Source organism: Schistocerca piceifrons, chromosome 5 (assembly GCF_021461385.2).
Source record: "Schistocerca piceifrons isolate TAMUIC-IGC-003096 chromosome 5, iqSchPice1.1, whole genome shotgun sequence".
NCBI classification, from domain to species: Eukaryota; Metazoa; Arthropoda; class Insecta; order Orthoptera; family Acrididae; genus Schistocerca; species Schistocerca piceifrons.
Genome location: NC_060142.1, coordinates 155,764,834 through 155,909,012, shown reverse-complemented (window position 1 = coordinate 155,909,012; position 144,179 = coordinate 155,764,834). Strand labels below are relative to the sequence as shown.

The following is a 144,179-nucleotide window of genomic DNA, read 5'->3' as shown; positions in this document are numbered from 1 at the left end:
CAGAACATGGATTCAGGTAGGAAAGCAGTGAAATGTTTGGCCTTACTGCCATATCGCGGATGTGGCACCTCTGACAACCCACTACATTTTGTGCATGTTCTGTGCGTGAATGGAATGACCCTCTGTATCTGCGTAGTTCAGGCTATGGTTCGCTTTAAGGTGCAGAAAACATTCAATACTTTGTGTGTTGTATGAACTGAAGCACTCACTAATGGCCATCGTCTCAGGAAGGGTCTTTTATTATTCTGAACAATATTTCCTTGGTCTGAAATTCAGTGGGCTCAAGGAAGCATTTTTCGACCTTTGCTGAACTGCAGCGAACACCCAATTTCCTATGATTTCATAGCCTTTATTGTGTTTCCTTTTTCGAAATTTCTTTTCGGCAACTGGCACCTAAACTATTGCATTTCAACCTAACCTAGACCTCGAGCTACGCTACAGATCAGTCTGTCACCACAACCAGATAATTTTGTTTTCACAATTGTTGGCTTAGCCAACTCACAACCAAACTTGCATTCCAACATAACCTAGATCTCCGACTATGCTACAGACCAGTCTGTCATCACAACCTGGTGTTTTACTTTCACATTCGTTGGCTTCCCTGACTCACAAGCAAACTGCTGTATTCCAACCTAATATAGACCTCTGACTACGATACTGATCAGTCTGTTACCTCAAACAGGATTTTTGGTTTCACTTTTGTTGGCTTCGCCAACTCACAACCAAACTGTTGCACTCCATCCTAACCTAGACCTCTGGCTATGCTACAGGTCAGTCAGTCACCACACTCCTGGGCATTGCACCCTATTCGTAGAATAAAGGCCAAGTATTTGTAACAACAAACAATATAAAAGTCACTGCTTCACTTCGTGCAATTTACAGCTAGATAAGTAAACCCTTCTGGAATTAACGATTGCAATTGGTACCAATTCGTGGTCCCACTAACATTTTGAGCGGTACAGCTGTTAATATAGGGTGTAAAACAGGACATTTTTTTGTGAAATACCACTGGAAATCTTATAACTGTAATTAACTAGTGCATAAACCATAAATTATGATTTCCTTTGAATAAAAATATGGAGTGGTAAAGTTTTCGACGGTTTGCTAAAAAAGTCACAATGCCCTCCCCTTTAATGTTCTAGAATAAAGTTCTGTTGTTGCGACCAAGCCGTACCAAACCCTCGGAAACGGCGATATGAAAACCACAACAAATTCAGAAGAGCCATAAATTTCTCTCAAACAAGAGTAGCAAAGTGATTGCTTCATTCGCGTCAAGTAAAGATGTCTTGTATCCCAGCCTAACCACATATCTGACGAAAAAACGCAGAACCAAAATAATATATGAAGCCATAGCTCTGCTTACTTCTATACTGTGTGAATTTAAATTTGTATGCACGTGCAACTTAAGTCACATTATCATTGGCTGAATATATCACGTCTGCCATGTTCGCTGTAGTTAGCTAACTAGATCTTAGTTAACAACACAAATTTCACCACCAGTTGTAATTAAGTACAGGGAGGCGCACGAAATGTGTTACCATTTTGTTTTTGAATATAAACTTTATTGTCAATACAATCTGAAAGGAACATATACTACAATGAAGAGCCGTCCATGCTCAATATATCCACCATTTCGTTTCCTAACTTCCTTCAAACGAACACTGAAGTGAGTGATTACCCTACGGCACATGTCTTCCGTAATTTCACTGCAAGCTTGAAGAATAAGTCTTCAGAGCTCCATTAAATCACGTGGACGTTTTGGGAAAATTTTTTCCTTTAGGTACCCCCAAAGAAAACAGTCACATGAATTGAGGTCTGGACTATTGGGGGGCCAATTTCATCTGTCATTGAAGCGACCTGTAAACCTGAGTGAAATGATCTGCATGTCGAAATGCTCATGTAAAAACTCCAACATAGTGTTTGCAGTATGTGGCCTTGCTCCATCTTGCACGAGCCACTGCATGTTGAAGGGCAAGGCAGTAGCAAAGAAGCTGTGGAATGAAGCTATTGCGAAGCATGCTCAAATAACGCTCACTGTTCATAGTTTCTTCAAAGAAAAAGGGTCCAATAAGTCCGTGACTGGAAATTGCTGCCTACACTGTAATCCTCGGAGCATAATGTTGTCGTTCATGAAGCACTTGTGGGTTTTCAGTGGCCCAAAAGCGTACATTTTGTTTGTTAACCACACCGTCTAAATGAAAATGCGCCTCGTCTGAAAACCAAATGATGTTGAGAGTTTCTTCCCTGTCCTCCCCCCATTGAGCAAACAGTAGTATATGCTGCTCATGTTCTTCAGTGAGCACAGGTAATCTTGTATGGGTACATATGGAGGTCACTTTTAAGAATGCGTTGAACAGAGCGTCTGGATATTCCCAGTTGCACTGCTGCCTTTCTATACGATTTCCCAGGACTTCTCTGTACAGCAACTCGTACCGTTTCAATATTCTCCCGCTAACAAACAGGCTTAGGCCGAGGTCGCTTCCCTTCCAATACTGTTCCTTCCTGTACAAATTTATCGTACAACCTGTGGATGGTCTTCTTGCAAGCGACCCATCGTGTGTCAAACTGTTGTCGAAAACGCCTCTGAGTCACAACAAGGCTTTTCGTTTCATGAAAAAGTAACACAATTGCCGATCTTTGCTGTGTCGTCAGTCTTCCATTGTCAGCCATTGCTGTTTACTAGTCTCCTAGCTGCAGTATCGTGAATTATACGTCATTTCGTAACTCATTTGGTTTTCCAAGCTTAGCTGGTACTGCTGTAGAGATCCCAGCGGGATATCTAATGTGCGTCGTAAATTGTGAACGAAACAATTGGTAACATATTTCTTGCGCCACCCTGTGTCAAGCCATGTTTTTTTTCTCATTACCTTTTTAGAACATTCACCAAAGCCACAAAGAAGGCACAAATTCAAAACTTTCAGTATGAGTGACAGAAAGAAACACACATTAGACTGCAACTACATCCAAGGTTTTAATGACTTCCACAAAACAAAATGAAACCAGGCGTATGTACACAAAATATAGAATTTCATAGTGTATCTTGGTTTTCTGGAGTATGAATTCTCATTTTGTATTTCACTGGTGCACAATGTTTACGCTGCCATAGACTTCATATTCACAGAGTCAATGAATTCTACATTACAAGATTAACAAACACAAAATAGTAAACGTCACGATGAATCATGGCTTTGTGAGGGTCAAAGGAGACAGCACAAAGTTTCACAGTTTGCCAAACTGGCGCGATTTGTAGCTTTTGCAACTCTCAACCGTTTCGTGGTGAATACTTTTTTATTTCTCCAATCATTTACTGACACGGATATAATATGTTTTATCATCGTCAGAAGTTAATTTCCAGTCGATTCGCGACGAACGTTTTCATTGGTTGATGGTAACTCCGTTCTCATTGGTTGATGCACTGTCGAGACCATGGAAGTAATAATAAGAGTGGTTGTCATGACATCACAAACTTGAAGCCGACCCAAGTTAAGATCCGCCATGTTAGCTACCCCAAAAAATTCGCTTCTGATAGTTAGATTCCGTGTATTCGTGAAGTGTTTCGATAAAAAATGCCGGCTTGCGTCGCTTACTGTCGTACTAATCGTTCTGATTGTAGTCTAAAGTTTAAACAAATCATATTTTATTCGTAAGTGGACTTATTTAAGCGCTATTTTCTTATATATACTTGAAATTCTGATGCACTGTAAAGTTTTACACTATGGTTTTATTTCTGTGATTTGACTTTAGATTTCTCATCAATCCAACGCGAAGAGCTCTCTGGAGATGAGCAATACACTTGGTTTTCATTGTTTGGTTATGCTGAAGTAACTGAAAATTCCTGGCAAGAAATATCCTGGAAATGAGGACTAATGTTTTAAAACGCGATAATTTTATATATAAGTAATGTAACTGTATGTAGTTCATTAAATTTTCAGTAAAATGTGTGGAACACATGTTACAGTAGTTAAATTATAAGTACTTAAAGGGTTACATATTTGTTAAAGCAAAGTTCCCTATCTATGTCCAGGTTATTTAGATCATTACATTAATCACAGTGTTGTCGTGTTACCCTGTAAATTGCTGTATTTGCCACACTGGATGTCATTTGGTAGGTACAGTTTAAAAACAAAGCAGATGTGTAAACTACAATCTTAAATTCCGTTCTTTTCCTTCGTAATTTAAGGAATCTTTCACTTTGTTGACATGACAGCTGGCTTGTTTATACCATCCCTTCATACATCTATGGGTCACCAAAGGAAATAAGGCAAGTTTCTTGCGAACTTGAACATTTAAAATTTGCATTTGACTTGAAAATGCAACGAATACAAATCGGTGCCTCTAAACTATCAATCATTGCTTTTGGATTTCTGGCTTTATCAATTATCGACACAAACACAATGAAAGTGAAAAGAAATGAATTACGAAAGCACGCTTTTCATACCACATACGTCTCCTCGGTTATTCGAAGTGTATAAACAAAACGGAATTGTAGTACTGAGGCCAGAAGCGTTATATTTTCGTGTCGTATTACTGTATCGAATAGCCTACACATTTAAGACCAGGAAAACGTTTGAAGTTTCGTTCATTATGCTGTGTTGTTCACTAAAACAGTGTAGCATTCACTATATAAAGTAAATATCGAAATAACGAACAAGAAGGAATTGTAAACACTTGTCTGCTGAAGTTTTAGGGGATCCAAGATGGCGGCAGGCGCCGCCCACTAGCTTCAAAACAACGTACAGTGTAAGTCTGCAGGGCCATCTCCCTTATTCTAGCTCCATAGTTGAGAGTCAATGGAATGTATTTTTCTGTCGAGGAAATATGCGCTCTTTTTGCTGCCGGTGTTTTGCTTCCACTATCGATTTTCACTACCATTTACAGGTGGATTCACATTTGACAGATCATCAACGTCCTGTCTGTCAAGTCAAAAGATTCGCCTCGGTAGTTCCAATAGTGGCATTCACGCCGTCAACGGAACGTCATCGACACGTCATGTTACATCAAGGTTTCCCGGGAAGAATGTTTCGGAGGCCAAAGTGTAGCCTACTTGGTGAGCAACGCTCACATTAATTATACACTGTGATACGAAAGTATTCCTCATTAACTGCTATTGCTAAAAGTTCTTAATATGCACTGAAAGACAACACTAAGGTAAACTATTTTATTTTATACACTGAACGAATACATTGTAAAATAAACGATACATATTTTGTCCAATGTCCTGTACTCACGAGTTTTCAGTGGAATAGCGAAAAGAAAAACTGGGAATAAAGTTGAGCCGGCTAGTGTGGCCGAGCGGTTCTAGTCGCTTCAGTTTGGAACCGCGCGACTGCTACGGTCGCAGGTTCGAATCCTGCTTCGGGCATGGATGTGTGTACTGTCCTTAGGTTAGTTAGGTTTAAGTAGTTCTAAGTTCTAGGGGACTGATGACTTCAGATGTTAAATCCCATAGTGCTCAGAGCCATTTGAACCAATAAAGCTGATGCAGCACATAGAAGTTTAAAATAAGGGTCGTAATAAATTAACGATGAACAGCAAGTAGCAGAAATGTATGTAAACGTAGTTCAAGTACAGTGAAACGGATTATCTAGACATACTTGGGCAAACAGTCACATGTCGAGATTATATTGGATGCACAAATCTTGAATTTCTCTTCGTAATTTTTTGTTGTATCTTGCTTAACAGATAAAAAGCTGTTATTTAGACATTCTGGAATATTTATAAAACGATATCTCCCCCACTTCAAGCTCTTTGAAAGTGTGTGGAACACTCCTTCACAGTCTCGATTTTCAAAACATTTTTCTAACCCAGTCTCTTTTTGCTCTCTGTTCATCATCATTAAGTGCAACAGCAATCATTGCAAACTGCTTAAACAAAATTTCGGCATTTTATAACAATCTGCAATGAACTATGAAGTAGCGCCTCTGGTGAGTATTTTATGAAGCAGCTAGAATGTCACTGCTATGGTCTAATATAAAAGCCGCGACACTCACTGCTGTAAAAGTTGTTACCGTTTGACAGCTGGAGCGACACTAGCGCTCCAAGCGGCGAGAAAGGTGAACCTCAGATGCGTCGTTTGTTTTGCTCCCCTTTCCTACGTGATTTACGAAATACTTGTTTTTTTTTTTTTTTTTTTTGCCTCAAATTGTTGTGTAGTATCAGAAGACATAGATGTTTCTAAGAATGACTCTAAAATAAGCACAAGTAGGGATAAAACTCATGAGTCCAGTGGCAAGTCACAATACATCCGTGAAGAAACACTTGTGACATAGGATAGAACTGCAGCTTACCACTTTGATATCAACGGAATATAAACACATAGATTCACACATAAGAACCATAGAGATGTACCTCCACATGCAGAAAAGATCGACACCCCCATTTGTCGTTCTATAGGCCAACTGCTTTTTCGTTATTGCCGCCTTTTGCCACAACTACGACCTTAATCTTTGTACTATTCGAAGTGGGACAAGCAACTGCCAAATTGTGGGGGAAATGTATTGTGAGTATGAACCCCAAGTCCTTAAAAACCAATAACACTGTCAGAAGTGCTGTCATGTGTCAAATTTGCCGCCGGCCGCGGTGGTCTCGCGGTTCTAGGCGCTCAGTCCGGAGCCGCGCAACTGCTACTGTCGCAGGTTCGAGTCCTGCCTCGGGCATGTGTGTGTGTGATGTCCTTAGGTTAGTTAGGTTTAAGTAGTTCTAAGTTCTAGGGGACTGATGACCTCAGATGTTAAGTCCCATAGTGCTCAGAGCCATTTGAACCATTTTTGTTAAATTTGCCATTAGAAACTTTTTATCTAATGACTTATGCGCTAGTTTATCACTATCGGAGAAATGCTGTATCTTCTGCTTTAAAATGGGGAACATATTGTCACTTGTCCCACATTTTATTTGTATGCCTTCCATATCCCTCTGTAATGCACACACTGATGGAAACTAAAACATTCTGACGAAACCTGTATGCCTGAGTGCTGTAATGTAATAAATTTAGAGCAGACAGCTTAATTTTGTCCTTCCATCTTGCAGATGGCATGCTAATCTGGTTTAACGACAAGCCAAGGGCATCTTTTTTTTAAATTTTGGGATCCTGTAGTCTTCAAAATTTGTTTGTCCTTCTTCACTTGATCCTTCTGATACAGTTTCTGTTGCTGTCTGTAGTTAAAATGATAGGTACTTTCCTTGTCTCATAACAGTTTTGTACAAAGTCTGGCGATCTGCACGTTCTGATACTCCACACACGTGTTCTAAACAGGAATAACTGCACTTAATTTTAGCACTTCATCGTCAAAGCAAGTCTATGTTGACGTTTCAGATGAATCTGGCACTGATATATGGAGAGTTGAACTGGCTGCTTTTGTGCCACAGGAGTGTTTTACAGCTTTAGACGGATTTTCGAACCTTTATGACAGCCTCCTCTTCATTGTCAGTCGAGGTGGCGTATTTAGAATGTCAAACTATGTTGGTAACTGCATTCCACACGAGTTTGTTATTGTCTGCATTCATAAACTGGTTTTGTTCAAAGTGTAGCGGACAAAACTTAACATTATCATAAAGGTAAACAGGGCCTTTTTCATAAGATCTTCTCGTCTGCTGTTCACTAGCCATTTTCTGGGCCTAAAACGAAACATTAATCATCAATATGCATGTAATTTTCAAGCGAATCCTAACGATGCAGTTAATGACATGATGGTATAAACCTTTCAGGGTCCTTAGGAAATCTAAAAAAAAGACATGTGGTATCATCTTCTTGTTGTTGCTGCAATTGATTGCGCTATGCTACGCTCCCATTTGTAAAACCATTGTACAAATCAAAATAAACAATTACTATTCGCTTTCGCTTTCACGATCGCCCCGAACTCAAGAGTTGAACTTACTGGCCAATGGCCGTCTGCTGGCGCAGTAGGCAACAAGATCGAGGCGAAGTGTCGCGACTGTTAGACTGTGGTCACAGCTTTCTTTCAACGTTGACGTACCATTTAGTGTGAATGCTCAGGAATTCCTCTGACTGTCGACGTTCAAAAACGTGACCGTGACATTCCGGCAAGTGTGAATCCACCTTAAAGGCACAGCCGGTTTTGGAACGTCCTTGGACTGTAAGATTATGACTTTTAAAAAGAAAGGCTGATGTGACTTTTTGCACAGTGAAGGAGAAGTAGAAATATTACACTGAGCATGGAGTTTTCTACTTCTAATACAGTATTTAACTAAAGAGAAATAGCGATTGTGGCAACTGAAGCCCATTTCACACTGGCCGTCATGTCACGTCATGTCACGTTACATCCTATCCTGTCAAAACATTCTGCAACGCATTTCAAATGGCAGCTTCCACACTGGCCGTCACGTCACGTTATGTCATTGTCAATGTTTCTCTGGAGGAAAGTTTTGACGTTATCCATCCATTGCTGATCACGTGACCCACAAGCTCATTTTCTACAGATACACAGCCATGAGCAGATCTCGATATTTCGTTTCGTTGTGGTTTTCGTGGTTGTTATCAGTTGTTTGTTGTACGTTATTTGCTATAAATTGTTTCGTTATTTGTTTTTGTTAAAATTTGCAATGAATGACAACAGATTCATTAAAACAGTGAAACAGTCTCAATTGTATGACATGAGTGTACTAAATTACTTGCCCTCTGCTACAGTTGTAAAGTGGATCTTTATAGATACCAGTACTGTATTTAATATTTTACAATGAAAAGGACTGCAGCATGGCTGCAACTTGAGATGAAAGAAGTACTGTGGGTAGAATCAGATGAATTAATAGGTGGAATTTACTTGCATGTTCTCATGCATTTGTAGTGTTACATAAAGAAATACACCAAAGCCTTTGGACACTGCAAGCTGTTTGTTTAAATGTGTATTTGTGGCAAGCCCATTTGTTGATAAGCAGCGCTCTTAATTGTGTGTGATATAGTTTTGCTAGCATCAGTGGTCAATAATTATTTGGTTTCGCTAGCGATCTTGAACTGTTAAAAATCAAATATAACATGTAAAAAAAAATCTATGATCTCGAAGGGAAACGTGTTGTGGGAGCTATGACTATTGCACAAAAATTTGCACTTGACTAGCAACTAAAGTTAACCTTAAAACAAACCAAAGTTTTACTCGATGTGATGGTATCTCATAACACTGTGTTCCTTTTAGTAATTCAGAGTGCAATTTGACATATGTTGTTGTGGTTTTCAGTCCGAAAACTAGTTTGATGCAGCTCTCCATGTTACCCTACCTTGTGCAAGCCACTTCATCTCCGAGTTACTACTGCAACCTACATCCTTCTGAATCTGCTTACTGCATTCATCTCTTGGTTTCCCTCCATGATTTTTACCCCACACACTTCCCTCCAGTACTGTATTCTTGATCCATTGATGCCTCAGGATGTGTCCCACCAACTGATCCCTTCTTTTGGTCAGGTCGTACCACAAGTTTCTGTTCTCCCCAATTCTATTAAGTACCTCCTCATTAGTTACGTAATCTTCCCACCTAATCTTTAGCATTCTTCTTTAGCACCACATTTCGGAAGTTTCTATTATCTTCTCGTTTAATGGTTTATTGTCCATGTTTCACTTCCATACATAGCTATGTTCCATACAAATATTTTCAGAAAGGACATCCTGACGCTTAAATCTATACTTGATGTTAATAAATTTATCTTCTTCAGAAATGTTTTTCTTGCCATTGCCAGTCTACATTTTACATCCTCCCTACTTCGACCATCATCAGTTGTTTTGCTTCCCAAACATCAAGACTTATTTACTACTTTAAGTGTCTCACTTCCTAATCTAATTCTCTCAGTGTCATCTCATTTAATTCGACTACATTCCATTATTCTTATTTTGCTTTTATTGATGTTCATTTTATGTCCTCCTTTCAAGATGCCTTCCATTCCATTCAACTGCTCTTCCAAGTCATTTGCTGTCTCTGACAAAATTGCAATGTCATCAGCAAACCTCAATATTTTTGGTTCTTCTCCCTGATCTTTAATTCCTGCTCCAAATTTTTCTTTTGTTTCCTGTACTGCTTGCTTAGTATACAGATTGAATAAGATTGGGGAAAGGCTCTAATCCTATGTCACTCCTTCTCAACCACTGCTCCCCCTTCATGCCCCTCGACTTGTATAACTGCCATCTGGTTTCTGTACAAATTGTAAATAGCCTTTTGCTCCCTGTATTTTACTCCTACCACCTTTAGAATTTGAAAGAGAATATTCCAGTCAACACAGTCAAAGGTTTTCTCTAAGTGTACAAATACCAATAAACTTAGGTTTGACTTGCCTTAATGTATCTTCTATGAGAAGCCTTAGGGTCAGTGTTGCCTTGCATGTTCCTAAATTTCTCCAGAATCCAAACTGATCTACCTTGAGACCAGTTTATACTGACTTTTTCCATTCTTCTGTAACGGATTCATGTAAGTATTTTGCAGCCGTGACTTATTAAACAGATATTTCGGTAATTTTCACACCTGTCAGCACCTGCTTTCTTTGAAATTGGGATTACTATATCCTTCTTGAAGCCTGAGGGTATTTCGCCTGTCTTATACATCTTGCTCATCAGATGGACGAGATTTGTCATAGCTGGTTCTCCCAAGGCTATCAGTAGCTCAAACAGAATGTTCTATACTCCTGGGGCCTTGTTTTGACTTAAGTCTTGCTTTGCTTCTTCAAATTCATCGTGTAGTATCATATCTCCCTTCTCATCTTTCTCTACATCCTCTTCCATTTCCATGATATTGCCCTGAAGTGAATTTCTCTTGTATAGACCCTCTGTACACTCCTTTCACCTTTCTGCTCTTTTTTCCAAAGGTCTCTTTAATTTTCCTGTGGGCAGTATCTATTTTACCCCTAGTGATATATGCTTCTACATATTTACATTTGTCCTCTAGCCACTCCTGCTTAACCATTTTGGACTTCATGATAGTCTCATTTTATAGACGTTTGTATTTCCTTTAGCCTGCTTCATTTACGGCATTTTTGTATTTCATCCTTTCACTGATTAAATTCAATATCTCTTGTGTTACCCAAGGATTTCTACAAGCCCTTGTCTTTTTACCTACTTGATCCTCTCCTGCATTCACTATTTCATCTTTCAAAGGTACCCATTATTCTTCTACTGTATTCCTTTCCCCTTTTCTTGTCAATTGTTCCCTAATGCATCCTCTGAAACCCCCTACAGTCTCTGGTTCTTTCAGTTTATCCAGGTTCAATCTCCTTAAATTCCTGACTTTTTGAAGTTTCTTCAGATTTAATCTGCAATTCATAACTAATAAATTGTGGTCGGAGTCCACATCTGCCCCTGGAAACGTCTTACAATTTAAAATCTGGTTCCTAAATCTCAGTCTAACCATTATGTAATCAATCTGTAACCTTCAAGTGTCTCCACAACTCTTCCATGTAGATAACCTTCCTTCATGATTCTTAAAGCAAGAGTAAGCTACTATTAAATTATGCTCTGTGCGAAATTCTACCAGGCAGCTTCCTCTTTCATTCCTTTTTCCCAGACAGTATTAACCTGCTACTTTTCCGTCTCTTCCTTTTCCTACTCTCGAATTCCATACCCCCATGACTATTAAATTTTCGGCTCCCTTAACTATCTGAATAGTTTCTTCTATCTCATCATACATTTCTCAATCTCCTCTTCATCTGCGAAACTAGTTGGTATATAAACTTGTACTACTGTGGTAGGTGTGACCTTTGTGTCTACCTTGGCTACAATAATGCTTTCACTACGCTGTTCATAGTAGCTTATCCATATTCCTATTTTTGTATTCATTATTAAACCGACTCCTATATTACCTCTGTTTGATTTTGTATTTATGAAGTCGTATTCACCTAACCAGAAGTCTTGCTCCTCCTGCCACTGGACTTCACTAATTCTCACTATATCGAACTGTAACCTATCTGTTTCCCTTTCTAAATTTGCTAACCTACCTGCCCAATTAAGGGATCTGGCATCCATGCTCTGAGCCATAGAACACCCATTTTCTTTTTCCTGATGACAACATCCTCCTGAGTAGTCCCTGCCTGGAGATCCAAATGGGAGACCATTTTACCTCTGGAATATTTTACCCAAGAGGATGGTATCATCATTTAACTATACAGTAACTATACATACCCTCACGAAAAATTACAGCTGTAGTTTCCCCTTGCTTTCCACCATTTGCAGTACCAGTACAGCAAGGTCGTTTTGGTTCATCTTGCAAGGCCAGATCAATCAATCATCAAGACTGTTGCCCCTGCAACTTCTGAAAAGGTTGCTGCCCCTCTTCAGGGACCACATCTTTGTCTGGCCTCTTAACAGATACCCATCTGTTGTGGTTGCACCTACAGTATGGCTATCTGTATTGCTGAGCAATGAAAGCCTTCCCAACAACCGTAAGGTCATGGTTCATGACCAATGTAAAAACTGAAGCTTTACCCCTCTGCGGGTCCGGGACTAGAATAGGCCCAATTTAATCCTGCCTGTCCAAAACGGCCTTGCTGTGCTGGCACTGCGAATGGCTGAAAGCAAGGGGAAACTACAGGCGTAATTTTTCCTGAGGGCATGCAGCTTTACTGTATGGATAAATGATGATGGCGTCCTCTTGGATAAAATATTCCGGAGGTAAAATAGTCCCCCATTCGGATCTCCGGGCAGGGACTACTCAAGAGGACGTCGTTATCAGGAAAAAGAAAACTGGCGTTCTACGGATCGGAGCATGGAATGTCAGATCCCTTAACCGGGCAGGTAGATTAGAAAACTTAAAAGGGGAAATGGATAGGTTAATGTTAGATACAGTGGGAATTAGTGAAGTTCGGTGGCAGAAGGAACAAGACTTTTGGTCTGGTGAATACAGGGTTATAAACACAAGATCAAATAGGGGTAATGCAGGAGTAGGTTTAATAACGAATAAAAGGATAGGAGTGCGGGTAAGCTACTACAAACAGCATAGTGAACGCATTATTGTGGCAAAGATAGATACGAAGCCCACACCTACTACTGTAGTATAAGTTTATATGCCAACTAGCTCTGCAGATGATGAAGAAATTAATGAAATGTATGATGAGATAAAAGAAATTATTCAGGTAATGAAGGGAAACGAAAATTTATTACTCATGGGTGACTGGAATTCGAGAGTAGAAAAAGGGAGAGAAGTAAACACAGTAGGTGAATATGGATTGGGGCTAAGAAATGAAAGAGGAAGCCGCCTGGTAGAGTTTTGCACAGAGCATAACTTAATCATAGCTAACACTTTGTTCAAGAATCATGAAAGAAGGTTGTATACATGGAAGAATCCTGGAGATACTAGAAGGTATCAGATAGATTATATAATGGTAAGACAGAGATTTAGGAACCAGGTTTTAAATTGTAAGACATTTCCAGGGGCAGATGTGGACTCTGACCACAAACTATTGGTTATGAACTGTAGATTAAAACTGAAGAAACTGCAAAAAGGTGGGAATTTAAGGAGATGGGACCTGGATAAACTGAAAGAACCAGAGGTTCTACAGAGTTTCAGGGAGAGCATAAGGGAACAACTGACGGGAATGGGGGAAAGAAGTACAGTAAAAGAAGAATGGATAGCTCTGAGGGATGAAGTAGTGCAGGCAGCAGAAGATCAAGTAGGTAAATAGACGAGGGCTAGTAGAACTCCTTGGGTAACAGAAGAAATATTGAACACAATTGACGAAAGGGAAAATATAAAAATGCCGTAAATGAAGCAGGCAAAAAGGAATACAGACGTCTCAAAAATGAGATCGACAGGAAGTGCAAAATGGCTAAGCAGGGATGGCTAGAGGACAAATGTAAGGATGTAGAAGTTTATATCACTAGGGGTAAGATAGATACTGCCTACAGGAAAATTAAAGAGACCTTTGGAGAAAAGAGAACCACTTGTATGAATATCAAGAGCTTGGATGGAAACCCAGTTCTAAGCAAAGAAGGGAAAGCAGAAAGGTGGAAGGAGTTCATAGAGGATCTATACAAGGGCGATGTACTTGAGGACAACATTATGGAAATGGAAGAGGATGTAGATGAAGATGAAATGGGAGATACGATATTGCGTGAAGAATTTGACAGAGCACTGAAAGACCTGAGTCGAAACAAGGCCCCTGGAGTAGACAACATTCCATTAGAACTACTGACGGCCTTGGGAGAGCCAGTACTGACGAAACTCTACCATCTGGTGAGCAAGATGTATGAGACAGGCGAAATACCTTCAGACTTCAAGAAGAATATAATAATTCCAATCCCAAAGAAAGCAGGTGTTGACAGATGTGAAAATTACCGAACTATCAGTTTAATAAGTCACAGCTGCAAAATACTAACGCGAATTCTTTACAGACGAATGGAAAAACTAGTAGAAGCCGACCTCGGGTAAGATCACTTTGGATTCCATATAAATGTTGGAACACGTGAGGCAATGCTGACCTTTCGACTTATCTTGGAAGAAAGATTAAGGAAAGGCAAACATACATTACTAGCATTTGTAGACTTAGAGAAAGCTTTTGACAATGTTGACTGCAATACTCTCTTTCAAATTCAAAAGGTGGCAGGGGTAAAATACAGGGAGCGAAAGGTTATTTACAACTTGTACAGAAAACAAATGGCAGTTATAAGAGTCGAGGGGCATGAAAGGGAAGCAGTGGTTGGGAAGCGAGTGAGACAGGGCTGTAGCCTCTCCCCGATGTTATTCAATCTGAATATTGAGCAAGCAGTAAAGGAAACAAAAGAAAAATTCGGAGTAGGTTTTAAAATCCATGGAGAAGAAATAAAAACTTTGAGGTTCGCCAATGACTTTGTAATTCTATCACAGACAGCAAAGGACTTGGGAGAGCAGTTGAACGGAATGGACAGTGTCTTGAAAGAAGGATATAAGATGAACATCAACAAAAGCAAAACGAAAATGGAATGTAGTCGTATTAAGTCGGGTGATGCTGAGGGAATTAGATTAGGAAGTGAGACACTTAAAGTAGTAAAGGAGTTTTGCTATTTGGGGAGCAAAATAACTGATCATGGTCGAAGTAGAGAAGATATAAAATGTAGACTGGCAATGGCAAGAAAAGCGTTTCTGAAGAAGATAAATTTGTTAACATCGAGTATAGATTTAAGTGTCAAGAGGTCGTTTCTGAAAGTATTTGTATGGAGTGTAGCCATGTATGGAAGTGAAACATGGACGGTAAATAGTTTGGACAAGAAGAGAATAGAAGCTTTCGAAATGTGGTGCTACAGAAGAATGCTGAAGGTTTATATGGGTAGATCACATAACTAATGATGAAGTATTGAATAGAATTGGGGAGAAGAGGAGTGTGTGGCACAACTTGACAAAAAGAAGGGACCGGTTAGTAGGACATGTTCTGAGGCATCAAGGGATCACAAATTTAGCATTGGAGGGCAGCATGGAGGGTAAAAATTATAGAGGGAGACCAGGGGGTGAATACACTAAGCATATTCAGAAGGACGTGGGTTGATGAAGAAGCTTGCACAGGATAGAGTAGCATGGAGAGCTGCATCAAACCAGTCTCAGGACTGAAGATCACAACAACAACAAAGTTGTAAGAGGCAACTAAAAGGAGTCTCACACGTTTTGGCCTTTATGTGATGGTCCGTTTGGGGTTTGACCTCCATTTTTCAAAATTTCCCCAAAGAGCAACCCAATAGGGGAAGGGCTCTTTACATGGTGCATTGTGTCCATCATGAATTGAGACTTTTAGCCCACTTCCTCGTTGTCACATTGCAGTCCCGCCAATTCTCTATCTCTTGGGTGAGAACACTTTCCTGGGTGTGTTTTCGACTATGCACTATGCAGTGTCACTTTCCATGCAAATGATGACCATGGACTTCTTTGCACATCATATCCAGCATGGTAGCCAGTCCATTGTGGTGGGACCACAATGTACCCTGACGGTTTGTAGCCCCCTGACAACACAGGCATCACTCTGCTGATGCCTGCGCTGTTAACTCCACACATATGCCAAGGAGTAGATGTCCATCACCCTGGGGCATTGGGACTCCTGGCAATGGCTATCCTGCCAGGTGGCCTCTGTCGCTGCTGGCTGGCGACCGTGGGGAGGGCCCCTGGTTCAAGTGGATGGCATCAGGGTGGATGACACCCCATGAAGCATTGTACGTCATCTATTGCTGGTGGTCCTCCGCCGCCAGTCTCTAAGCTGGTAAAGTCTAACTTAAATGCTAAGAAATACGACTGAAACTCGTTCCCCTCTCTGGCCACACCATGGGAGCAACGCCAGGCTAAGGATGGCAGTGAAGCTTATTCGCCCTCGGACCTTGTATGTACCAGAGTTGATGGGGAATCTTTCATGTCCATGAAGCCTCAGTTTTTTGTTGAGCATTTGGAAGACAAGCTTATGGAGGTGGAGGGCTTGTCCAAAATGCGCTCTGGGTCAGTTTTGATAAAAGCAGCGTCCTCTCCCCAGTCAGAGGCATTACTCGCTTGTGGCAAGTTGGGGGATGTTTCTGTTACCACCACGCCTCATAAGAGCTTATATATGGTCCAGCGTATTATATTCCACAGGGACCTTCTTTTGCAGTCTGATGACCAGCTGTGCGCGAATTTAGAGCAGGGTCCGAGGGATAATCAGGTTGCCACCGGTGCCTTCATCTTGGCCTTCGAGGGTGACACATTGCCCGAGAAGGTCAAGGTGATGGTCTATCGCTGTGATGCCAAGCCATATATCCCTGCCCCGATGTGATGCTGTAAGTGCGGGAAGTTAGGCCATATCTCTTACCGCTGTACTTCGAGCCCTGCCTGTCGAGATTTGGGACTCCATGTGCCCCGCCTCCCATCTGTGTCAACTGCAGAGAGCATCATTCACCTTGTTCTCCAGACTGCAGGATTTTACAGAAAGAGAGGAAAATCATGGAATATAAGACCCTGGACCAACTGACGTACACTGAGGCGAAGAGGAAATTGGAGCAACTACATTCTGTGGGTATGACCTCCTCATACGCTGCTGCTACGAGAACAGTTGTATCCCCATCAGTTCCTCGAATTCCTGTTGCCTCTCAGAACCGGGAAACTACACGTGCCCCCTTGATGGTGGGGGCACTTCCGTCCCTGTTGCTCCTGCACCACCTACTTCAGGAGCAACACCCCTCCAACCATCAGGAACATCAGTCCCCACTTCTGAGTCAGAGAAGTGTACGACTTCTTTGGCTCCTCTAGCTAGGAAGGGGTCTCTTGGGTCACTGCCTTCCCAGGTTTCTGCTACTGGGAAAGACGACACCCGCCAGAGGCTGAAGAGCCCAAAAGCAGCTGGTCTTAGGGCTCCACGCTCATCCTCAGTCCCGGAGACTGATTCAATGAAGTCCTCCCAGCCAGGGAAACCCAAGAAACAGCACGAGAAATCGGAAAAGAATACCCATAAGAACAAGGAACTTGTGGTAGTATCGACACCACCGCTACCTACAAGCTCTGCATCTGAGAATGGGATGGAGATTCTGGCGTCCGCTCAGGACCTGGATCTCGCTGGACCCTCAGACACAATGGATATAGACTGCTCAAGCATAAAGCCGCTCGCAGCAGCTGACTCTGAGGCGTACACTGCCTCATTGAATGTTCCATGCCTTCCCAGTCTCACGATGATGTCATCCTCTAGTGGAATTGCGGTGGTTTATTCCACTGCCTGGCTGAGCTACGACAACTGTTAAGCTGCTTTCTACATTGCCTTCCAGGAAACCTGGTTCCCGGCAATGCGCATCCCTGCCCTCTGTGGCTGTAAGGGATATTACAGGAACCGTAGTGAGTATAATCGAGTGACAGGTGGAGTTTGCGGTTATGTCCTAAACTCAGTCTGTAGTGGATCTGTTCCCCTTCAAACCCCTCCTGAAGCTGTGGCTGTCAGAATACAGATGACGCAGGAAATAACTGTCTGCAATGTTTTATCTTCCTCCAGATGGTGCAGTACCCCTGAATGTATTAGCTGCATTAATTGATCAACTCCCTATACCTTTCCTACTTTTGGTAGACTTTAACGCCCATAACCCATTGTAGGGTGACACAGCACTTACTGGCCGAAGCAAAGATGTCGAAACTTTACTGTCTCAGATCGACCTCTGCCTCTTAAATACTGGGGCCGACACACATTTCAGTGTAGCTCGAGATAGTTACTCGGCCATCGATTTATCAATTTGCAGCCCAGGACTTCTCCCATCTATCCACTGGAGAGCACATGACGACCTGTGTGGTAGTGATCACTTCCCCATCTTCCTGTTACTGCCCCGGCGTCAGGCCCATGGATGCCTGCCCAGATGGGTTTTAAAAAAGGCGGACTGATGTCAGCGTTGACTCTCCCCCACATGGTAACATCGATGTGATGGTTGAGCAGGTGACTACCACAATCGTTTCTGCGGCCTGGAAACAACAGTGTTTGAGGAGGTACCTGTCGACCATTTGCGCATATGTCACCTTCCCAAGTCTGGACGAAGATCAGATGTCTTTCTGGGTACCAGACCCCAACAGGTGTCCCTGCCGTTACCATCAATGGCGTGCTATGTACCGACGCAAATGCCATTGCCGAGCACTTGGCTGAGCACTATGCTCGAGCCTCTGCAATGGAGAACTACACATCCAGTCTTTCACACTTTCAAATGGTGGATGGAAAGGAAAGTCCTCTCGTACACTACACGCCACAGTGAACCCTATAACGCCCCATTAAGGACTCGGAGCTCCTCAGTGCACTTGCACATTGCCCCGACACAGCTCCTGGGCCGGAATGGACACAGTCAGATGATTAAACATCTCTCATCTGCCTACAAGCGCCATGTCCTCATCATGTTCAACCGGATCTGGTGTGATGGCGTCTTTCCATCGCAATGGCGGGAGAGCATAATCGTTCCAGTGCTCAAACCTGGCAAAAACCCGCTTGATGTGCATAGCTATCGGCCCATCGCCCTCACCAACGTTGTTTGTAAGCTGCTGGAACATATAGTGTGTTAGCAGTTGGGTTGGGTCCTGGAGTCACGTGGTCTACTGGCTCCATGTCAGGGCGGCTTCCACCAGGGGCACTCTACCACTGATAATCTTGTGTTCCTCGAGTCTGCCATCCAAACTGCTTTTTCCAGACGGCAACACCTTGTTGCCATCTTTTTTGATATACACAAAGCATATGACACCACCTGGCGACATCGTATCCTTGCCACATTATATGGATTGGGTCTCATAGGCCCGCTTCCGATTTTTATCCAGAATTTCCTATCACTCCGTACTTTCTGTGTCCAAGTTGGCGCCTCCCATAGTTCCCCCCATATCCAGGGGAATGCGGTCCTGCAGTGCTCTTTATTGAGGGTATCTCTATTTTTAGTGGCCATTAACGGTTTAGCAGCAGCTGTAGGGCCCTCCGTCTCACCCTCTCTGTATGTAGACTACTTCCGGAATTCATACTGCTCCACCAGTACTGGTGTTGCTGAGCGACGCCTACAGGGAGCCATCTACAAGGTGCAGTTATGGGCTCTCGCCCATGGCTTCCAGTTTTCGGCCACTAAGTCGTGTGTCATGCACTTCTGTCAGCGTCATAACATTCATCCGGAACCAGTACTTTACCTTTGTGACGATCAACTCACTGTAGAGTAGACATATCGATTCTTAGGACTGGTTTATGACGCCCGATTGATTTGGCTACCTCACCTTTGTCAGCTTAAGTGGAAGTGCTGCCAGCACCTCAATGCCCTCTGCTGCCTGAGCAACACCAACTGTGGCGCAGATCACTCTACTCTGCTGCAGCTCTACAAAGCCCTTGTTCAATCCCGCCTTGACTATGGGAGTCTGATTTATAGTTCGGCAGCGCCCTCAGCGTTGCATGTACTCGACCCAGTGCGCCACTGTGGCGTTCACCTAATGACGGGAGCTTTTAGAACGAGTCCAGTGACCTGTGCTCTGGTGGAGGTCGGAGTCCCTCCATTGCAGATCAGACATGCACAACTGCTTGCCAGTTACGTTGCACACATTCGTAGTTCTCCTGAGCATCTGAATTACCATCTCCTTTTTCCAACCGTGGCAGTTCATCTCCCACATCGTTGGTCCAGGTCAGGGCTAACGATTGTGGTTCGCGTGTGATCACCTCTTTCTGAAGTGGAGTCCTTCCCTTTACGACCTGCCATACAGGTCCATTCACACACACCTCCATGGTGTACACTTAGGCCACAGATTCGTCCGGACCTTTTGAATGACCCTGAGGACCTCTCGATTCTTGATGTGTTCCGGGGCTCTGAAGTGGTTTACACAGATGGCTCAATGGCTGATGGTCATGTTGGCTTCGCTTACGTCCACAGGGGCCATTTTGAACAACATTCCTTGCCTGATGGCTGCAGTGTATTCACTGCAATTCTGGTGGCCATCTCTCGTGCACTTCAGTATATCCGTTCATGCCCTGAGGAATCGTTTCTTCTGTGCACTGACTCCTTGAGAAACCTACAAGCTATCGACCAGAGCTACCCTGACCATCCCTTGGCAGCGTCCATCCAGGAGTCCATCTATGCCCAGAAGTGGTCCCGTCGTTCAGTGGTGTATATGTGGACCCCTGGACATGTTGGCATCCCAGGCAACGAACTTTCCAACAGGCTGGCCAAACAGGCTACGTGGAAACTGCTTCTGGAGATGGGCATCTCTGAACCTGACCTGCATTCTGACTTATGCCATAGGGTTTTTCATCTTTGGGAGACAGAATGGCATAACAGTACACACAACAAAATGCGTGTCATTAAGGAGTCTATAAATGTGTGGGCGTCTTCCATGCAGGCCTCTCACAGGGAATCCATTGTCCTCTGCCGGCTCTGCATTGACCACACTTGGGTGATCCACGGTTACCTCCTGCACTATGAAGACCCGCCTGAGTGTGTGTGGTGCATGGTTGACAGTGGCCCATATTCTGGTGCACTGTCCCACTTTGACTGCTCAGCGACGAAATCTTGGGTTACCAGACTCGTTGCCGCTAATTTTATCCGACAATGCCTCATTGGCTGATTTAGTTTTACATTTTATTCTTGAAGGTGGGTTTTATAATTTGATCTAAGTTGTAGTGCTTGTTCTTTATCCCTCTGTGTCCTGCACCTTAGTGCTTCTAGGGTGGAGGTTTTAATGTGTTGCAGAGTGGCTGGCTTCTCCTTTTTTATTCTCATGGTCAGCCAGCTATGGTAATCTGCTTTGTTGTGCTTTATTGTTTTTCTCTCGTTTTTCATCCCGTTTCTTGCGTTGCTGCGGTCTTCTCGTCCCTTTTGTCCATTTACATGTTTGTTGCCCTTCATCGTTCTTCTGATTTTTCCTTTTATTTCGTTTTGGGTTGTCAGTCTCATATGTTTTATTCTCACACTTGCATTGTTTTATTCGAAACAAGGGACTGATAACCGCTTAGTTTGGTCCATTTCCCCCTCTTTTAATCCAACCAATCAACCAACTGATTCTTCTACTTTCCGAACTATTAAATGTAGATTCCTCTTCCCCAAGCTCCTTGTGTAGTCTGTGAAATACCCCTTCTGTACCATGTAATGACATTTTTCGGACCCACACATTTTCTTTCTGTTGTTTTGAACTTCTGTCTCCCTTCTCTAATATACGTGCTGTCCTTGCAAGTTGCAAACCATTTGAATCCAATACATTTCATTTTCGTACAAATGTTGACTCTAGCATCCACCTATATAAGCGTTATGTATGTGCACTTTGCGCGGAAAACCAGTTGAAAATCATCTCGCGAAGATCGCAATTCTTGCGAAAAAGAACAGTCTGAGGACAGCAATGCGATTTGAGATCATCTGACTTGAATTGACATGATGTGCCGTGACGCGATGTGATGGACAGTGTGAACACACCTTGATGTGACGGTGCCCGTGACAGTGTGAATTGGTCTTCAAGGAATCTGAAACTGGAACAGCTGATTTCCAGACGACATTTTTCACTGAGCTAGCGAATCCCAAATACAATTTGGCGCTACATTTCGATGCTGTATCTGGTTTATTTATTTATTTAGCGCCCGTATTATCACATTCATGATATTGGACTTGTCAAAGTACAGAACACGATAAAATATTACATGTTTACATCATGTACAAAATCTTATCATTGGTATCAACACATCTTTATAACAAAAACATTATTCTGCCTACGAAATATAGATAGAAGAAAAGCTTGTGGAACCCTCTGGTTGATTTTACTAAAACTATTAAATACCAGTACTTTAGCTAACTAGGCATAGCAACATACAGCAAAAAAGCTAGGTGCATAATTATATACATATATGAATGAACGAAATTTGCTTTTATCTAGGTATGGTTGATAATTATGAATTTTTGTTTAGAGAGTTATGAAGTAGATCCACAGATTTGAGCAAAATTCCAGGTATTCGTTAATGGTGTAGAAACTGTTGTATATTAGTAGACTTTTTTAATTATTTTTTGAATGTATTACTGTTTGGTATTTTTTTGATCCTATCTAGCAATGAACTGTACAAAATTTTTGTAAACAGCACTGTCCTGATATATTGATTTTCTGTGCTCATCTCTATGATAGTCATCCCTCATCCTTGATTGATAATGGTCGATCTCACTATTCAAAAGTGAAACTTGATGGTTTTTAATGACACATATGCTTTCAAATATAAATATAGATGGTAAAGTCACGATTTTTAATTCCTTAAAGATACCTCTACATGGTGCACTGTAAGCAACATCACTTATTAATCTTAAAGCTTTCTTTTAGAGCTTAAAAGAGTGCTCTGCAAAAGCAGTATTTCCCCAGATCACTATTCCATATTTTAGTAGACTATGCATTTAAGCGTAATAAGCACTTAACACTGTTTTGGTATTGCAGCAATCTTAATGCACTCTTAATATGTAACAGTACTTGCTTAATTTTTTGTTAAGCATTTCCACTTGTTTTTCCCATCTTAGATTCTCATCCACGCATAATCCTAATAATTTTATGTGATTCTTTTACTGAATTTGGCTATTCGATAATGTGAATTTTACATTGGTCCTACTTTTTTTCCTTATACGGTTGAAGTTCATTCATACAGTTTTCTTGTCATAATAAAGTAGACAGTTATCTTCAAACTATTTTTCTGCCATTTCTGCTGTTTTGTCGATTTTTTGCTGCATCTCATAATCATTCTTCCGTGTTATAATGAAGCTGGTATCAGCTGTTGAAAACTGATGAGGTAGGTTATTAATAAAAATCAAGAATAACAATGGTTCTAATACCGAGCCCTGGGGCACCACATAATTAACTTTTTTATATTCAGAATGGCACACATTTCCATCCTGAACAATTTGTACTCTTTGTTTCTGTTCAGTTATATGGCTTGAAACACTCGCAGGAAATACCACAGACATCATAATTATACAGTTTTAACTGCAGTAGATTATGATTTATAAGTTTGAATGCATTGGAAAGGTCCAAAAACAACCCACAGATCTGTTCCTTATCCACAATACCTTTCTAAACAATTATTTTCGAAAATACAGATAGTAATGTTAGAGGTCTGAAGTTTTTAATGTCAAACTTGTCACCACTTTTGTAAGCTGGTATGACTGTTGACTGCGTAAGTTTACTTGGAAACACACCAGCTTCAAAGGAGTCATTGATTATGTCAACAAGTTGAGAGACACATTATTGGTACTATATCTAATAATTTTATCAGGGATACCATCAAATCCACAGGTCATTTTATTCTTTAGTTTGCTGACAGCCGATTGTACTTCTTTAGGTCTTACAGGATATAAATACATTGTCCTTTCATTTATTGGAGTTGTTACCTTTGTCTTTGGATTACATTTAGTGGTGATCAGGTTTTGGGTTACATTAATATAATGATCATTAAATATATTAGCTATTAGAAGTGGATCATCAAAAATTTCATTTTTGTGTTTTATAGTGATTTTATTACTTGCACTTTCATGTTTGCTTGTATGATTATTAATAACTTTCAACACAGATTTCATTTTGTTGTTACCCTTTCTGATATATGAATCATTACCTTATTTCAGCAATTATAGCTTCCCTGTGCTTTTTCCTACAACACTTGGAATATGGTTTCAAGATAGTATTTTGCTTTGCACACTTATGTAGCATTCTAAGACTTTCTAGTGAATCTTTGATTTCCATGAATTAGATTTTTTGTTTATTTTAATTCTCTTCAGAGGGAATGAAATATCATAGCAGTATTTATAATTTGACAAGGACTTGTTGAATTTTATATCTACAGAACTATTGCTTTCCACATCCCAGTTTACATTTTTTTTAACATTAAAGATCCTAATGCTGTCATCATTAATTAATCTTCCCTCAATATATCCCCTGTTGTCACTTTTCTCATGAGATTTATCTAAGGTCACTTTCACTGCTTGATGATCAGTGAAACCCGTATGCAATACCTCGGATTTAAAGCCACATTTTGATTTGTCAATGAATATTTGGTCTGTAGTGCTTTCATTTTTGCTTGTGTATCTGGTGGTGTCTTCTACACACATGTCCATATTGTATGTTTTTAGTAGATTAACAAGTTTTTTCCTTTTTTACAGTTATCCATGAAATTAATATGGAAATCCCCAAGCACAATTATGTATTTTGACTGTCTGTTTAGATAGTTCAGAAGATTTTCCAAATTTTCAGAGAATAATTAAAAATTGCCAGATGGGGACTTATATATACATGCAATTATAATCTTACTATCTGTTAGTTTACATGAACAATATTCAAGATCTTTTTCAATACAGCAGACATTTTAAACCCTAATTTCGTTTGATTTAATACTTTTTCTTACATATATACATGTTCCACCCCCTCTGTATGTTTCCCTACAAAAGCTGCTGATCGACTGGAAGTCTGAAATCCCAACTGCAAATTTTTGTAATTCTTGTAACCAGTGTTCAGTTATACACATGATAGAAATGTACTATCGTTAACGATTCAAAAGGAGCTCTAGCTCATATAGCTTATTAGTTCAGCCCTGTACATTATTATAAGGAGAGTTAAAGAACTATTCAGTTGTATGAGAGGTATGTTTCTTGCTTGGCTACTTCCTTGAAGAGTAGGCTTTAGTGTTTTTGTTTCTGACGTGATTTTCAGCTCCTGGGGGTCCTGGATTTTTTCTTGGTTGTTTTCTTCTGCACTGGATTGGGCCATAAAAAATCGTTCGTATGTTGTTTGGATGCTAACTTCTGCCTGGTGCTTCGTGGTGATCTATTGTTTTTAACTGTCCACTCTGGTGCGGCTTCCTCCTCAGTCTTTTTACATGGTGATATTTTCTGTACTAGTTCCCTGCCATTTGTTCGTTCCACCGGTGGCATATTTACTGTTAATTTTTTGGTTTCGTCTTCCGTTAGTTTCCCATATTGTAAGCATACAGTTCCGTTGAGTGACGAATCTGCCTGTTGCAAGCAGTTAACAGAGATCAGTGACGGTACAGTGTGCTGAATCATGGCTGAATAATGGTTGACTGTGTTGACAGAGCTGGTTGTTGCGCTGCGTTGGTAGTCGATAATTCACGTCAATCGATACCATCGTCTCAAACGACAAATTTTGTAATCTTTATCTAATCAACACAACGGCGTGGTCGGCTTTGAAGCATGTCACTGTCACGCATTCCCCTGTGTTAGGAAAAGATAGTGTGTAGGGGTGGTTACGAATGCAGGGATTTCTTATGACCGTGTAGTGTACAAATGAGTTTTGTTGTTGGTAACGACGTTAGAAATATGCAATGTGGTTCTCTCTGTTATCTTCTAATAGTGGTGTGTTTCATGGCATTGTTTATGTTTGGTTTTTTCCCGACGTCATACTTGCAGTCCCGTAAGGCAACAAAAGATGATATTCCTTATTTTGTCGGCAATACTAGGTGCGTAACTATAGAACAGCTTTAATGAATATTGTGTGATCGTTAGTGTCTTGAAATTCGAGGCTATAGATTCGTAAATATTACATATTAAAGGCATCGAAAAATTTCCTATCTCATAGATCTGAATGTTATTAGAATCTAATAACTATATAACAAAAAATGTGCCGCATTATTCAGAGACTGCGTTTGTGTTGTAGGGTGAATGCAAGTGCTTTATACAAACCGCTTGTAAAAAAATTGATAATAATCATAATAGATGCCTTAAGAGTGGACTTTGTTGAAGGGGAAACTGGGCTGAGAAACATGCCTTACACTGCATCTTTGATTAAAGAAAGTGCGGCATGCCAGTACGTAGGAAGAGTTAGCCCACCCACAGTAACAATGCCAAGGATTAAGGTATGTTGATTAAAAGTAGAGGCACAAGTATTTGTGAATCTGTTGACTTCCAAAAGTATTCCATCTATTTTACCATAATCAAACCAACATATACCAATGAACAGAGACTTTTAGATATGGAATGAAGTCCGGGCTAAAGGAAGTATATGTTTGTACATATTTTCATCTCTCTGATCACTTTGAAAGGACATGACATGTTATGTATGTCTACAATCCTAAATAAATTAATTCATTTGTCCATAGATCATAAATAAATTATATATTAGTGTTATCAAGAAAGTAATTACATACTTGACGTAAGGAGCCTAAAGATAAAGAGGAGGTTAAATATATAGAGAGATGTTTATTGTATTGTCATGTATTTTCTACTCGATTACTTATTATTGGTGTATTGCAGTTGCGTACTGGTGTTCTTTGATCAGTGACTTTTAGCCATTTGTGATAACCGGCTGACAGTCTGTCAGTCATGGAGTAGGAGTCTAACAACGAGGGATATGAGGTACCAAGGGGAAAATGGGTGGCAATGAGGTCAGAGCTGTAGGGATGGTGTTACATATGTGATGTAGTTGTAAAATGTAAGTGACTACTGTAATGACTCACAAGAACAGCCTTGGCAAATATATTATTTTCCACAGATCATGTCTCAATTTTGTCATGTTACAATTCGGTTCTCTTCACAATGACACTTAGCAGTATTAATATTGTTAGCATTGTGTACATAGGCTTCTTTAGTACTGAGCTTCCTAAAGTTCATGTTATTTTGGTCTCTACCTGATAGCTGGCAGTTGGTTTTATGCGTTGAGTGCCACATTCATGGCTCATCTCCATTTGTGATACAACTCAAAAATTGCCAATACCTTCAACATTTTTTTTTGCATAAGCCAAATTTATCATCCCTCTGCCTTAATTTTTTTTTTAATGTAACTAATATGTGTAGCCAACTAACATTTTGTGATACCTGAAACTGACAGCCTCAGTTTTGTCCAGAATTGTATAAAATTAAATGTCTTTATGACTATTGTAAGTGACACAGAATAACAATACAATACTCACTACAATGATCACAATTTCAGAATAGGTGAACAGTGGACTGTTCACTATTTCTCAAGAAGTTTCAAGTGTAATATGGAACATAAGAGGAGCTGAATATGAGTAAAAGTTTTTCTTTATAATAGTATAACTGATGCCAAAGTAATGTCTACTGCTGAAATTTCCCCAATAGTATCACAACAGACAGTGACATTTGCATGTATTGATTCTGAAATGTCACCTACATGTATGTCACATGTCTAGATAGTTATCTGCTCTTGCACTGTTATTGCTCTTCTCAAGTTTCAAGACAGTCTGTGAGCCATAATCTTTTCATTAAGAGTCCTACCACACTGGGATGCCACAGCAGGTCTGATGGCAGAGATGCCAGACCGAATACCATGGAGCCTGTCGCAGCAGGTAGCTAACTGAGTGTGGCGTCTCTGCCAGCAGAACGGCAGCCATAAGGGTCTATTGGCAGCCCTGTTGGTGCTGCCAGTTGAAGACGACGTCTTATGGCTGCTCCCACACCAGGAGGTCAGCAGACCTGCCAAGCGCTACCTGCGACTTAGTTTTTTCCACCCATGTGAGCACTATGGATAGATTTGACACCAAGTATTTTATCTGCAAGATTCAGGTGGGAACAACAATTTGGGACACACTATCTCTGAGCTATTCAAACCACAACCTGGGGGGGGAAAGGTTTTGGGTAATTATAAGCGCAATGAATGATGCCCAACTCAAAGAATAAGCCCCTCCACTTTACAATCACATTGAAACTACTTAGATCAGCACACTTACTGGACTCGGATCTGTTGCAAATCATGGAAATTATCAATCTGCAGTTTCCTCAGTCTGTTCCTGATGCTACACTCCAATCACAAGAACTTTACATCACAGACAGCACATTTTACTATCCAGGATATGGGTTTTCCTCAAAGCTTCTGGACTGAAACAGCACAGCTGTGTCCTGCTGCAGTAAGTGACGCTAATGGTCCGATACATCAGACATGGTAGAATTATTTTAAGATGTAAGAGTTATAAACAAAAGGGGCAGTTTTCCTACTTTTTGTGTAAACCGTTTGTAAATTGAATTTCGATTTATAATAATACACTTTTCAAATAAAAACTAAAACATCACTCCTATGTGTACTATAAATTTACATCTAGAGCTGTAAACGTCACTGCAGTTTACAGATATTAGCTACAAAGGAGACAGGTGGAAACACTTTTTTCTGGCAAGCTTCTTTCCTGAAAATGGTGTCCTTTTTTGTCATTTCATCTCGGGAACCCCCACCAACTTGAAATTCTCACAAAACTGATGAACTGTAGCACTGTAATTTCTTAAGTCATTATACAGTGCGTGAAATAACCCATTTGTCACGGTCAGCAGTGAAGTGATGTACCTGGAACTCCTTCTTCTGCATTCTCTTCTTATTTTGAACTAGCACAGGTAATTACTACCTTTCTACAACACAGGAGATCAATAGTGCATATTTCATCAATGCAATTCCTTGTGGCCCCTATGCAGTCCGCATTTGAACTTGTCCCTCTGAATAATGGCGGACATTTTCTTCATATCCAGGATTCCTCAGAATAATATTCCTTAGTTTAGTGATGCACACTGTACCCACTGAACCAGGTGTTTCTGCCAGATACATTTGCAACTCAGAAAACAAATCTACACCCGCATCTTTCAGTGATAGAAATGTGGACCCTTAAATTTAGTTTTCTGTAGTGTATTCCAAGGCACATTAGCCAACACTAAATCATCAGACAAGTCTGGAGTAAAGCTGCCCACTGCACTGCTTGTCATAGATGAAATTGATGGTTGAATCTGTTGTTTGTTCTCTCTAGTGACACTGTGTAAGAATCTTTGTGTTGAAGGAAAAATGGCTTTTTATTGTGACTTACCTAAAATTAAAACAAACAAACAAAGACTAAGAAGATGGTAGTAACAAAAAAAATAAGAATGTGATAATGTAAAATGTAAACTGTAATTGAATCGAATATCCATGTCGGTAAACTAATTTTAAATTCCAATTTGAAAATCCAAGGAAAGAAGGCAAGCAGGAAGATTAGCAGATGATGGAAATGGTATAAAAGAACTTCTGTTTACTTACTTTTTTAGAGGCTTTGTAAAAAATGATGCTGCCATCAGTCATGAAATTGGAGTCTTCAGCAGTCCATAGCCAGAAAAGAGCAGATTGATGATTTCTGTTTAGGCATGACAGTTTCATTTAGAGCACACTACTCAGTGCGAGCCAACCCACCATGCAACTTTACTGCGTAACTACAAAAATAGATTGATTCAAGTGTCACCGATTTGTTCCTTTAGTACGCCTCCCTATTGTTGGATGGCACTTAAGTAAGGGCTGGCTGGGTTTGTTCCAATGTGGTGGCGTGTGGAAATGTCAAAATGAATGCACAGTGTTGGTTTCAATGCAGCCTGTATTTCTTATACCTTCCAAACTACTAAAATATTGGTCTCTGGTGTCACTTATAGAGCAGCATGCTGACACATTATCATGTTATAAAGATAAGTGACAGTGTGGTATACATATTCTTGATTTCAGTGCAGTGTATAAATTTATTATGTCTCTTCTTAAAGTGTGAGAGTCGATATTGTTGATTTTCCTTAGTATTAATTTTCTGTGATAGTGTTGTTTGGCCCTTTTAAGGCCTTTTTAGGTTCTCTAAGGTTAAAACCTACAAATCTGGGCTCTGGAGATGAGCATCGATGAAAAGTGCATACCAAAATTAGCTCTTTATTGTACCACCTCAGGAAGGTGCACTATGGGATATTTTTTTAAAAAAAGTATTGAGGTTATGTATGTAGAACCTGTTACTGGTTGTTAATGACAGATTGTGTAAATACATCTTACACAATATGACAATGGTAGTACACTCCTGGAAATTGAAATAAGAACACCGTGAATTCATTGTCCCAGGAAGGGGAAACTTTATTGACACATTCCTGGGGTCAGATACATCACATGATCACACTGACAGAACCACAGGCACATAGACACAGGCAACAGAGCATGCACAATGTCGGCACTAGTACAGTGTATATCCACCTTTCGCAGCAATGCAGGCTGCTATCCTCCCATGGAGACGATTGTAGAGATGCTGGATGTAGTCCTGTGGAACGGCTTGGCATGCCATTTCCACCTGGCGCCTCAGTTGGACCAGCGTTCGTGCTGGACGTGCAGACCGCGTGAGACGACGCTTCATCCAGTCCCAAACATGCTCAATGAGGGACAGATTCGGAGATCTTGCTGGCCAGGGTAGTTGACTTACACCTTCTAGAGCACGTTGGGTGGCACGGGATACATGCGGACGTGCATTGTCCTGTTGGAACAGCAAGTTCCCTTGCCGGTCTAGGAATGGTAGAACGATGGGTTCGATGACGGTTTGGATGTACCGTGCACTATTCAGTGTCCCCTCGACGATCACCAGTGGTGTACGGCCAGTGTAGGAGATCGCTCCCCACACCATGATGCCGGGTGTTGGCCCTGTGTGCCTTGGTCGTATGCAGTCCTGATTGTGGCGCTCACGTGCACGGCGCCAAACACGCATACGACCATCATTGGCACCAAGGCAGAAGCGACTCTCATCGCTGAAGACGACACGTCTCCATTCGTCCCTCCATTCACGCCTGTCGCGACACCACTGGAGGCGGGCTGCACGATGTTGGGGCGTGAGCGGAAGACGGCCTAACGGTGTGCGGGACCGTAGCCCAGCTTCATGGAGACGGTTGCGAATGGTCCTCGCCGATACCCCAGGAGCAACAGTGTCCCTAATTTGCTGGGAAGTGGCGGTGCGGTCCCCTACGGCACTGCATAGGATCCTACGGTCTTGGCGTGCATCCGTGCGTCGCTGCGGTCCGGTCCCAGGTCGACGGGCACGTGCACCTTCCGCCGACCACTGGCGACAACATCGATGTACTGTGGAGACCTCACGCCCCACGTGTTGAGCAATTCGGCGGTACGTCCACCCGGCCTCCCGCATGCCCACTATACGCCCTCGCTCAAAGTCCGTCAACTGCACATACGGTTCACGTCCATGCTGTCGCGGCATGCTACCAGTGTTAAAGACTGCGATGGAGCTCCGTATGCCACGGCAAACTGGCTGACACTGACTGCGGCGGTGCACAAATGCTGCGCAGCTAGCGCCATTCGACGGCCAACACCGCGGTTCCTGGTGTGTCCGCTGTGCCGTGCGTGTGATCATTGCTTGTACAGCCCTCTCGCAGTGTCCGGAGCAATTATGGTGGGTCTGACACACCGGTGTCAATGTGTTCTTTTTTCCATTTCCTGGAGTGTATATTTAAGAATTTATGGCCCTTTTCCGGCTAATGAAATAATAATAGTAGTAATAATAATAATAATAATAATAATATGATGATGATGATTATAGCAGGTAAGTGTCCTGTAAACACAGTAAAACTTGGCACTTTTGTGGGAGTGAAGGAATCTGTGAAAATTTGATGAGTTCAGTTTTCTGTGAATCCACCTGTGGCCATTTTTAGCTACTAAATAATACCTAAATAATACAATATGCTGTAACATTGTAGTAAGCACTGTGAAACGCAGTGTTGATTCCAGTGTGCTGCCTGCCACACAAGAAAGAGGTGGGGCTTGCTACCATCACCCCCCCCCCCACCCCCCTTCCCCCACCCCCTCCACACACACACACACACACACACACACACACACACACAGCAGCCAGTAGGCTAGGCACTGATAATGTGTTTATGCTTCCAGCATCCCCACAAAAGAGGCCAAATTCTATTGTGCATATATTGTGTGTGTGTGTGTGTGTGTAATAAAGTCCCCAAATTAATTGTAATAATTTTAAATTACATGTATCAAAGGTTCTGCACTCACCTACCTAAAATTTAAGTCGTAGCACCCTATTTACTAACTGTATGGAAATTCTGTTTTTTTTTTTAAATTTTTTTTATTTTCATTTTTTTAATTTTTTTAATGCTTATTGTTAAACTAGAATAGGTCTGATGAGTGAACCTGTGAAGTGTAGAATAATTCAGGAGCTGCCCATTTTCAGTCTCTTGTATCTGTCAATCCTAAGGGCCCGGGTTTGATTCCCGGCTGGGTCGTAAATTTTCTCCGCTCAAGGACTGGGTGTTGTGTTGTCCTAATCATCATCATTTCATCCCCATCGACGCTCAAGTCGCCGAAGTGGCGTCAAATCGAAAGACTTGCACCAGGCGAGCGGTCTACCCGACGGGAGGCCCTTGTCACACGACATTTCATTTCATCTATCATAACTGCTATTGCATGGACATGTCTACCAGTGCTAGTACTAACATCTGTGCTATTACTAGCATTTGGAAATGCCTATATTTTAAGGTCTGCTTCAGACAAGAATGTGTGTACAAAGGATGAACTGTCAGGGTAGATTTGTATTTACCATCTAACGACCCTTGCAAATGTTTGTCCCACTGTGTCTATACCATTTCACCTGAAAGTTCAAGTTCAAATCTGCCCTCTTTTGAACTGATGCTAAACTGTAACCAAAGAGGAAAGCAAAATATGTAAATAAGTATTGCATTGCAACTCACCGATTAAAAGGGTTGCTGTCTCCTATTTTATGATTAGTGATTATTTTTTATTTGCGTATTATATTTCATCATAGCTTTTCCATCATGCAAGAGAAATGTGTAAGAATGTCGACATTGCGAGCTTGCTGTTTAAATGGAGAAGAGCAGGCCAAGGGTCGACAGAAGCGTCCGATCCCACGCTTCGGCTTTGACCCGTGACGTAAGGGTGTTGTGTGTGACGTCATGACGGCGCGGAGTTTGGTTTGAATGTGGCTGTCTCCAGTTCTGTTTTATCTTATTTTATTTACTTTTCTGATCTGTTCGTTCTATCTCGTGAGATTTTTTTTTTAAATTTAAAAACGCTTATTACTTATTTTAATTATCTGTTTCCTCCAATTTATGTTTTAGTTTATTATATTTATCTTTCTGATCTGTTTGTTCTATCCCGTGAGATTTTTTTTAAAAAAAGACAAAAAACACTAATCAGCTACTGAAGCATCTTCTATGGGTTGCAGGGGTTACGACCCCTGGGGAGGTGGGTGGGTATTCATGCATGGCTGTCTTCACTTACACGTTGTAGCTACGCAAGGCGTCTAAATTTGTTTATATTTAGTTTAGTTTGCCTCCCCCCCCCCCCCCCCCACCCAAAACACCCCATTTCCCGCACTTGTCCCGTTAGTGTCATTAGGCTTCTTGTGAAAAGTGTGTGTGTGTGTGTGTGTACTATTGTTTCCGCCATATTTGTGATGTCATGAGTCAAAGCAGACGGGTGGGATCAGGCGCTTCCGTATTTCCCAGGCCAAGATAGCTGAGTGGTCAGCATATCTGACTACCACGCCCAGAACCCATGTGCAATTCCTGGCATCACCAGGGATTATTTCTGGGTGTGGGTACTGGAATAGTGTCCTTTCAACGTCATGATGTCAATTGAGGAGCTACTTGAATGGGAAGTTGTGGCTCCAAAGTCTGGAAAGCCATCAATGGCTTGGAGAGCTGTGTGATGTCACACCTTACTGTATTCAAATGAGGTCTTTGTTGAAACATCACAGATATGTTAATTAATTGTTGCATTCACAGAGCATGCTGTAAAGAATAATAATAACACTTTCTGCCAGCAGGCAAAAATATTATACTATAAGCAGTTGGAATGTGAAATTTTTCCCGTTCTGATGTCAGTATACTGTTTGTTGCTTAGTGACGTGTTTTGATTTCTTTTGTGAAGTGATTGTTGGTGCAAAGGGCTAAGAATGTTGAAGTTTTCCATGTGGCACACAATGACTATTGATGAGAAAGACTGTGCACTGGCGGTAATGTTGCTTTATCAGATTGGCAGTAGTAGCAGTGCTGTATTGCAGGAACGTTGCCAACAGGCACAGCTATGAAGACCCCCATGTCAATAAATGGGCTAAAAAATATGACCTATAAATGTGGAAAAACAGGTGAATTAGGTGGTGGGGCACAGATGTGGATAAAGTTGCTGTAACTATAGCTGAACATGCAGCACACACCTGAAATTCTGCAACCAGTGCTCGAGCTGTGTCATGGGAATTCTCTTCACCCTTCTCAGGAGTTCAAAAGATTTTGCAGTGCATTTTACACTGGTATCTCTATAAGATTCAGAATATGCACCAAATGAAACTCCAAGATAGGCTGCAGTGGCATGACTTTGCCCTTCGCTCTTTTTTACGCATGGAAATGAATGGCACATTTTACTCTGCACAGTGCTGTGAATGCGCAGGACTGTCACGTATTGGGTTTTGCTCTGCCATATGCTGTGCAGCAACATCCATTGCAACCAGTTAACATGACTGTGTGGTGTGGTTTCACAAGCTCCTTCATTCGCGATCAGTTTTTCTTCGAGGAGATGACACCTCACTGGTCTGTTATGTGTACAGTGACATCTCACATTATAAGGCCCCTTTTGTGGAACATGTGGTTCCAGCTTTGTGAGAATGCAAGTGTGTCCACATGACTATTGTCGTGCAAGATTGGGTGGTAACATGTCACTTGCCATGTGAAAGATTTGCTTCAAGAAACCTTTGCTACCAACCACATCATCTCTAGGCAGTTTCAAGATGTGTGGTCTTCAAGATACTCTGACTGCAATCCTTGTGACTTATGGTTAAGGTTGTACCTGAAAGATCATGTCGCTCAGGGATGTATCTGGACTCTTCCTAATCTGAAGGATAATATATGATGACATATCACTCTGATTACAGCAGGTATGCAGCGAGCAACTGTCGGCCATACTATGTTATCGATGCAGCATAGCCTAATAAATATGCTAGAACCAGTGTTGTTATGGGTTTGATTGTTCCTTTCCTTTTTGTGTAGCCGCACCACATTCTTACTGCTTATTGCGTCATTTTTTCATCTAGTGGCAGATAGTGGAATTATTACTATTTTTTTCCCCACCATCCTGTGTTAACCTGACACAGTATTGAATAAAACAAGAAAAAATAACAATGTACATTAATTATGCTCTATCTTGGAAAACATTCAGAATAGGAAACAAGTCCATACAAAGGCTTTTTATTTATTTATTTATTTATTTTTTCAACTGATCATTCCTGTCATATCCCTGAATATTGACCATTCCTCTGTATGTACATATGTGGCAAAAATGTTTTTTTTTATGAGTAATAATTAAGTTTGCATTAGTATTAGAGGAGAAAACTTGTAAGGGCAGACAAAACTGGAGAAATCTGAAAGAAAAGAATGCTATGCAGAGATGTAGAGAATAATACATGGTAGGAATTAATATATGATGTCATCACCAGTCATAAGACTGGTGTCAGTAAAAAAAATGCTGCAGCAAAACACGAATGTAACCGGTACAAATACAATTATTATTGATATGCAAAAAGTAAAATTATTGGCATTTAGTTGAGCGGTTTACTTTTGCAATATTCTTTGAGAACTGTAATTGTTTTCCTATAGCTCCAAATTGTGCTACGTAATTTTATCAATTTGCTCATATAGAATGCACTAATATGGAACGTCTGGCATTACTTCACAAAGACTGGATTCTGAACCTAAAAACCAGTTGTCTGTTACAATTAGAAATGCCGAAGATGCAGCACAAAGCAAAGAATGCAGACTTACTAAAATACAGAAAGTAACTATCAGTCACAAAGGGTTGAAGTCAGTTTCACATCTGTAGCCATTGAAATATAACTGTTTCTCTGGAATATATTAGTCTGGTCTGTATATAAAGCAACAGTATGGGTCCAGCTCAAGAGGGTAAAACTCTATTTTTATCCCCAACTATCCACCTACAAACAGACCTGTAGTACAACAATGGGCACCTGCATGGCACCATCCAATGCCAACCTATTCTTGGGCCAACTAGAGGAATTATTCCTAACCACCCAGAATCTCAAACTCCTCACCTGGTTCAGATTCATTGACAACATTGTCCAAAATCTCAATCTTCTACCCCATTCACTTCTCTTGGTCCTCTACCCGTAGCCATCACGTCTGTAGTGGTAAACAACCCCTCTACATATGTGCCAAGGAACAGATTTCTCACGTGTTGTATCTCCAGTCACTTAACAACCTGGCAACAAAAGAACTTGTGACTCCAGCTGGGACTGGAGCAACTGCATCACATTCTCTGCAGGGTTTTGACTACATCTCATTGTATCCTAAAATGAGGAATATCCTCCCTACTATCCTTCCCACATCTTCCACTGGAGTATTCCATCACCCATCAAACTTTGCAATATTCTTGTCCATTCTTATTCCACCACTGCTCCCAACCTCTTGTTTCATGGTTCATATCCTTGCAATAGAACTAGATGCAAGACCTGGTCCATACATCATCTGATCACCAGTTACTCCAGTCCGGTTACAGGCATTCCTATCCCATCAAAGGCAGGTAGTCATGCAATCTACAAACTAAGCTGCAACCATTGTGCTGCTTTTTACGTGGTAATGACAATCAACGAGCTGCCTATCCTCATAAATGGCCACTGGCAAACTGTGGCCAAGAAACAGTTGGACCACCCAGTTGCTGAACATGCTGCCCAATACAATGTTCTTCACTTTAATGACCACAGCCTGTGCCATCTGGAGCCTTCCTACCAACACCAACTTTTCTGTGTTATGCGGGTGGGAACTATCCCTGCAATATATCTATGTTCCCAGTAACCCCCTGACAAACCTTGCTAGTCCACGTCCTTCACCTACCTATTCCTTCCGTGCTCTCATTCCAGCACTAAACAGCCTTCTATTCCACCAACACACCCATTATTCTTTTTTCTCCCGACTCCCGACCTTCCTCCATCCCAAACCTGCCATCCCTCCTCCTCCCCACCCACCCCCCTTATCTCCACAACCCATGCCAGATTGTTTCTCTCTTGATAAGCTGTTGCAGTTCACAGTCCTTACTCAGTGACCAGAGTCAGTGGGCATGTGCATGTGTAAATGAGTGCCTGTGCTTTCTTCTTTAGGAGGAGGTCTTTTGTCTGAAAGCTCATATGTATAGCAGTCTTTTGCCTGTCTGTGACTCAGTGTCTCCTATATATGACGAGTAAGAAAGTATCCTTTTCACAATATTGTCTGCCTTATAGATTTGATACAGGTGAACTCACAGCCATTACATTCATTAACCTAGGAGCAAGTTATGGAACAATCACAAGACATTATTCAGGGACCTAAGAGATGTCACTTTGAAGAGCAATAATTGCTGATGGAAGCATCAGAAAGGGCTCTCTTAGGATTATGTGCTGGCTCTGCAGTTGCATAATATTGTTAAGTGAATGATCAATATTATGAGAAGGAGAGTTGCTACTCACCATATAGCGGAGATGCTGAGTCGCAGATATACACAACAAAATGATTTTCACACTTGTAGCTTGCGGCCAATGGCCTTCGACAACAATACACACACATACGCGCGCACACACACACACACACACACACACACACACACACACACACACACACAAACACAGCTCACACACACGACTGCAGTCTCAGGTAACTGGTGTGGTTTCAGTTGCCTGAGACTGCAGTTGTGTGTGTGTGTGTGTGTGTGTGTGTGTTTGTGTTGTTAACAAAGGCTATTGGCCAAAAGCTTTAAGTGTGAAAATCTTTTTGTTATGCCTATCTGTGACTCAGCATCTCCACTGTATGGTGAGTAGCAACTTTCCTTCATAATATTGTTACATTCCAACCTGGATTTTCCATAAGTGAATGATCAGTCAGACATGAGATGAGATTTTTAATAGGTGACACAATAATTGTTGCCCAACGTCAAACAAGTGAGTAGATCAAAATTGAATTAAAAATCTCGCAAATTATTATGATATGAACACTTGGCACTAGACAAATCTGTGCTTACCACCAGAGAAACAAATAGAAAAGTAAATGTTAAACATGGAGGAGAGCTGCTGTCCCACTGTGACATCCCCAAATATCTGTTGACAGAGCCCAGTCATCTTCAAAGCTCACTGTAAGGTTTAAGTGTTAATTGCCTTGGAGTAACATCATCTGCAAACTGTTTAGGAGCATTTAGGTTCAGAAATGGTTCAAATGGCTCTGAGCACTATGGGACTTAACCTCTAGCGCCTAGAACCGCTCGGCCACTCCGGCCGGCGAGCATTTAGGGTATGTAGCTTATGGTCTAGCAGCATTTCCTCTATGCTTCTCTGAATTATAGTGTAGGAACACTGCTGATTGAGCAATCATTTTTACTGCTCGGAAAGAAATGGTGTATCGTCACAGTATGCCTGTGACCAACATCATTCGTCATGAAATAACACTTTGTGAGTGTAGCAACCTCACATTTCAGAAAAAAAATTGTTAAATTCCATAGAGCTATTTTAAAATATTTCATGACAGTAACTGACCAATAATAGCAGCAGTTGTTGTAACAATAATAGTGGGACAGCCTAATAAATAAATTTCAAATTGTGAACAATGGGTGGGGAACAGGGAAAGGGAAAGTGGGTCTGTAATATTTTGCAAGGGACCAGTGTGGAGTTACTGTAGAAAATTTTATAAAGCCACAGATAGCTGGCCATTCAACAGTCCTGAAAGTCGTAAAGTATCTTAACTTTATTTTAATAACAATTACTGTTCAAAGGAGGCACTGCGGACTTGTCAAAAATTGCGACGTTTACATATTGCAGAAGTGTACTGATAACTACCACAAATGGAATTGGCTTGCAAATTATTCAAAGCAAAAAGCTGAATCCTTCATTAAAAAAAGACCCTCATATTATACAATTCCAAAGAAATACAATGGCATATTTGGCAGAAGTAGAGATCAGTCAACTCCCACTGGCCGAGACTCCATGTGTGAAATTTCTGGGCATCCAACATGTTTACATGCAGTCATATTACTTTCACTCAGTACTCTCATATTGCATAATGTATTGGTGGGTGGGATACAGCTAAGGTCAAAAAAGTATATATTCTACAGACGGGAATAGGAAGAATATAAGGTAAAGTTGATTACCAAATATTTTACAGATGATTCTTAAACTTTCATTGTCACAGTACTAGAAGTAAAACTAATTTCCCTGCCTAGGATTCAGAATGGAGTTTTATATTTTGGTCAGTTAGTTTATAACAGAATGCTAATAGGCATCATCAGTAAATGGAATCCCAGAAATTGAAAGACAAAGTAAAAGATTAGCTATTAACTTCTTCTGTACAGACAGCTGATAATGTTCTGTGTAAAGTTACATAAGTGCTTTTTTTAAGCATTATACATTTACACTTCTTTTATAATTGTCAGTACAAGTACTGGGTTGTTATAATTAAACTGGCATTGTTCTGAGTGCTTCAATGTCACCTGTACACATCACAGGATGCTGAAACATTTTAGGTCTGTTCGTTAACCAGTGCGCTCATGGAGTGTGTTGAAGAAAATAATAGTTCCACATTCTGCCATGAGGTGAAAATATGGTGCTGGAAGCAATCAGACTGGTGTGGCACAAGAAAAGAGGAGGAACAATCAAACTCATGGTAATGGTGCTTGTGGCTTGTTTATTAGGATGTGGTAACAATTTCCATCATGTGTTCAGTAAGGGCTACTGACTCATCAACATGCTGCATCCATAACATTGCATGGTTGACAAGTGCTCGCTACATATCCTGTGCAATCAGAGTGGCATGTCATCATATGCTATCCTTCAGATTAGGAATAGTCCAGATACATCCCTGTTAGACATGATCTTTTAGATACCCCTCAACCACAATTCCCATGGATTTTGGTCAGGGAATCTGGAAAGCAACACTTGTTGAAATTGCCTTGAGATGATGTGGTTGTTGTGGAAGGTTTCTCGAAGCAAATCTTTTATGTAGCAAGTGACATGTAGTGTTGCCCCATCTTGCAGGAAAATAGTGGTGTGGACACAGTTGCATTTTTGCAAAGCTGGAATCGCATGTGCAAGGAGTTCCTGATAATGTGCAGAAATCACTGTATACCTAACAGGACCGTGAGGTGTCATCTCGTTGAAGAAAAATGGATCAAGAATGAAGGAGCTTGTGAAGTCACACCACAAGAGTCGCATAAGCTGAATGCGGAGTACATTCCAGTACAACATGTGACATGATTGAATCCAATATGTGACAGTTCTGTGCATTTAAGTCACCGTGCAGAGCAAGATGTGCTTTGCCCATCCAAAGAATATCCCTTGGCCACATGTCATCCATTTCCAGGCGTGACAAAAAAACAATGTAGGGCATTGTAACCTACATTGCGGCTTCATTTGGTGCATTCTGAATCTTGTAGGGATACCAGTGTAAAATGCACCACGAAATCTTTATAACTGCTGATCAGGGGGAAGAGAATTCCCATGACACAGCTCAAGCACTGGTTGCAGAATTTGAGGCATGTGATGCATGGTCGGTTGTAGCTACAGGAACTTCATCAACAACTGCTGTGGGAATGAGCCTGGTCATCTTGCTGCTGCACCACCTAATTCACCTGTTTCTTCGATTTTCTAGATCATATTCTTTAGCCCATTTATTGACATGGGGGCTCTTCGCAGCTGCCTCTGTTGATGCTATTTCCGTAACACAGCAGTGTTGTTGCAGGCGTTCTGATGAAACAACTTTACCACGAGTGTACCATCTTTCTTCCCAATAGCCATTAAATTTCATATGGGAAACTTCAACATTGTTTCCAGAATGAGATTTTCACTCTGCAGCGGAGTGTGCGCTGATATGAAACTTCCTGGCAGATTAAAACTGTGTGCCTGACCGAGACTCGAACTCGGGACCTTTGCCTTTCGCAGGCAAGTGCTCTACCATCTGAGCTACCGAAGCACAACCCACGCCCGGTCTCACAGCTTTACTTCTGCCAATATCTCGTCTCCTACCTTCCAAACGTTACATTTGAGGCTTTAATGAAATGAATTGGTTACACATGTATCATTCAAAGTATTTTCCATCGCTGACCACTACGTTCTCCCATCTTTTGGTAGTCTTCAAATCCCGCGTCAAAAAAATTGTTCACCTTTTGAAGCGATCCATGAATCAATCCAATTTGTGACTTCTTCATGAGATTAGAAGTGTTGGTCAGCCAGGCTGTGTGCCATTGATCTAAACAGGTGATGGTCAGAGGGAGCAATGTCTGGAGAATACGGCGGGTGGGATAGGATTTCCCATTTTAATATTTTCAAGTACTTTTTGACCTCTTTTGCAATGTGGGGTCGAGCGTTGTCATGCTTCAAAATCACTTTATCGTGCCTCTCGCTGTATTGTGGCTGTTTGTCTTTTAATGCTCTGCTAAAATGCATTAATTGCATTTGATAATGAGCACCTGTGATTGTTTCACTTGGTTTTAACACCTTATAGTATGTGATGCTGTGCTCGTCCCACCAAATGCTGAGCATGAACTTGGAGCCGTGAGTATTCGGTTTGGCCATCAACGTGGAAGCATGGCCGGGATATCCCCATGATTTTTTGCGTTTAGGGTTATCGTAATGAACCCATTTTTTGTCCCTGGTCACAGAAATCGCTTCTGTTTTTGCCTCTGTAGCAACTGTTCACAAACACACACATGCTTTAAAGCATCTCTTGGTTCCAGCTCACACAGAACCCAAGTTCCTTCTTTCTGAATCATGTCCATAGCCTCGAGACGTTTTGAATGGCTTGTTGTGTCACTCCCACTAATCGTGCCAGTGCTTCTTGAGTTTGACGTGAGTCTTCACTCAGCAATGTCTCCAATTTTGCATCTTCGAAAACATTCTCTCTCCCACCACTGTGCCAGTCTACGACATTAAAATTACCATTCTTGAAGTGTTGAAACCACTCATGACATTATCTTTCACTAATAGCGTCCTTACCATACGTACTTGAGAGCATTCAGTGAGACTCAGCCACTGTGTTCTTCGTATTGAAACAAAACATTAACACCTCCTGCAAATGACGAGACTTAGATTTGTAAACTAACATTTTCAATCAAGAACAACTTTATGATGCAGACACAAATCGACTAATGTTTGAATGAGGTTATGTTGACTGAGGTTAAAGCTGATTGCCTGACGTCTGCAATCTGTTTCTTTCGACCGCTACTTACTGTTGTCGCCACCTATCGGCAAACGGCAGAAGCAAAGTTATACACTGTGTAATAAACTGAAAATCAGTCCACCACATAAACACAAGCGCAGCGAACTTATTTTGTCTACTCTCATAAGAGAAAGGGATAGCAAAGGCTAGAGAGATATAGTCTGTCCGCAAAATGAAAAGCGACCAGCACTTGTGATTGGAGAAGTTGCCTTTTCCAGATGAACACTACAGCTGCTGTACAGGATGACTAAGAATTATCTTCTTCTCTAGGGTGCAGAGATTTACATAGATCCTGTGTGTGTGTGTGTGTGTGTGTGTGTGTGTGTGTGTGTGTGTGTGTGTGTGTGTGTGTTTTTCTTGTGTTAATATTGTTAGTAACTCATGCCTGTATTCCATATAGTGTTAGTGCACTTGTGGAGAAACACTCCCCAGGCATGTCTGTGCACTGCATCACCAATGATTCATAAGGCGTGCTGCAGAGGGGGTCTGTATAACTTTGTGAAACACTCTGTAGTTGCTTCTTGTGATGTAGTGGGGTGGATAGAGTGGAGAATCACTTGCTTGCTCGATATTCACTTTACAGACCAAGGAAAAAAGGAAGTGTCTGACCACAAACCGATGACCTACCTTCCATCACAATTCTACTCTCCACCCTTCCCCCCCTCCCCCCCCCCCCCCCCACCTTGGTACACCCCAAAACCAACTCTAGTGCACTTGGACACGGTACACACCTTTAATATTCACTTCACTTAACACTGAAAGTTAATTTTGTACCATTGAAACACAAGTTTTAATAATCTGCAGTTTTTCCATCTTCTATTATTGTAGTGTCCCATGTAGATTACACACCTAAGATCTAGGTGTGCAATTGTAAGGCATGCCAGAGAAGTTGGCAGATGCTAGAACCGTCAGGGGCTGCCACTCATGGATGCGCATGCAGCCTCTCCTTTGTGCACTTTACTGTCCAGCTGACATGTTCATTGTGTTCTGACCACAAGAACACACAGTCAGTGATGGACACAACACTTTATTATATCTACCAATAACTTGTACAGGAAGTCATTTGTCATGGAATGGCTACACTACTAGTATGGCAATTGTAGTCAAAATGTCAACATGTAACTGGGGCAACGCTGGCTGGGCCCAACTCTATAAGCTGTTGGCCTACCAATGCATTGCACAGAGGAGAGACTGTGCAAATATCCATGAGTAGCGGACCCTGACGGTTCTAGTGTCTTCTGACTTCTATGGTGATCCTTACCATTGCATGCCTGGATCTCAGGTGTGGAATCTTAGCAGGTCACTACAATTCGTCATAGGAAAAAAATAAATGAATAAGTTAAAAATGAATAGGATCTTTTTCATAGGAAATTTAACGCAGTTTAATTTTGTACAGGGGAACATTTTTGCTAGAAGTTGCGGTTTTTGAGTTATTCTAGAAAAATATATTAAAAGAGGCCGTGAAATCCCCCACCCCTACACTCACACCCCATCAATGGGGATTTTTATTATGCTGTTCATGACACTCCCTTCTACCACTGTACAAAAATTTGCAACTGCATGATTTTTTCCCCCCTAATCTTCCTTTGTTGAGTGGGCTAAGAATCCATCGAGGGAAGTTAGTTTTGAGGAGAACATCCAGCATCTCGTGAACTGTCCTTATATACTCACTGTCCTCCTTCCTGAGAGGAACTCCTGGATTGGTTGGATTTTATAATGTCTGGTGCTGGTAGCTGACCTCCCACCTCCTCCCAGAATACCTTCCATGATGATATTTCACTTGCTTAGTTGAAAGATTGTATTTGACAACACACTCCTGGTAAGTGTTAAAAAGTCTTCTTATCTGCTTCCTCGCAATTCCAGTTTATCATTCCACCAAGGCACATTGGTGTTTGTGCACATCTTGGTGATAGGTCAGTTTTCTATGAGGTCGTAATGACAGACATCACTTCACTGCAGTTTTCTCGAGATCTACTGGTATAGTTACTGAACTTCAGATTTCAGATAGGTGTGAGTTTAGGTCTTTCCTGCGAGTCCGTCTATTTTCCCTTGTTTCCTATAGGTGGTGGTCTATTTAGCACCCAATTCAACCTCAAACTTGACGTACATGTGGTCAGTTAAATTCAACCTCAAACTTGACGTACATGTGGTCAGTTAAGGATGGCTCCAATGCCAAATGCCTTTGTTCGACATAACTTCCCATTAGATGGACCCTTAAGTTGTGTCAGTTACTTCTTCCCTTCTTATGTTGTCGAAGGTAGGTACCTTGTTCCTATTCCAAATGTCTAAGTTACTCTTGACTAAATATTCGAGGAAGTACTTACATCTGCTGTTGGTGTCACTGCTTCTCCAGATGAGGTTGTCGGAATTGGCTTCACAACCATTCAGAAGTTATTCCTTCAGCTGTGAACAGCTGTCTGCCAGTCTCCTCCCTTTCTGGGAAGGAGGAGCACTGCCCTTATAAGAAAGATAAATTGAGGTCAGTACAATTTCTATCATGGTACCTTCCTTTCATTGGGTCCTCTTGATGGTCCGTGGAACAAAAGTCTGCCATCAGCAGGAATGAAAGTTCATTCTTGACATAAATGTATGTTCTGGGATTCTTTGGATTTCTAGCATAAGTCAACTTAACCTCTAGTTCCTATGAGGTCTTTGAAATGCCTCCTTTATATAAACAGGGTGTCCGGATCAGGGCCATGTGTACCACCTGCCTTCCCAAAAGATGACTCAGTGTGGTTGCAGGTTTATCTGCAACACTTGAGTAGCCAGCTTGCCATCATGGTTGCTTCCAATGTCTTTGAACATCGTGATGGTTACCTGCTAGAATACTGTCATTTTTGGGCCCTATTGTCATGTTCCCAGAGACTCTTCACTGGCCTGCACCATAAGGGTTTGGCCCTCCAATACAAACTTTCAGCTGATTATCCTTCAGTCCTCTGTTGAGACTTTCTGGTTCTGTGCCCGTACTTCCTGGAAAAGTCTTTGCAGGAATATCCTTAAGAAGTTTCATTACCAAAATTATGATGTCTTTGTGGTCTTGCAGAGCTCAGCTGCTGTCTTGACCAGCAGCTTGGCCTCCTCCCAAGGAGATATATTGGATCCCATCTCCTTAAGCCAGTCCACTGTTCCCAGCCCCTCATGAAGTTTAGAGTGCCTCGCCTAGATGAACCCTTCTGAATTTTGGACCTGGACTTGCCTCCCCAGAGTTCCATCAAAGGGAACCATCTGAATAAGTTTCACCTGTGGATATCCCTCTTGGATAATGACCATCCTGAAAACTGAGACTGCAAATTATTGATCTGTTTTCTTATCCTCCCCAATTTTGTCAGAGAGAGCCATCTAAACTAGCTTCACCTGTGGATATCCCCCCTAGATAACAACCATCCGGAAAACTGAGACAGCAATACTAGTGATCTGTTTCCTTATTTCTTCTCTTGGCTTTTTCTGGGTCCAATTATCTTGAGAAGTGGAAGTATTAGAAACCTCCCTTGTCTCTTATTCCCTGTCTTGGAGGCAGAAGTGGTCTGTTTAACCCTTTCACTCTGATGCAGTCTTTTTTTAGAGGTCTTAGGTTTGAGACGTTTTAATTGCCACCATTTATGTTTAGGAAGTAATTCTTTGCATATCTTTTCTTTTTGTTCATTAAGAGGTTTTCTCCTCTGAGCCTCACATAAAGATTTGATCTTGACCCAGTCCAACTTCTCAGTGACGTTTTCTACTTCTTGGACTGCTCCGTTGCCCAGTCCAATAGTGGATACAGCGTACATCAGTTCCAACCCTGATGCTTGTACTCACTTTCCATTTCTGTTACCTGTAATGATATTTGTTCCTAACACAAAATGAGTTTCAGGTGAATTCTAATTTACAAGGTCTCTTCAAAAAATTCCAGAACATTCATAATTTTGTGCTATTGGTGTGCTGGAGTGAAATGCAGTTGGCATTCCTGCACCGCCTGTATTTAATGTGTAACTGGCGGAAGTTTCATTGTTGTATGTTATTTTTCAGTGCTGCATTGAGTAGAATGTTGTGTCGCACAGTTTGCAAATTTTTGGGTGGCAGAGTTAGAGGAGCAACACTTGTGCATTAAATTTTACGTGAAATTAAAGAAAACCCATACATACACACACCAAGTGATGCAGGAAGCCTATGGAGATGAATGCTTAAGCCATACTCAGTACAGGTTCACACGGTTTAAAAATGGCTGGATGGAAGTTAAAGAGGACCCTTGTTCGGGGTCAAGAGCGTCAGTAACATTGTGCGTGACAATTGAAGACTGACTGACAGATTGCAGAAGAATGTAACATTTCAGTTGGACCATGTCGTGAAATTCTGACACAGCATCTTGGAATGCCTCTTGTTGCCACAAAGTTTGTCCCATGGCTCATGAGTCTAGACCAGAAAGACCTTTGCCTCACAATCTGTGAAGACCTTTTGGATCGTGAAAATGAGAACAAGATGTTCCTTAAGAGAATCATATGCAGTGATGAGACATGGTCTCAAGGACCAAGGGTCAGTCTTCACAATGGGTCGGGAAAGGTTCTCCAAGACCAAAGAAATCTCTTCAGGTCAGGTCAAATGTCAAAGCCATGCTGATAGTTTCCTTTGATTTTGAAGGATTAGATCATGATGAATTCATCTGACAGCGACAAACTGTTAATTGGTGGTACTCTTGGAACATATTGTGATGGCTGCGAGAAAATGTGAGATTGAAATGGCTTGAAATATGGTGAGACAATTCATGGCTCTTTCATCACAATAATGCACCCACAAATTTATTACTGTTGGTGCATGACTATTGCACAAAAAACTAAATCATTGTGCTGCCTCTTCCTCTGTACTTTCTAGAAGTGGAAACGGTGTTGGGAGATGTGTATAAATTATGGAGGAGAATATTTTGAAGGAGACAATGCACAGTAAGTACAAGGTAAGCATAGAAAAAATTTGTGGACAAAGTTCCAGAATTTTTTGAACAGACCTCGCGTATAACCACAATAAAAGGCAGAAAAAAAATTTCTGTGTAGGCTTGCTTGTTGAGAGTGCAGAGTGGAGTTCCGTAGTCTGGTGTGAAAGTCTTCAGGAACCTACCATCTAGAAACAATAAACTGAGAATCCTTATCACTTCATAAGAAAGTTTAAAACACACTTTGTTAACCACTCAAGATTACTTGATTGTCTAGATTTGTGAATAAAGGATTCGTCATAAAATGCAATCTTTCACAGCTGGTATTTACATCCTGGATGATTTTTATTTTATATGAATTAGGCCATGGTGCAGAGCATATTTCTCTGCCTGAATATTTTGTCTTCCAATGCTGGAAACATGATCAGAGGCTATAAAACTTAGATAGCAGTTTGAAATTTAAAGAATCTTATTGAGCCCATCTGTTTTTATATATTAAGCTGTTCAAAATATTGGATGATCGGGGTAAAAGAATTTATGAACTACAGTACTTGGAGGATGAGCTCAATCATTTAAGAACCAGTTCCAGGAGAAATAGTGACTCTGACAAAGAGATAAATAGTGCACTACATCCTAAAAGGTCAGGAGCTTGTAGTGCAAAAGAATGGACTAAAGAGATAGTTTTGCTCTTTCATAAAAACCGTCACAGATTGCACCAGTAGAATACTAAGTAGATGCAGTGTTGACACAGTGTGTATATGCACAAGAAATGTATGCAAATCATTGAACGCTGCAGAGGACCTACAAAGCTGCTTGCAACAGCAATTGTCATCAGGGGAACTCTAATAAACTGATTGTAGTAGCTCAGCCCTGGGACCAGGAAGCCACCAAATTTGTGTCTTCGATACTATGATTTTATCAATATCCAATTGTTACTATGCTAGAATCTAGAGAGGCCATAGAAATTCAAAAGCACAAAAAACTTCAACAGAAGAGGGGGAGGATTGAAGTTGGATAAGCTGTGAGCCCAAGTGCCAAAGGAAGCGAACACGCTACACATTCTTCTGTGGCAGGCCAGTATAGAAGTGTGTGCAGAAACAGCTAAGTGAAAAAATCCATGCAATATGCATGTTTTGTGTATGTGTAAAAGCTGACTTTGGAATTTTCCTTTGTGTGAGAGGGTGTGTATTTGTATTTGAAGTTCTAGGTTTGCATCTCCTACTGTTTACATTGCTTCTGCATACTCTTTCGTTGATTGTATCAATATTGATTATATTGTGAAATTTGAACATTTGTGAGTGTTGTGATGAACTTTTACTGTTATCATCAATTTTAGGCCTAAGTTGAATCGTGCTCTTTTAAAATTTTGAATAACAATAGGTCTGTCATTCTTCAAAACAATTTTCTCTAATATCATTCTTCAAGTAAGTGAGAAGTAGGTTATTTTTGAGAATTTTCAGACGGTTACAAAACAGACTGTTAAGTGTTTTGGATACGTAACCTATCTCATAGCAAATTAGCATTTGTGATTCACAGTTGCTGCCTAAGAGTATATCACTCCTGAATTACTTTGTATATCAGTGCAAATAAATGTGCATTTTTGAGAATTTCCAAAGCTGCTATTGTCCTTTGTATAATGTAAGAGTAATTTGTAGTAAATTAGCGTTCATGATTTAGGTACTGTAGCAGATGTTCTAAATAATATATTGTGTTACATCAAGTTTTCCCTTAAAGAGGAGTAGCCCTACATATTATTTACATTCATTGTAAATTAACTCTGTTTTCGAGTTTGCTAGCAACTACAATTAATCCCAAAACGTTTTAGGAAACAAGTAATTTTTACCTTAGGTTTTTGTGTTTCCTGAATAGAAATGTCATTTTGTGTATTTGTTTCAATTCTTATAGCAAATTATGGGATGAGTGGTTTCATAAGCAGCTGGAAATCACCTTGACTACAGTCAAATGATTGGCAGCTGCTGCAAACCGGTGTGTTGTAAGAGTTACCGAGAGTCTTGTACCAGTGATACTGGTACAGATACCTCAAGAACTACCCTTTCCTTTGTATCCCATCTCCTCTGCAGAAAGTGCAGCATCTGTCATTACTTGTCCACTGGGGGTGGCGTCTCAATGGTAGATCCAGGTGTCGGGGAAAGGATGGATGGGGACCAAGGATGTCTTACGGTGTTGTACTGATCCCCGTAACCAACAAATTTGAATTACTGTCTTTTGCTGTAACTGAGCCACCGGGACTCATGTCACCTGTTCTGGAGAAACCTGTTCTGTCCAGTGTCGAGAGGAGGCAAATACAAAGGGGTAGGAGTCTATTTATCATTGGCAGTTCAAATGTATTGTGAATGATGGTACCCCTTAGGGAAATGGCAGCAAGGGACAGGAAAGGACACCAGGTGCACAATGCGTGTATACTTGGAGGGCTCATTTAACCCTAGGACGCCCAAGCCTTTTTCTCTAACTTGGATGCCTAAGGGGGGGTTCAGCGAGCCCACAGGTATTAAATAACTTTACTGACGAAAAATTACAACTTTCAAAATGGTTTATGTATTTTAACTAAGGCATAGGTTTATAAATGTTGTTAATTGTTATAAATATTGGATTGAGTGAATAAAAAATTGACATATTACAATACAAAATACAGATGTGTTCATATACAATGGACTACTGAGTCCTCAACTTCAAGGCAAGAGACACACTTCACAATTTTTTCTGAATGTGTGTTACACACATGTTTATGACACTGTCGACAATACTGTTTTGGTTTACTTAGATTGTTGTACTTCTGCTTCTTTGCTTTAGCTTTTCTTACACAAACATCGCACCGACATTTCCCTGCAGGAGGCTGACGTGCTTCTGTTGTCACTCCTTTGATTTTCTTTTGTAGAATAGTCTCCATTGATTGAACAGTTTGGTTAGATAACCCTCTTGCATTGGCACTTCTTTCTTCTACCTGCAATTTCACTAGTTCCATCCCAGCTTGCTGATGATAAAGTTTCCGTTTGTTGTGTTTCTTTCATTCCATCTTGGCTGTTGTTGGATGAATATGGTGGTTGCATTGATAGCACAAATGTCGATGAGAGTGTAAAATACACATAGAGGCCATCTCTTAGTTTCCCTCTTGCAGGTGTACATACGTGCCATTTCATCAATGGTATCATTTCCACCATTAGTGGAATTATAATATGCATTTATCTCGGTTTTATTCTTCTCTCCTCCAACGGTGCCTTTATCTTGGTGCATTGTTGACATCAGTAAGTTTTTACTTGGTTTCGTTTTTGCTATGTAGGACACCAAAGTTACTGGAGGCCTACCTGTTGGGAACTGCACTCACTCACTCCAAGTTTACAAGATAAATAGCAGCTGACTGACAACAGCAATCACTTCCTCTGAAAGTAAAATGATTGTTGTGAATATCAAGAATACCAACCAACAAGAAACAAACTTGCATTGTTGTAGAGATGGAAATACGAAATCCTACTAAGGGAAATTTCTATAGCATGGAAGCCTGAGGGGGGTTTGTTGGACCCATAATAAGTTTATTTATTTTTTCTTTCAAAGCAGGAATTTTCTATAAAATATATTGACACTAACATTTCATAAAATAGCCAACAAACAATAACTCAAAGGGAATATGTAGTATGAAAGTTACTTGGCCAAAAGCAGGGGGGACAAAAAAATTGTGGGTTCAACGAACCCCCCCCCCCCACCCCACCCCTCCTTAGGCGTCCTAGGGTTAACATGATGAAGAGGCTATTCCAGCAGCCATTGAGGTGAGGCAACAGGGTGCAACCAACTGCAGATTGTGGTGCACACTGGAACAAATGAAGCCGGTCATCTGGGCTCCAAGAACACACTTGGGTCATTCCAATGACTGGCACAGAAGATTGAAAAAACAAACCTTGTGCATAGTGTTTCAACTAAGCTCACAATTTTTGTCATTGTCCTCAGAACTGATTGTGGTCCTTTGGTTTTGAGTAGAGTGGAAGGACTGAACCAGATACTTCAAAGGTTCTGTGACAGGCTAGCCTGAGAGTTCCTGGACTTATGCCATAGGCCGAGAACTGCAGGGTCCCCCTAATTGGGTCAGGTGTATACTACTTATCAGAGGCTGTTACTCAGGTAGCTGGCTCTGTGCGGTATGCACACAAGCGTTTTTTTAGATTAGATGACTCCGCTTCCACCCAGATAACGATACTTGTTGGAAACCCAGAAGTATCAGTGCAAGATCAAAAGAAATACTTGCCATTGGTGAGAGTATTAAATTCCTAATAGTTAACTGCTGAAGAATTTCCAACAAAGTGCCAAGAGTTTTAAGTGCTCCCGAAAAACAGTGAAGCTCACATAAATTTAAGTACAGAAAGGTGGTTGAAATCTGAGATTGATGGCAGTGGGATTTTTGGAGAAAATTGGAGTGTATATCAAAAGCATAGGCCATTAGAAAATGAAAGTGATTTATTTGTCACAGTAACCAAGAAACTCAAATCCACAGAGATGAAAATTGAAGTTGCGTGTGAGATTGTTTGGGGAAGACTCAGTATCAGGGGTGGGCATAAAATGAGGACTGGATCCTTGTATCGCCCATCAGACTCATCTGTTAATGTACCGATATCTTTAGAGAAAACCTCAGTTCACTTGTACAAATTCTGCAGTCATAGTGTAATTATCATTGGAGACTTTAATCATCCAACAATCAATTGGAAAAAATTACAGTTTTGTTAATGGTGGGCTTGATAAGAAATCCTGTGAAACGTTACTAAATGCCTTCGCTGAGAACTACCTAGAATAGATAGTTATGAACCCCACTCATCATGAAAATATATTGGATCTATTGGCAATAAACAAACTTGACCTCTTTGAGGATGTCCTCATCGAGACTGATATCAGTGACCATGACACAGTTTTGGCAACAATGATTACCAAAGTAGAAAGGACAACGTAAACAACCAGAAAGATATATATGTTCTGTAAACTAGATAAAATATCAGTAGTGTCATACATCAGTGAGGAACTTGAAACTTTCAGCACTGAACAGGAACAAGTACAGGAACTGTGGCTCAAGTTCAAAAGAAAAGTTGACCTGCTCTGGATAGATATGAACCCAGGAGAGCAGTCCATAATGGGAGGGACCCTCCCAGTCACTGTAAAGAAAATTCAAAAGAAACAGAGGTTACTACATAATAGGTTAAAACAAAGCATAGGGCTATAGATAGAGAGATGCTGAATGAAACACGTTTGGCTGTCAGTAGAGCAATGCGTTTCACAAAACCCAAAGAAACTATGATCATATGTAAAGGCTGTTAGTGGAACCAAAGTTAGTGTCGAGTCCCTAATGACTGAGACAGGAATTGAAATTGAAGTTAGCAAAGCAAAAACTGAAATGCTTAACTCTGTTTTCAAATGTTCCTTTACAAAGGAAAACCCAGAAGAATTGCCCCATTTAAATCATTGTACCACTGAAAATATGGTTGAAATGAGTGTTACTGATCTTGGTGTTGAGAAACAGCAGAAATTATTAAAATTGAACAAAGCTCCAGGGCCCAATGGAATCCCTATCGATACCACACCTACACTTATTGACAAAAGTAAAATCTTGTGAGGTACCGAGTCATCGTCAGATATAGAAGTAACTTGTGGTGTGCTCCAGGAAAGTGTGTTGGGACCCTTGCTGTTCATACTGTATATCAGTGACTTTTCAGACAATATTAATAGTAGCCTCAGACATTTTGCAGATGATGCAGTTGTGTATGATGAAGTACTGTCTGAAAGAAGGTGCATAAATATTCAGTCATATCTTGATAAGATTTCGATGTGGTGTAGAAGACTGGCAGCTTGCTTTAAATAGTCAGAAATATAAAATTGTGTACTTCATGAAATGAAAGACATAGTATCGTATGGCTATAATATCAGTGAGTCACTGTTGGAATTAGCCAACTCGTACAAATACCTGGGTGTAACACTTCGTAGGGATATGAAATGGCATGATCACATAGTTTCAGTTGTGGATGAAGCGGGTGGTTGACTTCCATTTACTGGTAGAATATTGAGGAAGTGCAATCATTCTACAAAGGAGATTGCGTACAAGTCCTCCTGTGACTGGTTCCTTAATATTGCTCAAGTTTGTGGTACTCGTACTAGATAGTACAAACAGGGGATATTGAACATATACACAGAAGGGCAGCATGAATGGTCACAGGTTTGTTTGATCCATGTAAGAGTGTCACAGAGATAATGAAGGAACTAAACTGTAAGACTCTTGAAGATAGAAATAAACTAGCCCAAGAAAGTCTAATAACAAAGTTTCAAGAACTGGTTTTAAATAATGAGTCTAGGAATATGCCATAACCCGCTATGTATCACTCACATAGTGACCATGAGGATAATATTAGAATAATTACTACACACACAGAGGCTTGCAAACAGTAATTCTTCCCACGTTCCATATGTAAATGGAACGGGGAGAAACCGTAGTAACTGATACAATGGGATGTGTCCTCTGCTATGCACCTCACGGTGCTTTGCAGAGTATAGGTGTCAATGTAGATTACACAATCTCAGTATGACTGTGATCTTAGGTATTGCCCTGATGAATGTCACAAACTGATTGTTGCATGGAAATGTGTAGACGATTCGGCTCACTTAGCATGTTTTGCTTTGATAGTGCTATCTGAATCTTGATTGCCTCTGATGACATCTTCAGCATTGGAAGATGAAACATGAGGCAGAGAAATATGCTGTATCTCCAGCATGCTGGAGTTAGTGATGAGCTCATGTGGAGCCACATTGTTTACTCTCAAACTTGTTGATTTGTGGCATTTTCCGCTTGGGTGGTTGGTGTATGGGACCTCATCAGCATCATCAGTCCAGAACTGGTCATCGATAAATAAATGTTCATCCTGTGCAACTTAAGATGGTTTTCATAACGGTTATTGTAAAAGAAATATGTCTTGGACCACTGCCTAAGGCTAACAAAGAAAAAAATCACCAAGGATGTAAAAGATTTCTCTTACCAGTATAACTGGTGACTATGCTGACCTTTAACATATCTCTGTTGTTATGGTGTTGCTGTGGTCTTTAGTCCGAAGACTGGTTTGATGCAGCTCTCCACGCTACTCTATCCTGTGCAGGCCTATTCATCTCTGAGTAACTGTTACGAAGTACATCCTTATGAATCGGCTTACTGTATTCAGATCTTGGTCTCCCCCTAAGATTTTTACCCCCAATGCTTCCCTCCAGTACTAAATTGTTGATCCCTTGATTACTCAGAATGTGTCCTACTACCTAATCCATTCTTCTAATTTGGTTGTGCCACAAATTTTTCTCTTCAGTTCTGTTCAGTACCACCTCATTAGTTACGTGATCAACCCATCTAATCTTCAGCATTCTTCTGTAACACCACATGTCAAAATCTTCTATTCTCTTGCTGTCTTAACTTTTTCTCATCCATGTTTCACTTCAGTAGGTGGCTCCACTCCGTACAAATACTTTTGGAAGACTCTTAAGTCTATACTTAATGTTAACACATTTCTCTTCTTCAGGAACACTTTTCTTGCCATTGCCAGTCTAAATTTTACATCCTGTCTACTTTGACCATCTTCAGTTATTTTGCTGCCCAAATAGCAGAACTCATCTACTACCTTAAGTGCCTCATTTCCTAATCTAATGTCCTCAACATCACCTGATTTAATTCAACTAAAGTCCATTATGGTACACACCTAATTATGGCCCTATGATAAATGTCAATATGGCTATATGGACTTTAAGCTAGCAATATGAAATTAAAAACCTGGAGTGAGTGGTATCCTTTCTTTCAGGAGTGCTAGTTCTGCAAGGTTCGCAGGAGAGCTTCTGTAAAGTTTGGAAGGTAGGAGACGAGATACTGGCAGAAGTAAAGCTGTGAGGACCGGGCGTGAGTCGTGCTTTGGTAGCTCAGATGGTAGAGCACTTGCCCGCATAAGGCAAAGGTCCCAAGTTCGAGTCTCGGTCGGGCACACAGTTTTGATCTGCCAGGAAGTTTTATAAAATTATAGTTCATAAAATTGTGTGAGAGAAATTGTGGTCTGGAATTATTTTCAGGGGGTGAAATATCAGTACTGCTGATAGGCACGTATAAAAATATTTGATACTACTCCAGCTTTAAAACTAGTATTTGCTTCTTCGAGGAGGAGAGAAGGAATAGGTTGGGGAATGTTCAAAATTAAGGGCACATCACTCAGCTTATCTGGCGTACTGATATTCTGCCTAATGAAGGTAAATACTAACCATCAATAATGTCTCATAATTTTATACTTTTTCAAGTGGATTTTCCTTTTGATGCAAATAGTTCATAGTAGTTTAATGACAGATAATTATTATTGCAGTTGCAAACAGCTCCTTCTTTTGCTAATATTTACTTTGACTTGTTCCACATCCATGAAAATTCTCTTTCATGTTGTGAGTTACAGAAAACAGTGAATGAATGAAAATAGATAATAATAATAATAATAATAATAATAATAATAATAATAATAATAATAATAATAATGTAATATTCAGTATACTTTTGGAAGGCAGCCCAAAAGACACTGAGAAGGCATTTATGTAGAGCCCATGAAAGTTTTCTGCAAAGAATCAACAGTTATTGTATGTATGACTCAGTGAATGTTGATGTCCACCACATATGAATGAAAGTTTGTTCGATATTGCAGGCTCTTACAACAGGTTCAGTGCCCAACTTCATTGATGTTATCCTCAATTTTGGTAGTAGTGCTGTTACTGATGATAACCTGTTACATCAGGCAGTCAGCAATGGACTGAAGATTGTCTTCTATGGTGATGACACTTGGCTGAAACTTTACCCAGACAAATTTGTAAGAAGTGAGGGAACTTCATCATTTTTTGTATCTGATTTCTGGGAGGTAAGAGGTTTCTGCAAATGTGTGTGTAGCATGTATTTAAATAGTGTGCAATCAGTAATTTAATGATCTATTCTTGAAGGTTGATAGCAATGTTACACGTAACTTACCATCTGAACTGAATTCCGATGACTGGAGTATAATGGTACTCCATTATTTGGGCTTAGATCACATTGGACATGTTGAGGGACCAGAAAGCCATCATATAAGAACAAAACTTAATGAAATGGACAGTGTTGTACAAAAAATACATGAACAGTTTGTTGTCAAGGTATGAACAGTAATATTTTTTTTAACTTCCGTTCTCCAGATCATGGAGGAAATGTGTACTATACAACCTGAAATTGCTCCATTTGTCTGGAATTTGCAGTTGTGTTTTAGAATACCAATGGAGGAAAACCATCTCTCATGGTTATCTGTGGAGATCATGGAATGAAAGATTCTGGTGGTCATGGTGGTGCATCACTACCTGAAATAACAGTACCAATTATTGCTGTGGGGCAGAGTTGTGTACAGAGATATTCCAGGTATAGCAATCATTATATGCATCTTTTTAATTTCCTTATCTTTGTAAATACTAAACTAGATGATTTTTTATATGTTTATTAAAGGGAAAAACAAGTGCATACTCAGAACCTTGTGATATCCATGTTACATACACTGAGAGGGAAAAAAAATCTCAACACCAAGGAGCAGTTGTACGACATAAATGGAAGTTGGTAGGCCCATTTCCAGATCTGTAAGATGATGTCTATTCAAATTTCCCACCAACGCGTAAGAGTGGCACTAGGAGCACCGCTATAAGAATGCAAATGAGGTCTGCTTTAAATGCATACCATAGTGGGTGTGAACATCAATTACCTTTGAGATTGGACGTGGTGAGTTGATGTTAGTCAAGAATGTTTTTAAGCCGACAAAGGTGCCATTATCAGCACCTTACTGAGTTTGAACAAGGTTGTATAATAGGGCTATGAGAAACTGAATGTTCCTTCTGCGACACTGCAGGAAGACATTGCAGGAATGTGACCACTGTACATGATAGCTCACAGCTGTGGTCATGAGAATGTACGTTCACAAGAAGCCCGGGCTCTGGACAGCCATGTGCCACAACTGAGATGGAAGACAATTGTGTGTTCGCCATATAGTTTTGTTGCAAGGTATTGCATCTGCAGCTGCTACCAGAGCAGAATTTGCCACCTCAGTGACATAATGAACTACTAAAAATCAGTTACTTCAAGGATAGCTCCGAGCCAGATGCCATGTAGCGTGCATGCTGTTGACCAGAAACCACCACCATTTGCAACTTTAGTGATTCAAGCAAGAGCTCATTGGAGGGCAGAGTGGAGGCCTGGTTCTGCCTTGGTACCAGTGATGCCTGTGTGTTAGTTAGAAAGAGGCCAATTGACGGCCTGCAGCCAACCTGCCAGTGTGCTGGACATAGTGGACCTTCACCTGGAGTTATGGTCTCTGTTGCAATTTTGTATGACAACAGGAGCCCTCTCTTAGTTATCCCATGCACCTGACTGCAAATTTGTATGTAAATCTGGTGATTCGACTTGTTGTGCCACCATTTGTGAACAGCATTCTAGTGGGTGTTTGCCAACAGAATAACGCTCAGCCACATAATGCTGTTGTAACCCAATATGCTCTGAAGTGTGTCAGCATGTTGCCTTGGCCTACTCAATCACCAGATCTATCTCCAATTGAGCATGTATGGGATGTTGGTAGTCAACGACTCCAGCGTCATCCATGAACAGTGTTAACCGTCCCTGTACTGACTGGCCATGTGCAACAGGCATGGAACTCCATCGCACAAACTGACATCCAGCACCTGAACAACACAATGCATACATGTTTGCATGCTTGCATTGAACATTCTGGCAGTTACACCAGTCAATAATGTACTGGCATTTCACATTTGCAATAGCTTATCTCGAGCTTATGTTAACCTGTGATCTTTCAACATTAGTAACTTAAATATGTTATCGAGACCAATGTATTTCTGAAATTTCATTATTATACATTAATTATTTTTTGGTGTTGAAATTTTTTCTTGTCAGTGAATTTTAAAATCTGTTCTGAACATGAAAATAAATTCATTTTCAAAATAATCACATTGTCCTGAGAGCTCCTAGTCATTGCAGTTGCATTTATGCCTTGATGTTAGTTAGAGATGAGGTATTACAAATTGTACAGCTGTTAAAATATTTTAATTGATTAAAAGTGCCTCTGTGCATGCTGTTTGCACACTGCCACAAGAGACTTCTAAATTTTAGCCCTCTCTTAAGCTCTCACCATTTGTGAATGGCTGACTACGTATGTTATACTATTATTTAGTTGTACAATATGTAACATGCAGATTGCTTCCAGTTAGAAATTCATCACAGTGTCATCTACTTCTATAGCAGCAGATTTTTCATATATATTGATGCCATGGAATCTTGGATATTCCTACTCTCTGTCCACTCTTGGATTATCTGGAAAACAAATGTTTGATATTTCTACTTCTTCAGGATTATAGAGTTTGTTCTTTCACATCCCTTCATTTCAGTGGACTGTATTGGTATGTTGTTTCTGTAATCTTCTTTGTACTTCATAAGTTAAATAAATTATTTTGTTTGCTGTGACTAAATTACAAGAGTGATTTGAAAAGTTCTCGGAATGGAATAGAAAAAAAAAGCACTTACATCACTGAAACGTTTTTTTATTTTTCAGTGTAGTCTTCTTTAGATTAATGAACTTGGTCCAACGATGTTCCAGTGCCTTGATCACATTTTCAAAATCAGTTTCCTCCAGGCCTGCAAAATAGTTGTCAACTCCGGCTGTCAGTTCTTCGTTTGAAGTGAATCTTCGTCCACCGAGAAAAATATTCAGTTTTGGGAAGAGATGGAAGTCTTACGAAGCCTTATCAGGTGAATAAGGTGGGTGTGGCAACAATTCATACCTTAGTTTGTGTAATTTTGCCATCTTGATGGCACATGTGTGTGGGCACGCATTGTCCTGATGGAAGCCGACTTTCTTCCTTGCTAGATGTGGCCTTTTCTCATGTATCTTTTGTTGCAATTTGTCCAGGTGGTTACATAGTATTCTCCAGTTATTGTTTGCCCAGTGGGGAGAAAATGTACACATACCCCAGATTACTGATGCCATGACCTTTCGCGCTGAAGGAATTGCCTTTGCTTTCTTTGATGGCGGAAAATCAGCAAATTTCCACTACTTCGACTTGTTTCGTCTCTGGGGTATAGTAGGGCACCCAAGATTCATCTGTGGTCACAAACCAGTGCAAAAAAATCTTGTTCGTTACTCGTAAAACGGGCCAAACATTGTTCCGATATGTCCATTTTTGATCCAGCATCAAGAGTTACGGCATCCATCTTGCAGATATTTTTTTCATTTCTAATTCTTCAGTTAAAATGTAATATACCCTTTCAGATGACATGTGGCAAGCATGAGCAATTTCACACACTTTCAATTGGCAGTCCTCCATGACCATTTTGTGCACTTCTGCAATGATTTCTGGAGTAGTGACACATTTTGGCTGAATACTGCATGGATCATCGTCTAAGCTTTCCCAACCAAATTTAATTAATTTGTCCACTTGGCAACAGTTGAATATGAAGGAGCCAAGTCCCCCAGTGTATTCTGGAAATTGGCATGAAAGTCCTTTGCTTTCATACCTTTCTTTATGAAGTACTTAATCACTGCTTGAATCTTAATTTTTTTTTCACCATCTTTGCAAATCACTATGTGGCGGTTTGGCCTGCTTTATTTATATCTCTGTTTGATGCCCTCGGTGTCGACGTACTGTGTTGCTACACTGGCTAAAAAAATGATTGTGGATTCCGACACTGACTACTGTAAATAATGTAGCCGATAGGTGCACAGTTGCATTTCACTGTGCTTTACTTTCACTGTTCACAACCCACTAATAATACACAGTCATTTGGCCAGTGCACTATTGTTTCACTATCAGTCAGTCCCAGTAATAGTTTTCAGGCGAACATCCACATACTGCTACAATAGTTTAGTGTCGGACATCTACGAGCAGTAAAAGCCTAATCACAAAGTTCACAGTTCTTGAAGAATAGAAAGGTATGTATGGAGCAGGCACTGTCATTGTTTTTACACATGGCCTAATTGTTTAGCACTTATTCCACAGTTAAGTTCAAGCATTATTGTTATTCTAACCAACACAGGTTTCTCGGCTAAAACTCGACAGTGGACTGACTGTCTCGGGACCAAAAATTGGCCCCTTATATGTCATCACAATAATAGGTCCTGTACAATTAAATCTTAACTCATTAAATTAACTGAACACATCGAAAAATTCTGTCTTTTTAACAGTTTTTTCTTCAGCAAGGATTAGAGTCGAATTATTTGTTTAAATGATGTAATTAACCCATACCGTCATGTAAACAATACTTTGACAAAACTGTTAATTACTTTTGAATTAATGAAGGGCTGGTTTTGCTAACATGTTTTTGAATAGAGCCAAATAGATACTTTTAAGATTACTAGTATTTTGTCTTCCAAACGTTTATAATTAGTACAGAATTTGTATTTGTTTACATGTAAACAATAGAATTTAAGTTGCGAAACAATTACTTATTTCACCCTATAACAAAAGGTACTACCTAGGAATAGTCAAAATAAATTAGAAAATCAATTACACACCTAAAACCAAGCACAAAATTAGATCTGGTGTTAAATTCTTTAAAACTGAGGGCCAACCTTTCTCTTATATGAAAAAGCAGATTACATTCATGTATGTTAATGCTAATTAATTCAATAATGAAAAAATGAAATTTAAGGAGGCAGATGGCAAAACAAGAGGGGAAGTAAAAATATCTTAGCTCGCTTCATCACAACTACGCAGGAACAACAAGAGAGCCGCGTCACCGCCACAGCTCTCTTCAAAGACCACTGATGTGGCACATGTTTACAGGCAACAATCCATTGAATATCACGTGAACAACTTGTTGCCCTTGCGCTGATCTCTCGTGGTGATTCCGAGAACTTTTCAAACCACCCTCATAAGAATAACACTTTGAGTAAAGGGTCTATACTAAAACTTGATGGTGAAATGTAGATTCCCTGTGACTTGGCATTTGCTTTAAATTTTGGTGACTGTTCCAAACTGAAATAGTGCAGAGGTTTCCATAAAATTAGGTTCAGGTGGAATCTGATCTCATCCTGCAAGAAGTCGGTCAGAGGACAATAAAAGAATTCTCTTGAAGCTCACTCATAATTTCTGATGTTGATGTTCTTAGTTTGATTATTGACTGAATTCTTTTTGAGTAATTTTTGATTGTGCTACAGAATTCTCCCTTTTCTAAGTATACATCTGTTGTAAATTTATTGAATGCAGTAGCCTGAAGTTTTCGTAAATGTTTGTATGGAGGATAATTTAAAAAAATTATAGATATACAGAGTGAAATGAGTGTAAGTGCTGAAAATTCTATAGGTGGCTGAGGATGGTGTACTGAACAAAATTACATCAGAATTTAAGTCATTTGCAGACTAATAATTGTAGCTATTACAAGTCACATGTTTTCAGGTTGGATAGTACCTCGATGTATGTGTGGCAAAAGCAAGCCATGTCTGTTTTCCCTGGGTCAGCAGATCCAATATTAAAATGTGGATTTATGGACGCAAAACAGATAATCTGTACTGACAGGCGTCGTCCACATTGCAGCGCAGGTATGCCCATGCAGAAAACATCAGATTGTAAAGTTTGTGACATTTGCGGGAAGACTGATGAGAAAAAAGCAACCACAACACTGATGTATGTACATATTAAGGTACCATGTATAAAAATATCTGCACTTATACTCATTACAACTGTATATCTGTGTAAGGAGAAACATAAAACGTGTCGAACCTCAAACCAATGACTTTGCTGGAGTGAGTGACTGACTGAGTGAGTGGGGGGGGGGGGGGGAAGCGAGGGGGAGAGAGAAGAGAGGATGGAGGAGGGGGAATATAGTTTTATTGGCGGAATCCTGGGAAAGTATTGCACATCTACGTATGAGAGCACATCTAACTTTTGGTTTATACCTACTTTTGAGTGGAAGCCAAATACATGCCGAAACAGGTTAGTTCATCTGACAACAAACCTAACCTAACATTTGCCAGTTGATTTTATAAGGGCTATCAAACAGGCTGTTTTTAAACTTCCTGCTGATGTTCGTGAGGCGATTAGGAAAGAAGTATGTCATGTGTTGATAAGGGCATGTTCACCCAAGTGTAGTATTGGGTGCGGTAGTGTTCATAGTAGGATATTAAAAACACACCATCAGGCAGTAACTGTAATTTATTTACTACCTCTTATGTCAATTAATAGGTAAAGGTATGCCATTTACTAATGTGTAAGTCATTGTCCATCGCATGAATTACTTTTTGAATATGACTCTGCACAACACATTCATCTAGGCGGTGTTGGAAGCTTTCCGTAACTCGGCGTAAAGTATTCCCTGGGACATTGCTGGCGGCAGTTCTGATGCAATCCTTCAACTCAAAAATGGTGGCACAACTTGTTCGGAACACTACTTGCTTCAGGTAGCACCAAAGGAAAAAGTCTGCACATGAAAGGTCAGATGAGCGAGGTGGCCAGGAAATGTCACCTAAACGGGGAAATTACTCTACTCGGAGATCTCTGTCGCAAGAAATCCATGCAAATTCTGGCTGTATGTGAGGTCGCTCCGTCTTGTTGAAACTGTAATTGTTCCACATCCACATCGACCATACCTAATTGGGGAAGAATGAAGTCTTGCAGTATCTTTAGGTAGCGTTCACTGGTGACAGCACCAATGTCATCCTCAAAGATGTAAGGGCCAATAATCCCAAAGGAAGCAACTCCACACCACACTGTGACACGAGAACTGTGCAGGGGCTTGATGTGCAGTTCATGCGGGTTTACATCACTCCAATAATGCATATTCTGTTTATTCACTGAACCACATAACTCAAAATGAGCTTCATCTGAATCAGGTTGGTGTGCAACATTTGTGGATTTTGGCAAAGGAGATCACGCATGGTTAAACAGAATGTTTCATGTGAAACCCAATTGCGAGGCCTAATTTCCTGAACAATCTGCAGCTTATATGGGTGAAAATGGAGATCTTCGTGCAATATTCTCCTGAATGAGCGATCAGACGTATGCACAGTTTGCGCATGATGACAAGCAGATCTTTTTGGACTACACAATATTCCAGCATGAACATTTTCCATGGCTTCTGGTGTCCGCACAGTTCTTTCACTTCTTCCCGGTTTGCCATTGCAAACAGAACCTGTTGTTCGAAATGCATGTACCGACCTCACAATGGTCCGTCCATCTCGAACTTTCCTATGACGTCCCAAGTTGAAATGTTGCCAAAATAGACGTTGGGTAGCAATAACAGAGTTGTTATTCTTGAAATAACTTTCAACAGCAAAGACGTGATGCTGTGCACTCCACCGCTCCATATCACTGTCAGTATAACGGCTCATTAGTACATGAATGCAGCATGAGCTGGCACTCGTTCCTGCAGTACGTCATTGTACGATGCAATTCAAATTACGCTATGAATGCTGCCGCACCCTGTATTACAGCAGCAGAGAGATTTGCTTTGTGTTTTATTTAAGTGGATCCTGATATTGTTATCTTACCTGTGGGCAAGGCCAATACTATGATTGTGTTAGAGAAGCCGCATTATTTTCATAAGATGCAGTGTTTACTGAATGAGCCCATGTACCTGAGACTAGTTGTAATAGGAAGATCTTGGAGAAAAGTTATTTGTCACAAGATATTATTAAGAGTCTTAAATCATACTGTTCTGTACCTCCTAGAGTGTATTGCATTTTGAAGATCCATAAGGAAGTAATTCCTCTGAGGCTTATTGTCAGTATTATAGGTGTTGTGGAATACAATATACCCAAAACAAACTCTTCTCTGTTGAACCCAGTAATAGGTCAGTGTGTACATCACAGTAGGAATTTGGTAGATTTCATATGGCAATTAAAGGGATTGTGTTTGACTGACTGGTTTTTTTTGGTAGGGTTTGATGTGGTCTCTCTACACACATGTGCCTCTGTCAGATTTATTACAGTTAGTTGAGGTTAGGTTTGGTATTGTGTTAACTAGCCTGTTTTGACTTGTGTTGACTTCCACTTACTTTTTAATCAATGACCAGTTCTATGAACAGAGATGGAGTTGCAGTGGGGTGTCCTTTGTCAACTATTGTTGCCATTATTTTTATGAAAAAGTGTGATAAATTTGCTGTAGAGTCAGTGGCATTGAAACCTGCATGCTTTTTTTTTTTTTTTTTTTTTTTTTTTTTTAGATATGTAGACAATAATTTTATTATTGAGTCTTATGGGAGTGGGAGTTTGCAGAACTTTTCAGAACATATTAATTACATCCACCCAAATATTTGCTTGGCTGTGGAGCTGGAAAAGGGTAGTTCACCTTCCTTCCTTGATGTGTTAGTCAAGTCAGCTCACACTTATTTGAATCTTCAGGCTGATCCTTGTAGCCATCCAGCTTGGCTTGAAGAGGTACTTTGTACTTCTGTTCGTAGGTTCCATGTCATCTCTGATCCTGGAAGTTTATCAGTTTGAAGTTACCTTTCACTGAGATGGGTTTAATGAGAACAAATCACACACACATTGAATAATGAGAATAATAATGTTATTCCTATGTCTACAGCTTGCTTCCCTTAGTGGTATTCTGAGGGAACGTGATACGGAGTGTGTTTCAAACACTACCTACTACAAAGAGATTTTGGTGTGCTCATTCAATTACTGGGATAATGTTACTGAGGAAGTTGTTGACATTAAATTAGCAAGCAGTCTTATGGAGACAGAAGTTTTTATTTAAGATCTGCCTGGCATCCTGCTATCTCTCTCTCCCAGTCAAACAACAGAGAGATGAACTGAGTTGATTCCATTCTTGTTCCTTGCTCTTAATTCTTCAGCTGTTAATTAGGTGTTCTGTTAAATGTGATGGCTACTTCCACTGACTCAAGAGAAAAAATTGCATTTTTAGCCCAGTTTTGCTTTGTTTGTATTGGGTGGGTGAGGAAAACACATTTCTATTTTTATAGCATAATTCACTTTATAATACAGCAGAGAAATATTTGTATTTTCAGCTCTGTGTTTGATAATGAAAGAATTATTTCACAAATTGATTTAGTTCCTACATTGTCTGCTCTTCTGGGTGTTCCTATACCAGCGGGTAATCTGGGGAAGACCATATACGGACTGTTGCATCACCTACCAACAAACAAACAGTTGTATTTGTTATATTATAATGCTCAACAAATGGCTGAGTTATTTGGAAAAACCTTTGAGATAACAGAATCAGGTATGCCAACAAATATTTTGACAATGTACTGTGCATTACAAAAGTGTAAACAACTAGATAAGGAAATGTGTATAAAACTAATGGTATGATTTTTCTATAAAATCAAGATTGTCATTCAGAATATCAAAAAGCTATTCAGCTTCATGAGAAATGGTTAATTTATGAAGAAGAAGAAAAGAACACAGCCATTGAAACAACCATTGCAGCATATTACTCTGCACTGTCATGCATGGGTTTCAAACTTACGGAGTCACTGATAAAGTATGACATCCACACAATCTGTGTTGCCATTGGGGTGTTGTTGCAGGTAAGACCTCTATATCTTATGTTTTTAAAAATAATTACAACAGTCACAGGACAGAAATTACCACTGAATCTATTTAAGAGCAGTGTTGTGTTGAAAGTCTTTTGTGTATGGAATGTGTCTAACCAAATTTTCACATCCATCAGCTATGCTCTCAGTGTTCTTCATGCAGCAGTCATTTTCCTTCTGCACTCCATTTTTTATTGCTTCTGCATATTTAATAAAATTGTTCTCTTTGTCATTTGGTTTCCGGGTAACATTTTTTTGCTTCTGTGCAAAATTTTATTGTTAATGTTCTCTTTACTGTGTCTTTTGCTTAGATTTTTAAAACCTTTTTTCTCAGGCTATCTTTTGAAGACTGTGCTCCACTACTTTTAACAACTTTAGGTTTAAGATCATGGAAATACCACAAGCAGCTGTATGGCAAAGTATCTATCTTATGTCTAATGTCATTTCTAACTGTACATCATGTGGTTAACATTCTGAGTCTCAGTAGAAGTACAATGCATATTTCTTAGAGTATCAGAGATGAATTAAAATTGATTTCCGCTATTCCAGACGAACATCTGTTGCCATAAGAATAGTCATCACATGTTACTTCAGTAATTTGTTCTGAGACATGTTTATGTCACTATCCCATTAACTCTGGTGTATTAGTAACATTACAAACAAGAATAGAAGGATATAATGCAGCAGCAATTGCTAATTTACTTTTACATCCAACTATCCTGCATGAAATATGTGGTTCATTCAAATGAAACGTGGTCAGTGCGTCTACCTTTGCCTTACACATAAGATGACACCATGTAACTGCGGGTATGGTGTCGCCATTGATTAGTAGAGAGACTGACACGTTTGCACCGTTTGATGTTTCATAGCACCAGTGTTGTTTCACAATGAAGAGAAGGTGGTCACACAATTTATCGTTCACTACTGAATGTGCAGGTCAGTAAGCAGGAACAACGAGGAGTGAATCGATTTTTGGCGGTGGAGGGAGTTGGAGGCCATGAAATGTATAAACGGATGAAGGCTTTGTATGGTGAGTACAGTCTGAGTCATTCAAGTGTTGTGGAATGGTGCAAACGATTCCTTGAGGGGCGTGAGTCACTAGAAGACGATGCTCGTCCTGGACAGGCTCATGTCATCACACTGGAAATAGTTGCAGAAGTGAATGCTTTATTCTTGGGCAACTGCAAAATCACCGGGGACGAGATCCATCGGTTACTGGTTTTAGCGTGGGCACCACCCATGACGAAGTGTGTGACTGGATCCATGCCTGGATCTGACAGCAGCCTACTAGCTTCTTCAAGGATGGAATCGACTGGCTAGTGTTGCAATGGGATAAATGTGCCAACAGTTTTGGCAACATATTTTTCAGTATATGTACTGTTTATAACTATATTTTTGAGTTAATTAAATCGTTATCGTTACTTTACACTAGCGACCATGTTTCATTTGAATGCCCCTTATATGAGCCCCATAATAGATGGTTTGGATACACTGGCCAACAGTGAAAATGTTTCCGGCTCAAAAAGAGTTAATTCTCATGTGTTTCCATTTGCTGGATTAAAAAATCACCATAAAAATGACAGACTAGCTTTTGCTTTGGAGTTAAAGTGATGTTTCATTTCTAGAGTCAACATTTTCAATTTGGGGTAAATTTTGTTTTTGTAGTTGGCACACATTTCCAATAACGAACCACTAATGCTCTTAAGCTGTTTGTAAGTCTTAAACAAAGTTACTGTTGCTGTGACTGAGAGTTTCATATAGTTTCTACTGTAATTGAAGCAGAATTTCTGGTTTGAAAGTGCTTTTGTGGTGTAAAATTTGTAAAAATACCACGAAAATGTGTAAATAAGGAGAATAATTTTTGTTACATTTGTGGTGAAATAACATTTTCTCCACAGAAATGCAATCTGATGCCTCTTGTGAAGACTGCCTATTAGGATTATTTCGGCCTGAAAGTAGGGGACCAGGATAAGTCATGGGCTCCACATACATGTTGCAACACATGTTCAGTTACACTGCAAGAATGGCTGAAAAGTGAGAAACGATCTATTGCTTTCACTGTGCCTGTGGTTTGGTGGGAGCCTACAGACCACACAAATGACTGCTATTTCTGCTTGATTCCATCTATATAGGCAGGACTGTGTATGAAGAAAAGTTCAGTCCCAATTCTTCGAACTGCTAATTGACTCATTCGGCATTCAGATAGTTTACTAGTTCCTCCTCCCCCGGAAAATTGTGTGTTTAAAGGAGAAAATGAAGACAGTGTGGAAGAAGAAGAAGAAGAAGCCTTCCACATCCTGTGACCCTGATTTTGAGGAAAACATGATAAACCACACAGACTGAGTCAAGCGGAATTGAGTGATTGCGTTAGAGACCTTGACCTGTCAAAGAAGAAGGCAGAAATTCTTGTGTCTTGACTACTGCAATGGAATCTTCTCGAAAGTGATGTCACAACCTCACAGTACAGAAAACATCATATTGAACTGCTTCCATTTTTGGAGGAGAAAACAGTCTTGTTGTTTGCTGCGACATTAATGGCTTGATGAAATCTTTGAATTTGAACCACTATCCAACTGAATAGAGGCTGTTCATAGACTCCTCCAAGCTTAGTTTGAAAGCTGTGCTACTCCACAATGGCAACCATCTTCCTTCTGTTCCTGTTGGTCATGCAGTGCACATGGAGGAGACATAAGCGAATATGATAACCCTCTTGGACTCGATGAGATATCAAGAACACAAATGGAAACTCTGTGGTGATCTAAAAGTCATTGCAATACTCTTAGGAATGCAGCTGGGGTACACAAAACATTGCTGCTTTTTACATACGTGGGACAGTAGGCATAGGAAATCACATTATATTAAAGTAGACTGGCCTGCGAGAAATTTTAACCCCAGCGAGAAAAATGTCATTGCCGAGCCTGTCCTGTACCTAAAAGATGTTCTTCTTCCACCCTTGCATGTCAAGTTGGGTTTTATGAAAAATTTTGTCCAAGGTATGACCCAAGAAGGATGGACCTTTAAGTACGTAAGAGAGAACTTTCCAAAATTAAGTGATGCAAAAGTAAGGGAAGGTATTTTTATTGGGTCACAAATTTGAGAACTTGTAAAGGATCCTGCATTTGACCAAGTTTTGGAGGGGAAAGAAAGGAAGCTTGGGAAGCCTTCAAGCAGATGTTCGTGGATTTCTTTAGGCAACAAAAGAGATGATAACTACACTCAGTTGGTGACAGTGCTCCTGCAAAAATACCATAACCTTGGATGCACCATGTCCCTTAAAATTCATTTCATCCACTCCCACCTAGACTTTTTCCCTCCTAGTTGTGGAGCCGTTAGTGATGAACATGGAGGAAGTTTCCATTAAGACATTCCTGTTATGCAACAAAGACATCAGGGCAATTGGAATGAAGTGGTGCTTGCGGATTACTGTTGTTCTCAGTATAGGGACGCTCTGGAACTCCATAACAAGAGGCAAGCTAAAAGACAGTGATCTCATGCAGCCACCACGATTCTGTTCAGACCCAACCATCTGCGAGGTATTCTTTCAGCAATTTAAAATTCTTAAAATGTAGCAGTCATTTAAAAAAATTCCAATACACTTTCAATATTATTAGCATATATAATTAAAATGTATCCTTTTCTCTTAATCCGTTAATATGAAATACTTCCTCTTAGTGCGTGTCACAGAAACTAGAGCTAAGGAAAATTTTTCATTGTTATATTTATTTTTCTTGACCCAAAATTATTAAGAATTGGCTCATGAAGTGCAGAAACATTCAAAAATTATTTTTTTTTTTGTTGGCGAGGGACATCAGTGTTCTTCCATATTATTTAAGAAAGGAAAAGTACTGTCTCGCGGAGCCATAACTACTGATGTGATCACACTCTTATGAGAGAATTTACTGGATGAACAATGGGAACAAATTGATGGAAAATTTAAGTTTTCCTAAAAATTTGTTGTAATACTTTCTCTCAAATTTTCCTTTACAACAGGTCAATGGCAATTACAGTCTGAGCTGAAGAAAAGGGTTGTAAGCATCTGGAACCAAAGTATATTATGACAGGAGGAGAGAGCTTTATTTAATGCAGAGGGCTGAACTTAATCAAAACTTGAAAATGTACTACAAGCAATACTGTGGGAGTTCTTCATTGTCTCTTTGAAAAAGCAAAAACCCTGCCCCAGGGAAAAAAATACAAAATTCCAAAGTCAAAATAAAGACAGTTTTCAGCTTCATTAGACTTGAAATGAAGCAGCTCATAAAGGCAAGTGATATTCAGCTGTCAGATGACAGTAGCTGTGAGACAGATGACATTAGATTCAGATGGCCAGTAGATTCAGTGATTTTCGTTTTTAACAGCAGCAGAAATCAAAGGGACCACCGAAACCAGATTCATTGGATTTATTTAGACAGGAATTGCTTACCCCATTAGCAGACATACTTTTTACCTTCACAGTTGTTAAAAGCTTCACCAGAATCTTCTCCTCATGATGGTATTTCAACAAAGCACTGAGATCTTGTGCTGAATTGATAGTACCACACTTGAGTCATAGTCAGTCAGTCATGATGTATGAATGGGTGCATTAGCGACCTTCATTTGTAAAAGTGAAGGTAAGCAAGTGACCTAGCATAACTGGAGGCACATTTCCCTCCTTCATGAGTTCTCAAACATTTTTCGGTGGGAAGCTTATAACATGTTTAGACCACTATTTTGACTATAGCTTTTACACAGCTGATTAAATTGGCTTCTCTAAAGGACTCTCTTCAGAGCGATATCTGTCACAAGCAGAGTTACAGTTGAACTAGACAAAATAAGTTACCCCTTTAGCATTTTTTGTGATATTCCAAGGCCTTTGATTGTATATATCCTAAAACTTTACAAGGGAAACTAAACTGTTATCTTGCTCAAGACCTACCTTTCATGAGTGGAGTCATAGGACAACAATAGAAAATAGTGGACCACATTGAGAATTGATACCACAGGAATAATTACTGTAGACATTGAACAACTGTAAGTCCAGGTTGGAGTGTCAACAACTATGAAAAGGATAGTTCACTACTCACCATAAAGATGACAAATTGAGTTGCAGACAGGTGCAACGAAAAGGCTGTTAGGCACTAAGCTTTGAGCCAAAGCTTTCTTCAGAAAAGGGAAAATAAAACATACACACATTCACACAAGCAAGCACATCTCACATCTCTCTCTCTCTCTCTCTCTCTCTCTCTCTCTCTCTCTCTCTCTCTCACACACACACACACACACACACACACACAGATAAATATATATCTAGAAACACAGATGATGTGACTTACCGAACGAAAGTGCTGGCAGGTCGATAGACACACAAACAAACATCATCTGTGTTTTTAGATATATATTCCTTGTGTGTGAGGTATGCTTCCTTGTATGAATGTGTTTATGTTGTTTCCTTTTTCTGAAAAAAGGCTTTGGTTGAAAGCTTAGTGTGTAACGCTTTTTTGATGTTCCTGTCTGCAACTTGGTGCACCATTTTTCCGGTGAGTAGCTATCTATCCTTTTCATAATTGTTAATTTACCAAAGGCATAGGATGGCTTTAAAAATTTTTGTTGTTTGATGATGATATAAGTATGCTGATGATGAGTCTCAACACTTACATACTAGACACAGCCTGGAACAGGCTCACAACTAGTTAATAGCAAACAGCTTATCTCCTTAATCTTACAAAAACTTATATTATGCAATTCTAGACAAATGAAAAATGACTTAACAGGCACCATGAGTGTGGATCAATGGGCGCACACAAATGAAACTTCAGTTGTGAAACTTGTTGGCATCCTGATGAATAAAAAACTGAGATGTTACCATTGTGTGGATGAATGACCCAAAATCAGTTGTCCCTGCTTGATACTTTGAAATCCCTTTTACTGGGTTCACCTGCAGGTGCCATTGCTAATGTACTTTTTGTAATTTCGTCAGATACTATCCTGTGGTACAGTCTAGCAAAATAATGCAGCAGGTGAAAAAAGTATTCATTCTGCGGAAGTTTTCAACAAGAATATTTGTAAAGTCAGTAACCAAACATTTTGTAGAAACCTCTACAGGGAACTTGTGACATGTAGATCAACATGCCAACACATTTACTACATTATGGTAATTATAGTTAATAATAAGTGGGTGTTTAGGGTGAACTGTGAAATTCACAACCACAATACCAAAAGTAAAAATAACTTATTTGTGGAGTTGGCATCCCACAAAATAATTCATAACGGAGTTGTATCTTGTGATGCAAAAGCCTCTAAGAATTTGCTAGTGGCCATCTGACAAGAGATATAAATTCTCAGATTTAGAAATAAAGTAAGAGGCTAATATATGTGCTGCTCTTTTTGTAATATATCTATTATTGGGCCTTGGGGATGAAAATTCGTGCTGACAATCGTGTTCATATGAAACTATTTACTTTCATATCTGATAGCATTATCTGAAACAGTTAATTTATATAAATGCTTAATGTGAAATAGTAGATAAAATAGCAGTTGAATAATCTAAGAGGAAGATCAGTGGAATTTTCCACCCACAATACGCACTTTTTTGTAATATTAAATCAAACAATGGAAAATCCAGGATGGAATGTAACAATAAGAAAGAAAGCAAGTTGCTACTCACCGTATAACGGAGATGCTGAGCTGCGATAGGCACAATAAAAAGATTCACACAATCATAGCTTTCGGCCATTAAGGCCTTTGTCAGCAGTAGACACACACACACACACACACACACACACACACACACACGCAAGCGCAACTTGGACACACATCTGCAGTCTCAGAGAGCTGCAACTACACTGCGATATTTGTAATATTAAGAAGAAAGAGTGCTTTTGAAGTAATTCCTGTAGTTATAAATGTGAGTACTTGTGATTTATTATTAATATAGTTTACAGAAGCAGGTTTTAGTGGCTGCATCTGTCTGTTGGCAAATGACTTGATTCATTTCACGTGTGGTAAAGCTCTCCTTCATGATGGAATTTACGAAACACAGTGAGTGAGTGAATGAATGACTTTCTTTGTAGGTACCTGTTGTAGGGACATCCGTTTGATTGCTGTGGCAAGTTAAATTCATATGAGACAAACGAGCAAAGGGTAATGGTTTGGCGAGAAAATATGTTTTCCAGATGATGATCAATAAGAATTAAAACAATTATCAAAGAAATATTTTGTCACAATTAGATTTGGAATTTTTTTTATATCATTACTCAGATGTTTTTTCCCCATTTGTTAAGTTTGGTCACCCTCCACTCCTATAAACCCAGTTCCCTCCCTCTCCCCAGTTCCCTCCCTCTCATTCTACATCTATATCCATACTCCACAAATCACCATGAGGTGCATGGCAGAGGGTACATCCCATTGTACCAGTTATTAGGATTTCTTCTTGTTCCATTCACTTACGGATTGCAGGAAGAGTGATTGTTTGAATGCCTCTGTGTGTCTGTGTGTGTGCAGTAATTATTCTAATCTTATCCTCACAATCCGTATGTGAGCAATATGTAGAGGGTTGCAGTATATTCCTAGAGTAATCATTTAAAGCCAGTTCATGAAACTTTGTTAATAGACTTTCTCAGGATAGTTTACGTCTATCTTCAAGAGTCTTCCGGTTCAGTTCCTTCAGTACTTCCGTGACACTATCCCATGGATTAAACAAACCTGTGACCATTCATGCTGCCCTTCTCTGTATACGTTCGATATCCCCTGTTAGTCCTATGTGGTGTGGGTCCCACAAACTTGAGCAATATTCTAGAACAGGTCGCAGGAGGACTTGTAAGCAATCTCCTTTGTAGACTGCTTGCACTTCCTCAATATTCTACCAATAAACGGAAGTCTACCACCTACTTTACCCACAACTGAAACTATGTGATCATGCCATTTCATATACCTATGAAGTGTGACACCCAGGTATTTGTACGAGTTGGCTGATTCCAACAGTGCCTCACTGATATTATAGCCATATGATACTATGTCTTACATTTTGTGAAGTGCACAGTTTTATATTTATGACTATTTAAAGCGAGTTGCCAATCTTTTGTACCACATTGAAATCTTATCAAGACATGACTGAATATTTATACACCTTCTTTCAGACAGTACTTCATCATAGATAACTGAATCACCTGCAAAAAGCCAGAGGCCTGTATTTATATTGTCTGCAAGGTCACTGATATACAATATGAACAGGAAGGGGGTCCCAACACACTTTCAGGGGGTGCACACACCAAGTTACTTCTATATCTGATGATGATTCTCCATCCAAGATATGATGATGTGTCCTCCCTACCAAAAAGTCCTCAATCCAGTCACAAATTTAATTTGATACCTCATATGGTAGTACTTTTGTCAATAACTGTAGGTGTGGTACTGAGTCAAATGCTTTTCAGAAATAGAGAAATGCACTGCCGTGATCCAAAGCTTTCAGTATGTCATTAGAAAAGTGCGAGATAGGTTTCACAAGATTGATGTTTTCAAAATCCGTGCAGATTGACATTGAGGAGCTCATTCTGTTGAAGATACTTCATTGTATTTGAGCTCAGAATATGCTCTAAGGTTCCACAACAAATCGGTGTCAAGGATATTGGATGGTAGTTTTTTGGATCACTTCTACTGCCCTTCTTGTAGACGGGTGTGACATGTGCCTTTTTGCCAGAACTTGCCATGGTTTTTTGTTAAAGGGATCTACAGTAGATGACGGTTACAAGAGGGGCCAAGTCAGTTGCAAATTCAGTGTGGAATCTGACAGGGATTTTATCGGCCCTGGAGCTTTGTTAACTTTTGATGATATCAGCTGTTTCTCAACACCACAGACACTAATACTTATTTCATCCATCTTTTCAGTGATATAAAGATTAAATTGGGGCAGTTATCCTGGATTTTCCTTTGTAAAGAAATATTTGAAGGAGTTAAGCATTTCAACTTTTGCTTTGCTACCCTCAATTTCAGTTCCTGTCGCATTTATTAGGGGCTGGACACTAACTTTGGTGCCACTAACAGCTGTTATATATGACCAGAATTTCTTTGGGTTCTGTGAAAGATCACTTGACAGTATTCTGCTAGGGTAGTCATTGAAGGCCTCAGGCATTGCTCTCTTGACAACCAAATGTATTTCATTCAGCATCTCTATATCTATAACCCTACACTTTGCTTTATACCTATTATGCAGTAATCTGTGTTTCTGTAGAAGTTTCTTTACAGTGATTGTTTTCTATGGAGGTTCCCTCCCGTTATGAACTGCTCTACTGGGTACATATCTATCCAGTGCAAGGTGAGTGAGAGCTATATGTCTGAAGGTGGGATACCTCTTAGCCATTATCGTACGCTGGAAGCTTGTTGAATAACTCACACATTAGCATGGGAAAATCTGTTTGTAGGTTTCATTGGGAAGCATTAGAAAATGAACCATGTTCCCAGTGCACCCATATGCCACAGATTCTTTCACTGAAAACGCAACTGTTGGTTGAACAATAAGTGAAGAGATTACTGCATTAAACAGACAGACAAGTTCATATGCTAGCCAAATGTTAATGGTTGGTAACAACGAAGTCCAGATCACAGTCTGGAGAAAACCACATAACTTAATTGTCAACATGCTCATTGGAGAACTTGCTGTAAACATTGGCTGTTTGCAACAAGTGAGGCCGTGTTGATTTGTGGCATCCCTTAAATCTGTCATGGGTGTTTTGCCATGCAACCTGGCACCAATGGATGTATCCTTCCAAGTCACACTGAGAGACCTTGTTGGACTGTGTAATTGTATGAATTGCCCCATAAATCTGTCTGGTGTGTTTATGGGACTGTATATACTAATTTTCTCTTAACCGTAAGCACTCATCTGGCACTCTTTCCAGATGACACTGCTGTTCATGCTAATGGTTCTAACCTCTGTTAGGTATACAGGAATAGTTTTTTGGATATTTGACAAATTGTGCAAGCTTTGGAAAAAAAAGCTGCATGGAATATTTTTGCTGAATTATATGTTTTAAAAGTTACGGATCCTAAAAATGACTTCCATAACATCCCATCATGTGTAGGTGTTTTGCTGTATGACAACAAATTTTTGATAAAAAGATGTAGTTATTACTTCAAGCTAAACATATTGTATTTTCTTACAATGAATTAAAAAAATTGTTTCTGATTTATACACAGTTTTAGGTCTGTTCTTTTTACTTGTGAAATTTTTTTTTTCTTCTCTTTAATGCTTCTCAAAACATGTTTCAAACTCCTTCTCTGGTTTCTCGATAGAGCATCAGCAGTAGTCAGCTAACACATTAATGTCCCATCTCCCTACGTAACGTCACTCAGTATTACAGACATCCTGGTGAAATCTTTCACCCTGTTCTTCACTGTAGGCTCGCAAGTTTTCTGGAAAATAGTCAGTATGGGAGTGTAAGAAATGAACTTTTAAACTCATATTGCATCTTTGAGCTTCATATGCTGACAGTGTATGTTGTGCAATGGTTCTGTGGGCACAATCCTTAATATTCCCCAAAAACTTGTGCGCTACATTCTTGGAAGACCCCTACACTTATTTTTCCTGTTGTTCCATAGTTTCCCAAAAGAGGGGATCAGGTAAAAGATTTTCGTATGGTGGGGCCGATGTAAACTGCCTGTTTTAACCTGGCTTCAGACAGTTTTGGGGCTTAGAATACAGATATCTAAAACAATTCCCATCTGTTTGAAATTATTTGACAAACTCCATTATAAGCCCTTATTCAATTTGAATAAGTGGTAATAAATTATTTTCTTCAAGGGGTGTAACTGACTTGTTATGGCCAGTCAGTTTTTGTCCAGCGCAGCTATCTGGCTCTATTGTCCCATAAACAAAGAAAGTTAAGATCTTTCATATAACCTCACTACTGACCCAACAACATGGTTAATATTTTGAAATCCCCACAAATGATCCATTGATGCTCTTGATACTTGATTTTCTCAAGAATCATAGTCAAATCACAATTAATAGTCTTCTTGCATATGAAGTGAGCACCCCATAGGAACAGATTCAAATACATTTCCATTTTGCAACAAGACTGCTTTGAGACTACCTTTCAAAGAATCAGTAAATATGCACCATTGTGGTGCATCATATTCTATTTCAAACCACTTAATGAGCCCATGAACATCATTACAATAAGTCAGAGTTCCGTCTTTGGGGAAAAAATGATAAAATTTTCTGTCCCGATGCCTGTACCAAGAACGTGAGGTCCCAGATGACAGGAGGTTTTTGTGTTTTTAGTCTTTGTCCCAGCAATTCCGTTGCATCTTTTGAAAGACCTAAGTCTCCTACTAGGTCGTTGAGCTCACCCTGAGAAAAAAGTTGAGGACCCTCGTCAACAGGAAAATCCAAGCTAGATTCATCCTGGGAAGCTAATGTGTATGAGTCTGCTGACTCGCACAGGATGTCATCTAAATTAGAAGGTGGCTGTGGGACTAGTATTTCAGAGCCATGTGACATATGATGAATATCTGAGTCAAGGTGAGTGTAAGATATTTATTTTAATTTTTTCTATTAAATTATTTCAAATCTACCAAACAGAAGTAGCAGTCACTTGCGTGATTTTTGTGTTCATGCCATGTCATAGGAATGCCAAAAATCAATGAGTTTTTATTACCCATAAACTACAAATGAAGATCATCATTGCATCTTTTGCACAGTCTTATGCCAAGCCAATGCTTTGTCTCGAGCTCCAAGTGTTAATTTGAAATAAGTGAAGTATACTTTCTTCACAACTCACTTACATTTCTTCGTTCGACTTTTCACTACGTATTCATCACAAACATAAGAGAAGCAGCCAGGAGAAATTAAAAAGCCACTGCGAGCCATATTCCAGAACTAAAAACACAAGCACATCAGCATTTGATTGCTGGATATAAACTAAGTGTCATTTTAGATGGTCAGCAAGATACTGAACTTATGTAGCTTATTGAAACATGATCTAATCTAACAGCAGGTTGTTCATATTCATTCCTAGCCCACAGATAACACGTCGAAACACGCTCAGCCTCACCAATAATATTACCCACTATAATAAAATTTAGCCAACAGCCTTGCTGAAGTGGTAACACCAGTTTCCGTCAGATCACCGAAGTTAAGTGCTGTCAGGCTGGGCTAGGACTTTGATGCGTGACCATCTGGTCTGCTGGGTGCTGTTGGCAAGCAGGGTGCACTCAGCCCTTGTGAGGCAAACTGAGGAGCTACTTGATTGAGAAGTAGCAGCCCCGATCTCGTAAACTGACATACAGCCGGGAGAGCGGTGTGCTGCCCACATGCCCTCCATATCTGCATCCAGTGATGCCTGTGGGCTGAGAATGGCATGGTGACCGGTCAGTGCCTTTGGGCCTTCATGATTTGTTCGGGCAGAGTGTAGTTTTTCATAAACTAATTTAACCAGTTTTGGCATGATCATGCGACCTTTCTCCTAACACTACTCTCTTCAGCCATCAATTTCTTTCATTTACTGCTAAATTCATCTTTAATTGATAGAATTAATATGAGAAATCTTAGTTTTAAGGCCATTTTAAATAAAAAATAATTCTAAATTTTAAGTTAATTAGGGATTTTATGCTAAATAGAAATGAAAACTTGAGTGTAACAAAAAAAGACATGATGGAATGCTTTTTTTTAAATTTTCACCAAGTTAAAATCTATAAAAAATTATAGTCCTCTGCAGCTTAGACACACACACACACACACACACACACACACACACACAAAACCTGTGCCCCTACATGGCGCTTGCCAAATGCACAATGCCAGTGCTGCATTGTTCAGCAGGTGGACTATGTTGGGATGGGGGTTGTGTCATGTGGCATGAGTAAGAGAGTAAGAGGGAGAGAGAGGTGCAAGGCAGGAAGAGGGTGGGCAGCTAGTGGTTCAGAGAGTGGCAGTTTATTTGCAAGCTAGGAATGCAGTAGGGAGAGGTGGGGGGTGCATGTGTGAAGCATGTGATGTACAGGAGTGCCTCTCACATTCCTAGTGGGCAAACCGGCTACCTTCCTCCGAACCGCCAGCCATCACCCCCAACCCCTCTTCCTCCCCCAACCCCTCTTCCTCCCCCAACCCCTCTTCCTCCCCCAACCCCTCTTCCTCCCCCAACCCCTCTTCCTCCCCCAACCCCTCTTCCTCCCCCAACCCCTCTTCCTCCCCCAACCCCTCTTCCTCCCCCAACCCCTCTTCCTCCCCCAACCCCTCTTCCTCCCCCAACCCCTCTTCCTCCCCCAACCCCTCTTCCTCCCCCAACCCCTCTTCCTCCCCCAACCCCTCTTCCTCCCCCAACCCCTCTTCCTCCCCCAACCCCTCTTCCTCCCCCAACCCCTCTTCCTCCCCCAACCCCTCTTCCTCCCCCAACCCCTCTTCCTCCCCCAACCCCTCTTCCTCCCCCAACCCCTCTTCCTCCCCCAACCCCTCTTCCTCCCCCAACCCCTCTTCCTCCCCCAACCCCTCTTCCTCCCCCAACCCCTCTTCCTCCCCCAACCCCTCTTCCTCCCCCAACCCCTCTTCCTCCCCCAACCCCTCTTCCTCCCCCAACCCCTCTTCCTCCCCCAACCCCTCTTCCTCCCCCAACCCCTCTTCCTCCCCCAACCCCTCTTCCTCCCCCAACCCCTCTTCCTCCCCCAACCCCTCTTCCTCCCCCAACCCCTCTTCCTCCCCCAACCCCTCTTCCTCCCCCAACCCCTCTTCCTCCCCCAACCCCTCTTCCTCCCCCAACCCCTCTTCCTCCCCCAACCCCTCTTCCTCCCCCAACCCCTCTTCCTCCCTCCCTCTCTCTCTCTCTCTCCCTCCCTCCCTCTCTCTCTCTCTCTCTCTCTCTCTCTCTCTCTCTCTCTCTCTCTCTCTCTCTCTCCCTCCCTCCCTCCCTCCCTCCCTCTCTCTCTCTCTCTCTCCCTCTCTCCCTCTCTCCCTCTCTCCCTCCCTCCCTCCCTCCCTCCCTCTTCCTCCCTCTTTCCCATTCCCTCCCTCCCTCCCTCCCAAGCTAGTCTACCTGCCGAACTGTAGTACTGGCATTATGCGTCCAGCTGGCACCATGTAGGGGCAAAGGCGTGTGTGTCTTTTCTGCTTTTTGTTGTGATTTATGGTAGTATGATTGTGAGATTTAGTACAATTTCTTGACATCAAAACTGATTGTAAACTTTGCTGTAATTGCAATGTAATTGATACTCCATACTAAGTCAGTTGTTCCCGTTACTTGTGCCTCATTCAGTAAGTGCCAGATTATGAATTCAAAGGTCTGGTGTTAAATCCCCACTCAGTCCTAAGATTTTTCTGCCATTTATCTCTTCTTTCACCTCTGGCAATGATACGTCAATGTGAGAGGTACCTAGCTGCACCACCCCCTGCGGGTTCGGGGTTTAGAATAGGCCCGCGGTATTCCTGCCTGTCGTATGAGGCGACTAAAAGGAGTCTCACACGTTTCGGCGTTATGTGATGGTCCCCTGTTGGGTTTGACCTCCATCTCTCAAAATTTTCCGAAGAGCGAGCTGATTGGGGAAGGGCGCCTTACTTGGTGCATTGTGTCCATCTTGCGATCAGACCTTTCGCCAGCTTATTCGCCGTTGCATTGCAGTCCTGCCTGCTCTCCATCTCTTGGGCATGACTACGTTCCTGCGTGCAGATTACACCTTGCACTGTGCAGTGCCTCTTTCTGCACTGACGGCGACCATGGACCACATGTTACCTAACATCCAGCACAGTAGCCAGTCCGTTGTCGTGGGGTCGCCTGACAACACAGGGATCGCTCTACTGATGCCTGCGCCATTAACTCCCCACGTATGCCAAGGAGTAGATGCCCATCTCCCTGGGGCATCGGGACTCCCGGCAATGGCCATCCTGCCAGGTGGCCTTTGCTGTGGCTGGGTGGCGCCTGTGGGGAGGGCCCTTGGTCGGAGTAGGTGGCATCAGGGCGGATGACCCGCAATGAAGCGTGGTACATCGTCTCTCGCTGGTGGCCAGCCGCCAGCAGTCTCTAAGCGTTCTTGGGCTCAATTTAACGCTCAGATGTACGATCCGAAAACATTCCCCTCCCTGGCCACACCGTGGGAGGAACGCAAGTCTCAGGATGGCAGTAGCAGTTATTCGCCCCGATTCTTAGTTTGTACGAGAGCTGATGGGGAGTCTTTTCTCTCCACAAAGCCTCAGTTCTTCGTCGAGCATTTAGAGGACAAGTTTGGAGAGGTCGAGGGCTTGTCCAAAATGCGCTCTGGGTCATTCCTGATACAAACGGCATCCTCTGCCCAGTCACGACGGTTACTTGCTTGTGACAAGTTGGGGGATGCTGCCGTTACGATCACACCTCATAAAAGTTTAAATATGGTCCAGGGAGTTATTTACCATAAGGACCTTCTTTTGCAGTCTGATGACGAGCTGTGCACCAACTTAGAGCACCGAGGTGTACATTTCGTCCGGTGCGTTCATCGGGGTCCGAAGGAAAATCAGATTGCTGCGGGTGCCTTCATCTTGGCCTTCGAGGGTGATATGTTACCGGAAAAGGTCAAGGTGATGGTCTACCGATGTGACGTCAAGCCCTATATCCCTTCCCCGATGCGGTGCTTCAAGTGCTGGAAGGTCGGCCATATGTCTTCCCGCTGCACTTCCAGCCTCACATGTCGAGATTGAGGATGCCCATCTCATCCCGATACTCCATGTGCCCCGCCTCCCATCTGTGTCAACTGCGGGGAGCACCATTCACCTTGCTCGCCAGACTGCAGAATCTTCCAGAAAGAGCTCAAAATCATGGAATATAAGACCCTGGACCGACTGACCTATACTGAGGCCAAAAGGAAATACGACCGATTACATCCTGTGAGAATGACATCTTCCTACGCTGCTGCTACAACACCTGTGCTAGCCCCATCAGTTTCTCGACTTCCAGCCGGATCGACGAGTAGTACAACTCCTCCTGCCCCCTTGCCAGTGGGGGGCTCTACCCACCGGGTTGCTTCTGCGCCACCTACCTCAGGAGCAACACCATCCCACCCATCGGGGACGTCCGTCCCCGCTTCTAAGCCGGAGAAGTGTCCAACTTCTTCGGCTACTCACGCTCGCAAGGGGTCCCTTGGGTCCCTCCCTTCCCAGGTTTCCACCAGCGGTAAGGGTGACGACCAACGGTTGCGTAAGTGCCCACAATCCGCTGGTCGTAAGGCTTCACGATCCTCCTCAGTCCCGGAGACTGAATCGGTGAAGCCCTCCCAGCCAGTTAAACCCAAGGAGCAGCGTGAGAAATCCAAGAAGAGCTCTAAGCCCAAGGAACTCGCGGTGGCAGCCACCCCACCGCAACCTTCCAGCTCTGCATCTGAGGACGAGGTGGAGATTCTGGCGTCCGCTGAGGACCTCGATCTCGCCATGGATAGCGCTAGCACCAGTGCTCAATTGGAGGCAGCAGGTGACCCAGCGGCGTAATCTGCCTTCCAAGTCCCGTCACGCCTCTCTCAGACATGGACAATACCATCGTCCAGTGGAACTGCAGCGGTTTCTTCCACCATCTAGCTGAGCTCCGACAACTTATCAGCCTTCACCCTTTCTTTTGCATTGCTATTCAGGAAACTTGGTTTCCAGCAATGCGAACCCCCGCCCTCCGTGGCTGTTGGGGTTATTATAAGAACCGGGCAGCTTATGAAAGGGTGTCTGGTGGCGTCTGCATGTATGTCCTTAACTCTCTTCACAGCGAGTCTGTACCTCTACAAACAGCTTTAGAGGCTGTCGCTGTTCGGGTGTGGACGTCACAGGCTGTTACCGTCTGCAGTCTTTACCTTCCACCGGATGGTGCTGTCGCGCAGCATGTCCTGGCTGCTCTGATAGCCCGATTGCCGCCACCTTTTTTGTTACTGGGCGACTTCAACGCCCATAACCCTCTGTGGAGTGGGTCAGTGGCAACAGGTCGAGGCGCCACCATTGAGCATATATTAGCACAGCTCGATCTTTCACTGTTAAATGATGGTTCCTCCACACACTTTAGCGTGGCGCATGGCACGTACTCCGCCATCGACCTTTCGATCTGCAGCCCTAGCCTCTTACCGTCTGTCCAATGGAGAGTGCATGACGACCTGTGTGGTAGTGACCATTTTCCGATCTTTCTGTCACTACCACAGCGTCAGTCTTCCCTGCGCCCTTGCAGGTGGGCTATGAATAAGGCTGACTGGGACTTGTTTTCCTCCACTGCCGCTATTGAGCCTCTCTCTGGTGATGACATTAATGCGGTGGTTCAATCGGTCACCACCGGTATCATTACTGCCGCTGAATCTGCCATTCCCCATTCTTCTGGGTCCCCTCGGCGGCGTACTGTGCCTTGGTGGTTGCCTGAGATCGCTGCAGCGATTAAAGATCGCCGGCGGGCGCTCCAGCGTCACAAGCGACATCCCTGCATTGAACACCTCATCACCTTCAAATGGCTGCGTGCGCGGGCCCGCCGCCTTATCCGCCAAAGCAAGCAGGAGTGCTGGAAGCGGTATGTGTCCACCATTGGCCTCCATGTCTCTCCATCGCAGGTCTGGGCTCTCACTGAATGGAGCGGTCTGTACAGACTCCGACGAAATTGCCAACAGCTTGGCAGAGCATTTTGCTCTTAGTTCCGCTTCTTCCAATTACCCACTGACCTTCCGCTCCATTAAAGGGCGGATGGAATGTCAGAGCCTTTCATTTCGCACCCACCATTCTGAATCCTACAATGCTCCATTCAGTGAGTGGGAATTTCATAGCGCCCTTGCCGCTTGCCCTGATACCGCTCCTGGGCCAGATCGCATCCACTGTCAGACGCTGAAACGCCTTTCAGTGGACTGCAAGCGACGCCTCCTCGACCTTTACAACCGTCTCTGGGTTGAGGGTGAGTTTCCGTCGCAATGGCGGGAAAGCATTGTCATCCCCATTTTGAAACCAGCCAAGAGCCCTTTGGAGGTGGACAGCTACCGCCCCATTAGCCTCACCAACGTTCTTTGCAAGCTTCTTGAACGGATGGTGAGCCGGCGCTTGAATTGGGTACTGGAGTCTCGGGGCCTTCTGGCTCCGTCTCAGGGTGTGTTCCGTAAAGGCCGCTCCACCACCGACAATCTGGTGAGTCTGGAGTCGGCCATCCGTACTGCCTTTGCCCGCCGTCAGCACCTGGTCGCTGTCTTTTTCGACATGCGGAAGGCGTACGATATGACATGGCGTCATCACATACTTTCTACGCTTCATGGATGGGGTCTTCGGGGCCCTCTGCCGATCTTTATCCGAAATTTTCTGTCGTATCGTACCTTCCGCGTGCAAGTCGCGGCCTCTCATAGTTCCTCCCGAGTCCAGGAGAACGGGGTACCACAGGGATCTGTCTTCAGTGTCTGCCTGTTCTTAATCGCAATAAATGGGCTCACTGCAGCGGTGGGAAATTCTGTCTCCGCTTCCCTGTATGCTGACGACTTCTGCCTTTACTACAGCTCTACTGGCATTGCAGCTGTTGAACGTCAGTTACAGGGCGCTATCCGCAAGGCGCAGTCTTGGGCTGTAGCGCATGGTTTTCAGTTTTCGGCTGCCAAGACCCGCATTATGCATTTCTGCCGGCGCCGAACAGTCCATCCTGAGCTGCGGTTTTATCTTGCCGACGAACTCCTTGCTGTGGTGGAGACCCACAGGTTTTTGGGTGTAGTTTTTGATGCCCGGCTGACTTGGCTGCCTCATATTCGGCAGCTTAAACAGGCGTGTTGGCGGCATCTAAATGCTCTGAGATGCTTGAGCCACACCCGCTGGGGCGCCGACCGATCTACCCTGTTACGGCTCTACCAGGCGTTAATCCAGTCTCGTCTGGATTATGGGAGCCTGGCTTATGGCTCAGCATCCCCATCTGCGCTGCGGGTAATGGACCCAATCCTACACAGCGGCATACGCCTTGCCACTGGTGCTTTCCGGACCAGCCCAGTGGACAGCATACTTGCGGAGGCAGGTGTCCCTCCATTGCGGTTCAGGCGCCAAAATTTATTGGCCTGGCGAAAGAGGCCACCAGTACACCATCTCTGGACATTGGCCTCCCGGAGACTGATTTGAGGGCAGTCCTCCACCGACACATTTCCTCGCTTTGGGACGCTGAATGGCGCGGTCTGGCCACCCATAACAAACTTTGTGCCGTCAAGGAGACAACGACTGTGTGGCACTCCTCCTTGCGCGTCTCTCGCAAGGAGTCTGTCGTCCTCTGCCGACTGCGCATTGGGCACACTCTGCTGACGCACGGCCACTTATTGAGCAGTGAGGACCCACCTCTGTGTCGCTGCGGCTCCGTTTTATCTGTGGTCCGCATTTTATTGGAGTGTCCGCTTTTAGCTGTGCTCGGGCAGACCTTTGCGCTGCCTGATATGCTTCCTGCCCTTTTATCTGATGACCCTGCTATGGCTGGCTTAGTTTTACGTTTTATTCGGGCAGGGGGTTTTTATCATCTCATCTGAGTGTTTGTTATGTCCTTTTGTGTTGATTCTGGCCTTTGGCCTACGATTTTAGTCTGCGTTTTTAATGTGTTTCCCGGTGGTTGGCTTTTCCTTTTTTGTTTCTATGGTCGGCCAACCACCGTCACACTCTGTGTGATTTTAATTTGTTTTGTCTGATCTCTGTCGGAGTATTTCTTGTCCTGTGTCATCTGACGTCTTTCCTGTTGTTCGCTTTTATTCTCTTTTGGTGTTGTTTTTTTTTTTTTTTTTGAAAAAGGGACCGATGACCGTCGCAGTCTGGTCCCTTTAATCCCACAAACCAACCAACCAACCTAGCTGCACCATGGTTTTGGACTGCATTACACTGTAGGTCTCCATACAACTGACTAGGTGAGTCAGTTCAAAGGCTGGAGGAAAGCAAAGGCCTACCACATTCAGTAGGGCCATTCCTAACAAATGTTTGTGATGTTTGTTTGACCTTCCAGAAATTCTCTGTGGTTATGAGATTGAAATAGTTAAATAAACAAAGAAGTAACTGGTTTCTGTAAACAACTGTTTAGCTCAGATGACATAGATTCTGAGACATTCAAGGCAAATCTGAATTTCGTTTCAAATAGGTACTCTACTCATACAGTTGTTGATGGTTCTGACTTAAATTCACCCTCAATATGTTGACTAAAATACATTTTTAAAATTGGTGGTAGGCGTATGTAAAATCTGAAAATTATTTTAAGCGATAACTGCAGGAGTTCGTATGAAGTGTAAATGGCTGCAATAACGTACTAAACCTTTTACTGACAAATAATCCTGTTATAATAAGAGTGTGTCATGACAGATACAGGACGTAGCGACTATAAGGTTGTTGTAGCAAGGTTGAATAGCATAACATTCAAATCCTCCAAAAATAAAGTGCAAAAGATATGTATTTAAAAAAGCACATAAGAATCCGTTTGATGTCTTCCTAAGAGGCAGTCTTCATTTATTCCTTACTAACCATGTATCAACCAATCATGGCTTAAATTCAATTAAGTAGTATTGATGGCATTTGAGAGGCTTAACACAACATGGAACAATCCCCCATGATAACAAAACACGTCAGGACACTGTTGCACAAGCAGTGAAAAAAGCATGCCAAGTTTAAAAGAATATTATGAGAAGGAATGTTGCTACTCAGCATATAATGGAGATGCTGAGTCACAGATAGGCACAGCAAATAGATTTTCACACTTGAAAGCTTTCGGCCAATGGCCTTTGTCGACAATAGACATACGTATGCGCACACACACACAAACTCACGCAAACGCAACTCACACACACATCTGCAGTCTCTGGCAACTGAAACCACACTGTCCGCCATCCCCACCATACGATCCCTCCCCCTCCCTGCCCCATCCTCCTCCTTTCCCCAACCCAGTCACCACTCCCATCATGCACTGGCACTGCTGCTCACAGTGTGGTTTCAGTTGCCATGTGTGTGAGTTGCATTTGTGTGTGTGTGTGTGTGTGTGTGTGTGTGTGTGTGTGTGTGTGTGTGTGTGTTGTTTATAAAGGGCATAGGCCGAAAGCTTTAAGTGTGAAAAACTTTTTGTTGTGCCTATCTGTGACAGCATCTCCACTATATGTTGAGCAGCAAGTTTCCTTCTCATAATATTATTACATTCCATCCTGGATTTTCCATTGTGTGAAACTTAAAAGAATGCCAGAGCTCAAAGACTGGCAGTGGCTTTCAGGTGTTTGAAACATAGTATAGACTTCAATACAAGACAGTTTTAGTAGTTTCTGCAACAATGTCTTGATATCTGACAAAAAATCCAAAGAGATTCTGGCTTAATGTAAAGTATACCAGTGGCAAGACACAATACTTTTACTGCATGGCAGTAGTGGTAATGTTAACAATGATTGCACATCTAAAGGGAAGTCACTAAATATAGTTTTATGAAATTCCTTCACCAGAGAAGATGCAGTGAGTATTTGAGAACTGAAATCAAGAACAGTTGCCATGCTGAGTAATTGGGAAGTAGAGACCCTTGGTGTACCAAAGCAGTGTATATATAGAAGCAATTTAAGTCCCTTAAAGGCAGGTCACCTGGTCCAAATTATATACCAGTTAGGTTCTAGCATGTAATCAGTGCCATCAACCAGAGATGTCAAGTTGATTTTATGTTTTTAGATTTCCAGAAGGCTTTTGAAAATGTTCCTCACAAGCAACTTTTAATTAAATTGCATGCCTATGCAGTATCATCTTAGTTGTATGACCTGATTCATGATTTCTTGTCGGGGATGTCACTTGTTTGTAGTGATCGACGGGAAATCAAGTGAAACTTAAGTGATGTCTGGGTTCACCAAGGAGGTGTTACATACCTTTTGCTGTTCTTAATCTGCATAACGATAAATTATTTGAGTAGCCATCTTAGACTGCTTATAGATGATGCTGTGGTTTACCATTTAGTAAGTCATCAGAAGATCAAAGTGGAGTGAACAATGATCTAGACAAGATTTCAGCATGGTGTGATTTCACAAATTTTACTATGTCCCTGCCTTGTATTAACTCTTGTAATTTGGCATTGTAGCGTATTCTTCAGCCTTCTTCCTCCCTTATTGGCCCATAGATTGTGCATAGTATTTTCTGCTCAAGGTTCTTAGTGCATTTTTATTGTGTTCTGTCAACGTCCATACCTCTGACCCGTATAGGGTCATTGACATTGGACATTGACAGAATAGGGAATTATATATTAGCAGTTTAGTTTTTCTTGCAACAAGGCTATTTTTGAAAAGTTTCATATTTGCAAAGTAAGCTCTGTTTCCTGCTTGTATTCTTTCCCTTATAGCCTTTCCAATACTGTTATCAAACCAGCAGTATTATATTCAGCATACATGAGAAAATACAAATAGAAAAAAAACAAATAAAAAACTTATTAATATTGTTTATATTGGAATAAAATTATACAGTAGACTTCAAAAACAAAATTGGATCTCCTGTCTTCAGGGAAGCCACAAAAACCTATTAACCCTCAAGTGGTTGTGTCTATGTATAAAGTGCGCTAACCACAAATAATATTGTCCTGTACTGTTCCATTGTTGCATTACAGTTGAAAGCCCATACTATACCTTCATTATTGCTTCAGCTAACACAGTGGCAGGTTGTGCTGTCACACAGCCAAGGAAGCAGCAGTAATATACGAAGGTTGGAACTTTCATAGTGGCAACTACTCATTTACAGCTCATACAAAATAGATATGTGTTTCAAAGTTTTACAGACCTTCAAAGTAGTCACCTGTTGCCAGCAGTGTGGAAGTTGTAGGATACATTTTGAGCAGTGTGGTCTATTGCCTGACAAATTTGTAGCAGTACTGAAGTGAATGCCGTAAAGTATTTCCTTCAGTTTAGAAATTGAGTTGAACTCACGAGATTTTAAGTCAGGGGAGTGCAGTAGGTGGTATAGCACTTAGCAGCTCCATCAGTCAAACAAATCAGTATCAGCTTGCACAGTACGTGCTTGAACGTTGTCCTGCAAAATGATGGTCGGGTCCTGCAGAAAGTGTCATCACTTCTGTCTCTATGCTGTTCATTTTTGGAACACAACCTACGGCCAGCTTAGAGACAGAAATGATGACACTTTCTGCAGGACCTGACCATCATTTTGCAGGACAATGCTCAAGCATGTTGAGTGCAAGCTGTTACTGATTTGTTTGAATGATGGAGCTCCTAGGTGCTGTACCACCTACTGCACTCCCCTGACTTAAGCCCTCGTGAGTTCAACTCGATTTCGAAAGTGAAGGGAACACTTCATGGCATTCGCTTCAGAACTGCTACAAATTCGTCAGTCAGTAGACCACATCGCTCGAACTGTCAACACAACTGGCACTGCTAATAGTATCCTACGACTTCCACATCACTGGCAACGGGTTATATTCAATGCTGGTGACTATTTTGAATGTCAGTACAACTTAGAAACAGACATTTATTTTTTATGAGCTGTAAATAAATAGTTGCCACTATTAAAGTTCCAATCCCTGTAAAATAAACAAAAAACTAGGTGCTGAAAAATATACAATCTGTACAAGAAAATGATCCAGATTGTAAGCTAGTGGCACAATCCCTTAATGAGGCAGTTGTATACAAGATAAAAAGTTGGCTGCAATCTGATGCAGTTTAGCTGTTTAATCTTAAAGTATGTCGTTTCTGCGGGGTAACACTTGTATGTGGTTTACTTTATTGTTGTCCAAGTAAACAATGATTCAGCTCATATAATGTAAGTTTATTTTACCATTCATTAATTAAACTATGATTTTGATCATTAATGTTGGTAACACAAATGTAGCTATTCTTTTCATGTGTGCGAAGTGCACCGTGTGCCTGCTTGTGTTACAAAAAAATGGCACACCTGCTCAATGTTTGATTGAGAATTATACAGTGTATTGAAGAAAAAAGTGGCCCCACATCAATAATACACACGTCCAATCATATAAATGGACCATTTTATTTAACATCAGAAAAGATAAAAAATTGCACCAATTAAAAATCACGACATAGGTCGAAAATGGTCATTCTGTTCCTCTAGACATTTTTTGTGCTTGTGAAATCACATTTAAACTCATTCAGTTGTCCCAGTAGTCTGGTGTATGTTTTTCTACAGTCAGTCTACTGGTTTAGTGTTGTTATCATATGCAGTAGAGTCCCGTTAATCCGAACTAATTGGGATCGGACCTTGGTCAGTTTACCGATTTGTTTGGATTAGCTGGAATTATGGTGACGAGTTTCTAGAATGAAATATACCAAGCAGATACGTAGGTACACCATGGTAAGAAATGGGAACAAGTGTGGAAACAATGGCTCACTCTCACTCCTTGCCCCTGTTGTTGTGCATTGTTGAGACCTTTGTAGTGTCTGAGGTCAGTGCACTGCCAGTTGACTCCCAAAGCGCTTGGTTATGTTAGTTACCGATCGTTGGTACGTGTAACAGTTGTATTCTGTTCAGGTGTAGTGGTGTGCGTATTTTCATCATGAGTAAACCGAAATATACAGTGTTAACTCTCAAAGAAAAACTGAATGCTTTGAAGCAGATAGACAATGGTGAGAATGTATTTAAACTGGCAACAGAACTGGATGTTGGTAAAGAAACCATTTGTGATTGGAAGAAGAACCGTGTGAAGCTTGAACAGTCCTGTGCAACGTCTTCGGGAAAAACACTCAAAATTCAACAGACTTTGAAACAGTCCCAGTACAATAAAGTGGATGAAGCTCTTTTCCTTTGGTTTACACAGGAAAGAGAAAGGGGAACTCCTTTGAGTGGAGCACTGGCTCAGGAGAATACTATTTACCTGAACAAGTTAATGAATGGTGATGAGTCTTCTAGTCCAAGTACGGGTTGGTTGGACAGATTCAAAAACCCTCATGTAATCCATCGGCTAACAGTTGTTGGAGGGAAGCTTTCTTCTGACTGTGATGCAGCGAAGGAATACTTGGGTGAGTTTGAAAAAATGATAAGAGAGGGAAAGTACTCTCCCCAACAAATTTGTAATGATGATGAGGCTGGCTTTAATTTTAGAGCATTGCCAACAAAAAACCTGGCATGAAAAGCAGACGACCATGCTCCTGGTTTTAAAATGTGCAAAGGTCATGTGACTGTATTAGCGTGCAGCAACGCTGATGGTACTCATAAGCTGCCTTTAATGCTGATTGGCAAATCTGCTAGGCCCAGAGCTTTTAAAAACTGCAACATATGAAGTCTCTGCCCATGTGTTATCGCAACCAGAAAGAAGCATGGACGGATGGTAAGCTGTTCAAAGAATGGTTTCATCGCCAATTTATTCCCACTGTTAGACGGTTTTCTAAGGAAAATCATTTGTCTACCTGTGCAATCTTTTTGATTGATAATGCGCCATATCACCCCAGCACTGAGGAATTATGTGATGGAGGAATTGTGTTGAAGTTTTTGCCTCTGAATGTTACACCACTTCTACAGCCGATGGACCAGGGCGTACTGCAAACGTTAAAACTGTTTTACGCAAAACAATTTTTAAGAATGCTGATCTAAGATGATAGCATTCCTTTAGTGGACAGAATAAAAAAGACCAATTGAAGGATGTTGTTTATTGGGCCACTGAGGCATGGTAGAATATTTCAGAAAATACTCTGAGAAAATCATGGAGAAAATTGTGGACATCTCTTGAATTTCAGGACAGCCTAGTTGAAAATGAAGAGGAAAATCTACTACAAATGATACAGACAATTCCTGGATGTGAAGAAGCTAGTGAAGGAGACGTAGAGGAGTGGATGGGACATGTGTGGAGAACCTTACTGACGCTGATTTAGTTGCTGCTGTGACTCGAGACCAGGAAGAAGTGGACTGCTGTGACGGAAGTGACAGTGAGCCTGAAAGCAACAAAGGAGAGCTGGTGCTACACAGTAACACAGCAGAAGCCCCTGACCTCGCGCTGCATTATTTGGAGCAACAGCCCATTACTACACCTGCTGATTTCATGTTTATGAGACAATGGTGCAACTATGCGTCATATAACAGACTGTCTTGAAATTTCCTGGCAGATTAAAACTGTGTGCCCGACCGAGACTCGAACTCGGGACCTTTGCCTTTCGCGGGCAAGTGCTCTACCATCTGAGCTACCGAAGCATGACTCACGCCCGGTCCTCACAGCTTTACTTCTGCCAGTATCTCGTCTCCTACCTTCCAAACTTTACAGAAGCTCTCCTGCGAACCTTGCTGTTTTAATCTGCCAGGAAGTTTCATATCAGCGCACACTCCGCTGCAGAGTGAAAATCTCATTCTGGAAACATCTCCCAGGCTGTGGCTAAGCCATGTCTCCGCAGTATCCTTTCTTTCAGGAGTGCTAGTTCTGCAAGGTTCGCGGGAGAGCTTCTGTAAAGTTTGGAAGGTAGGAGACGAGATACTGGAAGAAGTATTGCTGTGAGGACCGGGCGTGAGTCGTGCTTTGGTAGCTCAGATGGTAGAGCACTTGCCCGCGAAAGGCAAAGGTATCGAGTTCGAGTCTCGGTCGGGCACGCAGTTTTAATCTGCCAGGAAGTTTCATATCAGTGCACACTCCGCTGCAGAGTGAAAATCTCATTCTGGGAACAGACTGTCTTCTTTCACCAAAAAACAATGAGTTTTTGTCATATAAAAAGTAGGGATGAAATGTCCGCTGTATTTTAGTAAGTTTGGCAGCTTTTTTTAAATTGTTATAATTGTTTAAACCTAATGTTTTCTTGCCAAATTTTCTAATATGTGTTTACTGTATTGTGTAAATTAAAATAGTGTGTATGTACGGCACTTTACTGCACAGTGTTCATGAATATCGGACAACTTAGGTGAGGCATGTTGTACGTAACTTCATATAGCTTGAAGAAACAGTATTTAATTTCATTTTCCTTTAACTGAGAGTAGAAGTTCTAAAAAATTGGGTGGTAAACATCTGTTTTGGTTGCACTTCCAGAGAACCTCAATATGATAATTCGATTACCAGAAACCATGTGCCAGATTCCAATCTTTTAATCTTGAATAGGAATTTTTGACCACAATGAGAATGTTTTTGGTGGACAAATAGCAATTAGTCTAGCTATTCAGATGATTGGAAAGGTGAAACCAAACTTTGTCAATCATAAAATAAAGTGACAGTTCAAGTTTGTCACTCACAAGCTTTTTAAGCAATCTCTCACAATACACAATCCTCTTTTCTTTATCTGGTATAAGTAATTTCTAAACACAGGGAACACAAACATTACAGGTGTAAGGACTGAAGTACATAATGGCAAGATGTATGTTTGACATTGGTCTGTTGCAAAATACCCCTCACAGGCCTTTTCTTCAGGCTAGCAGTAATTTTGTGCAAAGGGTTTGCAACTGGTTCTAGATTTTGAACTGAAAACATTTGACTATGCTTAGAATTAGACACACCCTCACTGGAATGCCGTTTTGTTATCAACATATGAACATTACTTTTTGCAGGAATACTGGAGTTTGAAATGGGAAGTAGGCAAAATTGCATGTTATTTTATCTTAGACATATTGTATCACTGAGGATTAATTCAAATGACATGCTGTTTTTAGACAAATGTTCAGAGACAATTAACTATTGTGATCCTGAACTACTGTACAATAGATTAGTGGCATAAACTATACAAAAAGGCTAAAATTATTTTTATGTATTTTTGTGGTCAAGTCGAAACAAGGCCCCGGGAGTAGACAACATTCCATTAGAACTACTGATAGCCTTGGGAGAGCCAGCCCAGACAAAACTCTACCATCTGGTGAGCAAGATGTATGAGACAGGCGAAATACCCTCAGACTTCAAGAAGAATATAATAATTCCAATCCTAAAGAAAGCAGGTGTTGACAGAAATGAAAATTGCTGAACTATCAGTTTAATAAGTCACGGCTACAAAATACTAACACACATTCTTTACAGATGAATGGAAAAACTGATAGAAGCCAACCTCGGGGAAGATCAGTTTGGATTCCGTAGAAATGTTGGAACACGTGAGGGAATACTGACCCCACGACTTATCTTAGAAAATAGATTAAGGAAAGGCAAACCTTCGTTTATAGCATTTGTAGACTTAGAGAAAGCTTTTGACAATGTTGACTGGAATACTCTCTTTCAAATTCTAAAGGTGGCAGGGGTAAAATACAGGGAGCGAAAGTCTCTTTACAATTTGTACAGAAACCAGATGGCAGTTATAAGAGTCGAGGGGCATGAAAGGGAAGCAGTGGTTGGGAAGGGAGTGTGACAGGGTTGTAGCCTATCCCCAATGTTATTCAATCTGTAAATTGAGCTAGCAGTAAAGGAAACAATCCATAGAGCAGAAATAAAAACCTTGAGGTTTTCTGATGACATTGTAATTCTGTCAGAGACAGCAAAGAACCTGGAAGAGCATCTGAGCAGAATGGACAGTGTCTTGAAAGGAGGATATAAGATGAACATCAACAAAAGCAAAATGAGGATATGGAATGTAGTCGAATTAAGTCGGGTGATGCTGAAGGAATTAGATTAGGAAATGAGACGCTTAAAGTAGTAATTGAGTTTTGCTATTTGGGGAGCAAAATAACTCATAATGGTCGAAATAGGGAGGATATAAAATGTAGACTGGCAATGGCAAGGAAAGTGTTTCTGAAGAAGAGAAATTTGTGAACATCAAGTATAGATTTAAGTGTCAGGAAGTAGTTTCCGAAAGTATTTGTATGGAGTGTAGCCATGTATGGAAGTGAAATGTGGACGATAAATAGTTTAGACAGGAAGAGAATAGAAGCTTTCAAAATGTGGTGCTACAAAAGAATGCTGAAGATTAGATGGGCAGATCACATAACTAATGAGGAGTTACTGAATAAAATTGGGGAGAAGAGAAATTTGTGGCACAACTTCACAAGAAGAAGGGATCGGTTGGTAGGACATATTCTGAGGCATCAAGGGATCACCAATTTAGTATTGGATGGCTGCGTGGAGGGTAAAAATCGTAGAGGGAGACCAAGAGATGAATACACTAAACAGATTCAGAAGGATGTAGGTTGCAGTAGGTACTGGGAGATGAAGAAGCTTGCACAGGATAGAGTAGCTTGGAGAGCTGCATCAAACCAATCTCTGGACTGAAGACCACAACAACATTTTTGTGGTTTTAAACTATTTGCAGATTTTATGTGTATGTATGTCTTTGTAAGTGATGGACGCTTTTGATGCTGCCCATACAAGCCAATTGTCCCCAGATAAATATATAAGTAAAAATAAACTTAATGAAGGTATGGGTAGTGTATAGGCCCACAAACAAAGAGTTTAACATTTATCTTGCAAAAAGTACTTGCAATCTTATGTTTGTGTTTCTAACAAATGTCATTCCGTTTATTTCAACTTTTTATTAATCCAGTAGTGTCTTATTATTTCTTTATTGTTGTTCTCTCATTGGACTTAATTGTTTGCTGTAAGAACCCCATACGATGCCCCACGACCAAATAATTGCCTTTATCTCTACAATTTGATAAGATTTTTTGTTTTCTTGATGTACTCAGTCATGGGCTAAACTTAATACTACCTTTGCCCATTTGTTTGGCCTTACACATAAACATATTTATTTTATAGAATAAGATGTCGGTTAGTTTTATAATATCTTACAAGTGTCGTTTGTGTACAAGCTAGAAGCTAATCTAAGGGTTCAGCAAAATGGCCTCCCTAATTTACCAGGTGTAGAAGTATGAAACCCGAGTTTCCCTATAGATAGTGCTAGCCGTCAATGTAGGGTCTGTGAGACCTCGTCTACAGCACCATCTGCCTCCTGTAATGATTGATGACGAATGTCAACAAACAGTAACCCAAGTTTCATACATCGGTATCTGTTTCAGACCCATAAACATGTCGAGTTTTGTGCCTACGAACTACTATCTGCAGGCAGCACTGGTTTTCTGTTATCATTTGAAGAAAACTGCTGCAGAATCCCATCAAATGCTTATAGAAGCTTTCGGCAAACATACTCTTGGGAAAACACAGTGTTTTGAGTGGTTCAAAAAATTCAAAAGTGGTGATTTTGGCGTGAGAAATGACGAGCACGGGAAACCACCAAGGAAGTTCGAAGACAATGAATTGCAGGCCTTATTGGATGAAGATGATACTCAGACTCAACAGAAACTCGCGGGACAATTGACTGTGATACAAAAAGTTGTTTCTCTTTGGTTGAAAGCTAAGGGAAAGGTGCAGAAAGTGGGAAAATGGGTTCCACATGAACCGAATAAAAGACAGCAAGCAAACTGAAAGACCACTTGTGGAAAGCTCCTTGCCAGATACAAAAGAAAGTTGTTTCTCCTTCGAATAGTGACAGGTGATGAAAAATGGTTATATTTTAAGAATACTAAGTGTCGTAAATTATGAGTGAATCCAGGCAAACCATTACCATCTACTGCAAGACCAAATCCCATTTGGAAAGAAGACAATGTTCTGTGTTTGTTGGGATCAGAAGGGTGTCATTTAACCATTAACACTGATTGCTACCAACAGCAAATGATCCATTTAAATCTAGCATTATGTGAAAAACGACTGGAATATGGAAAAAGGCAACACAAAGTCATATTGGTCCATGATAACGCCCCATCGTGCACAGCAAAACGGGTCAGGGAACCGATCAAGGTATTCAGTTGTGAAACACTAGGGCATGCGGCTTATTCTGGAGACTTGGCTTGGTCCAAATATCATCTATTTGCATCACTGGGACACGCTCTCATTGAAACACACTTCATTTCATATGAAAATGTACGAAAGTGGCTCGAAGACTGGTTCGCTTCGAAAGAACAGTTTCAAACAACAGACATGTAATTATTGCAACCAAATTCCGGTTTCATATTTCTACACCTGGTGGTAAATTTCAAATAAAATAACAGATGGATCAAAATGAAGAAACGGTGTCAACGTGAATGATATCTGTGCAATGGGAAGTTTTGCTTACATACATTGCCATAGTGATAGGTTGCAAAAATGATATCGAAACAATATCAACAACAACAACAACAACAAGGATTGAATTGGACTTTGAGGACATGGAAGTGACATTCAGTTTGTGCAAACTGTAATCTGTAATTAATTCTAACCAAGCTGTGAATGGGTGAAGAATGTGCTTACGTTGTGGAAACGTGTGGTAAATGGTTATTCCATTGTTGCTGGCAAGTTTGCTTCTGGAAATGCTTCCAGATTCCCTCTTCTGGGGCAGTTCCGGAACAGAAAATAATTTGCTTGTCAATATCAAACTTTAAAGCAAGTGCAGACATGGTTTGCAACAGGACTTGCAATTTCGTGCATACAAAATGGTCATTGTTTTAAAATTATTTGTATGTGATTGTGGCAGTTGTGTGTTGTCATTTTAAAACATCTTTCAAACTGTGCCTTGCCTGAAGATGCTGTGGTCCTTTGCAGTGATGAAGCTCATTTTTACTTATTGGCATGCATTAATCATCAAAATTTCCTGTTTTGGAGTGGACAAAACCTTGTGAACTTTATGGAAAACCACTACATAATGATTGTATTACTGTATGGTGGCCAATAAGAATACTCAGATTAATTGTTCCTTACTTTTTGAAGAGGATGGTGTTACTGGACAGTAAACTCTCATCAATACAGTCTCATGATCAACACTTGTTTTGCACTGAGATTAAATGCAATGCAGATTGAGCAAGTATGGTTCCAGGAGGATGGAACCACTGTTCACAAACCTCAGACTTCTCTCAACTCCTGGGACAAATGTTTCCCAGCTGCTTGATTTCTTCATGTGGCAGCAGTCCCAGGTCAGCACGATCACAAGAACTTACACTCTGAGACTTTTTTCTGTGGGGGCATCTTAATACTGAGGTGTTCAGATATTGGCTGTGGACTTTGCTAGCCCTAAGAAGTGCAATACAAGAAGAAGAAATCACTCTTATTCCTCAAGAAATGCTAATTCGAATACTGCAGAAATTTTGAAATCACATTCAACAATGCATTTATAGTGGAGGATATCACTTGAGTGACACATTGTTTAAAAAATGAAATTCCCATTGTGTAGATATAATTCATGTTAAAACAGATTCTTTATTTTGGTTCCTCTGTTTTTATTTGAGCTTTAAATTAGGCAGAATGTTTTTGCCGCTACCTGTACATTCATGTTTGTTTTCACTAAAGTTAATGAGAACATAAATCACTGAACATTTAACTTATTTTTAATTCAGTTTTTTCCGTACTTTTGTTGCAGAGCACAATCGTACTATTTATTTTTCCATGTTCGAGACTGGTGAGCTTTAAAGTTGTGCCCACAAGAATATTGGTTTTAAGTGTCTTGGTCGTTGTGCTTAATTCTGCGTGCTGCATCCACAGCCCTGACAGTTTTCTCTGCACACCAAGCACCAAATCATATTTTGTGCGACTTTTTGCTGCGTTATTGACATCATTCAATATAGTCATGATAAGAGAGTGTCTCCAGCATAGATCTAAGTTGATGGTGAGTACATGTACGTACTAGAATGGATGCCTAAACTGTCTTTTAATTTCGAGGAATCTTTACTGTCTGTGTTACTTTAATCATGAATTCCACGTACAAATGCATATTATAGCTATCAGCTAGCCCATATTCCATTTTATTAAAAGACTTCCAAAATTCCATTTCACTTTTGGTGACCACTGCAATGTCGTTAGCAAACCATATCATGCTGATTTCCCGTGTATGACAAAAACCTGTTGTAATTAGGTGTAAGAACAGCACGATCAGTAGACTGAAGACAACTTCATTCCATGGAAGCAGTAACAACTTGAACACAGTAATAACGTAACATTCAGCAGTAACCAATCATGTAGACAAGAGATGTAGCAATACACATAGAGAACTGAGTCCGAGCATAGCTCAGCTAGCCTTAAATGAACTGGGGCCCGTGGTGGGCTCTGACAGTGACCTCTCTCTCTCTCTCTCTCTCTCTCTCTCTCTCTCTCTCTCTCTCTCTCTCTCTCTCACACACTCACACGCACGTACGCGGTCATACACGTACCTCTCAGGTGTCCTCTGTTGATGACGTAGCCACACATGCAGCCTTTTGAAAGTATGCGCTTGCGTCACTGCATTCCTCCTCTCTTAAGGAGATCAAGGATTCTTTAGAAGTCCATGCTGTCCTTGTTGTCTGCTGGGCTCTGTCCGGATGTGATTTGGATGCGGACACATCCTGCACCCACCTTCCCGTGTCAAACCATACGGCAACACTGGTGACATCGGGACTGTTTCCATGTTGACTTCAGGCATGGGCATTGGTGATGGTGTTTGCAGTGCTGATGATACGGGTATCAGCAGTTGCTCAGGAATGGGTGATATAGTCATTGACAATGGTGTTGGAAGCAGTTGAGGAATTGCTGGTTGGCCACTGAGGTCAGATACCCTTGCCCACACAGCAGTGGAGAATCGGCATGGCACCCAATGTGAATGGGCATGGAGGTAATGGTGTGACATCAGGGGACACCTGGCCATCCACATGAAGGTGAAGGGCTGATCATGGTGCCTTGAGCTTCTGTACAGATGTTACAGATGCTGTCCCCAGCACCTGGACTCCATTTAGGGCTACATCCAAAATGGTGCACCTAGACATCCACACCATGCTGGTAGAGGCATGGCGGCTGCACAGGTTGATATCTAGATGGAGGACACAGTAGGTGTAGCAGTGTCTGCAGCTAGTGACCATGGAGTAGTGCCACTGGACTCTTCTTGCTGAACAGTGTGAAACGGTGCAAGGAGAGAAACCAACCTAAGGCAGTGTTCTATAAAGAACTGGCAACATACAGGCTGTGACAGTGGCAGTTGTGGATGTGGAAAAACAACAAATGACATATGAAAAATGAGAATATGTGTCAGAGGCCAACAGCCAGTAAGTGTTGAGAAAGGGGCCAGTGGAATCCACATGTATACTGTCCCATGTATGCAATGGTGTGGGCTAAGGAGACAACCACCCCAGGGAACTGCTTGGTTCATAGCACACTGTGAACAGGAGGCAACCAGACAGGTAATCCCACCTCCAAGCCGGACCAAAATGTGTTGACGGGCCAATGCTTGTGTGCACGATACACCCCAATGATCTGCATGTAATAAATGGAGGACCTCCGAGCAATGCACTGAGGGGATCACTACTTGAGGGACCATTTGATCCGCATATAAAGCAAAACACCATCCACAACCGAGAATCGATGTTGAAAGATGTAGTAATTATGGAGGGGGTAGGATGCACGAGAAGGTGGCAAATCTGGCCAACCATCTTATACAAATGTTATAACCTTCTGAAAAACAGGATCCAAAGCTACAGCCTTTGCTATCCATGTTCTAGTGACAACCGTCTGCTATGCAGCGACATCAATGTGGAAATAAAGCAATTCGTTCTGATCAGCTCTTGAGTCCGGACCGGCCGGCAAGTGGGTCAAAGCATCGGCATTTGCATGTTGATTCGTAGGGCGGAAATGAATCTCGTAGTTGTGACGCAAAACAAAAAGAGCCCAACATGGAATGTGATGTGCCGCTTTATCTGGTAATGACCCAGATGCACTGGATAAGTAAAACAATGGTTTGCGATCAGTGACCAGGTGAAATTTGATACCGTAGAGAAAAACATGGAATTTCTTCACAACATATACAATAGCCAAAGCTTCCTTTTCTATCTGAGAGTACCTAGTTTGAGGAGGAGTCATTAATTTTTGAGGCATAAGCAGTTTGCCACCTGGAGCCATTGGGGTATCTATGAGCCAGCACTGCCCCCAACCTGTACTGTGAAGAGTCCATTGCAAGGACCAAGTGGAGGCCTAGTTAGTACGTCACTAAGCAGTGCACAAACTGCAACATGGTCGTGAGGGTGGAACTGAGTCTCTTTGCACAGCAACGTGTGCAACGGCTGCACATTATTGCTGCCCCGACAAAAATTTATGGTAATATGCGACTTTGCCTAGAAAAACTTGAAGTTCTTTGACTGACATAGGGGGTGGAAGTGATGCAATAGCAGAAACACAGCAATGTAGGGGTTTGAGACCCTCCCAACAAACTTCAAACCCACGATAAATAATAGAAGATTGAAAAAATTGACATTTTTCTAAATTGCACTTAAACCTAACTACTTGGAGGACAGAAAAAAAAGAGTATGGAGGTTTTGCAAATTTTCCTCAGTGTAGCCACCAGAATCTAGAATGTCGTCCAGATAATTTGCACAACCGAGCACAGATGCTGTAAGTTGTTTCAGAATGCGTTGACAAATAGTGAGAATGCTGGTGACTCCAAAAGGCAACCGCAAATATTGGTACAGTCCAAAAGGGGTATTGACAACTAACATATGTTGTGACTCTGTATCTAAAGGGAGTAGTAAATAGGCATCGAACAGGTCAACTTTTGAAAAATATTGACATGTGATAACTTTACAAAGAGTTTACCCAGGTGCGTTATTGGTTATGTATCCACTGTAGATTGTGCCTTCACTGAAACTTTAAAATCACTACGGAAGTACTATAAATAAGGGGATAGACCTTTCACTTGACACAATAGGCCGAATAATGCCGGATTCCTTGAAGTGATCTAAATCATCTTTGACTTGTTCCATAAGTGCCACTGGAGGCAGATGGGCCCAGAAGAAATGAGGCCGAGCAAAAGGTTTTATAGTAATGTGCACCTGAAAATTGTTGGCACTCCCAAATCAATGAGAGAACAGTGAAAAAACTTGGAATGTAATGCATCTAACTGTGTTTATGGCACTTGTTCAGACACTAAATCACTTCATCTGAAATGGTAAAACCAAACAACTTTAAAAGCATTTAATTCAAAAAGATTCTCCATATGTGTGTTATCTACAACAAAAAATGTAAGTGACCGGTCTACTGACTTGTAGGTCACTTGAGCACAGAATTGGCTGAGAATAGGAATACTCTGTTCATTGTAATTTACTAACTTCCGCGACACAGGAAGAAGCAGAGAGTAGTCCAAATCCATATAAGTTTATGAGTTTAACAAGGTTACTGCAGATCCTGTATCCACTTGCATGTGCAGAATTTTATGAAAAACCATAACATCAATGAAAAGCTTGTTTGGCACAATGGAAATAAAAATACAATGTTTACATCATATCTGCATCTGTATTGCTGTGCTGTAGTTTTGCATTACAAACAGAAACAATGTGACATTTTTTATTGCAATTATGACAGGTAAACCAGTATTTTGGGCAGGACAGAAGCATGGAACTTGTACGTTGCTGTTTACTGGCATGTTTACTGTGTTGGTGCAGCTGCTGGGAGTGAGGCCGGCAACCTTGACACTGTGATCATATGTGGACTGCTGCAACCACATCTTCCCCTTGCGAACTATCTGAAGCTTGGTGTGAAGGAGAGTGTTGGATTTCTGATACCTCACACCAATACTCAGTTTGGTTACCTGCAGCTTGCAACACCTTGAACAACTGTGCAGTAGCTACAACCTTGGAGAAGAATGGATATACACACTGGAGGGCATGCTCTCGTGCCTCATGATCTGGAGCTAAATGAATGATATCATCTTTCATCATCTGATCAGCATACAGCTTTTTGTGCACATCGGACACAAAATAACGACAGCAACTTAACCCACGGAGCTCAGCCACCCGTGCTCAATAGGATTGATGTGGTTCCTTTCTACAGTGGTAAAACTCAAGTCACGATGCAGTAACATGGGTATGCTTACAGTAGTATTTTGAAAGTAGTTCACACATTTGGTCAAACATAAAGAGACACAGATCCTGCAAAGGGATGAGTTGACATAGGACTTAATACATTCTTGTTGATATCCTCGCACGCGTGCTCACACAGTCTGAGACATCCTCTGCTGATGAAATAACACTGCTGCATGTGTGGCCTTTTGAAAGTACCGTTACTGCAATAACTCCTACATCAAGATAGTCCTTTACTTTCCTGACCTATTTGCCTCTTCTATCTAAAAATTGAATTACAGTGGTCACAATGAGCAACTCTGCTGAACAACTTTCTTGATTCTGATATCTTGTATCTGTTTGTAAATGGTGACTACTTAAGTCTGATTTGATAAAGAGAATGGTTACTCTTCTGTTTCTGTAGTAGATGCCCAATATCTAAGAACTAAAATCATTTTATTCCATTTCTCTTTATCAAAAGCCTTCTCCAATTCTATGAATTCCATTTATGTGTTCTTGTTTTTCTCAAATATGCCCTCTATCACTACCCTCAGTACTAAAAGAGCTTCCTGGATGCCATTGCTGCTTGTAATACCAAACTGATCCTATCCTTACTTTCATTTTTACCATCCGTCCTCCACTGAAGTACTCTTGAGAGTATTTTTGATACATGTGACACTGTACACATCTATATGCTTTTACTTCCCTTTATTCATTACAAAATCTCTTGGGATTTTTCCAGTTCCATAAATTTTATTCACAGGCTTGTATAGTTGCTGTTCTGCCCCGTGGCCTGATGTCCACAGGAATTTTGTTAGTATTTCATCAGTCTGTGGGCATTTATTTCTTCTGAGTTCATGCAAATGATTTTGAAATTCAGAAATTTGCTGTCACATCTCCCTCTTTCATCTTCTTGCATCCTGTCCTTATTTTCACTTGGCCTAATTTCTCCTGGCAACTATATAGATTCTCCTAGTTTTCTTCCCATCTTATCACATTATTTTCTGTTTCCATTACTGAAATACTATTTTCATTTCAAATCATTTGATTACTTATTCTGTCATCTCTAAAGTGACTGGTTATTAGTCTGTGTGCAGCATGTATGTTACCCTGTTTGTTTTGTATCTATCTCATGACGTTCTTCCTCCATCCATTCTTATAGAACTTTTCTACATTTCTGGATAACTTCATGTCCATGTGCCCTATGTTTTAGCTGTTAACAGTCAACAATTGACATTTTCATTGTTCCTTTATAGTTCTAGTTCCACATCAGTTTATCAATGGCTGTCTGTTTTCTGCTATTTTCAGTCCTAGTACTTTTTCAGCAATGTAGGAAAAGATAGATTGCTGCTTATTGTAAAAAAGACATGTTACTTATTGTAAAAAAAGACATGTTAAGTTGCAGACAGGCGCAATTAAAGGACACTTTCATAAAGCTTTCAGCCACAGATGTCATCAGCAAAAGAGAAACACATGCCATTTACTCACAAGCAAGCACACCTTGTACATATATGACCACCAGCTCAGGCAGTGCAGGCCGGAATGCCTTTTTTCACTTGCATTTACATATCTTTTAAGACCATTCCATTGGCTCTCCACACCAAACTCTGTGAAAAGTCATTATTTCTTTTGTCTCACATTCTTTCATAGTAACCTAAATTTGTAAGGTAAAGGAAGATTGCTGCTTACTATAAAGATGACATGTTAAGTTGCAGACAGGCACAACTAAAATACAATGTGTAAGTACCTTTAGTTGTGCTTTTCTGTAACTTAACAAGTTATTTTTAAGGTAAGTAGCAATATATCTTTTCCTTACGTTGTTGTTATTCCGTACTGGAGTTAACATCGTTTAACCTGTGTTTGTGGTTCTTTCATTTTGTTAGTTTTCAAAGCTATGATTTCTGCTTAACTATTTGAATGTCAACTGGTACTTCCTTCTTAATTGGTTATGCTTGCTACCAGTTGTCAATACTTGGATAACTTTTAAAGTCCTTAACATTATGCTTGAATCTTTTTTTTCCCAAGAATAGTCAATTTGTTACCTTCTTTGACTCTCTGACATCTTCCATGTATATTTCTTGCTCAGGAGGTTCTCAAAATGTGCATGTGCAATGACCGAGTCATGTCCAGCATAGAATTAAATTAACCCTTCTTGCTGATGCCAAGCTCATCTGTTATTTTTGATCTCTAGCTTAACTTTTCTGTGGCTCAGGGGTTAAACATCAGACTGCTGATTGAAATGTTTGGAATTTGATATCTGGTCAGTACTAGGATTTTCATGTGTTATTTATCAATTCTTTGACCTCTGGCAACGTTTGTTAATATGAAAACTACCAAATTGCACCAAAGTCTGGAGTCCACATTAAACTGTAGGTCCCTCAATAACTGGCTGGGCAAGACAGTTAAAAAGTGGGAAAAAGTCAGTAGTATACCACCTCCAGTAGGACCATGCAGAGTGAAGGACTGTGGTGTTTAAAACAGTGTCCGTGTTAATGTCTGTAATACCTTACCTTCACCTGTGATTGTATTCCAGACTCCAATTGTGATTTACATTCAACATCAATGTTCTTTCTCTTTGCTGCATATAACGTTTTACCTTGTTGTCAGTTTCCCTCTTCATTATTTTCCGTACTCTGCTCTATCTTTCTGACCCATTATGAATAATACTTCGATACTAACTCCAAAATGCCACCTCTTTTGGCCGCCACATCTCACTGATTTCTAGAATATCTACTTGCATCCTTACCATTTCTGTGTGTTCTGTGGTCACAGTTTGTGTTGAAGTACCTGCTCATCATAGCCCTACTCTCCTCTATCCATTGTTTCACATACACATACTTTTGCAGCAGGATCTTCCAAAATGTCAAACCCATTTCCTTGAGACCAATCATGTTCCAGCAGAAGTCATACCTTTGCTGTTCTCCTGCATTCTGAGACATATTTGGACCTATTTTCACTTTTCCACTGCATTGGACAGCTCTTCACTTGCTGATGTCTCTTATTACAGAACTTTCTGGTTACACAAGAGGCGTTGCTGGACCTACATTAAGACAATCTCTATTCCATTTTAATCACTTGCTGCTGGTACACTTTTCAATAAATTGTCCAAGTTTGTATACACCTTTCTTTCTAAATTTTTACAGATGCTGGTATATTTCATTTGTTTATTGGTGTTGCATTGTGTTAACATTAAATCAGAACTGTGTGCAAGTATAATTTTCAATGAAAGCTATTGTTCGCGGTATTTGAAAATTAAAATGTCAGACATAAACACTTAACTGTTACTCATTATCACAATGATTACTGGTCACAAGTTGAAAATATTTATTTACTTTCATACTGTTTGCAGGTAAAATGTGAAAATCAAATTTTATTGATAGGTGTAGTCTTACATATTGTTAGCCTGGGATCCAGCAGCTTCATTGAAGAAGAGCACCAAATATGGTACTTTTTGTGGAGCACTTTGGCACTTGCAAAATTGTATGACTGTATTGTATCCTACACTTCAAAAATGGGAAGCATTTCACGTGAGAATGTAACAAAACAGAAAATGAAACAATTAGTCTGCAGATGGTTATTAGCAGTCACATTCCATTGCGTACTCAGAAAATTAAATCAAACTGGTGACAAATGGGCGCATTTGCCAGATATTGGAGACTGGCTGACACTTGATGAAAATAAGACATTCTTATCTGGTGTACTTTTACTTGGTAAGTAAATTATCATTATTATTTTTTTTCACTTTCTTGAGTATCAGAATGACTCTCACAATAACTGCAAAAGTGAAATCTATTTTGACACTGAATTGTCCATTTCTATGGCCTCTCAGTTTGACTGCATTCTTCAGTTTTTTATAGTTTTCGTTATCCTCTATTATTCTGTAAATTCTGAAATTCTATAGCACAAATTGACTAACCAACAAGAGAAAAATGTCCTTTTGTCCCGTCTGTGACAGTGTCAGGCTATTTGACAGTGTTCATCATCCGGCTTTGAAGGTAAACTACAATGTTTTGTTATTGATTGCACCTGGCTTGTATGTTCGAAGTCATGGTAGCTAGAATACATGGTAAGAATTATAGGGTGTGTGGAAGCTGTAATACTGATGACAGCTAATCCAGCCAAGGGTCGGAAGCCACCAGTGCCATGATGTATTGTGCTGTCATTTCATTTTTCAGCGAATACAAGTCTGTCTACATGAATGTGAATTCTGATGATTAAGTGCAAAGTTACAATACAGTGATCAGTATGTTGAGCGGTTCTGGGAGTATGTTTTCAATTGTTTTCAGTAAACAATCATTTTGATGCTTGGGATTATGGAAGGGATTTGAAAAACTAAACTTGTTGAATTTTCCTCCAAAACACAAGTTGAAGTCTTTCCAGCTCTGTATCATCCATCCCACTGAATTGATGTAGGTGGCAATAATGAGCCTAATAATGAGAAAAAAAAATTGGACACGAGAAAAATTTACCGCAATGAAATAGAAGAGATTTTAAAGGTAGATACATTAGCTGCTAATGAAGAAACTACTAGGAGAGAAAGCATTAAATATGAAAACAAATAAAGCTGTAAATGTAATGTTGCACATTTCTACCAACAGTTAGAAATCATAGAGAAGGAAATGAAAGAATTTCGGCAAAAGAATACAGCTTTATAGAATTATGTTTCTCACTGTAATGTTAAGTAATTTACAATAAAAAATTTTCAAATAGTGATTGAGATTTCTTTCTCTGACTGTCCAAAAGATATTAATTGTGAGAGCTAAAAATTGTATGTCATATGTCTTACAAAATGTTATGTTTTTAAGTAAAGGAAAATTTATTTGTTTAACTGATAAATAAGTTGTTAATAATAATAATTTTTGTAAACCCTTGTCACCAGTTTTGTAAAGGCCTCGTCGCTACTGCTCTGGAGGCCAAGTTTGTGAGTTTGTGAAATATCTTCTGGTGCAGTACATCACTAAGACAGTTTCTCCCTGCCGCTATTTTACAGCTGTGCCCCAGGGTCAGGTAACAGGATAGAAGAACAAAGGTTCTAAACACTTCAACAGATTAGTAACAAAGTCACACAAATGAGTTAAAAAGGTTTACTTATCTTTGGGAATCGTTGAATAATGAAGTTGCAACACTGCTTGTAATATAACACAAAAAAAGGCCCTCAGTGGCGAAGTGCAAATAATCATAGGTAAACTTCACAGTACATAGTAAATGCAATTTACAACTGCTGTCTGTTCACTTCTAAGAGTTCACTAAATAATTTACCCTGTCTAAGTCAGCCCTGAATGATGATCTGTAACCGAGTGCATGAGAGCTGCTCTTCTGTCTTCTGAGCATTGGCGGATTGTACTCTGCCAGTAACTGGCCAAGGCAAAGTCGATATCTTTATCCTCAGCGCCGCCCGTGGAGCTGGTGGGACTCAAGCAAGTGGAAAGTATCTATGGCACTGGCACCAGCTCACATCTTTGTGCCTGTGGTGCTTTTGCACTGGCTATCTTGGTCAGACAATGCAGCAATGATGATGATGAAGATAATCTGTGACATGAAAACTCCCGATAGTATTCACAATTCTGTGGGAGTTAAATTTGGATCCTAAGGTATGTTTAGATGGAAAATGTGTAAGGTTAGGTTATGACCTTCAATACCGTTAAATTCTGAACTTATATCTCTTGAATTGCCATTCTGCCAAAATGTGTACTTCTGATGGATGACTTCTCTGCTGCAGTTGTATCTCTGCTGAAAACTTGAAAGTGTCTTGAACTTTCTACCCGTTAATGGAAAACATTTCTTCTCATATAAGATTATATCGATACATAGGGTAGAGTACTGAAACACCTCATACGTTGTTTGAATACAATAAGAGTTATTACTTGCCCTCAGTACAAGCTGACTGACAATTCTTTCTAGAATGACTGTTCAGCTTTATCTCTTGCTCCCATGACATAATATTGATTGTCATGGTACCTCTATGGCGCATAGTGCAGTGCTGAGGCAGGACGAGGCTGTGTGGAATAAACTGTCAAGGTAGCAGCAGGTACCACAAAGTGTGATAAAGCATCTATTGTTGTCCCGTCTTGCATCAGCACCAGGTTACAGGCTTAAACAAGATGAAACTTCCAAGCAATACACACATCTAAACTCACTATTCAAACTAAAAAATACTGTCAAGGTGGCAATTATCTTTCATTAGTACTGTAGACATTGTGCGATAAATCACTTTACCAAAGTGATATGTTACACCAAAATGCACTGTGAGCCTTTTTTCTACTTCGCACAGTGCGGTGTGTGGTCAGCAGCGCTTTCACCACTCACAACACATCTGCTGGTGATACCTGTCATTTATTTTAGTATATGTACTATGGAGTCTTAATTACATAACATGCAGTCAGATCAAACTTGGAACAGGGTATATCAAGCATGGTATCTTCCAGTGTTTAGTAGTTGCACTGCTCCTGTTGTGGGCTTACATAAATGATTTGACTGGGTCTTTTGTACAACAATTAAAAATTTTGTATGATGTACAAACAGGTTGATTATGCCTGGTTTAGGCATTTGTATTGTCTTCTGCCCACTTCATGTACTGCATTTTTATATTTTATATTTTCATCAGTTAAGTTTAATATTTCAGTGTTTGCCCAAGGATTTCTGCAGGATCTGTCCTTGTGCCTAGATTTCCTCTCTGCTTTCATTATTTCATCTTTTAAAGCTACCCATTCTATTTGTATTGGATTTTCTTTCATTTCAGTCAGTTGTTGCCAACAATCTGATTATTTCAATGTGCCCATTTCCCATTTCCTTAATTTTTGTGTTTCTCAATTTCTGTAGCTTTAGTCTGCATTTCACAAGAAATAAATTATTGTCAGACTCCACATCTACTATTGGAAATATTTTGCAGTTTAAAACTTGTGCCACATATCAACCTGTGGTGTTAATTAACACCTGTAATAGAATTAAGTGTTTGTTGATTTTTCAAAAGCTTGATGACATAACGTGTGATCACTATGAATAACTGTGTCTCACTGATGGTCAAGCAGCAGCTATATACTGCCAAAATACTGCCTGAAATTGGTTATCTGCAGCTGCCTAAGTTGTAATGTATAGTTATAGAAATATAGGATCATGGCTGAACTGACTTTGTTGCACAAGCAAAATCATGTTTCAGTATGAAAGAAACCTGTAATCTGTGATTAAGATATTTCTCTGCAATATCCCTTCTTCCAGGAGTGGTCAACTTGAAAGGCATCCAGTTGCACTACTTTGAAGTTTGGAAGGCAGGACAACAAAGGTGCTTATTGATGCAAAGCTGTGAGGACAGGTCGTGAGTCATCCTTGGACAACTCAGTCAGCAGAGCAATTGCACACAAAATGAAAATGTCCCAGATTTGAGTTGCTAGTCCAGCACACTCTTTTAGCCTGCTAGAATTTTCAAATAATGTTTAGTACGATTGTTTATTCAGCCCCTCAAAACAAAACCTTGAACTGGTACTGATGACTGCTTAATTGTGCACACAGTATTGAACAGTTATGAATTATTTGTTGCTGTAGGAGCTCATCAGCTGTGTTCCCAAATTTGGCATAATAGTTCATTAGTTCTTAATCACTCTTCAACCTGATCAAATTTTCAATAAGTCTGTGCTAGTAATGTTACAAATGAACCACTGAAATACTTTTGAATTCAAAGCACTTCATATGATCCAAATCTTAAGTTCAAAACACTACAGAATAATGTTAAAAGTCTGAGAGTGAGTATCTCAAAATAATTTAAAATCCATAATCAATTGGCGGCACTAATGAAAACTTGTGTCAGCTTCTGTCATTCCAGAGCTGTCATTTGGAAAATTTCGTAAGTATTGTTGTCTCACTTAGTGACAGTATCTAAGTCCTTACAGTTTACAACCAGGATTCATTTCAAGTTCAGCTAACACTTGTGGCTTTATCACCATTCAGACTGACAAGTCTGCTTCCTAGCTTCCACACAACTCATATCCACTACCCTCAGTAATAATACCATCTCTCAGATTACACCAGAAAGCAATTTGTTTTACAACATTTAAACTAAACTGTATAAGCTACATTAAAACTAAACATTTATATTTTGTACATAGCGCAATGACTGATCCGTTAAATTTCGAGTGTGCAGCCGCATAAACCCCTATTTCTGCTCCTAATATTTCAGCTGTAAACCTTCTGGACATCTTGAGAGTGAGCCAACACTCAAGCTACAGCATTCACTCCATCATGTTAAAACTGTTGACTAGGCCACTATGGATGTGGCTGCAGGCACAAGCACAAGATACAGTGATTAATGGCAAAACAGTATGTATTAATTGTATCTGTGGCTATGTTGTTGAAGCATTCTGGGCTATTGCCATATCATTTTCAACTGCACTGTGGTGATGTATTAAAGAAAGTGTCGGATTTCATGATTTGTCCAAGTTGAAACTGCTATCTCTATTGATTAAATTCTTTGCCAAACAAATTTCAGGTGCTTCTTTCACCACCAAGTCTATTGTCTGTGATTTTTCTGTTGTCTGCGAAAACCGACTGCAAGGAAGAAAACAAAATTACACATTGTTGTGTATACAATTTTTTTTAATGATATACAGGGTGTTACAAAAAGGTACGGCCAAACTTTCAGGAAACATTCCACACACACAAAGAAAGAAAATATGTTATGTGGACATGTGTCCGGAAATGCTTACTTTCCTTGTTAGAGCTCATTTTATTACTTCTCTTCAAATCACATTAATCATGGAATGGAAACACACAGCAACAGAACGTACCAGCGTGACTTCAAACACTTTGTTACAGGAAATGTTCAAAATGTCCTCTGTTAGCGAGGATACATGCATCCACCCTCCGTCGCATGGAATCCCTGATGCACTGATGCAGCCCTGGAGAATGGCGTATTGTATCACAGCCGTCCACAATACGAGCACGAAGAGTCTCTACATTTGGTACCGGGGTTGCGTAGACAAGAGCTTTCAAATGCCCCCATAAATGAAAGTCAAGAGGGTTGAGGTCAGGAGAGTGTGGAGGCCATGGAATTAGTCCGCCTCTACCAATTCATCGGTCACCGAATCTGTTGTTGAGAAGTGTACGAACACTTCGACTGAAATGTGCTGGAGCTCCATCGTGCATGAACCACATGTTGTGTCATACTTGTAAAGGCACATGTTCTAGCAGCACAGGTAGAGTATCCCGTATGAAATCATGGCGGTGAATCGAGGAAGTACAGTACATACTGACAAAACTAAAATGAGCTCTAACATGGAAATTAAGCGTTTCCGGACACATGTCCACATAACATCTTTTCTTTATTTGTGTGTGAGGAATGTTTCCTGAAAGTTTGGCCATACCTTTTTGTAACACCTTGTATATAATAAGAAAGAATGTATAGAGTGGAAACAATTTGTCTGATTGAGAGAAAGAAAACAAACCGCAAATTTTCATAACAGAGTGCAGCACAGGGTTTTCTTTCTCAGAATCTGTTTTAACAGAATACTTGTACATTGTTGTTTAAAATTATGTAGCTCATGTCTGTCCAAATGTCTAATAGGGTATCATGCAAAAGTTTTAAGGTAATTTGGTCAGTAACTTTTTGAGAATTTTGGCTGCAGGCAAAAATATATATTATATATTATTATTATTATTATTATTATTATTATATATTATATATTAAAAAATTTGTAGTCTATATCAGTCTGAAGGTTTATTTGATTATTGTGTAAAAATTAGAAGTAAATTGGTCAAGAACTTACCAAGATTTTTGCTAAAAACCTCTCCTCTTTGTAAGTGTGTGTGTGTGTGTGTGTGTGTGTGTGTGTGTTAAAACAAAATCCTGCCATATGAATGCATGAACATGTATTAGAGTATCATGGAGAAATGTTAAGTCAAGAACTTTACAAGATTTTTGGTAACAACATTGATCTACGACTTGTCTTTGTATAGTAGCATGGATCACTACTCTTCTTATTGGCTCGATGTGACCTGCCATGAGTTCCTCTGGTAACAACCTCTTCATGTCAGAGTGGCACTTGCACCCTACATTCTCAGTGATACAGTTACTTGTTGGATGCATTCTGGCCCCTATCTTCACCTTGAGTTTTTATCCTCTACAGCACCCTCTAATACCACAGAAGTTATTCCCTGATATTTTAACCCATATCCTATCACCCTGTCCCTTCTCCGTGTCAGTGTTTTCTATATATTTTTTTTTCACAGATTCTGCAGAGAGCCTCTTCATTCCTTATCGTATCAGTGCAAATAATTTTCAACTTCGTTCTATAGTACCACATCTCAAATGCCTAGGTTCTCTTCTTTTCTAGTTTTCCACAGTCCATAATTCAATTTCATATAATAATGTGCTCCAAACGTACAGTCTGAGAAATTTCTTTCTGAGATTAAGGCTGATGTTTGATACTAGCAGATGTCTCTTGGGCAGGAATGCCCTCTTTGCTTTAACACTTTGGCAACCAAGCCGGAGTGTAGTTTGGGCCATGGCACTGTGATCAATGTACCACGTCTGAGTGTAGCTCGGGCCGCAATGTTTCATGTTGTGTGCAAGCCTCCTGTCGCTCAAAAACGACTCATTTCGTGTGAGAACATTGTATAGACGTCTGGCTGGCTCTCCCATGACAGGTGATGCCCTCTGTTGTCAGGTTCTAGAATTACTTGGAAATAAGCAGTAGCAAACTTTAGCGCTGCTGTCGCGCCAGACTGAGCCTTTGTGTGCTCGCGTGCGGTTTCGTTCAGTTTTGTCGCTGTCTGTGATCCTGCTACAAACATGTCAAGTTTATTGAGTGATCAAGAAATTTTAGTGGCACTGGAAGAAGAATTGATTGATTCTGGATCGGTGGGAGAAATATCTGAGGGGGAACAGTCTGAAGGAGATTTAAATTCAGGTATGTTACAGACTGATATAACTTGTCATCTCTAGTACTGTTGCTTCAGTTTCTGGCACTGCAATTACGAATAAGTTACGTTTTATTTGTCTTCGTCTCGTGTTTTTTTAGTCAAATCTGATAATGAATAAGCTGCTGTTCAAACAACTTCCAAGAGACAATGTTCCTCTGCTGTAACACAGTCCTCTGCACCAACACAGAAGAGGCAGCGGTCTTTGCAGACAAAATCAACAGATACTGATTTAGGTTGGAGGTTTGAGGACATACAGCCTCCTTTGCCCATACTTATTCCATGAATTTTTTGCTCCCAAGTTTTGATGATCTTATCGAGTACTTTGTTCGGCAGAAGTAGGGGTAGTCCATCACCTTATCTTACATTATGATAGTGAGTATAAATTTTTGGTTGCCCGATATTAATTGTCTAGTAAATTAGTTAGTTATCAGGGCTGCCCAGAAAGTAATTCCCATTTTCATGTAGCATGGGAAGTAACTGGGGTGTGGTGGTGGTGGTGGTGGTGGTGGTGGTGGTGGGGAATGGAACAGTTGCTACTCTTTAGGTTAGTGTGTGTAGAGTAGTTTTTCTGGCCTTTCTAATTTGTTATGATGCTGAAGAAGGGAATGTCTACTGAACAGGATCATGGCCAATGGTGTAACAAGCATTTCCCCATGATAATTCTTAAACAAAGCCATAGGTAATGGTGTGGTATCATCCTGGATAAAAAGTAAAAGAAAACAAAGGGGCATGCTAAATTCGCTCTGTTAGAATGCTTATGTCTACCATTTTCTGAGATGTTAAAAGAATCTTGTTTGTGGATTTTAGGGAATGTGGAAGGACAGTCAGTTCTGTTACCATTAAGAAATCTAAGAAGAGCCATTACAAAACTAGTAGTGCAAGCTGTTGACTACAATGTGTTTCTACATGCCACTGCTTAGCCACAGTCTGTCTGGCAAACCAAGAACTTTTGAGTCTTCAAATGAGATGTTTTCGAACATCTACACTGTGGCTCCAGGCTTTACTCAAAGTAATTTTCACTTCTTCTTAAACATGAAAATAAGCCTAGGCTCTCAACACTTGACTTAAGAAAACAAGAAGCTGTCAGAGGCTGTTATTATCTCAAGTAGCAGAATTTTATATAGAAGGGATTTATCAATTCAGTAAGTGATGTGATTGATATTTAAATTGTGACTGATGTTTAAATCTGAATTGTGATAAGTAGACAAGTAAGCTAAAGTGTAATTTCAAGATTTATCTAATAAATTTTCTTTGGCTATTACAGTATTACAGCCTAACAGAGAGTACTTTCTGGATAACACTTGTATTTATTTTAAAACTGTAACAACTCCAGAAATTTTCATCTGATCATTTAGCTCTGTAAACCAGATTTTTTTTTTCTCAATTGTGTAACTGGTTTTATTGAAGTTCATATGATTCTGATAGTGATTACCAATATGAATTCTGTAGACTGCCAGTTTTCTGCTGTTCTTAGTGTTAAACTATTTTTTTTATTAATGAATAGCATCCTATAATGAATGACATTACACATAGACATATAATGGCAGCTTTTAAAGCTCAATATTATGAGTTACAAAATTTTGAAGCTCACCATTAATAAAATTCCGAGTACACTTGTTCATTAGACTTTGACTAAAATATCCTGAAACTCGAGGTACTTCTTTAGTTTCTGTGTCATTATGAAGTCTAACCATGTATTTCACAACAGTTTCCTGTGAACGTATATCTTGAAGGAGCTGGCTGGAGCACAGTGGATATATTTATCTTGTACCATTTGCAAGCACTTGTCACTCAGCTAATGAACAGTCATCACTTTGTGTCTCTAATGGAGTAACATCACATTCTTCTTCACATTTTAAGCCTCTAAATTCAATGCCAAACTCTGGATTACCTTAGCCATACTTTTTGAAAGCGTTGTCTGAATAATACAAGAGAGATGCTGAAAGAGTGCATTTTGATAACGAGAGTATCTAAAGCTGCACACATAATGACAGCTAGTGGCAACCATCTAAAGCAAGACATGGCCGCTAAGCTACAAATGTAGGACCATATGCTGCTCTCTATTGGCTGAACATGTAACTATCAGTGGTAAAATGGATGTAAGGTCAGTTCTTAAGTTGCCTGAGTATACTCAGGGTTTTAAGTATCTGTCAGAATAATAAAAATGAGATAATTTGGGGTTTTATGTTAAGGGGTTAATGTTGTCATACCTATTGCTGGACTTGAAAACTCCCTTGCTTAACCAAGTAGCCACCTCTTTACCTGTATAACCAGATCCCTCTTTTGTATTTGTCAGAGTGACTGACTGAAATGCACACAACACTGATGGCCAGTTTACTACTGTATATTCCCACTCTGGCTGCGCCATTTGGCATGTCACTATATAATGTATCCGAAACATTCTGGTGTTTTCACTCCTCTTCCATTTACACAACTTTCTTTCATAACCAAGAGTTTGCAGTAATTAAACAGTTCTCTGTGCTTGTTCCTCTTCCATTTTTCCTTCAGTATGTGTTGTTGTACTATTTTCCCATACCTTCCTTTTCTCGTTATCGAATTCCAGTTCTCCATCTCAATTAAATTTTCAGCTCCCTAAAAGTACTGAAATTTTTTATCTCATCATATTTTTGCAATCTCTTCACAGTCTATGGAGCTAGTAGGGATGTAATGTGTCCACGAAAATTGACAGTTTCACTGGTGCAACCAGAATGGGAGAAAATTGGTACTAGTTGAAAGAGATTCATGTGTGTTTGAATGCTGCCAATGTTAGGCTGCCCCTTAATGCGAAGTATTACTGTATACATAGTTAAGAGTAATGGTGCCAACACTGCAAGAAGCAGCTGACGCTGCTTTCATCTCACTGCTCCTCTTCCCTCAGCAGTCCTGACGTAATGGCATGGCACATCTACTTCCATCGTGTGGATTGTCAACTTATTGTAGACAAACAGGACACTAGTACTACTGTGGCGTGTCACGGTTTTATTTTGAGTATGATATTCCAGTCACTATTTTGCTCATAACAGTTCACCTGCATTCCTGTTTGTTGTTCATGAATATATCTACACCTGCATTACCTGTATTTGATTTTGTGTTTGTAACTCTGTAATAACTCCCAACAAACCGGGAATCTTGCCGCAATGAGATGAGCTGTGTATCTTTGGAGACCAGACTTAACATATTGTCCCTGAAGGGGAACAGCAGACTGTTCAGTAGTTGTCGGGACAACAGTGTTGGCAATTGATCAGTAAGGAGGAAATGAAATGAAACTTCATGGGTTGATAGGGTACATGATGTCGTTGCAGTGATTACAGAATTGAAACACAAAAGAAATTTTTAGCTGTTAGTGGACACTGATTTACGTCAGTGGGGAAAGTTAAAAATTTCTTCCGGACGAGAGTTTGAACCTGGGTGTTGGGCTCACTGGGCAGATGCACTGACTGTTAAGCCAGCAACTGCATGGGCTACCTTAACACGCCTCCCATCAGACCCAAGTTTTCAATTTATCTACACACTACTGATGTTTCCATGCCCATTACTGTCATTACTCACAGCACTTTGCCGAATTCTGTGAAAGTTCGAGTGTTGTGTGCATCTGCAGTGAAGGCATGTCTGAAAGAAGAAACACCACATATATAATTAACGTGAAGCTTGCCATCGATTCTTTCAGTGTAGGTGAACACCACGCTCAAACTCTTACAGGAATCGGCGGATCATTGCGAGTAGTGAGGATAATGGGCAGGGGCACAATGTCAGTAGTATGTGGATGAGTTGAGAATTTGGGTCCGACAGTGGGTGTGCTACGGTGGTCCACGCAGTTGCGATGACCATTGTGTACGGATGGCTTAGTGGTCAGAGCATCTGCCTAGTGAGCAGGAGAACCGGGTTGTAATCCCAGTCTGGCACAAATTTTCAAAATTCCCCATTGATGTAAATCAATGCCCATTAGCAGCTAAATGTCATTAATTCCTTTGTGTCACAATTCATAGTGACTAGGACATCACATATATTACAGAATTGAATCACATTTACAAAGAACTTGGCATATGAGCCAACTTATCGGTATGACACTGCACCCTCTCTGGCCTGAATGTATGCACTGATTTGGTTGGGAAGGGTGTCATGAAGTCGTTGTACCCTCTCCTGAGACAAGCTGGCCCATATTGGTTGTAGTTTGTCCTTTATAACCTGGATACTGTCACTGGGGCGGAATTATTGTCCGAGCTGGTCCTACACGTTCTTTCAAGGACAGATCTAGTAATGTTGCTGACCACAGGAGGACCTCAGTATCACCCAGACAGTTCATAGAGGCATGTGCAGTGTGTGGATGAGCATTGTCCTTTTGAAAAATGGCACCACATTACTGTCATATAAGAGGTAACACATGAGGATGCAGGATGTCTGTGATGTACTATTGTGCCATTAGAGTTCTCTCACTCACTACCAGCCTTGACCTGGAGTCACACACAGTGGCTTCCCCCACTGTGTGCCCCCCCCCCCCCCCAACCCGCCCTCCCCACCCACCCCAAAACATTGGAAGAATGGGACCTCTCCTCAGGTCACCACCTCCTTACAGGGGTAACACAACCACAGTTTGTCACTTAACACCATGTGATGCCATTTGTCAGCAATCCATGTTTCCCAGTCATGGCACTACTCCAAATGCAGCAGTTTACATTGTGGTGTAAACAGCAGATTACGCACAGTGTGGTAATTTCCTTTTCTGGCAGCTGCTAGTCTTCAACCAATGGTGTGGGATGACACAGAACTAGTGCTAGGAGTCTATTACTGTTTTTCACATTGCAGGCACATATGTAAAAGGATTACAATGTGCTTGATGTGCAATACGGTAATCCCTCTTGCTTTGATCAGACGCGGTCGGTCAGAACCTGTGTGGGGAATATGGCTGCCCTCATGTTCCCTTGCAGGCCAACACTGGGCCACTGTCACATCTGAATTCCAGATGTTGCCCTGTTCGACAGTTGGCCAAGTGGAGGCCCACAGTGAGACCCCTGTCAAACACTGTTGGGTACTGATAACACTATCTGACATGAGCACGCAGCCATCACCCTATCGTTCACATTGATCACTCATTGTTTGCCCTGTTGAGAAGTGGGTGGGGTTGTGGGTGTGTTCCTATACACCTATTTTTCTTCCCATGCATGACATTTTAGCCCTAGAATGCTGCTTGATTTAATCCAAAAAGGAGTATGGAATTTTCCGGCAGTTGCGATGTGTCATTGTCATTACTGTCCTGTACTACTTCATTTGCTTCTCTGCATAATAGATTTTGATATTTGTGGTGTGCTCCTTCCCATTAATTATTTTAGTTTTTGCTGACTGCAATTCCACTGTATTCTTCTGTTCTCTCCAGCTTTCTTGACTTCTGGTATTGGGTATAGCTTCTTGCAGTATGGTTGGTGCAGTTTTATTTCTGTTTTGTATGGGAGTGCTTTTCTACCACCTGGCTTCCTGGAAAAGTAGGGTGGCCAATTTATTCATTCTATTATACATAATTATTATTTCTGTAATTTTCTGGATAGTTTCCTCTTCTTTAATTTTGTGTTTTTCTAGATGCTGTCTCAAGCAACTGTGTTGTGCATAATCTATTTTTTCCCGTTTTCCATTGTCTTCCTCTGTCATAGTACAGTATATCCCTGTAAATGTCACAGTATCCTGTATAATCTTCATAAATGCAGCCCTTTGCTCTCTTTGACCCTTCTGAATCTTTGCATCATTTTTCCCAAAATTAACCTCCACTTGACATTCCGGCATCTAGTCTGCTCCTAATATACGATCCACACACAAATGTGGTAGTACCAAATCTGGTACCGTGCCGCGGAATTTGAATCCGCGCCAGACGTCATGGACTTCGAAGACCCATAGAGGTCTCTGCACCATTGTGCCATAAGCTGTGGCAGCACGCTCCTCCTGGCCCGCTTTTAGTGTGAGGGCGCCACAGTGGAACACGTGGTTCCAGTGGCCAATAGCGGCGCCCCTGATAGCGTACTTAAGCGCCTGCCTCTCTCAGCCAGCCAGTCTAATCTCGCGTTCGTCGGTTGACACCTCGCCTTGTGTTAGACAGCTTACTTCCTTGTTCTATGTATGAGTGGATGTGTTTGTTTCCTTGTGACTCCGTTGTTTGATCTTGTTGTATCGTTCTGTCCTTTGTTGGTCGTGTCCGTCCTCTCCTGTCGTGTTGTTGTTCGCGGGCCTCTTCTCGGGTCCCGCCGTGCTTTCCGTCATTGCTACCCCGTGACCGTCCCGGTCGCAGTTACAACACCAAAGACTTCATTCCATACAATTTTCTCTCTGCCATGACATCCGGTAACACATGGTATTTTATAAGTTGGCTTATAACTCTGATTGAACCTACAGTTTTGTATCCATATACGAAAAAATATGCTACCTTGCTTTCGTTTCTCAATAGCTTTTCATTAGATTTTCAAACTTGAAGAAACATCATTTGCTGAACCTATAAAGGGCTGCACTTCTAAATCCTTGATTTTTTCATATCTATTGTTGGTGACTTGTTCTTTTTGCAGCACCTTGTTCTGACATGAGTTCCTGTAATTCTTCTTTGAGCTTGTCAACATGTGTCACCAGTATTTGTCCTGCCACTGCATTTCCATTTCCTGATCGGGTCTCTTCTAGGTCATGCAGTCCGTCACACCTTTTGCTTGTTTCCATTACAGTATCCTCGATCCTGGTCATATTACTATACAGTGTACACAGATTGCTTTCCACTCCTGTTCTTTCTTAGATGATTCTGTATTTACTGTGATCTCCTCCTTAATTGTGGTGGTTGTTTTGGTTTGCTTATGTAATCCTCCTTTCAGTTTGGAAATCATTTTGTCATTGTTAGTTCCTAACTCCTCGCATTCAGCTACTCACCATTTCATTAATTCTTTAAGTTCTTCTACATCCTCTGCCTTTTGTGCTTCCCTCTTCTTTTTTATTTATGAAATCCATGAATGTACTGAGTTAACTTTGTATTCCAAATTCACTGAGATTTGTCTTTTCTCTTTGTTGACCTTCACATGTCCCTGAGAAAGGTGTGCTGCTTTATATAATACTATCTTCCATTTTAATTTCACTGCTCTCAAAAAATCTTGAATTCTTAGATCTATCTCCTTGTTTCACTTTATTTTCTTCCTGTTCATTACTCCACAATCCAAATGTTGTGTTTGTTTCAACTGCATTAATAGTTTGTGATAGTAGTAGGTGAACAATCGTCCATTTGCTGGAATAAACAGGAAAAATATTATAGTTCCAAGCAATTAGATTATCTGCATTAGTGGTCAAACCACTGCTTCCTTCTGCCATTCAGTCATGTGAACACATTCCATTTATCCGTTCATGAAGGAAAAAAGTCTTTGCTCTGTCAAGTAGTTTGCTACATTGCACCTCCTTGCCACTTTGGGTATCATTCCACCTATTCTCTGCACATGTCGCCAGTTCTTTCACAATCACTTATTAAATTTTAATATCATTCTCTTAGTTTATTCTCCCCTGCATACTTCTTCATGAAAGATTTTCCACTCACTCATCATCATGTGTTAGGTAATAGTGCAAGGGGGCGTAATTACTGAGCATTCAATTATCAAGTCGCTCACTGTTTTGGTCGTTAAGAGAAAATAATCCTCCACTCACCACATTTAGCACAGAAACTATTTATTGTACCGAAACTTGTTTTTTACCACAAGAGAATATACCTACATATTCTTCCTTCGACTAGCTCACAGATTTTTGTCTACTACCAGTGGTCTCAACAACAACTCGAACACCTGCCCCAACTCAACTACCACACAAACCAAAGACCCGTGTAAAACAAAGGTACTTTACAACAGAACAGAATAGTGTGAAGATCTGCATCAAACTACTACAACCCTGCAATTACATAACCAGAAATCCTGTTCTTTCTGTCACCACACTTCACTAATTCCCACTATATCTAACTGCAATCTACCAATTTCCCTTTCAAGTCCTCTAACCTACCAGCACAACCTGTAGAGTGCCAGATCTTTTTTCCCCTGATGACATCCTCTTGAGTAGGTTCTGCCTGTAGATTTGAATAATTTAGCCAAGAGGATATGCCATCATTAATAAACTGTGTGACAGAGTTGCATGGGCTTGGGAAATATACAAGCTATAGAGTTCTGTTGCTTTCAGCTCTGCCATTGTACCAACAAAGCAAGGCCAATTGGCTAATGTTACTAAGCTTATTCATTCAAATATCCAGACTGATGCCTCCTGTAACTACAAAAAAGGCAACTTGCCCCCCCCCTCTCCAGGAATCATATATTAGGGGTTTGCAGCAGATATCTTTCTGCTGCAGTTTCAACTATTATTTGACTGTCTGTGTCATTCAGGCATTCAAACGTCCCTGCCACCAACAGTCCGCAGTTCATAGGAGATGCTGTCAACAGTCTTAAGTTTCCTCAATAAACTAAAGAACTTTACTGCCACATTGCTCCATACTATGTATGTTATCAACATCATAATAGAGTGAAAGCAGGCAAAAGGAACCAAATTTAAGAATATGTTCACACATGACTTTAGCTGAAGCAGACTGTGGCAGCTTTTGTTTGTTACTGCATTTTATTTTATTTTCCATGATGTTAATGTGTTAATATCAATGTTTAGTTAACAGCACTTAATATTTGTTTTATCAGGGTATTACTATGGTGTTCACTGTCAGAGCCACCAGTAGTAGTAGTAGTAGTAGTAGTATGTGGCATTCATATGTTTCATTTTGGCAGCTGAAAACATAGAAACAAATCGGTAATTGTTTGTTTGGCTGCAGTTACATGCTATATTCTGTCATTGTGTTACATTCATAGTCTTAGACTAAAACAATATTTTATCTAGGTTTTACAATTTCTTGCAGGTTTATTTGCTTTGATTCTGTGTTGCTTCAATATCAGCAGCACTCCTTACAAATCTCGAAGCAATTCACTGATTGATCTCAGCTTGTATACAGCAGCAGCTGTGTGTATTTACCTATATAGAGCAGCCATTGGAAGTGTTCTACTTCCTTTTGATTATCCACAATCAAGGTAAGCATTTTTATACCGCCACTTGTCTTCCAATTTTCATATTACATCAATTTTGAATTGGAAAATAACATAACTTGTGAGCCTGCAATATAGGCAATAGGGAAGTTATTTTGCAGTGCTCTCAGTCTTTGTGTAGTATTGTCTGACAAGTTAGTTGCAATTCCGTCAGTCTATACACTGGCTAAAATTGTTGTTGTACACAAGACTGGGGAAAATGATGGTATACCCTGTAAATTATTATAAAATATTGAAGTGACAGCTTGTAACTGCACAAAGCTTCTAGTTCAGTTTCTTAGGAAATCTATGGACTTCTGAAAACAATGTGTCAATTGTAGAAATGTAACACAGGATGCCTGAAAGAGTACGAGAGCATGTGACACAGTAATAACATGTTATTGTGCATAAGTAATAGATTTATTGCATAAGAAAATGATTTATTTTTACAAACATTGGCAGGGCATATGAAAGTGTGAGTGATTTTGCTTGTCAAGAGTGTGAATGATGTTCCACAGCATACATGAATGACATCTAATTTCCAGAGAAGCACTTTTCAGCTGCATTTAAACAATTGTATTATCCATTTGGTGTCCAGGGAGTTTGAAGAGAATAAGAATACAGAGCTACAGTTGTCAGTTATAAAGACTTCACCAACAACATTAATCTAAAACATTTTAAAACAGTCATAGGAAAAATTGATGGACTTGTAAAATATCTCATTTGCATTCAGTTTTGATTATTTGATTACACTGCCTTGGTTGGTCACGAAGAGACTGAAATTATTACAAAATATGATGTACACTTGAAGATTCCATAAAATTTCAGGAGACCCACTGAATGTCTGCAACTTTGTGCCACTATATTTTGGCTCAATGCCTTCTGGCCATCTTCATGTGAATACTCAGGTGATGATGGATGGAAGATTCTGCACAGAAATATCGTGGTGGGAAGTTGCAGGCATCTATAAGTTTTTGCAAAATTTTGTGGGGCAGTTTGTACACCAGGAAAGTTTTAAACTTTACACTTACATTTTTTGCAATATAAATAAGTTACAATACAGTTTGAAAAACCACGTTTTAGTGTGGACTGAGAATCAAAATGAGATGTTTGTCTCATAACATACAAGTTAAATCAGTGATTTATTGTACAGCTACCTCATCAACACTGTACGATGCTAAATTATAGTTTTAGGTATTTTGGTGTCCAGTCTAACTATAATATATCATTCAGTTCCACACAGTGCATTTGTAGTTTTACATTTTTCAGTTCATTTTGCTGTACCATGCTCAGATAATAATATTATCATTCACCAACTCCTTTGCTGAGTAATGGCAATTTTGAAGTAACGTATGATTTTCACTTCAGCTAACTACTCTAGATCTTGGTTGTATTTATGCTCTTTAATTCATTACAAATCTTCATTGCCATGTGCTGTGGAGATGGGCTAAGAACTGTTGGCAGAAGCATAAATTTCACTTTATTCATGTAACTGTAAATATTCTGTAAATTATTTACTAAAAGTAAGCAAGGATTGTTGTGTGTAAAAAGCCTTAGTACATGTACAAAACACTTAACATATTCAGATCACTTAACAGGGCTGTCTCTGGACAAACTTTTAGAGAGCCACCAAGTCTTGTTAACCAGTAGGGGTTAATTATCACAAATATTGATTCATCAGCACATTGTTTTAGCGTGAGCAGTAAACAAGTTACTTGAAAAGAAAATTAGAGTTTGTGGAACGATACAGCAAAATAGAAGATTTCCGGAAAAATTAAAGTGCGCAAAAGTCAATGTGTTTGAAGCTTGTCATCTACGGAAAGATGAAGTACTCGCATAGGTATGGAGAGCTTCGAAAACTAAAATAATATGAATGATCTCTACAACACATAATGCCACTTTGATTGACACTTAAAGAAAATGTAGAAAAACCAATTACACAATTAAAAAAACCTGAAAGTGTATTAGACTACAACAAATTCATGAAACGAGTGGATCGGGAAGACCAATATTTGAGTTATTACCCAATATAAAGAAAAATTATAAAATGGTCAAAAAAGGTTTGCATGTACCTCTTTAATTACGCATTGTTTAATGCATTCCGTACATGTCAATATTTCAATACAGAATTCATGATTTTTTTATTTAAAGTGTCTTATTCGTGGATAAAAGACCATGTACCTGCTTCAACGGAAAAATCAAAACAAAGAAACTGCCATGTATGTTCCAAAAACAAAAAAAAGAACAACAAACAACTTAATGTGCAAGTCTTGTAGAGTTGCGTTATCATGGAGTCTGTTGTGCTGCATATCATATGAAAGAGAAATACTAAGTATCAAAGACAATGCAAATATATGAAACAAACAAATTTTGTATTTATTTACGTATTTATATCTCCAAAGTTTCATGAAATTAGGGGAACAGGGTTGAGAACTTATGAGAACTAACAGCGAGATTAGTAAAACTTAACAATTTATAATCTCCCAATAAGGTCAAGAATGGCCGGCAACAACCCAAGTAATCCGAATAAGTGCTGCCGGCGCCAAGCGAATACATTTGTGCGAGACTAGTGGATGCCAAAGTGCTACATGCCTTTGCTACCTGTGACTCATCATGTATAACCCTTTCATTCAGTCCAATAGTGATGTCTTTTTCTATGGCTGGTTGTCCTGTCTCTCACTTCACTGCATTCCATATAGCCTTAAGTTGTTGTCGGAAGTTCTGATTTACCACATTATATGCATGTTCCTTGATTTTTTAATAACCTTTCTTAGTAATTTTGAGTATTTTTTGTAGTGTGCAACTACTGCCCGATCCCTACTTGTTACAACCAAAAGCTAAATTTTCCCGTTTTCTTTCACAAGACACTTTAATCGCTCTTGTGAGCCATGGTTGTTTACATGGCTGTTTAGTGTTCTTTCTGTTAGCTTATGCGAAAAGCTATTTTCAGATAATTATATTAGTTTATGATGGAATAGATTAAATTTTATGTTTGGTTCATTATAAATTACATCCCAAGTCATCTCCTGTAAACTATTCTTAAAAACATTTGCCTTGGAGTCACTAATTACTCTAACTGATTTCCATGGAAGAGTAATCATACTGTAAGCCACTACATTATTTATCCTAAGTAACTATGCATAGTGATTGGAGAGAGCGTTTGTTACTGATTAAATAGTTATTTTCTTGCTTTGAGCTTCATTAAAGAAAACATTATCAATTAGGGTCCTACTGTCTTCATCCACTTAGACATTGTTCATAGTCATTTGAGGTATGGAATATTGGCTATATTTATGCCTGTGTGCATTCTTGCATTTGCGTAGTGATCAAGCTGTGTGTCGTGTTCATAATTAGATGAAAATTACTTGCTTTTCACATTGTGTCATGACATTACATCCTATTTTTATGAAATGCTAACTATACTGTCTGAACTTCTTTCCAGGGGTCTGTACGAGTCATTCGGAGTGTGGTGTATTTTAGGAGTAATAATGATTAAATCGGTGTTGGAAGTTTTATTCACATCACACCACCAGAGCTATTATGCCAGAAGATGGACAGTCTGTGCAAACATACTACAGAAAACATTTTCTGTAATTACTGTTTGTTGGATGATACTGTGTGCCTTGATCTACAGACCATATAATGTGCTGCTGCTTGGTTGTAATGTGTGTATAAGTCAACTGATATATGATACTGCTGTTACATATGGCACGACCAGTTGTATTTCACTACCAGTTATGCATTACTGGCTTGGAATGGTCTTCTATTTCTATCAGGTAGATGATCTTCGTTTATAAAGCATCTGACTTTTGCTGTATCATTGTCTGTACCTTGATTTTTCAAATGCACCATTCAGATATTGATAAATTACTTTACTTGAAACATGTAAGACTTGTTGTTAACTCCATGTTTATATTTGAGTGTGTGCTGTTTTTTGTTGTTCTGAGTGATTGAAATTTGGCATTTTTGTAGGGCAATTCAAACAGCTTGGCAAGTATTGATGTGGCTGCAGGATACATAGGACAAGAAGAATACAACATTGCTTCAGTTGGGGCACTCCTTATTGCACATACATATTGTGCTCCCATTCTTTCTTATTTACTTTTGATAAGAAATATTTGCAAGCATTCAGTTCAACATGATAAAGAATGGTAAGCTTATATCAAATTTTAAGAAGCCCTGACATTTACCATTGCAAGCAGTTTATTTTGATTTTGTATTAAACATTTGTTACTAACCAGTTAACCAGTTACATTTATGAAAGAGGAATATATTGGCCCCATTGTTTGACTTCTTTATAATGACAAGCAAAAATGAAGAAAGATAACCATTTGCCTGCAGCACAGACAGAGAAAATTTCTGTAGCTTTCGAGGAAGCTTTTTAGTAGGAGGAATGAACTCTTTAAGTGGATGAATGACTGGGTCTGGATTGATTTTAAGGTCATGAGTGTTTGTTTGTTTCATAGCTGCGAGGCTGAATTCAGTGGGAAGGGGTTTTATGATGGAAGATGAATAATGTCATGTTATGAAGCTACCCATCTGAAAATCCTACTCTTATTTTACAAAATAGCATTTTGCCACCAACTCAACGTACACAGCACATTTGTGCACCCCTGTATCAGTTTTGTTTGCTATCTGGTACTTCAGTCAGAGGTATCTTCTGTCCACAAATGAAAGCAGTTACTGTCCAGTGGTGTGTGTGTGTGTGTGTGTGTGTGTGTGTGTGTGTGTGTGTGTGTGAGAGAGAGAGAGAGAGAGAGAGAGAGAGATGGCATGGTGGTAAGGTATTAGACTCACATTTTCATCTTTCCAACATTTGTCTGTGTAAACTACATTAACAAAAATAAAATTTAATAATACATATGACAGTACAGGGACATGACATTTGTGTTAGTTTTTGTGTGTGTCTTGCATAACTGATCACATAGTGATTTCTGTTAGACAGAAAAAGCTGAAAGGAAAGCAATAGCTTAAATTCCGATATTAACTTACCTATTCAACACAGAAATGTGTTAATTAAAATAATTTAGAAAAAATTTCGTATGTTCAAAATCTTCATTATTATTTTGTACTGTGTTCTTTTTTTGTTAAAATATTATATACTCCAAAATATTGTAAAAAAAGTTATATTTCTTATCTCTTTTAGGCTTGATGACCAGCTGCACAGATTGTTTTGGTTTGTGGCTTCACATCGATCGCTGCTTCTTACAGTATATTCTATACTTCTTACATTCCAAAGGCATCATTTATTTGTGTGGACAGTTTTTGCACCTAAACTGCTTTATGAAGCTATGTTTACAACTTGCACTCTTGTCAAGCTGCTTTTTACCTTTTTCATTGTTCAGTCAATAATGTATAAAGAACAAAAATGTAAACAATGGAAGTAGTGTAATAAAATTTTCATTAATGACCTGCATTATCATTCATGTGTTTACTGTAGAACATTTGACGGACATTGTGAACTTTTTCAAGTCCTGTAAGAGTTGTGGAGTGCACATGTTGAGCACACATTAGACAACTGTTTGGATCACCTGCAGATAATGACTAAATCAGATGTCAAAATATTGTGTGCAAAGTGGAATTAGCAAATTGGCCAGAAACCTGAAAAGATGTCACAAACCATCACTCTGAGAACACCTCAGAAGCAATATAGTCACCATACACTGATTTCCAGTTTAGTAAATACAGAGGGAAATAACTCATTTTCTGTCTCCATTATTTATAATTGTTCTCCTATTACAGATAATACCTGGTATACAATTTTTGTTTTGGATATTGTAGAGAAAAATTTAGTTACAAATGATTGTTCATTCATTTATCTGTGGAGTCTATCTGGAAGAAGAACCTTTGTTCTTATGGAATGAATCAATCTATGTATGAACAAAAGAGAAGCAACTCTTAAAAACTTAACCTGTGTATGGTATTAACGATAAGCTGTCACTACAGAATGTGATATCTGCAAAATGTGACCTAAGAAATTAGAAGGAAAGTTACTGCTTCGGAAAAAAGCTACTATTTCCCTATTTATATTAGCTAGCTGCTTTTTAATCATGCTGGTATCTTGTATTTATATGTATATTTTTGTATTTTTAAGAGAAGATAGTTACGTACATTTGTAGCAACAATGAGCAATTTATAATACACTACCAGTGTCTTGCACCTTTAGAACATTGCTACTTTCCATGCAGGTAACGGAAATTTTCAATATTAATAACAACGTAATTTGTTGGTGTAGTGGGGTAATAAGGTGTGCTTTTACTTTTCTTCTAAATTGATTGTTGCATAATTTGAGATGGAAGCTAACTTTACACTGAAGTGTGTAACTCCAAGAAAATTTTGAAGAAAAGTGTGTTGGTTTGTTACAAAATAAAAACCCAGATCCTATTGATCCCATATCAAAGATGAATATTAAAAGTTTTTCATTATTTATCTAACTACGCCCACTTCGCCACTGGCATTTGGTGACGTGTTTTGCTTATTTCACCAAGTACATTGCTAATCACAAAAAAGAGCTGCACCAAAAAGGACAAAGCAGATTGCTCTCATAATTGAGAGCCATGTAGTTGGTACAACACATATGAAACGAATACACTTTCAACTTTAAAGGACCAAAATTTACTGCAGTACATGGCCACAAAACATATGTGCTAGTATGACATCGGGTCTGCAAGGTTGTGAGCACAAGCACCTAGATTCAGAGTATAGAGTTGTACAGATCTTGGATGTAGTCCTGTGATACTCCATTCCTTTCCGCTTGCACCTGAGTGCAAATGATTGATGGCTGGAGGCGGAGTCTCGATGACACATTCTGTGACACCCCACACATTCTTGACAGGGGAGGGATCTGCTGGCCATGGTGGAGTATCCATAGCTGCAAGGCATGCTTGCGAGATGGCAGTGGCATGAGGATGAGTATTGTCCTATTGAAATAGGGCATGGGTGTGAATGCTTACAAATGGTAGAGCCACCGGTTGCCAGACCACCTCCGTGTACCTTGTGGCTGTCACATAGCTCATTAGGAACACTAACAATGAGGGGGACCCATATGATATCGCTCTGCACATGATTGTACCAAGCTGGTGGGATGTGTGATGGGAGACCACAAACCGTTCTTCATAGTGCTCTCCACTGCGCCTCCAGACACAAACCTGGTGGGTATTGCCTCCGAGGCAGAGATGGAACTTATCACTGATGGTCTGTGGGGTCCCGGTCTGTTGTTGCCAACACCAAGTGTGTTGAGCATGTGTGTGGATGTGAGTGGTAATGGTTTACATGCTTAGAGTCCTGCAGCATGCAACTGCTTGCCAATGTTACTAGCACTTATGGTATGTCGGATGGAGAGCAAGACATCCAACTGAATGGCCCCCATCATTGTCACTGGAGCTGTTTGCACGTGGTGGACAATCTGTCAGTCCTCTTTTCTCGTAGTGCATGTCAGAAGACGTGTTTGCGTATGTTTCTGTATCCATTACTACTTACAGTGGGTGATGGTGGTGTCTGTATGAACAGTGTGGTTTTTATAACAACTAGTGTAAATCACTTGCTGAGCTAATTTTCATGAAAATATAAAAAAAAAAAATTTAATGTGTTGATTAAGCTGCTGCATAGAATACATATTGAAATTTGGCCCAGTATAGGACTAGTACTTCCTAGGATTTTTATTTATTTATAAATTCTTCATAATTACAGCCCATTATCTAAAAAGCTAAAATATGCCCTACAAATCTCATAAGTTATTTCTTAATTATTTATTTCTGATGCTTGATTTTTTTTTTTAAAAAAAGAGAGATTAAAAAAGAAAAAAGCCTACAACCACTTCTACTATTACAAAACTACATTAAAACCCTTATCCAATCACACAGCTACTATCTTCTACAAACACTAGAATTTATCTGTTTTATTCATTTATTTTGGTGCATTTAACTTGTTTGTGATTGTTTCTGCTACTGGATCTGTTCTCATGGTACTCAGGTCAACATCCATAGTCTGCTGAATTCCTTGGGTGTTGGGCCGCACGTCAGCAGCGTTTCCACTGTAGCGAGTAATTCCATCCATCACTGTTACTTTTTAAAGTCCACACTTCCATGATTACTTGCACCAACACAATATAGAGTGTTTCACTTGGTGGTCACCAACCTCATAATTTTCTCTCAATCTGCAGATTATGTTGTCTACACTGGACAGAAGCACGTGACTTACGATTGAACGCCTCCTGAAGCGTACTTTGGCCTTCCTGGATACTGCGGCTGCAGTATCGTCCAAGATGCATCAGATCAAATCGCTCCTCAGTGCTGCTTTGGATCCCACATTCTTAATACCTGAAGTCCATTACCTGCTGCATCTTCATAGAGCACGCAGTCCCTCAATGTGTGTTCTGGTGCACCCACACCACTGCAGGTGCAGCTATCATTCATCTGTCTTCTGATTTTGTATAGATACATGGCATAAGGGCCATGGCCAGTCAGGTAATGTATCAGTCCACTCAATGGGTTAAGAAATCTCATTTTTGATCTCTTCCTGATGTTAAGAAGAAAATCATATGTTGTCCTGTCAGTGTCTGAAGTGTCCCATTCATTTTGCTGCAGTTGTAATATGTGATCCTTTATTGCCTTTTTCGAACTGACTTCAGTTCCAAGCACCCTTCATACTTCCATTTGATTGCCTTTCTTTAACCAGTAAAAGACTCCCTTTTCCTAATTTCCAAGTCCAGTGGGCATACTCCTAAAATTACTAACAAAGCATCATTTGTGGTAGTGCCTTAGGCCCCTATTAATCTTAGTAGCACGCCTCATTGAACTCTTCTCACTATTGAGGCTGGCTTCACTAGCTGCAGTCTGAGCCCAGATGCTTGCACCATATCCTAAGACTGATGTTTATATAGATTGGTGATATACTCTAATTGTCTTAAAGGGAAGCCAAAATTGCCTATCTGCAATGGTTATAATGTGATTCATTACGTTTGTACCTTTGCTGCCTGCTTCCTCTACATCATTGGCAAAGTTACGAAGTTCATCCAGAAATACCTTAGACATCTTGTTACTACACTACTTCTAATTGTTAAATCATTTAATTTTATTTTAGGGTTTCTTATTAGGTTCCCTTTCAGCAGGAGGTACGTTATTTGTGAGGGGCTAGTGACAATTTAACACTTAGACACCAGCGCTCAAGTTCGTGGAGGGTCGCATTACATTTGTCTTCTATAATTCTTGTTGAGTCGCTACTTACAATGAACGGCACACAAATGCAACCAGACCACTTATGTTACTGCTGTTATGTCATTTCCTAGGATTATCTGATGAGTGCCACTGTTTATCTGGTCTACACTTTCACTTGACTTGTCACCCATCCAACATTGTGGTACACCTGAGTGTATGACCCACCTTCCAAATCTTGTACTTGTATTCTGCTTTCATGTGAAATGCTTTACAGATCTGTTGCTTAGTATAGAGATATGTTCAAGCCTACTGCATTCCCCCTGCCACCCCCTCTCTTGCCTCTCCTCCCTTCCTTCCAGAGTCCTTTTTTCTCAAGGAATCTCAACTGATCTTCCGCCCTTCTTTGAAGACTACAGCTTTTTTGCCTTTTTAGAAGAAAACTTGTTTCTCCACAAGGCCATTGTGTGTCGTATAGCTTGCAGAAGTTTATAATGCAACGGGATCAGTGGTGGATCAGTGACAGTGCTGTATTACTCCTCGTCACCTCCAAATATCCCATCATATGCTTTATTTTTCTGGTTATTTTTAAGAAGTGGATTATGACAGTTTCAAATTATAAGTTACCAGTGAATAACAGATTATGTGATTTAATACTGAAATCATTACTTATTACAAACCACTTCAATTACACACAGTCTAGCAACGTCTTGTGCCCCACAATACAGCATTAATTGCTTCACACTTAATCTCTGGGACCATAGAAACATGACAAGAATAGACTGAATCCATTAGTTATGAACATCCATGCCTCACACGAGTGCGGCTGACCAACAACAATAACAGATTTACACACACTATTGCCACTAACTTTGCTACTCCAAATGCGCACGTAATATGACAACAATTCGTTGTCAGCAGGCAAAGATTCCTTTGTGCAGGACATGACCAAACCAGTGGCAGCTGCATCAATATAACACATACTCTGCTAGAAAGCTAAGCAAAAAGCTTATGTAACATGCAAAAAAAAAAAAAAAAATAAAAAAAATTCAAATGTGACTGGATATAGGATCCTCATGAGTTCATAGTACAAACTCCCCTCACGGTTCCAAACCTTCATACAAGTTTCTCTGTTCTACCGTGATTCCCTGAGAAGTATGAGGGTGGTTTGAAAAGTTCTCAGAATTACCACGAGAGGTCAGCGCTAGCACAACGAGTCATTCAGGTGATATTTTTTGGGCTGTTACTTGTAAACACTTCCATGTCAGTGCTCTTGGAAAAGAGCTGTGGCAGTAAGCTGGCTCTGTTGTTGTTTCTGCGAGCAGTGATTAAGTACTCCATAAAGAAAAGTATGAATGCAAAGGACATTCATGCCAATTTCCATAATACTCTGGGGAACTCTGCTCCTAAATATTCAACTGCTGCCAAGTGGACAAATGAATTTAAATTTGGTCAGGAGAGGTTAGATGATGATCCACGCAGTGGTCGGCCAAGATGTGTCACTACTACAGAAATCCTTGCGAAAGTGCACTCAATGCTCATGGAGGATCACCAATTGAAAGTGCGTAAAATTGCTCATGCTTGCCAGAAGTCATCTGAAATGGTATGCCACATTTTAACTGAAGAATTAGAAATGAAAAAAAATTATCTGCAAGATGGGTGCTGTGACTCTTGATGCGCGCCCGCACACACGTGCCATCGAAACGGCAAAATTACATGAACTAAGATATGTATTGTTGCCACACCCACCTTATTCACCCGATATGGCTCTGTCAGACTTCCATCTCTTCCTAAAACTGAAAATTTTCGTTGGTGGATGAAGATTCACTTCAAAGGAGTTGACAACTATTTTGATGTCCTGGAGGAAACTCATTTTCGAGATGGGATCAAGGCACTGGAACATCGTTGGACCAAGTGCATTAATCTACATGGAGACTAAATTGAAAAATAAAGAAAGTTTCAGTAATGTAAGTAGTTTTTTTCTATTCTGTTCCAAGAACTTTTCAAACCACCCTCATACTAGAATACAAGTGGTGGTTCCCCTACGCATGTACTGCTGAGTAAGGTCTGTTCTCAAGGCCCGCATTCCTTTCCCCACTCTTTCGATTCGTCACAATGGCATATGATCTGGTCACAACCTCTGCATCCATGGGAATCAGCTTGCTACTTGCTGCTGTTTCATTCTTCAGCACTGCTTAATGCATCAAACTGAGTTTGGATTTTGCCAAGTTCCAATAAACATAAAATTTGGAAAAATGTGTACCCTTCAAAATGGGGACACTTCAAAAAACACAAATACACATCAGTATACTTACTCCACAAATCAGAATACAGTGTGTGCCAAAGGGTACTGCATATCACCATTAGTCATGCCCTTTCTTGTTTCTCTCGCAAACTGAGTGAGGGAGAAATGTCTGTCTGTATGCTTCCACATCTGTTCTGATAGAATATGTGTAGGATGAGGCTGGACAGAAAGTTACAACAACTGTGGACAAGCTTGCCTCAGGAGAAAATGAAAATGGCTTTATGACACCCTTCCCAACTGAATCATTGCCTGAACGTCATGCAGATAAGTGGGCTCTTACTGCGAAATCACTGTGTTAGCCAGTATACTCGTATATGGTACACAGCAGTACATACAGAGGATGCCATGTTGCAAGGCCAGTCTCCATTGTCGTGTCACAAAGGGTCAGTCACTGTAGTGATCATACACAATTCAGATTATGTTATGCTTTCCCCATACAGGCTTCAGATAGTACTATCCATCCACCATAGTTATCATCTGGTGCCACAGGTGATGCTCAAAACCGGGACTACAGCCTGCTGATGCCAGACAAATAGTTCACAAACAAACCTTGATCCGCCAATTGTGGATAAAACTGCACACTTGGCTTCATTCAGCCAGAGCTATCATAGTTGTGAATCTATCAACAGACAATACCTGGGCTATATACTGCCACCGCCAGCAGACCCAGACTGGACATACTACTTGTTTAGTCAGTCATCATCTACTGGATTCAGGAACAGACCGGTGTTCATAGTTAGTGAACTTTGACAAACTTGCCATCCTTCATCATGCTAAAGTTAAGTATGTGGCAAGTGATTTTATTAAATTATGATTGTCATTTACCAGTACTGTAAACATTATTTTTGTTGTAGTTCCATTTTGCTCTGTGACAAGTCAGTTGCTGCATGCACAGCAAGCTACCTCAATACAGCAACTACTTCCTGTGGCCTTTAGGTTGAATGACAAGCTTATTTGGTGAACACAACACAAATTCTTTGTAAACTGGACTCAGTTTTGTAATCATAGAAATAAAATCACATACCCTCTAAACTCGTGAAATTTCATTTCATTTTCTCCTCATCTGTGTACTTAACTTTGTTTTGTGATGCAATGTATTTCTACAACACTTTGAGTCTTGTTTTACTCCTTTAAAAGAAGATGAAATTGAACATAAATGAAGGCAAGGAATGAGTAAGTCCTGCGACTGATGTACGAGTGTGGTTTCATAAGTATGGTAAATTTCCATGGAAGAATGGAACATTTTTGTTGTGGCTTTGTGGTTGGTAAGCTTGATTATTTCAAGGATTGTATAAAGAATTTAAACAATGTACAGCATACAGTGTTATTGTTGATAGCTGTATGAATCGGTCAGTGTGTCGATTGTGATTGAAAATTGAGAAAACAATGTTTCATGCTGTTACTAAACATTTTCATTTGAAGCTTTGGACTGCTGCACAAATCAAAACAGAATTGGATGAAGCTCATGTGGACTCTGCACCATCATTGGAGATCATTTAATTTTGGATTAATGAATTGAAATATGGTTGAACAAGCACCGAAGATCAGGTGCACTCGAGCTGTCCAATTCATGTCATCAAAAAGAAACCATCGACAAACTCCATGACATGATAATGCAAGACTGATCAATAAAAATTCGTGAGATTGCTGAGACTGTAGGCATCTCAACTGACTGAGTGCATAATACCTTGCACGGAGAATTGGCTATGAAGAAGCGGTGTGAGAGATGGGTGCCCTCATTGATCACCGTTGACCAAAAGCACATCTGGCAGAATTTTTCAACAGTGCACTGTCAGTGAATGGTCTGAAGGTGTTTAACTCTGCATAATAAATACTTCATTTACTAAAAACGAGAAAAGGTCCATCTTTTCTTCTTGGTTTGGATCTGACAACTTTGTTTCTTGTGAGAAGTGGCATGGTCAATCACATATTGCATTTTATGTATCAAGAACTGAGCAATGGTTTTGACCTACACTATGTGATCAAACGTATCCAGACACATGCCTGAAAATGACTGGCAAGTCATCGTTCCAAAACATCCAAAAAGTGTTCAGTAGGATTCAGGTCAGGACTCTGTGCAGGGCAGTCAAATGGTTCAAATGGCTCTGAGCACTATGGGACTCAACTTCTGGGGTCATTAGTCCCCTAGAACTTAGAACTAGTTAAACCTAACTAACCTAAGGACATCACACACATCCATGCCCGAGGCAGGATTCGAACCTGCGACCGTAGCGGTCTCACGGTTGCAGACTGCAGCGCCTAGAACCGCACGGCCACTTCGGCCGGCACAGGGAAGTCCATTACAGGGATGTTAATGTCGTGTAACCACTCCACCACAGGCCGTGCATTATAAACACGTGCTCTAATGTGTTGAAAGATGCAATTGTGGTCCCTGAATTGCTCTTCAACAGTGGGAAGCAAGAAGGTGCTTAAAACATCAATGTAGGCCGGTGCTGCGATAGTGCCACGCAAAACAACAAGGTGTGCAAGCCCGATCCATGAAATACACAACCACACCATAACACCACCACCTCCAAATTGTACTATTGGCACTAAACACACTGGCAAATGACGTTCACTGGGCATTTGCCAAACCCACATTGTGTACCGTGATTCGTCACTCCACACAACACTTTTCCATTGTTCAATCGTCCAATGCATATTCTCTTTACACCAAGTGAGGTGTTGTTTGGCATTTACCCACGTGATGTGTGGCTTATGAGCAGCCACTTGACCACGAAATCCAAGTTTTCTCACCATCCACCTAACTGTCATAGTACTTGCAGCGGATCCTGATGCAGTTTGGAGTTCCTGTGTGATGGGCTGGATAGATGTCTGCCTATTACACATTACGACCCTCTTCAACTGTCGGCAGTCTCTGTCAGTCAACAGATGTGGTCAGCCTGTACACTTTTGCGCTGTACGTGTCCCTTCACGATTCCACTTCACTATCACATCGGAAACAATGGACCTAGGGGTGTTTAAGAGGGTGGAAATCTCGCACACAGACGTATGACACAAGTGGCACCCAATCACCTGAGAACGTTTGAAGTCTGTGAGTTCTGTGGAGCGCCCCGTTCTGCTCTCTCACGATGTTTAATGACTACTGAGATCACTTATAGGGGGTACCTGGCAGTAGGTGGCAGCGCATTGCACCTAATATGAAAAACATATGTTTTTGTGGGTGTCCGGAGACTTTTAATCACGTAGTGAATGTTGGAGCCTAGGCCTCATGCCTATTGTGTAGCTGCAGGGAGACAAAATTCAGCTGCCAGATTTTAGCATCTGTAGGACAAGGAACGATAATGTTGTTTGGGCATACAATTTTGTGTGGAATAAGTAATAAACTCTCCAGCTGTTCTGTCTTATGATATTAGCGAGTGTGGCCAGTCCTGTGTCGCACAAACGGAAACTACGATTCAGCTGAGCATGCTAATGAAAATGGCCACCAGATCAAATTTGATGAAACTTCTGTCGTAGTTTGCACTTAAGGTTTCTGGGACAGTGTGATTAAAGAAGCCATTGAAATAAAAATAGCCGACCACACCCTTAATAGAGACAGTGGCCTATAGCCCACCATGCCCTGCGATCCATCTGTCGTGAGATTGAAGTGGGCGCATCAAACACGGAGTCAAATGCTTGTCGTATATGGCGATATTACAGGCGCCAGTGATGTTACAGCCAGAAGCTATAGCAAATAAAAACATACCAGCAACCAGTCAACAATCATTTCACTTGGCAATGGCAAAAGGTACTTGGTCAGATGCTCGTGGTATTTTAACATCTTGACGCGTGTGTTTACCTGAGAATGCTTTATTCACTGTTACCACCACAAGACACTTTCAGTCTTATGTGTTAGAATTATGGAATGGGAAAAAGCTAATGTATTAAGGCAATTCCTACTCGCTCCACATGCGGTTGATTTCACAATTAGCCACTTTTTGTGTTTTTGTTTCTGCTCGTCTTCCATCTCTGGCGGTAATTATTTGGGTCTGACGTTTTATAGAAGAAGTACTTTCAGAAATGAAATAGTATTCGTTCATTTGCGTAATGTTATCTTAACAGTACACCGTCGACTCCTTAAAAAATCGAACTCCCATGTTTATAAATGTCTGATTACTTTGAAAATGAATTATTGTGTGAAATATTTGACTTCCAGTGTGTAAGCGGGAAAAGTATAGGAAAGGTGTGAAATCACGCTTGAAGTTTTTTTAGAAGTCGTTAAATGCTCTCTCTATGAAACACTAGATAAGTATAATCGGGCTAGTATGCGCACCATTTTCACTGAAAGTTATTTTCAACACATATTGATGTTTATGGTGCCATATCTCCTGAACTACGTGTCGTATAATGATACAATTTTGGAGTATGTTCAATATTGTATGTACATACTGTCTACAAAGTGTTTTGCGAATAGAGGTAGTGAAGTTGTGGCGTCGATAGGTCACATCGTCCACGTAAAGCATTATCTTTGAACTCTAACTGCTCTGACGAGCCGCCATGTTAATTTTCCAGTCAGACTTTGTAGTTTGTACCTTGTTCAGTGTACATGTGTATCTTTCTTTGTGCTGAAATATATGTATGTATAGACATTTATGGGAACAGTTTGTTGCGCGTACAGTTCCCGTTTCCCCTAAAGTAATACATGGAAACGTCACGCCTGATGTTGAAGTGCTACTGTTCATCATATTAAGCGGGACTACTTTCTCACGTATTTAAAAAAGTTTATGACGTCATATCTCGTGAACTATGCGTCGTGCAATGACATAATTTTCCAGGTGCATTCAGTGAGCGGGTAGTAAAGAAGTAATAAATTAAAACGTCATGCCTGATTCTAAAGTTTGGCTGCATGAACAGCGAAAATATAAACTTTTTAGTTTTCTTCATTTTGTGCTGGAGTACTAGCGAGAAAAAATGTTTGAAATTATATGTAAAGTTTGTTGGAAGTCATTAAAGCGTCACATTCGCGAATGAATAAAGTCTGGGCGTTTGCGGGCCGTCAGTTATGCTTCTCAAGACAGACAGTTTCTGCCAGTAATACTTGTCCTGCTGTGTTAAGCCTTTAAAATAAGATTACACCTTATAAAGAGGAGATTATGACAGCATTTTAAAGTTTTAAAATCTGTCAATTACCCCTAGAAGCCCTTACATATGCAACCAGCAACTGGCATTAGTTCCAGAATATTGGTTTAGTAACATAAAAAATGTGATAAAAAAGTAATGCAGTTGTGTTTGTATAACAAAATTTATTGATCCAAATTGTACAATCTATTAAAACTTTTCAAAGTAGTTGCTTTGAGCAGCGATGCACTTCTTCCAGCGATTCCCCCATGCCTTTAGAGTATATGACGCCCGCTTTTGGATGTATGCAATGGTATAAAATCGGCGCCCCTTCATCTTAGTTTTGATGTGCGGGAACAGGAAGAAGTCTGACGGTACCATGTCGGGAATGTGCGATGGCTGCGGCAGCGTTGCCAAGTTGCGCTTCATTAGGAACTCCCGACTCAGCAGAGTGGTGTGGCATGGTGCGTTGTCCTGATGCAGCGTCCGCATTAAAGTGGGCATGTGCATTGTGCGGGTGATGCAACCTGCTAGTCTTTTTACACAGTCGTTCCATGAGGGACGAACTTCGAATGGAATGTCTTCTGCATCGAAGAAGGTGATGAGCATGGTTTTCATTTTCTATTTGCTCACTTCTTTCTTTCATGCGCTTGGGAGACATGGGAGTGTGCCACTCTGAGATTTGGGGCCGGTGGCGACGTTTACTAAAAAATTTCGGTCTCTTTCCAGTCATTCCACAAGTCCTATTGCGAACTCCAAACGGTTGCGCTTCTGCTTGTCACTCAACAATTTTGGAATCAATTTGGCACAAATTTTACACATGTTCAAATCATCGGAAATGATGTTAAACATAGCCCCTTATGACATGTTTAGCATATCTGTTATCCTATAAACACTCATACATTTGTCAGACTCATCAACACATCTATACTGGTCACGTTACTGGGCACTGAACTTGGTAATGGCTGTCCAGGAGTGTTTAATCAGTAAACTTTTCCCGGCCCTCGTTTATTCTAGCCACCTGGAAACTTGCACGTAAAACATAGAAGATTCTCCGTAGGCCTCTTGAATCATTTTGCAAGTTTCAGCCACAGTTTTTTTTTAAATTCTGAACAAAACTTGATTGAATAGCGTTGCTCCAAAGTTGACTGCATCTTGCAGATGACAGAAGCACTGAACAAGAGTTAATGCAAACAATAATGCTGACACTTCCACAGCTCGGAGCGAACTGCGGAAGGCAGCATTGGAAAACTGGTACGCCCCTCCACCATTCCCCAGCCTCAGGGTAACTCTTGGGCCATTAGGAGCATCTGGGAACAACCAGTTGCATTACTTTCTGATCACACCTTGTAGATACATGTGCCGTTTCGAATTAGTTGTGAAAGCTCCAACGTATAATATCTTTGCTTTTTATCAGCAATATTCATTTTCCTCTTAAATGTTGAAACAAATATACAAATGTGAAACATCCTTAGGGAAGAAGGATGATTAGAATTTATAATGTTCCGTCGGTAACGGAGTGGTTGGCAACGGAGAACTAGCTCGAATGGACAAGACTGGAAATGGGCTGTGGTACTGTTGTTTGGATTTTATTACTAGAATCTTAGGTGTGTTACATCCAAAGCAATTACGTTGGTGTTGTGTTCGTAGTTGCGCGTAGTCAGTGTGTACACAACTTTCCCACCAGAGCACGCCCCGCTAAGCACAACAGCGCAGGCGCAGCGCTCATCCATCTCCACACTACGAGATGGCGCTATCTTAGAGATGGACCAAATTCTGCTTCCGCCGATCCGCATATTAATATGTCTCGCAGCCAATGAGATTGTTGCTAACGTAGAACCTTTTCTCCTCGCGGATCACACTTGCGCAGTGATACCTGAACGCTCGAGGTATTATAACGAGTGTACAGACCTCCGATTAGTCAGTCTGCATTTGTCTGTACCAGTCTATAGTCAAGTTTCAGTCTGCGCCTAATAAGATTATCATATTCCTGTACATAGCCATGAAGAGAAACGTATAGACACTTTGTCAAGTATCAGAGATATGTGAGAATAAGAGTAACGTACCAAGACCAAAGGAACTTCAGATTGTTAATTGTAAATAGCATCCAGAATCAAGTTAAGTAAGGTTTATGATTATTATTATTTTAATAAATGTGTGTGAAAATTAATCAAGTTCTGTTTAAAGTTGGTCACCGTCAATCTGCTATTCTAAGTGTGCAAGTGGCATTTCTATCGTCTGACCTAACGGCAGAAGATAAACACGCTACGATAAGACCACGAGACATATTGCTGACACTCTCCTACTTCGTTAGAGTGACAAGTCAAATAATCTGATGGTGTGTGTACCGAAGGTCTTACAGTACGCACACCACAGTTGGTAACTAGTAATACACTATAATAAAAAATTACTTTGTCCAACAACTTAACCTCTACGTCATCAGAGGAAATGCTCTTCTTTATTCGTGTCAGAAGTACCTAAAAAACAGATGCTGAATATAAAGAATATGAAACATACTTGGACAAATTAGTCAATTGACAATTTATAAATAACGAAGTTAAAACAGAAGGATATAGAGTGCACAGAACACAAATTGACATAACCAGATACTGCATTTATAATATATATATATAATATTACACAAGTTGTGACCAGTGTTTGGCTCCATTGATAGCAAGCAGCAAAACATCACATACATCAGACAGAGATATAAAAGCGCCATGCACAAAAAAAAGCAAGTTGTGTTTCTGGAAACGTGATCTCTTGGAGAGATCCAGCCAATTACGCTGCAAGTTTTCATTGTTTTGGATAATACCTAACGAGCAGGTCTGCGATTGGATTATAAACTTTTGAACGGGCAGGGTGAAAAAAAACAGCTTCCAGTCGTTTCGGAATGGGTCCTGCATGGTTTCCAAGGGAGTCTTATACCATTCTTCCTCCAAAATAGGGGCGTGTTCAGGCAGCGATGATGAAGGTGGAGAGCTATCACGCAGCCTTCTGTCCAAAGTAGACCACAGAGAGTCTCAATAACATTGACTTCTGGTGACTGTGGTGGGTAGGGAAGATGCGACAATTCATCCTCACGTTCACAAAACCAATCCTGGACGATGCGAGCGAGCTGTGAGAACAGGGACTCTGTCGTCTCACAACACAGTATTACCATTGGGGAACAAACATTGTACCACGGGACGGACCTCATCAGTCAAAATGCTCACATAATCGTTGGCAGTAATGTGAACTTGCAGAGTAACGGTGGCGTCCATGGATTAAAACGGTATGGCTGCCCAAATAGTCGCCGAACCCGCGTCATATTTCAGTCTCGAGACGTAAGTTTGGCTAGAAGTTGGAGACAGCGTGAAACAAGACTCATCCGACCTAATGACTTTCTGCCACCCACCGGTGTGTGGCGGAGGGCACTTTACGTGCCACTGTCATTACCTCCCTTTCCTGTTCCAGTCGCGTATGGTTTGCGGGAAGATCGACTGCCGAAAAGCCTCCATGCGCGCTCGAATCTCTCTAATTTTGATCTCCTCGGGTGGTATAAGTAGGGGGAAGCAATATATTTGATACCTCATCCAGAAACGCACCCTCTCGAAACCTGGACAGCAAGCAACACCGCGATGCAGAGCGCCTCTCTTGCAGAGTCTGCCACCAGAGTTTGCTAAACATCTCCTAGACAGCTTCTTAGCTACTCTCGTTACAGACAGATGGACGATATTTCATTGGGGGGCTCTTTAAAACGGAAACTCCCCATCGCACCCTCCTCAGATTTAGTGGTAAGGGGTCTTAGTGGATTGCCCGTCAAAAGCTGAACACAGATCAAGCATGAAAACAGGAAGAAGGTGTACTGAACTGTAAAAAAAAGCAAAATAGAAACAGTGCACGATCCAAACTGAAGAAGTACAACATCGAACAATTGTGAAGAACTTCAAGTGGTCATGGTGTTGGACTTCAAAGCTCCCTCACGTTAATTTCTTTTTCTTTTTTTTTCACAAAATAATGAACTCTCCGTCCGGTCACTGACGTGCTTGTTTGCTGTATTCAAATGTATGTCTATGTCGTGGTGTAACTTCCGTTTGCAACAGCGAGGTGTAACGAAGGGACCTATAATGAAAGTTGATTTTGCACAGTTACTCTATTAGCAGCCGACTTGTTGATTTGATGGTTGGGACCAAACGGCGAGGTCATCAGTCCCATCGGATTAGGGAAGGATGGGGAAGTTAGGCGGCTGTGCCCTTTCAAAGGAACCATTGCGGCATTTGTCTGAAGCGATTTAGGGAAATCACAGAAAACCTAAATCAGGATAGCCGGACGCGGGTTTGAACCGTCGTCCTCCTTCCGAACTCGAGTCCAGTGTGCTAACCACTGCGTCACCTCGCTCGGTCTTAGCAGGCGAAAGGAAGCGGCTTTCGAGTGCGAACCGCAAACGTTTTATGACAAGGCGACAAGTCAACCGAATCCTCCACCGGAAAACACGTCTGATCTGTCACAGACAGAGACAGGAATCTTTTTAACAACGCACGTAACTTGTACGCCTGGAGAGTGAGTAAGATATGCCTCCTTACCTAATTTAGATAGTCGTATGAATATGAATGTGATCACTCCCGAAGAAATGAGGAAAACGCAATAGTCTGTCACATAAGCTACAACAATTGAACGCAACAGTTTCACAATCGTACAGTTTTACCTGTGCTATTATCAAAACTTACGTTTTTGAAGTTGCGTTCCATTTTGAAGTTTTGACTCTTGAATTCCTTTGTTGTAACGGAGTTCACATCCGTTTACTTGTTGTTTTCATTTCTGTGACATGTCTGTGTTGTATCTCGCCTGCTTTCACTATTCGTCACATTTACTTGCGACGGTAATGTATTCTTAACACACGACTCACATTCTATAACCAATGTATATATTACCTATGACAAATGTCAAGACTCCTGAAAGGGAACAAACATTTCAATGATCAAACGGACAGTTCATGATTTTGTGAAAAAAAAAAAGAAATTGGCATAAGGAATTTTGAACACGGTTCGTCCGGTTTCCCTGTCCACTTAACGACAACGTCGAGGATTTTCCTCTTCGCTCAGTGTTGCGCTTCTTAAGCGTGGGCCGTTCAATGTTTCTATTTTGCTTTTTTTTTCGCAGTTCAGCACACCTTCTCCCTGTTTTCACGCTTTATCTGTGTTCAGTTTTTGAACAGCTGTCCACTGGGCCGGCTTACCATTAAACCTGACGGGGGTGAGACGGGGAGTTTCCGTTTTTAATGTTGCGTTTAACTTGAGACTGTATCCGCACTCCACAAATTTTTATGCTCGGTACATTAACAACGAAGTGGCTCTTTCTAAGTCGTTGATACTATGCGTAAG

General features: G+C 40.6%; 1 protein-coding gene across 2 annotated transcripts; it reads left to right on the top strand.

Moving 5' to 3' along the window:
• Positions 1-25,476: 25,476 nt before the first annotated feature.
• Positions 25,477-127,705, top strand: LOC124798216 (GPI ethanolamine phosphate transferase 2). Of its 2 annotated transcripts, XM_047261521.1 has the most exons (14): positions 25,477-25,815; positions 26,013-26,211; positions 55,931-56,140; positions 56,220-56,408; positions 56,519-56,664; positions 61,695-61,837; positions 65,310-65,480; positions 65,588-65,787; positions 97,906-98,151; positions 105,687-106,047; positions 122,136-122,304; positions 125,741-126,074; positions 126,271-126,449; positions 127,445-127,705. In XM_047261521.1, the coding sequence occupies exons 1-14, from the start codon at positions 25,643-25,645 to the stop codon at positions 127,683-127,685; spliced, it is 2,961 nt and encodes a 986-aa protein (XP_047117477.1). In that variant the 5' UTR covers positions 25,477-25,642; the 3' UTR covers positions 127,686-127,705. The 2 variants fall into 2 exon arrangements, with proteins under 2 accessions (XP_047117477.1, XP_047117479.1); XM_047261523.1 differs by lacking the exon at positions 61,695-61,837 and having other exon boundaries at positions 65,266-65,480; positions 127,445-127,703.
• The last annotated feature ends 16,474 nt before the right edge of the window (positions 127,706-144,179 follow it).

What these genes read in the sequence shown, in the direction of transcription:
- LOC124798216 (XM_047261521.1), top strand. Translation starts at nt 25,643, where the DNA reads ATGAGTTTTGTTGTTGGTAACGACGTTAGAAATATGCAATGTGGTTCT. An exon ending in AGCATAGATCTAAGTTGATG is followed by an intron (nt 98,152 to 105,686) that starts GTGAGTACATGT and finishes TACTGTTTGCAG; the next exon opens with GTAAAATGTGAAAATCAAAT. An exon ending in TTTGATTATCCACAATCAAG is followed by an intron (nt 122,305 to 125,740) that starts GTAAGCATTTTT and finishes ACTTCTTTCCAG; the next exon opens with GGGTCTGTACGAGTCATTCG.